This window comes from Brachyistius frenatus, unplaced genomic scaffold, assembly GCF_029030835.1.
Source record: "Brachyistius frenatus isolate BFR_SWC_R1_liver_20210118 unplaced genomic scaffold, ASM2903083v1 Contig_28, whole genome shotgun sequence".
In the NCBI taxonomy this organism is placed as follows: domain Eukaryota; kingdom Metazoa; phylum Chordata; class Actinopteri; family Embiotocidae; genus Brachyistius; species Brachyistius frenatus.
Window position 1 is genome coordinate 3,470,098 of NW_027210627.1, and position 144,179 is coordinate 3,614,276.

Below are 144,179 nucleotides of genomic sequence, written 5' to 3' on the forward strand. Positions count from 1 at the left end.
CTCTGTTTGTACACGATTTATTGAATACTAGACTACTATTACTGTTCATGCATATTACAGTAAACTGTTATTTTACAGGGCAAAAAAAATACTTTTGAATTAAACTTGACAAAAACAGGAAACATGCAACATTCTGAAAACAAGAACATTTGTCATGAATAAACAATTGTGAGGTGAGATAAATATAAAAGGCTTCACAATCGGGGGAATAATTACAAATTTCATTGACATGAAGTTACTGAAATCTTGAGATATATCAGCAGAGCCAAATCTCATGTACAGTACATCCAAAAGGACAGCTAATGAAAAAGTGATCAGAGAGTGTACACCGGCAGACTCTTTGCCAGTAAGAGAGCAGGGAGGTAATGTTTATCAGGTAGAGGAGAGCAGGAAGCCAAGGCCTGGGACACGCTGTCTGTTTGTGCTTGGTGCTGAAGAAACAATTTGATTTGCATTTCGACGTCTATGTTATGACCATTGTTATCATCATGTAAATAAGAAAACACACACACAAACAACTTGTATATTACAGCATATATGAATCATGTAGATCCTTTTTCATTTAAGGCTCCAACTCATATATATTGCATCATCTCCACAGCACTCCCCACTTGAAACATGTTTCCACAGCTATGTTTGCATGGTGAGCTAAAACTTCCCTATAATTGTGCGGGAAGTCCAAAGAGTGCTCCATGATGGAGCTTTACATGTTTCCTTCTCTACCCAACGATACCCATGTTTCAACATTTTCCAGTGACCCCTCTGTCTGAGGTTACTGGAAGATTAGACTAACAACTTATCACAAAAGCAAACAAGGTGGAGGCATTTTTAGAAAATGAAAGATATTGGCTTTGCAAAACGATTTTTAAAACACTGGAGTATCTGTAAATAAATATGTCATTGTTTTGTATTGCACTCTGCAAATAATGACCAGACACGTACACTGCAGTTTTACTGAGTAGAAAGTAGGCTCAACAACTGGACCTTTGCATTTGACAAAGCTGGTTACTTCCTGACATCTTCAAAATAAGTCATTCCCTTTAAATCCATGATAGTATACTGAATTATCACCATTATCAGGTTTCCCTCAAACATTTATACATATTATTATATAAATAGTATCTTTAGCACTTTTTTCAAACAGTATTTTAAATAAACAACACAAACAGCATTGTGCATGCAACTTAAACACAATTCAACAGTCCCATTATCTTGTAGCTACTTTTGAAATGTGTCCTGTGAAATATGACTTTATTTCTTAGTGTGGTGAATGGCAAGGAGCAAAAACAGTTTTCACAATTGAAAAATGTTCCATAGATTCTCAAGGTCTGTCTCCATGTCAGCTGAAACATAAAAGTAATTTACTTTGACAAATAAGATTTACTTTTTTTTTTTTTTTTTTTTTTTTATGATGTGGCTCAACAATGGTCTTTTACTTTCTTTTCATATGAAATGAATTTTTTTTTGTTCCCGACAGCCAGTCCACATGTATCTTATTTGACATGTTGAATATTATGTTCTATTTTGTCCTTCTCTTTTTTCTTTCTCTTGTCCTATGTGCATGTCTGGTCTCCACAAAAGCTATAGTGTGTTGACAAGCATCAATAATTATCTAACAACATACTAAGAAGCTTCAAGTTTGTATATCTATGTCCATTTTATTAATGAATGCAACATGGTAATCAGACAAGTGACCATATTCAAAATACATTTAGAACAAATATATTTAGTTTGTATATTTAGACCGGATTTACAAGGATCAGATATGCATATAAATAAGTAAAAATGCAATATGGTTATCGAAGAAATGACTTTCTGAAAAACATTTAGAGCTAATGTATTTAGTGGGAACAATCTGATTTACAAAGGTCAGATCCAAATATGCAAGGTCGTACTACTGCCTAGAAGCAAGTAGAGGGTGCACTTGGTTTTGCACCAGTCTTTTGGAGGAAGAATAACATTCAAAGGAAGACCCTGTTAAACCCTGTTCAAGGCATATCAAGGAAAGGTTTCATGTTTAATTGTCTATTGTTCAGAGTGCTCTCACCGTGTAAGACAAAACTCATTTCATAAAAAACAAAACAATAACTAACAATTCTGTTGCAAAGTTTAGTCAGTTTGAAACCATAAATGAAAGGATTCATAATGGGAGCTATGACAAGAAATTGCACAGCAACAAAATTTGTAATGGTTTGAGGTCATTCTTTTGAAATCAAATGCATATTCGTGACATTGACAACTGTTGTCAAAAGAAAAGTGAGTAAGGAGATTAAATGTGGCACACATGTTTGCATGAACTTTGCTCTGTTTTCATAGAACTGACACAAGTTTTAATGAGATACATATTGGACCAAACTATAAAAAGAACATGACATGCAGAAAAGATTATTGTAATATTTGAAACTATGCTGTTAACTATGATGTGCAATGTTAACGCTATCACAATTTTATGATTTGTGTTTATTTTATTTCTAAATTCTACATGGTAATCTAACAATTGCCAATCCAAAATACATTTTTATTCAGTGGAAACAGTCTAATTCTCAAAAATCATCTGAGACATGCATACAAAAAGGTAAAAGCTGTAAAATTACATGTAAGAGGATTTGCCAAAAGCAGGTAGAGAGGGCATCTGATTCAACACCTCCCTTCTTAAAGTAAGACACAAATTTGAACTTAATGAAATAAATGTTTTTCAAGGAAAACCAAGGAAAGAATTGAGATTTTATCGTGCAATATTTTGGAGACTGAGTGTTCTCACTGTGTAAGAAAATAGTCATTTCTTTCTAAAATGAACAACTCTAAGAACTCTGTTCCGTATTTTAGTCAATTTAAAACCATAAATGAGAGGATTGATAATGGGAGGTATGAGAAGAAATTCTATTGCAACAAAGTTTTGAAAGGTTTGAGGTAATTCCTTTGAAGTAAAGCGCATATTCATGACGTCAAAAAGTAGAGTGACAGCAAAAGTGAGTAAGGAGATTAAATGTGGCACACATGTTTGCATGAACTTTGCTCTGTTTTCTATAGAATTGACACAAGTTTTAATGAGATACATATAGGACCAAACTATAAAACCACCGTAAAATACGTAAATGAGTATTGTAATATATGCAACTATGCTGTTAACTGTAGTTTCAGCTGGGAAACAAGCAAGTTTAACAATAATCCAATTTACACAATAGAGTCTGGAAATATATCGGCTGCACAGCTTTACCCTGGATGTCAGATAAATATTTGTTCCAATAATGCAGAAAGGTGTTAACCAAGAGAAACAGACTAACTTAATGAGTCTTTGTTTTGACATGACAGAGTGATACTGCAGTGGTCGACATATAGCCAGATATCTGTCATATGCCATGACTGCAAGAATCGACAGATCACTGAAGGCGAAGGAATACATCACCAGAGCCTGAACAAGGCATCCGGCATAAGAGATCATGTGAACAGGAGAGAGCAGATCCCAGAGAAATTTGGGGTAAAAACCTGTTGTCCCATAAAGTCCATTCATACAAAAAGCACACAGCAGAATATACATAGGTTCATGGAGGTTATTATCCATGATGATTGTCACAATTATTGAAACATTTACCACCAAAATGGTACAGTAACACAGCAAGCTGAGAAAGAAGAGAATAAATCGGTGGTTGATTGTTTCATTTAAACCTGAAAGAAAAAACCATGTTATTACAGAAACATTACCCATCATGATAGGGAACCTTGATTCTTCTTTTTTATTTGTAGCTTAACTTGGTCCTGAGCAACGTCTGGTCTCTCCTCTCTTCTCCATCTAGTGTAGACTACTGAAACACCTGAGCTGGGAATTATAATCAGCCAATCAGTGTTCAGGTGTGAAAGTTTGCTTCCTTGGAAATTGACAGGGGACTCCAATGTCTGCAGCATGTTGCAATCTACTGTGCATAGGATAATATATAATATAATATATAATATAATATAATATAATATAATATAATATAATATAATATAATATAATATAATATAATATAATATAATATAATATAATATAATATAATATAATATAATATATATATATATATATATATATATTAGGATAGGATTAGGATAGGATTAGGATAATATATAATATATATATATATATTATATATTATATATTATCCTATGCACAGTAGATTGCAACATGCTGCAGACGTTGGAGTCCCCTGTCAATTTCCAAGGAAACAAACTTTCACACCTGAACACTGATTGGCTGATTATAATTCCCAGCTCAGGTGTTTCAGTAGTATATATATATATATATATATATATATATATATATGTACATAGAAATTGGTGCATAAAGGTGCATTCAGAATTTAAATTGATGTTGAAAAATGTTAAAGGTTGCTCTTATGTCCAAAAATATCATGTTTATCACTTGAACAATTAGATTTAAAAAAACAAAAAAAACAAAAAAACAAAACCTGTTTCAAAGGGATTGGATTTGTGAGTGAACTGATGGCTTCGTTGATGGTAAAACTGTTCAGTTAAAATCAATTTAAATACTCAAGAAAAAACTGCAGATCAAGCTTCTGTTGTACACGATTTATTGAATACTAGACTCTAATTAATGTTAATGCATATTACAGTAAACTGTTCTTTTCAGGCATAAAAAATTACTTGACAAAAACAGGAAACATGCAACATTCTGACTACTCGAACATTTGTCATGAATAAACAATTGTGAGGTGAGATAAATATAAAAAGTTTTAATTAAACATTGAGGAGTCACTGAAGCTGCTGTGATATACTACACTCAAAATGAGGTAGCTCTTCAACTTTTTAAACTAACACACAATGAAGCCATTTATGAATAAATCTTCTTTATAAAAAGTATAAAATTCACGGGAAGAAAAAAATTAGATTTGAATAAAATGCTACTTTTCTGTTCGATGTTTCTCAAGACAGACGAAGGGAACAAACTCTGAGTGCTCTTATCATGCAAGACAAAAATCAGATGCCATTTCTGATATCTGACTTAAACTGTTTGAATAAATCTATTTTCTAACCATATTTGCATTTTTTTAAATATAACAAATTCACTGATATCTTTTCCAAAGTTGAAGTCTCATTTTGAAAGTTCACCTCTAATATGTGTTGACACTTTAATGTGGACTAAACTCAAGATTTTTTGGCGCAGTTTGGTCAGTTTGAATCCATATATAATAGGATTCACCATTGGAGGAATAATTAAAAATTCCATTGACATGAAGTTACTGAAATCTTGAGATACATCAGCAGAGCCAAATCTCATGTACAGTACATCCAAAAGGACAGCTATTGAAAAAGTGATCAAAGAGATTAAATGTGGAAGGCACGTCTGCATAAACTTCCCTTGTTTCTCTTTAGATGATATGCATATTCTTATCACATACATGTAAGACCCAAAAATAAACACAGCATGTCCGAAATAAAATAACATATTAAAGTATGAAACTGCGCTGTTTGCGAACGGTGGTGAGCATGCAAGACGGACTATCATCCAGTTAACGCAATAGACCTTGTTGATGTGTGAGCCACATAACCTTACACCTAATAATGTCGCTGTGTTCATAAACATACAATAGAGAGGTATGAGCCAGGATAAAAAAACAAATATCGAGACTCTCTGTTTTGTCATAACCGCATGGTAAGCTAGTGGGCGACACAGAGCCACATATCTGTCGTATGCCATGAGGGCTAAGATAGAAACATCACCACAAGTTGATGAGTGTATGACAAAACCCTGTAGCATGCATCCAGCATAAGAAATCACATGAGAGGACAGAAGATCCAAAAGGAATTTGGGGTAAAAACCAACAGTTCCATACAGAGAATTGATGCACAGATTACACAAAAAGATATACATCGGCTCATGGAGGTTTTTATCTGAAATAATGGCAACAATAAGAACAACATTGACCAACAGAATCATTAAGTACCACAGTAAAGTTAGCAAAAAGAGGGCAATTCTTTGATCCTGTGTGTAATTTAAACCCGTCAGAGTAAGCAGCAGGACCACTGAAGCATTTTCCATCGTCTGTAAATTTTCTCTACTCCAAAACACAAGTTATATTCACCACATCAAATTACCCATAACAGCAGCTGCCGAAGTTTTAGAGGGTCACACAGAACATCCTCTGCTCTGTGATGGTTCCTCAACGTTCCCTGCAGTAAATCCTTTCTGTGAAACAACAGCAAGGCCTTGGGAATCAAACTGGCCAATCGCTGGGTTGGTGAAGCTGTCAAAGGCGGAACCAAAGACTCAGCTAACACTTTGGCCTGGATTTTCAGCCGTGTACGACAAGAGTTGTAAATTAAATTGGCTCTTTGAATTTCTGATGACTGCCAGACATTTTGCTTTAAACTGGGATGATGCATCCTGCACAAATGCAGCCAATATCTTCAACACAGTTACCTGCAATTTGATTACACAACTATATTTTTCCAAGAAACCAATTAATATGAAATAGCACAAATGTTTTGAAGGAAACGTAATATCTGGTTTTCAGAATTTTGTCAGTTAATGCATCTGACAGGTTGTAAAATATTTACGGATAACATTTCTTATTTATTTCCTGCCAAAATATCAGATCTTTCAACAATATCCTTTATATAATACTTATAAATGTTCCGGGGTTACATTTAGACACTGGCAATGCACGGTTTAAGTAAAGAACACAATGTGATTTCTTTTGTTTGTTTGTTTTGTCATTTAATTTTTTTTCCCATTCATTTTAACATATTAACTTTGTACAGAAGTAAAGAAAATACAGATGTGTTGTGATATGAGAGGATTCAAAGTTAGTGGATAATAAATACCTAATAAATCCAAGTAGACGAAAAAGAAAATGTTGAAAAATAAACAAGGTAAATGGTACTCCAAACGTTGTTGCATATACTGTACATAAAGTACCCTCTACAAAACGTTGCACCTTAAATATAAGCCACAAAAATGTTCCACTTTGCTTACTGTGAAGATCATATCTTCAAAGGCAGTCTCTGTCATGAGTTCAAGCTACTCTGTAAACTCTGAATTTATTTGGGTTCCTTCAGTGGAACAAGCCTGGACAGTACACTGAAGCCTGTTCCTGTCAGCCCAAAGTCTATTTCAGTAACCCCGTAGTAGCACAAGAGATTTAGCCCCTAACAAAGTGCTTAATCAACAGGCTCTTGTTTTTTGCCTCATCAATAAAACAAACAGAATGTATATTGGCCTTTTCAAGCTAGACAATAAAAGCCAAAACCCTATTTCAGAAACAACTCTTTGCATGGCCTGATTTTCTCCTCTTATAGGAGGCTCTCCACATGATCCTTAGATCCTTCCATCCATGTCATCATCGATGGGTTGAATATAATTGATAGCAGGGACGGCAAGAACACCAAAAGGTTGAGCTTCAAAGGTTGAGGTGAAGCTGCTGCATTACAGTCGAGCTGAGAGGAGGCTTCATTCTTATCTCATTCAGAACTATTCAGCCAGCCAGCTTTAGAGAGAACAATACAGCAGCAGCTCTCCCAGCTTTTGTCAAGTGAATCTGATCAGAATGAGAGCTCATCTGCCTGTACACAGCAATAATCGGGATTGCTGTTCTGACAGAGGTAGAACAAGCTGAGCATGCGATGGGTACCGGTGGTAATCTCAGCTCTGCGGCCTCAGCATCTTCGACATGAGTGGTTCCCAACCTTTTTTGTTTCGTTTTGTGGCTGACATACCCCCACAAATCTATCATTTGAGGCATTTAGGTACAAGCCCTTTTCAATAGAAAAGTTGGGTGTAAAATGTAAATACAAACAGTATGCGATGATTTGCAAATCACACAAACCCATATTCAATTGAAAATAGACCAAAGACCACATATCAAATGTTGAAACTGAGAGATTTTATTGTTTTCTGAAAAATATATATTTTTTGCGAACTGTCGATCAGTTTCTGAAATTGACTTTAGGGGTGGACTTCATTTTCTTATGTCACTCATGTATTGTTTTTTTTTTTTTTAATTCAAAAATTCTGAAAATGAAATCAAACTGTTAATTTAACATGTCATTTGTTTGAGTGTATCACCTTTGTCTCAAGATCAAAGGTTTGCTTGCCTAAATATGTCAAAAAAACTAACTTCCCTTGGGACGTACTCACTTTTTCACTTGACTGTATGTGTGATATTTCAGTTTTTCTTTTTTAATAAATTTGCACAAATTTCTACATTTCTGTTTTATTCTGTCAAGATGGGGTGCTTAGTGTACATTAATGAGAAATAAAATGAACTTGTTTGATTTTAGCAAATGGCTGCAATGAAACAAAGAGTGACAAATTTAAAGGAGTCTGAATACTTTCCGTACCCACTGTATATCCATGAAAATGTAGAATAGTCCAAACAATCTTAATCAATCATCAATTGATTATTTTTTACAAAATAAGGCTTTATTTTTATTTTTAATTTTCAACATGTCCAAAATTCAATGTTTGCAATAACATTTTCTGTGAGACTTTCATTTCCGTGACAAAAAAGGGCACTTTTCATCATAAACCTTTTTTCGATAACTCAAAAATGCTGAAACAATATTCAGCCGAGTAAAAGGCTTTTGATCAAAAGCAATTACATTTTTATTTTTTAATTTCAGGGTTTAGATTAAAGATTAAAACAAAGTGATGGTCTGCATTCACCACCTTTACTATAACACAGGTAACAGTTGTGCAGTATGTCCATTTTTTTAAAAGATGATCAGAAAACTCAATATAGGTCAGACCACATCAAGACAGTACAGGTTATTTATTTTACCGTTATTTCTAAGGTTTATCTGATGAAGCAGGTTTTGAACACGGCAACATTCTTAACATGACTTTTCTCATTTCTGGTAACTTTAATCCATACACAAGAGGATTCAAAATAGGAGGAATCACAACAAACTCCAGTGACAGAATAACAGCTACAAATGGGTTGAGCTCTTCCAGATCAATTCTGCTGAGGGCAATGTCACAAAACACAGTAATAGAATAGTTAATAAATGTCACGATGTGCGGCAGGCAGCTCTGTATCACTCTGCTCTTGAACTCTGCGGAGTGTTTCCTACAAACGAGGAAAATTCGTAAGTATGTGTACAGGACGAAAGCCAGGGGAAGAAAGACAGTGCTCGTGGACACAAACATGCCGACGAGGTTATTGAGCACAGTGGTGACACATGATAGTTTCACAACAGGCCAGTTGGCACAGAACACCTTTGGTATCTCATTACCACACAGGGGAAGTCTGGAGGACAAATAAACACAGGTTGCAATGGAGAACACTGGATAGATGCATGCGAAGGCGACCAACTTAGAGACCACACCGGAGGTTATTTTGTTGTGGTAATGCAAAGGCTGGCACACAGCAACATACCGGTCATATGCCATTATGCCCAGCAGGGTGAGTTCATAGGATGCATAGGTGTAAATGACATAGATCTGAGTGAAACAAGCTGACCGGGAAATCAAATGAGTGTCGGCAAGAAGGTCTTTTAGAAATCTAAAGAAAAAGCCAGCAGAGCCATACAGAGAGTTAATAGAGAGACACATAATAAACATGTACATGGGCTCATGTAGAGTTTTCTCTCGTGATATTGCCGCTATTATGGCGAGATTAGCCACAATAATAAAAGCATACAACAGGAGACACAAGACAAATGTCAGGTAACGGTAGTTGCCCATGTCCACAAACATTGTGAGCTTAAAATAAAGGGGGTTAGTACTGTTTTCCATTTAACCCATAAACATGCATGACAGATTGTCTCCTGACAACGGTAACAATGCAGCTCCTCGTTTCCTGTTCAGTCACAGATTGGTTTTGACATTAATTTAGGCAGTGACAAGTGCTGAAAAACATTGAAACTGACGAGAGAAAGGAAAACATTCCAAACTGATAACTCATGCAAGACACTTAAAACTAAGATACATGTATTCAGAGTAAGTCCAGTAACAACAGGAGCACAAGTCATTTATCGTCTCAGTTATATTCACCATATGAATTTAGGGCTTTTTAGGTCTCACCACACCACATTTGCATCTTGTTTTCTGTGTGTGGCCAGTGTGATGGCAGGTCACCACTGTGGACTCACAGAAGCAGCTGAGAGCCTCTTTAACTAGTCACACAAAGTTACACAGCCACTGTCATTACTCCATGGAGAATAGAAAACCGAACACGTCAGTTTGTTAGAGGTAAAGAATCCGACCTCTTCCCCCTGCAGACTTTGTAGCTCTTTATTGTCACCTGATTTTCCTCCTCTTCTCTTTGTCATAAAGAATATGGCCAGTAGAGGACTTTGCCTAAAAGTGCGGGAAACATGACTGATTCTGATCTTTTTTTTGGTAGGACTTGTTCTGAATGGCTGCACCTTAAGGTAAGGTGGCGGGTCTGTCTTATAGAAGGGTTGGATGCAATGATAGTGAGTGAAAATATTGGTGCCCAATTCAATTCAATTCAATTCAATTCAATTCAATTCAATTCAATTCAATTCAATTCAATTCAATTCAATTCAATTCAATTCAATTCAATTCAATTCAATTCAATTCAGTTCAATTCAGTTCAATTCAATTATTTGTCATTGCACAGCTGCAAAACAAAATTCAATTCTTTCCCCCACAGTAGTATATACTACGTTATAATGCATAAAAAGAAGACATCATCAACAAAGACAACACACAGTCCGCGCTGCGGTTTCAGCATGTGGTTGACAGTACTTTGAACTTTTAACTGGATGTGTGTTTATATAACTGTACAGTTTTAATCTAATAATACAAATACCGGCTCACACTAATGACGATTTCAGTATATAGGCTAGATCCAAGATGGTGACACAGACGGTGACCTTGGTGTTGTCACTGGCTAAACAGTATAGGGTAAAATAAGCTCATTTACACTCCACACATCTATTTTAACACTCTGAGCACTGTTATATTGTAGCACTATGTGTAAAAAATACTCTGTCCAGAGTCATATTTCTTGTATGGATAAACATACTCGCCCAACAAAGATTCATAAAGATTTAATTCAGTTTAGATTTATCTGCAAATACCAATATTCATGCACTGTTGTAATTTCAGCATTTTACTGGAAAAAAATATTTCAATATTTGATTAAAAAAACATTTGCGCTCAGGTTGGGAGTTACAAATGACAACCCATTATGACACATTATGTATAAATATAGGTTACCCATTTATATTTCAGTGTGTTTTTATTGTTATATTGCCTTCAGTCTCTGTCCTGTCTTATTTCTTACTCTGGTATGCTTTAATCTTTATTTCTTTTGATGTCTGTTGCTGAATGTGTACTGACAGCTGCTGCATACCAGAGTAAATTCCTCCTGTGATAACATACATGGCCAATAAACCTGATTTTAATTCTCTAAAACAGATCAAATCTAATCTGGTAAAACAGTAATGCTGATCTGGACCATAATACACTTTTCAAAACAACTGGTCACACTCACACTCACACACACACACACACACACACACACTCTCTCTCTCACACACACACACACACACACACACACACACACACACACACACACACACACACACACACACACACACACACACACACACACACACACACACACACACACACACACACACACACACACACGGGCCCTGAATGATGCAAGGTTACTGTAGTACTTTGAGGAGTCCCTTGGCCCTCGTAATGGCCACCACTGCTTTGACATCCCAAATGGATCTTCTCCGGTTGTTGAAACACTGAGCTTGGGGAGTTGATGTTACTGTACACTGACATCAGATAAGGAAAAAAACAAAACAATGCATGTAATACTGTAAATGTTTGTTTAACTCAACTCCTCTGAGGCAATGTTTAATGATGTCAAACTTAATGAGAGCCATGGGATGTTTTAGTGCTTACTGATTTATTTGGACATGGTCAACAGGTCATTATCTTTTCCATCCCCCAAGAGCAAGCACACACATTCTAAGCACACTTTGCCACCCTGGAGGGCTGTCCTTGGTAACCTAACCAAAACAAAAATGTTTTTCAGTTTGGCAAATGGTCAAGAGAATGAACAAGTGAAACAAACAATAGATGAGGGACCTAATGACCTCACATGTGTCTAGAGCAGGGGTCTTCAATGTATTTCAGGCCAAGGACCCCCAAACTGATAGAGAGATGGAGCAAGGACCCCCTACTATATATATTTTATAAAACATTTTTTTATATTAAACTGGAGGAGTGCAGGAGGTTTGGAGGGACAGGTCCAGGCTGGTCTGGCGCTGTGAGTGAACTGGTGTCCAGCTTGAGAGCTCATGTTTGACACTGAATGTGTGCATTTCTGACTGAAAGATAACATCTTCTGCCTCCATTTATCCATTCGCTACAATATGTTGGATTCATGTTAATGTGTATTTAATGATATTTAAATTTATGGAGAATTTTTTTTTTTTTTAAACAAATGTGAAAAAAGAAAAATGGTCTAATCAACCAAAAATTTCAAGGACCCCCTGCAGTACCTCTGGAAGACCTCTGGTCTAGAGGCTTGAATGAAAGTGACACAAAGCTTGTCTCTGAACTCAACCATGACTTGTGTTGGATTACCTGCCTGACTGAAAACTGCATCAAATGTGGCGCCATATATGAGCATTTGGTTTATGAACAGAGCCAAATGCAGAGACACCCACTTAGCTGGGTATGTAGTATCAGGTGTTTTGAAACAAACTGTCGCCCCACAGAAGAAATGACCTCTGTTCTCAGACAAAAGAAGGATCAGTGTCACACTATTTAGTGGTTATAATAAAAAAAAAAAAAAAAAATTATATAAGCACACTTGGGGCTGGACAATAAAGTCTGACTGTAGATCATTTTATGAGAAATCGATGCAGAGTTGAAATAGAGAATAATTTAACAATATTCTCTGTCGTTGACTTTTTCAAAGCACTGACTAAATGAAGACACTAAAATCATGAATTAGTTCGTTAGAAATCTAATCAGTGTCACAAAATATGATACGAGGGTTCCATAAAAGCAAAAGGCTGTTTTGCCACGAATTAAAACGTGTTAATTGGGATTTTGCTGAAAATGAAAAAAAAAAACTATGATCAAATGCAAATATATTTTTGTGCGTGCAGACTTGTAACAAAGAAGGCCATTTTTCATCTAAATGTCACAATATAATGTATTTATATGTTAATATGCAGCAGCTAAACTGCAAGCTGAAGATATTCTCTATGAAAGGGTTAAACAAGAGGCCCGGCCGTTGTTATGCACTGTGAACAAATCTGCAGCTGACTTAACAGGACTCTTGGCTTCAGAGGCAGCTTTCAACTGGTAAGAAACATTTTTCTATATACAATCAATGTTTACTTTTGTTTGTGTAGCTCTTCCTTCAATGTTGTAAATGTCTCCGTATGCGCAGGTTTGACACTGCAGCTTGATTCACTCTGTAACTGGTTGTTTGGTTCAATGATTACTTCCTTTCCTCTCTGTTAAATATTAAAAATATGTGGAAAAAAAAAACTGTACCACAGGAAGTCGGTGAAGTTAAATGCCAGCCAGAGAGCAGAGTATACAAATTTCTGGACCAACAAAGAAACCAGAAAGAAGATAAGAAGATAAGAAGATCCAAGACAACAGAGAATTATACAGAAGGTAAATGACATTAAAACCAGAGGAATAAAACAAAGGTAAACAAGAAACTGAAGGAGAATAAGGACGAACGTTGCTCAACAAAGGAGTCTGTTTTGCAGCAGGGGTCAGAGAAGCCACATCTGGCAACACAGCAGAGACGGGAAAAACAGCTCCATGGCATACCGGCTGTTTGAAGGGAAGGATCATGCTTCCATCTACCAAAAGTATCGATTCACGCCGCCGAATGACCTCAAGAACATTATTATTCAGTACTTAGACAAAAAGGTATGTCGTGCCCAAATATATACAGTGTTATCATAACATTAAAAACCTTTAAATGGGGCATTTTATATGCTTTGTTAACAAGAACTTCACATATGTTAACATCTGCAGAAGGGACAGCCACATGTTCTGGCAGTGGATCTGGGATGTGGAACTGGTCAGAATTCTCGGCTCCTGGCGCCGCACTTTAAAGAGGTGGTGGGCATCGACATCAGTGAGTGTCAACTGGGGGAAGCCAGGGCTGTGCCAGGGTACCCGAACATCACATACAGGTAGGGGGTTGTGAGGAACAGCTAACAGCGGCTAACAGTCTGCTACCTGTAGCGATACATGTAAGGCGATATACAGTGTTAATGATAGGCTCATGAGCACGACATCTCAAGGGAATTTCTTCAAATTCTGCAAAAACATTCACTTGGTCCCAAGGATGACGTTATTCAATTTTGGGATCAAAGGTCAGACGTCAAGGTCACAGTGACTCCATGTCTTCGCATTCTCGAGAACGTGATATCTGTGGAACACCTTGAAGAACTTTCTTCAGATGTGGTACAAACGTTAAATTGGACTCAGGGATAAACTGGAACGATTTTACTGGTCAAAGGTCAAATTTTAAGGTCATTGTGACCTCACATCAGCCTCATGCTTCTAAACATGATAACTTTGGAACACTGTGACTTTACCCTTAATATGTCTTAAGGTTTTATACTACTGCAAAGCTTAAGAAGAATTTGCATTGGTATTATGAATCAGCCAGTAAAAGCAATTTGGCAGCAATTACTATGGTCTCAGTATAGAAATCGTACAGAAATCGTATAGAAATCATATACACTGGCTGTATGATTTTTCCACTTCTCAGTATATGAATGACAGTATGACATGATGGACCAAAAAAATACAACCTACCGCTGTTGGCATCAGGGGATACAAGCAGCTCCTCATGAAGTTCAACCTTAAAAGAGGAATGACGGGACAAAATAATGGATAAAGCCCTGAATGTTACTCAGTGGTAACGGTAGCTGGCAGCTGCTGAACTGATGAGTAGCCAACTCAAATTTGTTGTATTTTTTTACAATGACAATAAACTGCCGTATGTCCTTATGTCCTCGTGGTAGTAAGAGTAAGCTATGTTTTCAGCTATCCAGACAGAAGTATTTGGAGTTACATGGGTGATCTGTCTGTTGCACTTGCAGAACGGGGACGGCAGAGCAGCTCCCGTTTCCAGATGGTTCTGTCGACTTGTTGACAGCAGCTTCCGCCGCACACTGGTTTGATCCGTCGAGGTTCCTTGCTGAGGCAAGTCGGATCTTGAAACCCGGGGGATGCATGGCGCTGCTGGGATACAGTGATTCTAACACCAGACTCCACTACCAGGATTGTGGAGACAGACTCAAACACATCTATGAAGAGGTAAGTGTAGTATTAAAGGCCTCTGATTTCATTAGAATGGTGTTAAAGTGTATAATTAGTGCAAATAAACATTGACACAGAGGGGCAGTATCACCAGTGTCTAAACTATAGACTGCAGATCAAAATGGACTTAATCTCTTGGTCTAAAAAGTGAAGCCAATGCAGCGTCATAATTAAACTGGATTTTAGAATGTGTAGTATTTATTTGGCCAAATGTACCTTGCGGTGTCAAAGAAAGTGAAGAATGGTGGATCCGCACTGTAATTTGAACCTGTTCCGACATTTTGTAGGTTCTTCCTGGGTCCATGCTGCACCTTTTCACCAACTTTCATGAAAATCGGTCCATCCTGGAATACCTGTTTCCATACTTGTCAATACTTGTTTCTGAATGTGTTCAGAGAAAAGATTTGGTTTGCTAACTTAGCATGAAGACTAAAGGCAAGGGAAAACAGGTGGCCTTGCTCTGTCCAGTGGTAAAAAAAAGCACCACTTAAACTCAGTTAACCAAAACTCCTGTCTCCTGTCTCATTGTGCATGAATCAAATGGCTATAATTTGTCACTTCAGAGAGATACAGTCTGTAAATGTATTTTATAACGAACGATCAGAAGCAGTGACTGTGCGTCACCTCCCACAGTTTTGTCATCATACTCAAGTTGCCTTTTGTGATTTGAGACAGAACTGGACCCAAAAATGCGAGACAGGAGACAAAAGGTGAAAGGTTACTGATTTATTGTAAAGGTGTGGATGGGGTGATTGGCTTAACCAGAGGGCTGGAGAGGTTAAGGTGGTAGTCAGGAGCTGGGAGTCTGGCGGAACAGGTGAGGAGAGTAGTGGAGCCAAGACGATTGGAGACGGGCGGAGCTGGAGAGCTGAGCGGCCAAGCTGGGGTGGCAAGAGACCAGCAGAGGAAACGAGGTGAGTGGCAGAGTCGGATGATCGGGAGACTGGCAGAGCTCAGGAGGGAATTAGCCAAAATGAGATGACTGAAGCCCAGCGTAGTTTAGAGGTGAGTGGCTGAGAGCACTGAAGACAGGTGATTGGCGTTGCAGAAGAACATGGTCACAAAGAGGACGCCGAGGCAGAGCAGTCAGGTATCACTGTACATACCTAAGAGGACAAATAGTTAAACATCTGTATTAACTTCCTTTCAGGGGAAGCAGGTGCTGTTGCCATACACTAGCAACCCAGTACTTGTAACTGAGGGTAAGCTGGAAGAGTTGTACTCTGCCATCCCCTTTCCAGACAAAGAGAGGTAATTACAACAACTACAGTATTAAGTTGTACATCAGCAGTGTGCTGCTTCCCTTTTATCTTCATTTTGTGCTGCTTCAGAAGTATCTGATAATCCAAAAGTCAATACCAGCACATGTGCACACCATTATCTCCTTATAGATAGCTGCCCAAGTTACTATTTTAGTTGTTAGATGGTTATATATTCTTTACAGAAATGCAGTTGCTATTTTCCATTGTTGTTTTTTTTATGGGATTTTTATCTGATATTTATTTTATACTGATTCAACAGGATTGAGTCTTTTCAGGAAAAGTCTTTGATCTCAGTGAGGAACCTGGTGGGTTTCATTGAGTCCTGGTCCATGTTTCAAGCTTTCAAGAAGAAAGACCCCCAACGGGGTGAAGACTTGCTGGTCCACATTCAAAGGAGGTCAGCTGTACACACCACACACACATTTAGATAGCACAACCCAGTATCACGGCAAAGCGTGAAATAGAAACTCCAATCCAGGACAGCAAAACGTGAGATAGACACATTTTGGGAAAGTTACACATTTTGAAAGCATGAAACTTACACGCACTTAAATGTCATGTGATGTGGGATCATGGCACCACGGTCCCATAACAGAGGTTTTGAGAACAAGTACAAAGGACATTTTTGGCAATATTAAGAGGCAGTACAATGAAGTTTGAATCCAGGACGTGTCAATGTTTTTCTTAAATTGTTTTTTCTTTCCAAACCCCAGCCATGTTCTTTCTCCTAACCCCAACATATGCTTATTTCGTAACCCCAACCCTGTGTTTTTGCTAAAAGTTTTATTTTCCTTTAAATCACGTGGCTTTAAGCATGCAGTCAGTTTCATTTTCGTCTGCTACACGAAAATGTGTAACTTTCTCACCCAGACAGCGCAAAGCGTGGCTATCTCCTACTTTGCCGTGATACCGGGTTGGATAGCGACATAGCATATATAACCATACAAACCGAATATTTTTTTGTGGTGTTGTACAAGAGTTGACTAACCAATCACTGTACTCCTTGCAGGTTCCTCGAGGAGATGGGAGCCACGTCTCCTGACACTGAAATAGAGTGGGAGCTGGAATATTTCTGTGTCCTGGCTTCCAAACCACAATAGTCAACAATACTACAGCATTGGATGTGTGTTTTCAGAGACAGGCAGGCACATATATAAAGTTCAAAACAACAAATTCTTGATGCATTGAGGTGTGTTCTTGTTGAATGAAGACATATCCAAATAGATGTTTCCCTTTATTATGACTCCTATGCTGTATTTTATAAGTTTTCTTGATCAGAAAGTATGTTTCTTTTTATAGTGTAAGAACCTTTTAAAAACAGTTTCCAGTAACACAGCTGATCCCTTCAAGGATTATAGTCACAGTGAGATTATATAACTGGAAAAAAACATTTTTGTAATTTAACAAGCCAATCACTGTTATTCCACAGATGGGGTGCTTCGATACTTTGGTTTAAATTAAAAGATTTTTTTTTCCACTCTTGAGAACATGGTATCATAAGTGGCCTATTTATTTAATATAACTTCTTTGTTCTTTGCCATTTCTCAGATAGAGGGTAGTGACATTGCATCACAGTTCAGGTGGTTTACGCCTCAGATCATCACAGTAGTAGTCAGTGTTGACAGTCTGACCCTGGGGGGACACAGTCACAGCGCACGACCCCACTAGTTGTGCGCCTGACCTGATGCGCCCCTTGGAAATGCAAATGTCACTCAAAACACCTTTTCAGGCTCATTGTTTCATCGCTGTAGGCTTCCTAAAGCATTTCAAGGATCTCCGATTTACAGAGTTTGACAAAAAATGTGATGTGGCTCTCTAGTAATGTCCATGGACAAATCGCAGACCTACCCAGACCACTGCTCGTAAACCATGTGTAATTCAGGTGCTGATTTTGGTCAGGGGACGAAAACGGAGGTAGAACGGGATTCGAGTCCTTGGGGTGACACAAGGACAGTTTTTTTCCCCTGAGCCTATCCAAGGTTTGTTTTTTCCTTACCCAAACCACCTGGGTTTCCACATAGTTATATTTTCCTAAAGTACGTGAAACAGTTCCATAAAAGTGGTGGCAGCACATATTAAGGATATATGGGCTAAATGTGGACATCACTGGACATTCAGCCTGGGAAAATTTGGGCCAAAATGAATGAGCTAAACGTGATGGAACTATGTGCTAAATGATGGCTGGGACTGATCAGCCTGGTTAAACAATGTACATGAACATCAAGTGCTCAGTGGGTACATACTGAGGAGCAGAACTGGATTTGGATTTTCAATTAAATACACGATTAAATCTCCTCTGTTAAGGGTTTGCCTTGAGGGACATGGGATACAGTCCCCTATAAGATGCTCTTGCGTTTCATTAGTCTGGCCATTATGGTAGAAATTCAATTAATTTAAAAAGAAAAACAACATTTAACTGATTTTGTTACAGTAATTTGATGAAGGTGGAGTACTGAAGCACTGAACTCCAGCATTAACAACACGGACAGGTTGACCAACACAGCACTTTATCAGCGAAGGGATAAAGACCCTAACTACAAAAGCAGCATGTATACAATGGAGAATCAATTCCGAATCAAAATGAATCATGAGACTTCATTAGATCCCCACCCCCACATTTTTACCTCACCCGGATTATCTGTGGTGGTTTTATTTGTTCTGACAGAAACACATACCAACCCTTGACCCATAAACTGACCTTTACTCACACCGACCTTCTGAGTTTGACCTGGATTTCCATTTGATGTAATTGTCATGGATTGATTTAAAAATATAGAATTCTGATACACAATTAAATGTTTTTTTGGTTTTTTTTTAAGTGTTTTGCTGCTGTCCCTTTAAAAGCCTTAATTATGAAACATGCCACATACCAGTGGAAGTAATGGGACCTCCCAGTTCTCAAGCGCCCCACTGTTTCCCTCTTTGTGTGTTTGTGTCTGTGTGTGTATCTGACTGTCGGCAGAAAGGAATTCAGTCCAGTCAATGCAGAGGTTTGCTCCTCTTATCTGGTAGAAAATATAAGATTGTGTGCTTTAATCCCTTTTAAAAAAAATTATCGTAGATCAGCTGCTCTAAAAGGCATCAACTATCTATATGGCTTACCGTCTGTTTGAAGGCAAGGAGCATGCTGCTTCCTACCAGAGGTACAGGATCTCTCCATCAGATCAGCTAATACAACAGGCGTTTGACTTCCTCGCAAAGCAGGTAAGTACAGGTGGTAAAAGGGTCTATCTTATTTGATAAGAAGCTATTGCAGGATAAAAATGTTGGAATTCTCTCCTGGGTGTCATTGACTAGGAATAATGTCATAATATTAATGCCACATAACTTGCTGAATATGTTGTCAGAAAGGTCGGCCCTTTGAGCTAGCTGTGGATGTGGGATGTGGCTCGGGACAGGGAACGCTGCTCCTGGCCAAACACTTTGTTTCTGTGGTGGGGACAGACGTGAGTCCTGCCCAGCTGGAAGTGGCTTCACAGTATGCTAAAGAGTCAAACATCACATATAGGTAAGCATGGACCAAACAAGAGACAGAATTACTATTGTTGTTGTTGTTTTTTTTTTTTTTAACTTAATTTCAATAAACAATGATTTTACTTCAGATACAGTCCATGAAAGCCATATTGCATGTATTGTGTTTTTAATTGGATTATTTTTCTGTTGTCAAAATTGAAAGTCCAACTTTTTCTGAAAAGTGTGAGATCACGCACACTTACAATGAATGATGAGATGGAAAAAAAAAATGTAATCACATCATTTGTTCAGCTCTGGTAAGCTATTTTACTGAATCTTGGTTCAAGCAGGAACAGTAGTTTCATACTTTGGTTTCAGAAGTGGGTCGCATTGTTCCGGCTTTAGCTTTGTGCTGTCAGACTTTCTGCAGAAACATACTTTATATTGTTTCAAGTTTTGAAAAAAGTTTGATTTGCATTCGCTCCTGTTCCTCCTTCAGACATTGTGTGGCCGAGGAGCTGCCATTCGCTGACAGCTCAGTGGACCTGGTGACGGCCATGTCGGCCTTCCACTGGTTTGACAGGCCTCGCTTTCTCCGAGAGGCCCACAGGGTACTGAAGCCTCGCGGCTGCTTGGCTCTGGTTAACTACACCATTGACATGGAGCTCAGCTACCCTGACTGCTGCTCACACTCACTAAACCAAGTCTGCAAAGAGGTACTCGCAGAACACTCACCTGAGTCAAGTTATTATGAATGTAAACTAATACAAGTCATTATGAATGTAAACTAATACAAGTTATTATGAATGTAAACTAATACAAGTCATTATGAATGTAAACTAATACAAGTCATTATGAATGTAAACTAATACAAGTCATTATGAATGTAAACTAATACAAGTTATTATGAATGTAAACTAATACAAGTCATTATGAATGTAAACTAATACAAGTTATTATGAATGTAAACTAATACAAATGATTATGAATGTACACTGATACATAGATGATCACATCTGCAAAAATAGATACAGTATCAGACTGCACCGTTTGAATGGGTATAGTTACATGAAAACACACATCATCATTTAAACTGAACTAAATCTATGGCTGTGTCTCAATTAACATACTTATGTACAAACACTTGCAATATTGAATGCATAAGTGTGTGTTCACTGTCAAGTATGGAAACGTAATAACAGGTGCTAAATTTCATCATCACATCAGCTGCATTGAACTTTCTGACCACATCTTTCAGACTACATTTCCATCTAGTGGAGGTTCTTGGTAAAAACATAGAATGTCAGTTGTTTCAGTTGGATTTACTTAAGTTACATATCGTTCAGCAGCATATTCTGTGAGTGAAAATGCAGCGTGTCAGTCAAAGTCAGACACAGTTGGAGTCTTTAATACCTACAAAAACATACACTAACTATGGATGGATTGCAACACACAGCTGTGTGTTAAAGCTTCTTTTTTTATATATATATAAATATCACAGAGTAAAACATATCAGATTCGTGTTGTCTATAATGTGGTAGAAATTGACAATGTAATAACGCCTTCTCTATTAAATCTGATCAGTTTTATGCAGCCTTGAAACCTTATCGCAGCCCCCACCTTGGTCCCAGCACTATTGAGTTGTACCGGGAGGCTTATGAATCTATTTCATACCCTGACAAGGAATGGTGAGTGACAGCATCTTCTTATTTGGTCACTAATCGCATTTCGACACATGATCATATTCATACTGTAGGTCACACATAAAATTTGTACTGCCTGCTCCTGTCAGCTATTTTCTAACAGGAGTCTTTTTCACTCCAATTTTTACCATTTACATTTCTCACTCTAGAAAATGATCATTTTCAGTTAATTACCAGGAGTCATTTTCCTGCTCCCTCTCTTTGCCAGTTTGTCAGTACACAACAGTCACCAGTCAAATCAGTGATGCTGCATGATGCTCTGCAAACTAAAGATTAAACAAGAAATAATCATTTGTTTCTTTGGCAAATTCCATGTTAAATTTACAATTAAAAAAAAAAAAAAAAAAACATCCCTTTGTCATGTTTGATGTGTATATGTGCCCCCCTGCATGTAAATAATACATCCAGTGTTCTTATACTACAGGCAGGAGTGTATGTGGGACAGAAGGCCCATGCCTCTGTCCAGCTACATGGGGCTGGTGGAATCGTTCTCCAGTTATCAGGCTCTGCTGAGAGATGAGCCGCAGAAGGCCGCCCGACTCTCAGAGGACATCTGTCAAAGGTAATCTGGGTCTATTTCAACACACAGTACCTGTTTATAATGTTGGGAAGGTTCATTTTAGAATGTAATATGTCACAGGTTACTAGTTACCTTGATTGCAATTACACTTATTTTGTAATTTAATTACATAACTCCAATACATGTTACTAGTTACTCCACAACACGGCCTGTACATGCATAGTGATTTGTAGTTACAGGTATTTCTCAACATCATGTGTATTACATATATCATGTCCAATATGAAAATTAACATGATAAAGATGGAAACAGGTTTTGTGGGTGATAAATGAAAAATGTAACCAGCCCGTTGGTGGGGGAATATTTTTAAGATGTTCTTCCCACTGGCTGAATTATTATGCTCTCCATCTCCTGTGCTGTGTGTCTCCTCCTAGGCTGATGTCTGTAATGAGGGTGATCTCCGCAGACACAGAGGTGGAGGTGGCTGTCAAGTATTTCTACCTTCTGGCCTCTAAACCACAGGAAGCCTGACTCCTGCTGTCTCCTGGATTTTCTAAACAATGTCATGAACCTTTTTTAAGGACACAGAAACTCTACCATCCAGGATTTTATGCTCTTTTCAGTATGAAGGTTTTTCTCCTTGACATCTAAAGTTTAGGACAAGTTAGTGTGCTTATTTCTAACTCACATGTAAGCTGAAAGTTTCACCTTCAAATGTGACTTACTCAAAAACAATTGAGGTTATTTACTTTTAGTAAGATGAGAAGATTTGTACCACTCTAATACATGAGGGCGGTACCAGGCCTCTGCTGTGACTTTACCAAACCTGTGTACATCCTTCAACTTACTTTTTAACATCGGCATACAGCATTCCTCTTCCCTTATATGGTGCTGACACTGTGTATGTATAGGCTTGCATGTAATTAGGGACTTGCTGTAATACAGGTGACTACAGTACACATTGATGTTGTAACTGATCTTCTGTGTAGGGGTCTTCAAATAAAAGTGAACAGTGATCAACCAGAGATTGTTTTACTAAATACCACTAGAGGGAGACATTTGATCAAAGGTCCTGGACATTATTGGCACAACATCCTCTGTGACCTGACAGAGGACCACCATTAAAGTCCCATCCTTTGTTGGCAGGAAAATATCAGAACGTGGACTTTTAATGACCGGATAGTCTCCCTGTATATTGGTAACATGTTCATATTACACATCTGTTCTGTGATACAGTCGAGGGAAAGAAATTTAAATAGCTTTTAATACTGTGTGTAAATTGAGCCCAAATGATTGTTGTTGTAATGTATTGAAGTTGTTCTCTGCCGTCAGAATCTGTTGACAGAATACAATATCGCAGCCTTTCAGAATTTTTGCTTGCTGAGAAAATATGTTAGTGAGATAATGTAATTTGCTCCCAATTTTCTTCCATTTGACTATATTTTCAAAAATGCATTTCTCACAGACATTATTCAGAGATTTTGTATTTTACAACAGAGTTTTGTCCACTTATCAGTAGACAACTGTTCGACTTCTCAGTGACTATACTATACAGACAAATGCAGATGACAGTAGATTACAGTATGTGCTTGCTCTTTGGGGTTTGTCGCTGTAAACCCACGGACTCCAGAATAATCATCATCGCTAGTCTTATTTTTAAAGAGCTCCCATCAACAGAAATAAGTAATCGTGAGCCCTATGTAGTGTACATAAATCTCTTGTTTGAGTCTTTATTAGTCATGTTTGTTTAGCTTAAATAACCTCGATGCTCTTATTTATGACGTCTGGCCTCTTTCTTAGCTTCTGAATCTTCTGGAGACATTTGCAATAAACACACTAAAGTTTCATCAATGCATGAGTGTTAAACCATCAGTAGTTTTCTGCTACTGGTAGCTGCTGACATGACTGGAGGTCATGGCTTTACTGTTTTCTGACAGGTTTTCTGAGTGGGAATGTCTGTATTCTGCAGAAAGGGGCAGAAAAGCTTTTAGCCTTTAGCTATTTTTGGTTTTTTAACTCTGAGACTTTTGTGCTTTACAGCTATCAGGCCACCTCATTCTGAGTGTGTATGTAATCATTTGTTGAAATTCACTGATCAAAATGAATAATTTGGTGGTTGTGGGTATCATGAGTTTCTTACTTCACTGTATCATTTGAATTTAAGAGATAAAGTCATGATAATTTCAGGACAAAGCCAATCAAGTGTTATTTAAACCAGGCTGAAATAAAAAAAATTCTGTGTGTAAAATGCAGCTATAAGTCATCATAATGCAATTTTCTGTGACTGTAATACAATTTTTTTTGTAAAAATGCTTAATAGTATTTTTAAACATGCTTAAAATCTTAATTTAATATATGTGATAGTTATAACTAATTTGAATTGTGACACAAAGTCTGAAACACTTGGAGTTTCTATATAAAAAAAATAAAAAATAAAACCATGGTGGCTTCTGGCAAATTTGAGCCTTCCCATCTCTCTATTGTTGCAGTTGTATGAGGTGCAAACTTCCCTTCAGATACTTAACGCTATTGTCTGCTAGATTATTGATGGAATCAATAGCAGTCCAGCCTGTCAAATCAGATCTGCTCTCTTGAGCAGCTGACAAAACTCATCACACACTCCGCTTCAAGTGATTTACTTTTATTGATCTGTTTTTGAAATATGTCTTTTAGAAATACCATAATGCTGCAGTGTATCAGTGTCTGTAGTCTCTTCAACCTCACAGACTGTCTATCACAGATTCATGTGACAATGTGACTGGTGTGTGAGTGGGTGAATGGGAGAAAAATTGTAAAGCGCTTTCAGACTGCTAAAGTAAACAGGTGCAATGTAGATGCAGACTATTTATTATTTATATAGACACAGTTTGACATGTTCGACATATTATATACTTATACATGTTATATTTTCAGATTTTTAATGGTTAATAGCTACAAAGTAATATAAGCAGGGGTAGGCTTCACTCCCTTGTGCCCCTGCCCAGGATAAAGTGTGTATGGATAATAGATGGATGGATAAAGATAGGACTCATTTGCCTGATTATTTATATTAGTCACAAGAAACATCTTTCACCTTCCTAAAAAAGGAAGAGATCATTTTTAGGTCCAAAATGTTTGTTTGAGAGCACATGTGATTGATGACATGAATAAAATGGAGCCTGCTGCTTTACATCAGTGAGACTTGGCTCAGATAGGAACTCTCCTTCTGTGTGTCAGACTGACTTCAAACCAAGCGAGCTGCTCTGTCAAAAGATAAGCCAACTCGACAAATATCTTATCTTAAAAATCCCATGAGCTGGGATGGTGAAATGTACTAAAGAGCAGGTTCCTGAGGCTCCAGGGAGCAACATATTTCCTGGTTTTATCAGTGCTCCAGGGAGCAACATATTCAAATTTCAGCCCCCAAATCATTAGCATGTGGCAGATATTATGACCTTTGTCCCCTTGGCAGGACTCTGCACCAATAGTAAGGTGTTGGAAATGGACAAACAGGGCCCAAACAAAAGGAGAAGTCACAAATATAAAGTTGACCGCAAACATAATGAAGCCTTAAATATGCAAAACCGTATTTTTGTGGATATGACCTCACAAAATACAACTGGGTGCATAGTGAAATATGTGTGGGTCATTTCACACATGCGTGGAGCGTCTTATGGTTGCAACAAATAAGAACTTCCTGTTTTGTGACGCTATATGATGATAGCAACTGTGCAGCGTGAGAAAAAAATAAAAAAAAACAGTATAAAGTGGTATTGTGATGACATATGCATTAGTCATGATCTTGCAGAGAACTTTTTCCTTAAACTGAGTAGACGCTACGCTCACATCTGGGTCATTTGGAGAGCAAAGCCCCCGGTGTAACAGTTTGTTTCTACATGATGAAGATTGGAGCCACGGGAGCTGCTGTCGCTGCTGCTGCAGTCACTGTCTGATCGGAATTGACAGCCAGACGTGTCTTTTATGTCCACTCACTGTAACTGGTGTAACTCTGATTAGTTTAGGAAATAGATTTAAGAATGTTATCCCAATAGTTTTATTGTAACACCAGTATCAGGTTAACATTTGATAACTTTGGCGTGTGACCAAATATCTCAGCTTTACTTTGTGGTTAGAACCAGTTAGCAAATGGTTAGCATTTAAATACATTAAAATATTTCCTCAGTTCTACTTTCCTGCAGGTTACATTTTCAATTTAAATGAACTAAAACTACTCACATCCAATACAAATGATATACAGCAAAGTGACTGTAACATTTGAAACAATATTTATATAGTTTGAAGATGTTTAAGAGCCCAGCTTGACATTTTTATGCAACGTTGCCGGGAGTCGTTAACAAAGGAACTGACAAAGTAAAATGTAGCCAGCAAACGCTTTCTTTGCCAATTTAAAGTTTTTTTGTGAAGCCCAGAAGAAGAGCCTGCTTCTGGGTGTTGGTGGGGGCCACTGTGCGAAGAAGTAGTTCCAGTGCCCCGAAGGAGGAAGAAGTGGAGCTTGAACTTTGTCCTGTTTGCTCTGATGCCAGACAGATTTCCTTGGGGTTGATTTAAATGTTTGGACACATCACACCCAGTTCCTAAATATTGAAGCTTGTTAGAAATATCCCGAACAGGGGATGTGGACACTGATGAGGCAAACCTTTGGCAATCTTACTGGTTTTATCAGTCTTGTTGGCATCATAGAGCTGTTCTCTTTTTGTTGTCTTCACCATCCTCAAGGTTGGTGTTACAGGATGTGCTCGGTTTGGGTGGAGGCAATTAGCAACAGTGCCGAGGCTGCAGTGTGTCAGGATACATTATCTTGGGCCCGCTTGTAGCAGATAAATAAAAAATGGTCCTGCTTGGGTGGACGCTATCTTCCCCAAAAAGCTGCCGGAGCCTCCACAACAGATGAAAGTTTCCAAAATAGCTGATCTCTTTCAGGCTACAAGATTTTCCTGAGTCATGAGTTAAGGTCTAAGTTGACCATGTTCAACAATCTACTGACGACATTCAGTGGCACTAATTTGAAAAAACAACAACTTGGCTTCTAGTTTGTCCAGGCAGTTTAACAGTTCAGTGAAGACTATTTCCATTATGATAGTGTTTGATTTCTGGTTGCTCTGTTCAAACATCACTAGCTAGAAGACTTTGAATAATTTGGTTGTATGAGGAATTTCTCCCTTTTATATCACTGATCACAGCATCAGGGAGAAGTTAGTACAAGTTCAGAGTAAGGCCATCCTCAACGAGCTGCTGGCGGGGCCATGGACTCTTTGTCTGGTTTAGATTAATGCATTTTACTGTCTGGAAAATCATCATTCAGTTGTACGGTGATCAGATCCAAACAAACTGAATGCGGGGAAAAGTGTATGTTTGTGTGGGACAATGTGTGACGATGCTGAGAGGTCGTCTGAGATTTTGACCCATCCAACACAGTGGACTATGCAGGTTACAGGTTAGGCCTTAAGCATGTGAAGGAGTAAACAAATATAATTGAATTGATTTTGACTTTCTGAACTTTAAATAAATACTTGTGCAGTAAGCATAAGAGGAAGCTAGTGCTGGCAGCAAAGATGGTGACACACTAACCTGCACTTGATCCCAAGTATTGACTGTACAATAACTCCCCTCTGGCAAAATCCATCACATAACAATAATACTGTTGTCTGTGTTTCTTGGTTGTTTGTATATATATATATATATATATATAACAGTAAAAAAAAATATAAAAATGCACAGTATATATATATATATATACTGTGCATTTTTATATATTTTTTTTACTGTTATTTTATTGCTTTTTATTATTTTATTATTATTTTATTGCTTTCCTGTATGCTGCTGTAGCGGAAAAAAAATTCCCCTTGGGGATTAATAAAATAACTACTTAACCTAACCTACCTAGGTATGTGCAGTTTGATTGACATGAAAAACAGCACCAAAATAACAGCAATTCTCTGCTTTCTTCACAGACTTTGGGGAAAATCCAGAGTTTAGCAAAGCGTCTGTCCTGCAGTGTTGACTTTTGAAAACAAGAGCAAAATGTGTCAAAATGGGGGATGTCGTTTCAAAATGTGAGGCGCAGGAGAAGAAATGAAAATGCTGGCCAGTCCCACATAAAGTCGCACCTGGTCACCCTATTTGGTTGTAACTAACAAAGCTTTACTTAGTTTTGAACATCTTAAAAAAATAAAATAAAAAAACAACATTTTTCTGATGTCCTTTTGTGTCAAATTATTTTAAAATGTGAAGGAAAAAAGTAAAGACCCTACAGAAATATGGCATCTTGTTTGTGTTTAATTTCATGTCAATATTATAGTGTTCTATAGGAAAATGTGTATCCTGCAGTTAAAGAGTAGGAAACCAATTCGTTTTTCTTTAAATCGAAAATAAAATTAATTTTAAAGTAAACTAACAAGGGAAACGATATCGGCACGACTGAGCTTGAAATGACTTGCACGTGCACTTTGAGGTGTGAGCACAGCATAACCTCAGATTTTGGAAGTCACTAAAACTTTTATGAGCTTTTCCATTGGTGAGATAAACAGCCAAGAAGGAGAGATGAAGATGAAAGTGTGTATAATGCCTTCAAGACAACTCAAACCCTGGCACGAACACAACATGGCAGTCGGAGTAAAATTTGAATATCTTTGTATCCGGCATGCAGACAACAGCTGCTTCTTTTACTTTAGGTGAATATTTTCTTAGTCATTGTTGGGATGCAGATATCAGTGCTGACAGAGGCTTAACATTTCATTTTTCAAGAAAAAAGATAAACAGAAGTCTGGGAATCCTTACGGGGCATCTACTGTCAGCTAATTGCCCCCTTTGGATAGAAAAGCATGACAAACTTAGTTTTAAATCTCCCTCTTTACTCTTTTGTTCAGCCCGGAGACCCAAAAGTGACAGTAATATTTTATTTCAAAGTGAATGCTCTAATTTTCAGCCCTAGATTTTCTTTTTTTATGGGTCATTTAAGGAGAAAGCGGAAAGTTTAATTTGTTGATTTCTTCACTGTTAATTTTCATGATGATTCTTTTTTAATTATTCAACAAATCCACTCTTGTTTTTTTTTTTTTATATATTAATTATGTTACTGCTCTCATAGCAACTGCACACATGAGATGTGTGCATTGTCCTCATTAGAGATTCACTGAAAAACAAAAGTAATGTCTGAAGAGCACCATGCGCAGTGAAGTGAGTGAACACAACATTGTTGCAGGGGCAAATTCTTTGCTGTATGAGTACTGCAGAAAGCCTGATGGCCAACACCTGTCAAGACAGATGTAGACAAAATACAATATAATCAGCTGTTTCAAGATTTATGGGCTCCTCTTTTTCAAAACCTTCATCTAACCAGACATTAAACAACGTCATTTAGTGTACAGTGTACATATACACATGCAGAGTTTTTTTTTTTTTTTTTTTTTTAATATAGTAAAGGGGTATTTGTGTTTACTCCAAGAAGTGAAAAAGCTGTTCTTTCAAACAGAAAATCTCAGTTTGCCATTTTGCAAATGGCACTCTTTATGTTTATTTTTATTTTTATGTTTATGTTATGCCAACCCTTACCCTAAATTGTAGGGACCTATCTGTTTACAGTCAGATTATGGAGACAAAAAGTAAGTCTCTTAAATATTGAAATTTTAAGGTGAAGACATGTTTCAAGATTTGAGTAAGGGTTAGTGATAGGGAAGTAGTAGTTAAGGTGTATGTGGTTTTGTTACCTTATTGGGACCTTCTCTGGTATAAACACTGAACATGTCAAAACTAGTAGTCCTCATGGGGACTTTTATTTTATTTTATTCTATTTAAAAAATATATATATTTTATTTCGTTGTTCTTTTAAAATATAATTTAAATTGAAGCAATTTAATAACTGTAACGTTGACATTCAAAGCCGAACATAGTAGGACCACTAAAACAAGATTACTATTCGTCAACAGCTCTCCGGAACCATTTATCTGCTGCCGTGTCTCCACGGACAACAACAACGACAGGTATTCACCGCACTTCCGTTGCCCATGACACCGGAGCGAAGTTCTGACAGCTGATTCCCCAAATCAGTTTCTATCTTCTCCGAGCCTCCAAATTGTCATTTTTGTGTTTTTTGTTAAGGCTGTTCAGAGTCGGAGCGTGGCTGCTACGGTCTTCGTCTGGAGTTGCAGACAGCGCGTTGACCAGAGGGCGGCTGATTATGGTGTAGCACGGAGCGCTAGCTCTGAGACAGCAGGTAACAAGCGACGCTCAGGCAACACGCGAGCTAACACAAGATAGCGTCGACACTTCGCGAACAACTCCAAACTTCCCGGATTTAAAACAAGAGACGTGTCTTCACGCTCCCGGGGAGTAACTCCCCCCCACTCACCCTCCTCCCCCCGAGCCGAGACAAGTTCAAACCTCGGACTTCGGGTGTAGCTAGCTGTGACTAGCAGGGTCGGCGAAGGGAACTTAACGCGCTGACGACGCGGCGGCGACTTTACTTTGAAAAGTTGTCTCTTTAATCCTGAACGTGTTTCACTCGCCTTCAGCGACGCACGAGCTTCTGTTTCAAAGTCTGCTGTTTTGTTGTTTTCGTTTGAATGTGAACAAGTCAGCTGGATTCATTTTAGTTTGTGAGCGACGTGGAGCATTTTAAAATCATCCCCCCGGTTAGTGACTCGTCGTCTGAATTGACTTGAGTTCGCGAGGATCTGTGATTATGATCACTAGGTTTGATATGCTGTAAACGCATATTAGTGTGTTGCGGGAGACCCACGTGAATGAGGAAAAAGAAGAAGAAGAAAACACATTAAATTGTTCACGTGTGTGTGTTTTTGCTTTCTCGGTATCTTCTTGTGATTATGGATACCCCCCCCCCCCCCCACTGGCGTCTGCTGACGCTGCATAAAAGCTGGTGCTGTCTGTGCAGCTGTTTCACCCACATCCAGGTGCTCTGTGCCAGCGAGCAGCGCCATTGCGTTGGTGACTGACAGCCGAGGCAGGTGGGCGCCCGAGTCACATTCAGTGACACACATTTACGGCCCTCGCTGACAACTGATACCTCCACTCTCTGCTTCCCGCCGTCTCCCGACATGCAGCGCTCAGACTGGGTCGAGTACACCGAGTACACCGAGTGCGGGCGATGCCAGCGAAGTGCTCCATTAGAGAGCTTTGAGGGACTAGTTCACTGAGAGACTGTCAAACTGTGCCCCAACGAGGAAGCGCCATAACGGGCGACTCAACTTCTCAAAAGTGCAGAAGTTATCAGCGGCCTCGGTGAAACCTTACTTCATTACAATAGCTGACAAAATGCATCAAGGTGGATGTTAAGCCTGGTTATTTATTGGCGTATCCCATTGTAACGTATGGTGGATGAAAACCCTACAAAAACACGAACCTGTCAGAATTATTTTACCCTTCTCTCTCCTCGTACGGCAACGTCCACAACATCCCGTCTGACACGAACCAGGAAGAGCGCAGAGTACTCTTCTCTGCTCGAATGTAAATGCAGCAAACTGAAAGATATGCTCAGCTTAAGGCCAGCCAACCCGTATTGACCGGTTCTCAGCAGTTTTGTTTTTTTTGTTTTACTTTTCTGAAGCCGGTATCATACTTTCTGCTTCAGATGCAATGATTTGTTTACATTCTCGTTTCTTGAATTTGATCCCTGGCATCGCCTTCCCAATTACATCACGCAGGTCCAGAAAGACAACCAGCTGTGACCTGTCGGTGACAGATGTGTAGTCTGCCGTGTGTCTTGACCAAGTCCCGGCAAGAATGTATGGCTCTTTCTGACACAGCGACCAGCTTATCAGACCAAGGTGTTGTCTGAGCTGGGCATTAGGGTACGTCGATGCTGCTGCATCAGGCGAAGGGGTTGTTGAATGTTTTGGATTTGAATTTCTCGCGTGTTGCCTGAACAGCTGTTGCTGATTTTGTCAACACACTGTATTGTGGTTGTTTTTGAATCGTTTCTTGTTGTGGTCTTCATTTATAGAATTCTAGAATACCTATTAATCATTCTGAGTTTCCCTAATATTCAATTTTAGGTCATAGTCGTGACCTATACATCAAATATTTTGATGCAGCTTAAGAATCAGTTGCATGCTGTCATTTCACCAGTAACATACTTGAAATTGAGCTCGTTTCTGTCTGTAATTTTAAAAGTGGTTATGCACTCACATGAATTAAGTTAAGAATCAGTAAAGACACAAATCCAGTCAATGTGGTGTTGCAGAGTATTTGATAGGTACCAGAAGATAAGTTCACAGAATGAAGGCTTTAAACTCTGAGTTTAACAATGTTATGTCATAGATAACGGCTGCTGCAGAAGCATTAATAGAAAAGTTGGCAGGAGCATGTTTCAAGGACTCTCTTGTCTTTGCAGTTAACGTGAGTGAGAAAGTGATAACAATTCTGCTTAATACCATCAGAGCACTTTGGATGCTTGTGTCCGCAGAAAAAGAGTAGTTTTTAAAAAAATTTTTTTTATCTTTATAGATATGTTATGCTGTAGCTTAATGGTCAGCACTGACTCAAAAACCACACCGTATTCTCCCTAAATCAACTCATCCTTCGCGAGGCAGCTTAAGGAAGTCAAGTGTTTGTGTATTCATTTAGCAGCGGTCTGCAGCCGCTGCGAAATAAATACACAAAAACACTGCAAAGGAAAATATTAAATCAAAATAAAGATTGTACTTTACCCATAGTTTTAATCAAAACTAAACTCTGTCCAAAAGCTGTAGAAGAAGTGATTATGTAGTGATTTCTGACACTAGAGCCTTAACTTCAAACATAATTTAAAGACAAATCGTGACAAAACTAGAATTATTTTCTCCAAGGAACTACAACTGTATTAAAATTTGAGAGGAAACAAATGTTATTTATAAGCTGAATTTCCTCCAGGTAAACAAACCTCAACACTGACACGTTTACACAACTTTTAACCTCATATTTCTGTCTCACCTGTTAAAATCTTGTCTTTTCTATTTTTCTTTTCATCATGAGAATCTTACTGTAGAAAGGCTGAATGTGCATGGGTTAAATATATATATATATATATATATTTTTTTTTAATGAAACTTGATGTATCAGCATTCGTTTGATGTGAAAAGGTCTAAAGAGTCATCTTTTTGAAGCAGAACTGAACATTGGCCTTGGATATTATTTACCCTGAAAGGACCTACTGTTTCATATTTATTTTCCTAAGCCATCCTGTCTATTAGTACTTAATCAGTGCAGAGTCTGGAGTTTATTCCAGCAGCAACCTCTGGGCAAAGAGAGGATACAGCCTGGACATATCGCCAGTGACCCGGCTGAGACGCAGAGACAAACAGCTGTTCACTATGAATTTACACTGACACCCAAATTGCTGGGTGAACTTTGCCAGTTCACCTTGTGTGCATGTAGTTAGACTGCAGGAGAAATCTTGTGTGAATAGTCAAATGATGGTAATAATAAAAAACATCTATATATGGTAAAAAAAAAAAAAAAAAAAAACAAACAAGTACCTTGAAAATGTGTGCAGAGTAATAATTTAGTATTAGTGTTTGCAATTTTAAACATGACACTCTTTTGTTCGCAGGAAAACTGTGTAATATGTCTGTAAAATATTCTTGGATAGACGTCCCCCTCTTTTATCTGCTTTTTTATCCTATCTATTATGCGATATGATGAAACCGACTGATGTATTCTTTATGGTCTGTGCGATTGGCAGGGATTCGAGCAGCAGCGCAGCACAGTGCGGTGTTGGGCAGACAGAGGCATACCACAGCAGCGTCGCCATGCTTACATTGGCCAGTAAGTTGAAGAAGGACGATGGAGGAAAGACAGGCCGTGCCTCTGCAGCCTCAGACTCCACCCACCGGGTCTCCATCAGGGACCGCCTCCTTACCAAAGGTACCTGGGTCTCTTCGCTTTGTCTCGTTTGCTTTTCTTTTGATTCAGTCACTCTTTTATTACAGGGGCAGAACAAACTAGGATTGTGTTGGCAAGGTTTTCATAATCCCCCATCTGAATAAAACAAATTGATGAGACCAATTGAACTGCCGGATTTTGTCGATAACTGGTAATGTTGAGGTAAAGAGGCATTTTCAAACATGGCTACTACTCCCAGTGGTACAATTCCTATTTCTGAAGTTACAAATATGATTCACTGACTTGTGATTTGATTGTGTTTGTGTCATATCTGACTTGGAGGGCCATATTACACACTGAAATGTAGTGAGTGGATCAAAATTTTGCAAATGTTGGATAAACACAAAAGATTGCATTACATCATTATTCACAGTTAGGGCTGGGGGGATATATCAAATCAGTTTGATGTGATGTGAAAAATGCCTAAAAGGTGTAAATGATATATGTGACTCTCAAACAACAGCAGCACTACTAGAAATAGTCCAGGAGCAGTAACGTAAGCTGTCGCTGTTTTCTTGGAGACACCCAGCATGTGACATCTTTTCTAGTCAAACACAACTTGAATAATGTCAGCAGTGGCTGAAATGAGACGAAACAGAAGCAGTCATATTACTTCTGTGATATGGAAAAAAAAAATGTCAACGTCAAACCGACATTGCACAGTTTCATACAGGGAGGACAGCCTCCCTTTTCCAACACAAAATGGATAGGAAACACTTTTACTTGGAAGGTTTCCCTGAGTACCATTAGTCCAAGCAACAAGTCCTTATCACTGAATACATTTCTCTCCTCTAAAGGAAAAATGAAATAAGGTCGTTATAAACTTTGTGTATCTGTCTTCTGTCAGACTCTCGAAATGGTTGGAATAGTTTTCTCTGACATTTACCATTTGCTTTGTACCTTTTGAGCTCATCATTTACAGCAGCTGTGTTATTTGACTAAATAACTGCCCACATTACAGAATTTCTTACAGTGAAGCTTTAATAGCTTATGTGCTCTGAAAAAAAACACTGCACTTAAAGTGTTATAATGGAAGAGAAAACCCTGCACATGTACTCTCCATTCAAAACAGTGTGTGATGTTGTGAGAATGTAATTGAGTCCTTAAATATATAAGACTTTTTCGAAGAAAATTTCTAGAAAAAATATATAAAATTTGGGCCAATATAGTTCACTAGTGTGCAAAGTACTGAAGACAGTTCTTACTCCACTAAAAAGCAAAATGCGACCTGTTGTCATAGTTGGTGTTGAGTCTATATAGATGGAAAACAACAGGCCTTTTTTTTTTTTTTACTGTTCAGTCTGTTTGCATCCACCAAACATGATCAACCAGACAACAACCTCCAACAGATCAACCAGGAGTAGATTAGGAATTTGTAACATCTGCACCTTCTGAGTAAAGCACCATTTCCTATCTCCTGAAGGTCAAACAAAAGAACATTTTTGCAGTCATCACAGTTGTGTAAAATTTTAAAAGCAGGTCAAAAATTGTGTAAAATTTTAAAAGCGGGTTAAAAATCAGGGCTGTATGTGATGTAGAATTTTGTCAGTTAAATTGAATTTGGGTTTTCAATACGTCAACTATTGTCAAATAAATACGTACAACCGGCACAAAGATGCACAACTACAGCCAGAAGGGAGGAATTTAACTTAGCTGAGACAAATTGTAGACAATCTGTTGGTCCTTTTTTTTTTTTTTTTTTTTTTAAAGTGTGTTTTTGGCGAAGACCATGAATTCTGTTAAAAGCCCATATTTGGTCTCATTTAGGCAAAACAGTAACTCCATATTAACTGTGAGGGAGCTGCTGGTTCACCTTATGTACAGACCTCAGTGTGGAAGGGGACAGTAAAAAAAATAAAATAAACAAATAAAACAAACTATGAATATCACTGAAGTTCCTCATTACTCAACATCTCAAATATCATGTTTATATAACTGATAATGAAAAATTCTCTGAAAGCCACAGCGGCCGTCTATTTATTTAGTTTTGATAAATAGAGGATCCAGGCTTTTTTATTTTGTTGTTGTTGTTGTTGTAAATATCTCTGGGCAGAAAAGGTGTTAAACCAGCTGTCACAAATTAGCAGTGAAAAGTGTGTCAGCGGTGACAAAACAAGAACAGAATCGGAGAGCTCTTTAAAAATCCAGCCAGATTCTTTTTTTTTTTTCATTACGAATTGCATTTTAGACATGATACTTTGATGCAGAGGAGCTTTCCCGACAGATCAGGTATACCGTTTCCTTTAAGAAACAAAAGTGTGGCAGTGGCAGCTTTCTCTGTAAGGATCTCATATTTTTGAGCCCGTGTGTGTGTCTCCCTTCCTTCCTTCTCATTCTCTTTATTTTTCTCTCAACAGAAGTTGCAGAACTTGAAGCCCATCTCCCTAGTAAGTATGCCTTACACTTCTATGTACACAGCATGTTTCTTTTCAGCTCTACATTTCCCTCTAGTCAAACACATCTGAAAATGTGACAGCTGAATGAGTGACTAGATATAGCATAAATGTGTATTAGGGTCCTCCAGGTTCTTCAATTTAATTCAATTTAAATAACTACCCACACTTAAGGGAGTGTGGGCAGTTATTTAGCAGTATAGGAGGCAGACAAAGAAAGCCAAGCGCATAAAGAGATCATTTTAGGTGAGGTCATTTATAAGAATTCTTTAAACTGTGTTACAGTGAAGATCTTCAGCCAGAATTAAGTTATTTTTTTTCACAATGAAGAGGTCAGAGTTATTCTATTTTTATATTCTTCAAAGCCATTTCATGAAGGCTTAACATTCTTTAGATTTGCATCTTTGGCCTAATCAATCACTCAGCTCCACCACACGAACGTTGCTTTACTCATCTGGAAATGAGTCATGGTTTTAAATGTACAGTTACTGTATGGGCGGTGGGACTTCAGGGGTTTAATGCTTGTTATATTTCTGGCTTTGGGAGGTATTTGTTCAAACAGCCACTTCCCTTGGCTACTATTCGGGTTCAGGCTTTTATTTTAGAGTTTCCACAACACTAGTCTATGTCAGATCTTCATTAGTCAGATGTCTATTTTATTGTTGTGCACAAGTGCAGAATTGATTGTGATTGCTTTGGCTGAGCTCACCGTGCTTGTCTTCGTTTGTGGTCTGATGAGTTTGAACAATGTATTTAGAACAGAGTGTCACATACAAAGCTGATTAGTTTGCTTGGAAATATGCGCATGTTCAAGATGAGACACAACTCATAGCAAATGATAATTCAGCTCTTATAATATGCACAATATTGTTTTGCAAAAAAAAAAAAAAAGTTTAAGAGCTCATAGAAAATATAGGCGGTTTGTCACTGAGGTGATGTACTGCTGTAGTCTTGCTTGCATCTACTCAACAGCCTGTGTGTTTGCAGCTTATCGGAACCTGCCTTTGTATGAAGCCCCGTTCAGACCAAAGATTTGAGGTGAAACAAAACTGTTGTAGAATGTCCCAGGAAAAAGCTGCAGCAGTGTGAACTGGGTCCACCACAACTCGACTCAACTGTCGCGAGCGGGCTGAAAGTGGTGCATGATAGTGTTTTTTCTGCTCACAGGAAGGGACACCATCTTCTCAAAATAGCAGAACTGCTCCGGAAAAAGACCGGAGCTATTGACAAAAATGGGGAGATCTCTTGTGTGACGTTCACGCCCTGATATCGCATACTGTCCCTGGTTATTCCATTGAAGCGCCACTGGGCAGCTCAAAATTCTGGACCCCCCTCGTGCTTTTTGTTATGTCTTTGCAGGTTCTTAAAATGCAACTGTTGCAAGTAATTCAATATCACTATCTTGATTCAATGTTTTAAGACGTCACAAATTATATCCAGCTATGGAAAAGCCCAAAAGCCGGTAGATAAAATGTGCAATCCCGAGAGTCGCTGCTATGGCGACGTCTCGGCGCTTTGGTGTAAACTGGCAGGTTTCAAAATGTTTCGGACGGGCAAATTGCAAGTAGCAAAATCATCTCGATGCAAATCTTTGGTCTGAACTGGCCCTTAGATATACTGTAGCTCTGATTCTTTGGACAAACATCTCAGTTGTTTCAGTGACACCGATGATCCTGAACATGGAGCTAAAAGGATAAATTAGGTGAAGAAGTAGGTGAACGATCCAGCAGAGCTCCATTACTGAAGTCAATAATAAAATATGGTCCTGAGCAAAGTGTACCTTTTGATTTTAGGTTTCATTTCTTTGTTTTAATGAAACCTGGCTTTGTGCGATGACTCTTCTCTTGCCGTGTGTCATTGATCGATTATTACCTTTGTAGGCAGACAGAAACGAGAGTCCAGGGAAAAGGCAAGGAGAGGATCTGTGCCTCTATAGTGTAAATGAGCAGTGGAATTGTCAAAGACACCATTAAGGACACAGTGTGTAGAAAAAGATATTGAACTTTTCTTCTTTGTGTCTAATCTTACCTTAGAGTTTGGCAGCATTGTGCTCTTTGTCGTTGAAATTCCCAAAAGCAGGAAATTAAAACCCTGCTCTGCTATTGATATAGACCTCTGTGTGCTTTCTGCACCAGTGGGTTTGTACATTCCAGTATTTACTCTAGGTTGCCTTGACATGTGTAATTTTGATACAACGTTGGTAATTTATTTCAATTTGTACATTATGGGTCAATCCAATTTCATTATGAGGAACATCTGATTCCAAAGTTGATAAAATCCTGAGGATGTGCTGGTTATGTTGTATTCTTCTGACTGGATGCTGTAACAACAGAGTGACTAAATTAATTGTGCACAACAACAACAACAACAGATGTTTCTGATTCTTATTAGTATATCACTTTCAATAACACTCCAACAACAAAACCTACATAATCGGATAGCAGGTAAACCCGAGATCATTGTTGCAGCAGGAACTAAAAGCAAGAAGATAGGTAAACAGACTATGGATGGAGATATTAGAGGCAAATTGAAGGCAAATTATGTGCAAACAAAACAATGCATTCAGAGCTGGCAACCCAACAAGGTGGGGTGTCCAGGTGAACGCCAGGATTTATTGGCTGATGGGGGTCAATTTATTGATGGTATCTGGGTTTTTTTTCATATCCAAAAGATCAGTGATTGAGAAACATTTTTGCTCCTCATTTAATAAACACTACTGGAGTTAAAAAATAAACAAGGTTCAGGTGGAAATTTGTTCTTCAAAAATTACAACATTTTTGAATTTCACATGTCAAGTTTCACTTTAATACGCAGTTATACAGTATAATGTTGAACACTTTTGATGATCGTAAGGGCATGTGATGCTCAATACATTCTGTGAGTCCTAAAGGTCAACATTTTTCCCTCGGTATAAATTATCTGACATTATTTTAGGGCTATTCTTTACATGCAGTATATGCATTCAGCTCAAAGGATAAAACAGGAAAAGTTATTCATTGGGCCGCAGCCCTCTTAGTCAGATTAGATTTTTATTACACATAACCATGTTTAAAAATAACTTTTATTGGTGCTGTTATTGTTTTGAGCGCAGTACCTATCCTTAAACAGCAGGGGGGAATATGGTGCCACAGGGCCTCCTAAAGGCAGATCAGTACAGTAAATCCTGCAGTGAGTGCAGTAAGAACACACTGTGGCTTAGCAGGGATTTGATGAAAATACAATGTTTTATTGATTTTAATGCCTTCATTTGACACAAAGGCAGATAATAAAATGTGATGGTAGACCTTCTCACAGCTGCTTCGGGCTTTAGCTCCTGACTCTACTGATAACTCTTTTTCTTTTTTTTTATCTCCCTCCACATTTGCTCGTCTGCAGGTACATGCAAAGCCAATTTCCCAGATGAGGATAAACTGCATCATTTTCAGCTGGCAGTGTCTCCTGGTAAGAGAAAAGGAAAGATTATCTTGTTCTTACTTGTTCTACAATTTTCCAACCTTGCAACTGTGTGCACTTATAGTGGGAGTATTTTTGGTTCTTATTATTTAGGAAATATTAGTGATGATTATAGTATGTTTTTCGTCTTTAAAATTTAAAACCTTAAATTCAGGCTCAGCCTCACGTAAATGTATGACGTGGACATGATCACCCGCTTTCGCTGGTATAGTGCAGGAAACTGTGTTAAGGTTTTGGGTGTAGGGTATTTTGTGTGATGAAGCAGGAGGCTGCGAGAGTTCGTCATTTTGTTTCTAAATCTACGCGTGTCCCAAAGTGTTCCTTTTGAGTGGCACTCTGAGTGCCCTTTTGAGTCCTCTTTGTATTTCCACATTACCATTGCACTGTCATTACTCCTCAAGTTAATTCTGCTGGTTCAGCAGTGTTCCAAGCTAAGTGGGCTCCCTGTCGAATATTGTACCATCCAAACACACTGGTGTGGAATTACCAAAGTCCTCGGAGGCTCTCTTACTGTACCTCTCACTTCCTGATCCCTTATCTGTCAACGAAAAAATTGTTTCCTGTCCCAGCACAATATCATCTTCTCATTTACCTCATTAAAACAACGTGGGAATCTATCTTCATCTTAAATAAAGATACAATAAGTAGAACGCAAGCCATAAACTGAGACACATTTAAAGCATGAGAAAGATAAAGTGGTAATATAGTGTTGCAAAACATGTATAGAATATTTTCCCACGTTATCTAGATGGCACCAGATACCAGATTGGCACGTTTCCAGATAATTAATCCAGATTTATGCATTTATGTTTTATTGGGTCTTGGGACTTATTTTGACGCCGCTTCAATTATTTGCGATAATTCGGTGTTCACTAGAGCAAACGTTGATATTTGAGAACACAGCAACATTTCCACAGCGAAGTCAATTTTGTGCACAAATTACACCAAAGCATTTGTGGTGAGAACAAATCTTTGTTAATGCGTGCTTCAAGTACAGAATCAGGACATATATTCAGGACGCAGGTGAACACAGTCATCCTGCAAGGCTGTCAACAAAAGGCAGACCAAGAACAAGAAAATGTGCTTCTTTTTTGGCATACAACTTGAATGATTAGGTTTACTACACTTATATGTGCTAAACCAAAGAATGATCCGTTACTTTTTGGCTTGTTTACAAGAATTTAACTGGGCTAAATCATTCGTTTTTGCATTTTATTTTAGGCTTATTTTTCCCAACCTTTTCAGTCAAAATTGCTGCCACTAGTCACGTAATACATATGTGACAATGAATTCTCCCTTAGAAATTGTACCAATCAATCTTTAGTATTTTTACACTGGAATTTATTTTGTGTCTGCTGGATTTGTTACCAGAGATTCACAGGATGTCAGTTCATGTTTGTCAACTAAAATGTTCCATGGCTTTTTTTTTCGCTTCGGCAATTAATGAATTTATTTGAATTGTTCATGACGTTCTCGGCTTTGCGTGCATGTGCACAGGCTTTCACCTGAATGCGTGCGTTTCTGTGATTCATCCACCTCTCTGCCACCCGAAGAGGCACTGTAAGAGTTTAGCTTTCACAAAAGGCCTTTGTAAGCAGTGTCTGCAGAGAAAAGCCCAGATCAGCAATTAGATAAGAAAGGTCTGGTGTTTTGTTCTTTTTAAGTTGATAAGGAGATTGAATTCTTAGAGAAAGACTTTCTAAATTATTCAAAGCCTCTGTCTCTCCTGATGTACCCCTGCGCACACACACCTATCACACACTCTTTTCTCTTTTGCTCTTTCTGTCTGTTGTTTAATTTCCCTCTGTCATTTCGCTCTCCTCCTGTCGCTGCTCGCTCTGCCCCCCTCCACTGGTCTCATAACTAGTTCTCACAATTTGTTACCAATACATCTGGTGTTTTGACACAGTGGTTTTGATCATTAGTTGATCATTTATATTACAGGTTTCTTCTGAAATCAAACATAACAGCGTACATTGTCAAAATACAGTGTCAGATCCTAAATAACAACAGCCCTGCTGACAAGCATGTAACCAGAAGTACTGTCGTAAAGCTGTGCTCATTCCAGTGTATGTTCAAGGAAAATTATATGAATTTTTTTTTATTTGGGAAGATAATGTCCACAAATACACTGTGCACAATTATTAGGCAAGTGAGTATTTTGACCATATCATCATTTTTATGCATATTTTCCAACTCCAAGGTGTATAAACTTGGATTTACGCATATCAGGTGATGTGTATTTGTCTAATGAGGGAGGATGTGGCCCAAGGAGATCAACACCCTATATCAAGATGTGCATAATTATTAGGCAGCTTCTTTTTCTCAGGCAAAATGAGCCAAAAAAGGAGATTTAACTGACTCTGAAAAGTCAAACATTTTCAAAAGTCTTTCAGAGGGATGCGCCACTCTTGAAATTGCTCAGATATTGGGGCGTGATCACAGAACCATCAAACATTTTGTTGCAAATAGTCAACAGGGTCACAAGAAACGTGTTGACAAATTAAAGACGCAAACTAACTGCCAAAGATTTGAGAAGAATCAAACGTGAAGCTACCAGGACGCCATTATCCTCCAGTGCTGTCATATTCCAGAACTGCAACCTACCTGGAGTGCCCAGAAGTACAAGGTGTTCAGTGCTCAGAGACATGGCCAAGGTGAGGAAGGCTGAAACCCGACCACCACTGAACAAGACACACAAGTTGAAACGTCAAGACTGGGCCAAGAAATATCTGAAGACTGATTTCTCAAAGGTTTTATGGACTGATGAGATGAGAGTGTCTCTTGCCGGACCAGATGGACGGGCCCGTGACCGGATCAGTAACGGGCACAGAGCTCCCCTTCGACTCAGACGCCAGCAAGGTGGAGGTGGGGTACGACACTTTCTTCGAGCAGTGGTCCTGGAAAAAGTCTGCATCTTTCAAGAAGACCATCATTTTTATGAAGGACAACGCTCCATCGCATGCATCGAAGTACTCCACTGCGTGGCTAGCCAGTAAAGGCCTTAAAGATGAAAGAATAATGACATGGCCTCCTTCCTCACCTGACCTAAACCCTATTGAGAACTTGTGGGCCCTTTTTAAACGGGAGATTTACGGTGAAGGAAAACAGTAACCTCTCTGAACAGTGTCTGGGAGGCTGTGGTTCCTGCTGCACAAAAAGTTGATTGTCAACAGATCAAGAAACTGACAGAATCCATGAATGGAAGGCTTATTACTGTTATTGAAGAGAAGGGTGGATATATTGGTCACTGATTTTTTTTTTTAAATTTTTTTTTATGTCAGAAATGTTTATTTGTAAATTTTTAGTTGTTTGATTATTATTCTCACTTTAACAGATGAAAAACAAACAAGTGAGATGGGAACATTTTCATTTTTCATTTAGTTGCATAATAATTCTGCACACTAATAGTTGCCCAATAATTGTACACACATAGATATTTTCCTAAGAAAGCCAAAACCTCACTTTTACTTTCCTAAATTTCTTTCTTATTTTCTTTCTTATTAATCCCCGAGGGAAAAAAATTTCCCCTCGGGGATTAATGAAGTATATACCTACCTACCTACCTACCTACCTAAATATTCAGGTTTGAGGTTTATTAACATTTTGGATTGACTGAGAGCACTGTAGTTGTTCAATAATAAAATGAATCCTCAAAAATACAACTTGCCTAATAATTGTGCACACAGTGTATATAAAGGTAATAGTGGTCAGACAGGAAAATGAAAAATGCAAAGGATAGTTTCCTCTTCTACTTAAACCAGTACATCATTAGCTCTGCTGAGAGCGTTGATCTCTACGTCATGTGCAAAACTTAGAGAATTCAAAGCTCAATGCTGAATCTGTTGTGCGTTGTAATATCCTTAATTCACGTTCAGTGGTTTCACTTAGTTCAGTCCAACAATAGTATAAAAAATTGCCCATTGCAAACATAAATTCCTGTTCAGAGAGAACGTGTCGTGTTGTAGTTGTTCATCTTAACAATACATGACGTTCTCAAGGTCATTATGTCTGGCACACAACAAGGCACTCTGTCTTTCTTTTTCAGTGTGGTACAGTATTCATTCAGGTGAAGATGGCTCCCCGCAGTGTCCTATTTTTTGGTGCCAGAGTCTTTTTGTTCATATATTTTTTTCTGAGAAAGTAAGTCAAAGCCTCCATTTTCGTCAGATGCTTTGCTCATATCTAGTTGATGCAAGAAAAGTGGCTGTGATGGTTTTGTTATTGAGAGGTATTTACCATCTACACGGCTCTTAAAAAACTTTGGCTAAGTTGGTAATGTTTCAAGTTCAAATGAGTTGGGATGTCTCTTCCATTTAATTTTGTTTTCCAATGCAGCCACTCTGTGCTGCGACCCGCTAGCCTCAAACGTTTGTGTCTCTGAGAAATGGGGACACCAGCAGCTGCCTGGGGTCAACAACAGTTTATTAGAAACACAATGATGAAAGAAAATTGATGTACTGTAAATTACCCTGTCTTTGTGTTTCAGAAGTGCCCTTTTTCTGCTTGATTTGCATTGGGATAATTCATGTGTTGCCGTGCACGTTGCCGCAGAAAGCTGCATACCAAATGCTTGAGTGGGTGAATTTAAGGTCAGCGAAAAGTCAAAGTGTCTGTTGGCATTAATGGCAAAAAATGGGATGTTTTATAATAACCATACAATTGCTTTTTATTGCCAAAATAATTACCTCGGTTGAGTGCCCCCTCGGGGACCATTACACAGATAAACATGGTAAACAAAAGATAAAGCTAACAGAAATTGTGAGAGGCGCATGTTTTTTTGTTTTGTTGGTAGACTACCAAAACGAGGCCACAGTCATCAGTTCTGTACGGTGGCGTGTGCACAGCTTCAAGCAATGTCAGACCAAAGGCAAGGCAAGTTTATTTGTATCGCACATTTCAACAGCAAGGCAATTCAAAGTGCTTCATATAAAACCATTAAAAGCATCAAAACATCAGGCAAAGAAAAAGCAAATTTAAAAATAATTAAGAACATTGATCGAAACATTAAAAACAGTCATTAAAACATTAAACAAGCTAAAAATAGAATAAAAGTTGCAGAGCAGTTTAAGAAATAAAATACAGTAATAAAATGCAGAAATGCAGGAAATTGATCAACATCCTTGAGTCTGGTTCAATTAAAGGCAGCAGCAAACAGAAAAGTCTTCAATCTTGATTTGAAGCAGCTGAGAGTGTCAGCAGACCTGCAGCTTTCTGGGAGTTTGTTCCAGATATGTGGAGCAGAAAAACTGAACGCTGCTTCTCCATGTTTAGTTCTGACTCTGGGAACAGAAAGGAGACTCGTCCCAGACGACCTGAGGGGTCGGGATGGTTCATAAGGTCGCAGCAGATCACAAATGTATTTTGGCCCTAAACCATTCAGTGCTTTATAAACCAGCAGCAGGATTTTAAAGTCAATTCTTTGTTGGACAGGAAGCCAGTGTAAAGACTTCAGAACTGGAGTGATGTGATCCACTTTCCTGGTCTTAGTGAGGACTCGAGCTGCAGCTGTGTTGATTGACTTTTTAGAGAGGCCTGTGAACACACCGTTACAATAGTTGAGTCTACTGAAGATGAATGCATGGACAAGTTTTTCCAAATCCTGTTGAGACAGAAGTCCTCTAATCCTTGATATATTCTTCAGGTGACAGTAGGCAGATTTTGTAATTGTCTTGATCAAGGAGACCTTTATATGAAGACAATACTTCAGTGGCCTTTTTTTTGTATTACAGAATTTTATGTATTTCCAATATATTTCCAATGATGGGCTGGGATTATATAGCTATAGCAGTCATATAATTCCTTTTAATTCTATTCCCAAACCACCTGAAATATAATGCACATTTTTTACCATTGTATCAAATTCATATCGTCTAAATTTAAAAAATAAATAAAAATAAAGACTGAAGTCAATTTAAATAATAATAATTAAAAAAAAAATCATTGAGTCTATTAGCATTATTATGAATATGACTTTTTCCGCCGGTTGGGCAATTTAACCCATTTGAGAGCTTTTGCGCAGTTATTGATGCGTTTTTCAGAGCTCTGTCAGGAACAGTAATTATGTTTCAACACCAATCGTGCCCTGCGCACATCACTCTGCTTCACTCTGCTTTCGTAAGTGGGAAATCATAATTACGCTAATTAGTCCGAGTGGGAGAGGTCATTTTTTTCCCAACATGATTTTTCTGCAGGGAGTCAAGTGCATTTTTATTTATTTATTTATTTATTTTAAATATGGTATTTGGTGTGAAAATCACAACAGACCAGTCAGAGAAGTCTATGATGAGGATGTGCCAGTTATTGCACTAATGTTATTGATAAAACAGCTGTGTGCAATCTATTGCGTAGCCTATAATCAATTCATATATGTACTTTGGAGAAATGTTTTGGTAACCATATAAAAGAATTGTGTCTCCTTCTAACTCTATTTCTGGACAAACTTTGTGGTCGTTGACGAAACAACTAATGTCTTTCAGTCCTTTGAGCGTCTCAAACAAATAAAGTCTGGTGTATTAACCGAAAAAGGAGTTCAGTTGTTAGAATGTGTGTGTTTGAGAGTGCGAGTTTGTGCACACCCAGTGTTATGTGACAGCAAAGACGGATTGTTCCAGAGTACTGACGACATCATGAATTATTTATGATGTCTGACTGCGGCTGTTAAGAGAGTAGATGCTCTCTGTAGTCTGCCTTAGTCTGTTCCTCTTTTAGTTTTGTTGCTTCTCTCCTTTAGTTATTCTCTTTCTGTAGCCGTTTATTCCTCCTTTTTTATGCTGCAGCTTAATCTGTTTTTACTCCTCTTTTCTGCTCGACATGCAGATTCCAGTTGTAGCTCTCTATCCCACACATTCTCCCCCATGTGTCTCACTCTATTCATAATACATGGGAGGCTGTTTGTGCAGTCTAATTAAATTGTACCTCTGTCTTTGTTACATTGAATGGAAATGGGTGAGGTTTCGATTAACCTTTTACATAGTCCTTATCTCAAATTGCTCATTTTCCCAGCACACAGCGCGAGAGCATGACTGATGAAGTAGTCTTAATAATAATTTGGAATGTGTGCACCAAAAAAAAAAAATTATAGGTGTTATTAATAAATCTCAATTTCTTGAGTATTAGTGTTGCTCTAAACTCATATTGTATTAGAATGATAGGTGTAAATAACATTTTTGCTCGGTCGTATTTGTAAATGAGGAAATTCCAAATTTAGAATTTTGTCATCATGCAAAAACTATAATAGTAGTTTGATTATTCTATACATGTAAATATATGTTTGTGTATAAAGGTTACATAGGCTCGCTGTTTTATATAGAATGCTATTATATTCAAAGTGAAAAAAAAAATGCCTGTGAAATACACAATGAAATAAATAGATGATATGAACGATTGATAATCTGTTAGTCAATACAAATGAGACTGGGTCAGTCAACATCATTTGGCACTCATAGGCCTACATTTAGTAAGTTAAGATTTGTTGCCTAAAGTAAATGATTTAAAATGGATATGTACATGTAATTAAAATGTGCAGAATAATGGGGGAAAAAAAGGAAACTATTTTAGCGTCACAGGCTTTGAAAATAAGGACACAACTGAGAAATATTTCATTAAATGAATGTGAGATGATCCCACTGAGGGATGCAGATCTCAATCCAAGCTGAACTCTAATGATGCAACCCTGATCTTCGTGTAGCCTCGCTATATACTTTGGTAGATCAAAAAGCTGAAAGACTGCTCCTGTTGCATGTGAACGGTGCCCTACCGGAGCACAGAGAAGCTATAATGTTCATGTCCTCCAAGTTTGTTTGAGCAACATCAGCACCTGAGTTTCAGGTTTTGTAACTCGGGTGCTTTTTGTGACCGCTGGTCCGGGCTCGTTGTCATTATCTCCACATGCCAGAGCAGGGAGTGCATGTCAAACTGAACACTGGTAACTCAGTGGTAGAAGTCTGTTTGCTCTTCTCCTTCTCCCTCTCAGTCTCTTTCATGAGTTCAGTCAGAAGTGACAGACCACCTGTCTGAGCCCTGACAAACTCGGCAGGCATTTTATTTCTTTCTGTCCAAATCTCCCTTCTCCAACTTGTCATCCTCTGATCCCTGACGCTGCTGTCGTTGTTTCCTCTGTGGCCTCATAAGATGAAAGCAGAGATGTAAATGTCAGTGTGTGTGTGTGTGTGTGTGTGTGTGTGTGTGTGTGTGTGTGTGTGTGTGTGTGTGTGAGAGAGTGTGAAAGAGAGATTCTTGCATTGCTATAAATAAGATAGTGTTATGTTTGACCTGCAGGATGTGATCAAATGGCCCTTTTCATCTCTGGCATAACCTCCTGGATTGAGATTCATTTCCCCCAATCAGTCCTGTCCTTTGACTGTCCTGTTGCACATTTATAAATCTTGCCTATAAGCTGGCTGCTGACTTCTGCTAGTTTAAAAACAACTTCCACCTTCATTTTAATGAGAGCACTGTGTTGGCACAGCAGAGGTCCCTCCACAGAGCTCTGACCGAAAAGAGCATTGTCAGATGAAATAGTTGAACCCTTCTAAACTTCTGCTTACAGTGCAACAGCTCTGCATCTGGCCAGTCACATATGAGCGAGTACAAAATCTAGGCAGCTTAATTTGAAAGTTTTGAAAGTGTGTTTCTTTACTTTTTGTGAAGGAAGCCTTTTCTGAGCTGTCCTCATTGCAGGAGGATCGTGTGGACTCTGCAGAAGTAAAAACTAGGTCTTGTTTTTTCACTCACAAGAAATGGAAACCATATTTATGCACAAATCTCAGACTGTTTTGTGTGAAAATTGAGTTGTTTTTTGTGGTCTTCGTGTCGAACATGGTGTCTTTAAGGACTTTTTGTTTTGTTTACTGAGCTCATCCTGTGCATGACAATGAATTGAGAAACTATTTCCAAATCTTGATCAACAGTGCATGATGATGAGTGAAGGCCCTTTCTTCACAGGAAATTTTTTAACAGTTAAAACAATTTCTTGTGAATCCATTACTGAAAATCCTGTCTCCTTCATCCTGTCTCCTTCATCCTGTCTCCCTCATCCTGTCTTTCTCATCCTGTCTTCTTCCAGATGAGGGTTACTACCAAAGCGGAAAGTTTCAGTTTGAAATAGATGTCCCCGAAGCCTATAACATGGTGGTAAGTAATCCAATTGTCCGTTATGGGTTGGTCTAGCATGTCCATTTGTGTGTCTGCTTTTGTGTGTGTGTTTATGTCGTGCTTTGCTGACCTCTCTTTTGTCGGCCCTTCCATTCATACTTGCTACAAAGACTTTATCTCACCGTGCCAGTGTGTTTTCTCTGTGAATCTATGTATACTTGTTATCTCCCTAGTCTTTTACCACGCACACACACACACTCACATTAGATATCTACACACAGCTATATGTGGCGCCTCATTACAGTTTCATGATGCCCGCCACAAAATGATGCATACAAATTAAATTATGACATCTTTATTGATTGATAAAATTAGGCCTAATGGCGTATAAGTCAGAGTATTACGGATATTGGGGAGGAGCACTATGACATGGCAGAAAGGAGAAGTGTTCATTAGTATGTTCCATGGAATAAAGTCACATTAAATCCATAATGTCGTTAAACCATACAACTGAAGTTCAAGACACCAATGGGAATTATACTCCTTGTTTGCTTTGCTATCAGTTATGGATAGTAAATATTATATTGGGTGGCTCTTTTTTTCCACCCTATAAGCCTCCACATTATCAGTTGGTCAGCACCTGGTTTGATGTGTTACTTATCGACTCAAATTACATCAGTCCCTTCGGACTGGTTGACCTTTTAATTGACAATTTGTTGTTTTTCTTCCTAAATGAAGGTTTTCAGTCAGAACTTGATCGTTAAAATGTTTTTTTATCCATTAGATTAAGCCCATAAAGAGCACAGAAATGATTGACAACAACCAGTAATAACTCAGAGACCCACCTAATAACACCTAATAATTCACGAAAGGCCAATTAAACAGGTCATTTTGCTGTAATTAACACCTGGGATGTATTTTCTGAGCTGTGCTCATTACAAGTGGATCTTGAATTCCACACATGAATGCCGAACAGGTGCAACTAAAAATGTTCAATTAATCTAGTTTATGTGGAGAACTAAATCCCTGCAAACCTCATGATACAGTATGTAGTAAGGGTTTTTGTTTGATGAATGTCTAATGGGATAGACAAGAAGCTCTATATTGAGGTGTGTTGCTGTAAAACATCATTGATGGGAAGCTACTGTCATGAAGAAACCACAGCATAATATTTTCCAAATCGATGCAAATTATTTCCCCGAACAGTTAATCAGATTGACGTTACATCCACAGTGTCAGCTGTTAGGAGAACGGCACTAAATCGGTTCACTTCTTCATCAGGCATGAATTCAATCTGAGCTCAATCAGATGTTTTCCTTTCTGTAGACCCAGAAACTCCCTTGTTTTACATGTCACAGACACTCATTCATTTCAAATAATACATCTTGAAATGGGTAAATTGGATGAATTGCATGATCTTAATCCAAACAGGGCTGTGTTAATGTAAACCCACACTGGATCTTTCCCATTCTTTTCAGATGTAACACAGCAACAGTAATAACTTTAATACGTATAAGCCCTTGTTCTGGTTTGAAAAAGTATTGAAAATATTAGCTCAGGGTTAGTAATTACTGGCTGTCATGTATACAGGTGTGTAGTGAGCTGGCGTCGTTGGAATAAATCTCTTAATAGCTGTTTTCCATCACTGATGAAACCGTGAAGGACCCAAAACCAGGCAGGGTTGACTGAGAGTCCAGAAAGCCAGAATCCAAACAGAGTTTATCCTCTCCTGTTAAAAAAAAAAAAATAACTCAGATTATAATTAAAAAAAAACACAAAAAAAAAAACACAGTACAAGAATCACCTGCATGATACAGAGACAGGGGAGTGAGGGACCTGCTTTTATTGTTCAGCCTTTACTTTACATCTAAAAACACACAACGCTAATATCAAGTTGTTTTGTGTTTCGGGAACGATGCAACGTTAGAATAATATTTGTACGTCTGCGGGGTAACAACCTTCATTTCATGGATTACTGTCACATTCTGATTATTATTAATGATTGTATTTTTTTTTATTACCTGCAGTGTTGCAGCATGTATCAACACTGTACTGACATTGAGCCAGAACGTCATTATCTTAATACAGTGTTTTAAACCACCACCGCTCTTGCCATTGTGCTGTATTGAAAGGAAAATTATTGCTCATTAGACATTTTTAAACACCAAATGCAGTGGCTGGATAGAGAATAGGGTGTCAAAACTTGCTGGGAACTGACATGGATTACTAACTCTTGGTCTCTTATCGCAAATTAGCTCGAGATAAGGAGTACTTTAGAGAACCTTAAAGAGGCCAAGAACGATTAGCTAGTTTGTCCAGAATGGAACAGCTCTTGAAATCAGGCTGGGGCGGGAAGTTCACAGCGAAGTGGCTGGTGTGTGAGCCGGCTTTCAGACGCATTTGCAGCTTCTCATAACTTCTACAGACAGCATATGCTCATATGGTGCAGGCTATCTCTCTCCCTCAATTGTAATAACCAGATGGTGGGTCAAGAGGAAGGTCGCCCCAAACAAATAGATGAGTTTTACTTGGTATTTATTTAAAACACACTGCATGCACAAAAACAAAGTGTCTCTTACAACTTGAAGAAGTGTGTATAAAACATATTTAACATACATCGTTATGTAATCACTTCCTTTGATAATAAGCACATACATAATGCTGAAATACTTTCAGCAGAGCATCTGTTGAGGACACCTTGTGCAAAACAACCTAAAAACGCAGAATTTTGTGAAATTGCAAGCTTAAATTGCTTGAATTTGCTTAAAATGTTTGCGATTGCAAAATTGCAACAATTAATGCATGACTGAAAAGACCAAATGAAATGGGTTTTATCCGGGTTACTGGTTTAAAAATGAGGGAGGAAGTTCAGTCTCCAGCTAATTTGCTTTTAGAAAGTCCTTATTGTGTATTTTTAAGGAAGCAATGACCAGTATTGAGGTTAGAGTCAAGGCAAAGCTTTTGTGAGCAACATTTTGTAGTAATTGTTTTTATTTATTAGGATTGAGTGAGACCAGGAAGATATACCCGCATGTTGTTTACAGTCTCTTTGCATTACCACAGTAAGGTTTTGAACAAGCTGAATTGAAGGTTGAGTTTGGAGTGTGAACTATCGGAGAAATGTTAGATTGGTGTTTGGAGGCAATCAATACAAACCTTTCTTCCTGTTTTTTTTTTTGTGTGGTTTCTCTTTGTCACTTATACTTGCTCCTTACTATTCTCCATCTCTGCTCCTTTGTAATAGAATTGAAAACCTTCAAACTACACAATTATAGAAATGTTTACAATAGCCTTTGTGGCTTTTGCTAGCTAAGAAAAATGACAGCATCTTTTTCTTTTCTTTCTAACATCCATGTTAAAACATACACAAATTCGCATTATTTTTTTTTCATGTCAATTCATAATACTTTCTCAACTCTTAATTTGATACAGAATATACAGTGTTGTTAAGAATAGATGGTTAGTATTAGCCGATACTGTTTTCAGTGATTGGTGATCAGCCTCAGAAATCCTGCTCGGAGCAACCTGAATTATCATTATCTTATCTCTTTTGTTTTACCCTTTTTTTTTTTTTTTTTTTTTTGTATTTAATTGTTTTTATCCGTATTCTTTTCTCGCCTGTCTTGTTCCTCTGTTACACCCAAGATTTCCACACAGGTAGAGATTAACAAGGTGTTACCTTATTTGTTATTTCAGAATCAGCTGAATAATATTTTAATCATCTGTCTATTGCAACGTGCATGGCTAATTTCAGTACTGCTTTACTAGACAAGTTAAGAGCCCCAGACACTTTGGGATATGGGGCATATGCCAATACAGAAGGCACAGAAGTATCCGTGTTGACCAACAACAGTTAATGGACCATCTGTGGACACTGGCCTGTGTTATGAGAGAAAATACTCTCCACACCACATTTCACATGTTCACAGAGGAATATTTTGTGGGTTTTTTGTGGCCTTGTTTTTTTTGCATTTTCTTGGCCATTTGTCTATTTGTGTGTGAGTCACGTGAAAATGAGGTTGATGGATGAAATGCATATACAAGACACATTTTTGGAGAGTGTTTACAAATTATCAACAAATAAAAGCGAAAGTCACCTTGGAGCACAATGATATGGATCTTATATTTGATTGCTCATTGACTTTTCTAATATTTTAAAATGAATCATCAAAAAAATTTAAATATTAACCAACAAAGAACATGTATCCATTTGCACCCTCTGTGAAGTATTTTAACATACATATTGCCTGAATAGTCATTACCCACTCATCATTAAATCAAATGAATTAAGATCTCTTACTCTGTCTCCATTTTCTTGTTTTCTTTTTCTCCAGCCTCCTAAAGTGAGATGTCTGACTAGAATATGGCATCCCAATATCACGGAAAATGGAGAAATCTGTTTAAGGTAATTCACAGTTTATGCTTCCTGCATGACTTGTCCTTACATATGAAACTCCTCCCTCTATCTATCTCATGCTGTATATACCTCCAGTTTAGATATCGAGGGAAATCTAAACAGGATTTGTTGGCTTTGTTCTTGATTTTATTTATATTTATCTGGGAGCCCATAGTCTTTGGTAAGATCTCTGGCAATGCATTGGAGGCATAAGAATAAGGAGTTAATAGTTCATACCCACAAACACAGTACAATTAGAAGCTGCCACAAAGTGTCTGAGATAACATGCAAGTTTTGTCGATGACTGAAACTGTGCATTTCATTTTTTTCTGCAGCTTATTGCGGGAACACTCTATCGATGGCACAGGCTGGGCCCCCACCAGAACATTAAAGGTAAACATATTACATCCATTCAAAAGAATGTGGTTTTATTTAAATTGAATGTTACTCTCTTAAAGAAATGCAGTGCTTCAAGGTTGTTTTTTTAGTGAGAGCAAGGGGATCACTTTAAGTCCCTTTACTGTACATGCGACGGAAAAACTTGAAGGCTAAGATCCCAAATGGCACCAGGCCAGGAGGTATTAACATTAGGCTGAGCTTGACCCAGTCCCGTTTACCTGTAAAGCAAAGCAGGTGGTTGATGAAACCTGCCTTGACTGTGCTGGACATCGTGACTAAAGATTTCAACTGTACTTATTCCCACACCGGGATTTTCTTTATGGATTTATCTTTAGCTGGATTACAGGTCAACCCAATACTTGTCCTTTGGATGATAACACTCTGCCGGATAGAAAAACGCGCCGTAATTAATGGTTCGAAGTCCAGAGCTGAGTGTTTTTCCCTTGCTGTTAAAACCTCTCTCTATATACCGCTCACCTGTTATTGTCAGAAAAAAGCAGATGAGCCTAAATCAGGCTGATTCTAACGGCCCAATTTGATATCTTGCAACACTTTTGATCAGTATTGAAATTATGGATATTGTACAACTAAAATACATGAGTGTGACACCTCTTCACATGAGCCACTTGTTCACTTTCCCGAAACTGACAAAATGTGGGTGCAGGATACCACGTGGGGCCATTGAAAACTCTGTGGCACTATTCTCTCAGGACACTATGAAAACCATCTTTCGCAGACCTATGTGAGGTAAACTTCACATGGAAAAGCTTTTCAGCTGCATATAAAAGCACCTTGACACTTTGACACTAACCCGTCACTCGATTAAAGCAAGGACGCCCTCTGCATTCAAGATTTGACTGAAATCATGTTTGATAGTGTCAAGCTTAAGGCAGTTGTAGGGTGGAGCTTTCATGTTAAATCAGACTGAGATTCTTTGAACTAAGTCAACATTTCTCTCTGTCATGCTCTTATAGGAATATACAAATATATGCATATGATACACTGGGTGGTTTTTCCTACTTTAGAGTCAGATTTTCCAGTTTAGAGGGTCATCCAGGAAATCCTGCAAAGACTGTTCTTAAATTTATTGTCAGGATCTGCCTTATCCTTTAGAGTTTTCTTCCTACTAAGTGTTTGTTAATACAGACTACCCTTCTTCCTATGCTTTAATTTTGGGTGCTTCCTGCAGACATTATTGTAAGTCTTTAGCTCCCCCCAGACAAAGACATTATTTTCTATTCTTTCTTGTACAGTATGAAGAATATATTTCACATAATGGAAAATTGTCAAGCCAAATACATTCTGCTTCATTGCAGTGTCACCATGACACGTTTAGTGGCTTCACACCACTGAACGTGTTATGTTTCTCTTTTTGTGCTGTCAGTCCTCATATACCACAACAAGAAGATATCGCAGTCTCTGCCTGAAAACAATGCTCCAAAAGAAATTATTTTATTGGATCCACTTATATTTATGTAAGGTGAAATTAGGTTCTGATTATTGCATCGTGTCTGTGGTCGGGTCTCGTATGCTCAGTTACATTTGTAAAGACTTGAATGCTGCAGCTGAAATTTTCATTTTGCTCCAAGACTGTTTGATTTTGTGCAATGGAATTGCCAGTCAGAGGAGTCAACTTAAGTCTGCATGAATCTTAGTTTATTGTTGAACATTGAACTCTGAAACCACAGCAAGGGCGACTTGATAGTGCAGACTTTTAAAGAACCAGCACGTCCAAAATACAGGAAACATGAACTTTTGTCTTCTTTCAGCAGTAACAATTGTCCTACAGAAATCAGTGGTTTGCAGACATTTAGGAGTGAACAGTAGCAACGAATCTTTTGAGTGAACCTGTAATTGTCCCGCTATTGATCTAGCTAAGCTTACAAGCTTGCCAATAGTCAGTTAGCAAACACAATAGCTTGGAGAGTTTTATTTTCCCTCTTCAATCCCCGTTTATTCAAATATACTGTGGAAGCTATCGTGACTAAGTAATGCCAGCCTCGTAGGGCTCATGAGTGAACAGTTAGCTCGCCAGCTGCAGGACTTGACCACCTAATCCTGTAAGTAGTCACTGTGTCACGAGGCTGCCTGTCACACCTGTTTTACGTGGACGAGTTAATTACTTTTCGTGATGTGGCCATCTCTTTGCACATAAACTTTCAATTTAATCATGCTATCTTCCAAAGGTTCATTTCTGCCTCGACTATATTAGATTCATGTGGGCAATGTGAGCCCACAGGAATCATCTGTGAAAGCATTTGATCAAAAAAAGATCTCCACATCAGACTGATGGCAAAGAGACATGTTTCATTATGGGTGATGGTGGGAATATCTCAGTCCCTGCTGAGCTACTGTGATTACTTTTCAAACTTCAAATTCAGGTCGTGAAGGGAAGGTTAGGCTTGTAACTTGGGAGAAAATAAATAGAAAGCAATAGTCAATGTCCAATTAAACCAATATATTGATATATAAGGAACATAGACAGCCCATACATAACTTAAATCCTCAAATGATTTAAAACACCTCAACTATACTGTACATTAATTTCCACCTTGAAAATACGTCAAACCATCTTTCCACTCTGCTTTTCCTCCTGTTCATGTAACTCATTTATTTGTTGGTTATTTGTGGCAGACATGTAAATGCTATCTCATCAGCCGCTTAATGTGTGTAACCAAGCTTAGTTTTTGTGGTGCGATTTGGAGCGAGATCAGAGGTTGCGTTCATAAGCCGACACGCACACACAACCTTGTATTTAATTTGACTGATTACTTCCATGGTTGCCGGTACCCGTGTGTTGACGAGAGCCCAAACTTCCTGCTGCTAAACTCTAATATCAAATAATCAGCATTTTATTTTCATCACACATACTGCTGTCTTTTGCTGGCATTGTCTGTCTTGTTTTGATTCACCAACAGTCTCTCTAATAAAAAGGTAACGAGAACTCGGTGGAGGTATAGAAAATAAATGAAAACAGCATTTCCATTGTTGTGTACTGAAACCTAAATTAAAATTTAAATCATGTTGAGAAATATTGTTGTCAAACAGTACCTTCCTCTGAATCGCCCGCATCTTTTATAATGTGCACAAGTCTCAGTTGTTGTTTTGAATGCATCTTTTCCTTGGCCTTGATTCAAAGAAGGGCACGCGCGCGCACACACACAGTCACGCACACACACTCACACACTCATGCACACGCACGCACGCACGCACGCATACACACACGCACACACACACACACACACACACACACACACACACACACACACACACACAAAGGAAGGAGCTTTGCAGCCAGTATGAGTGCATATCTCTGTTTTTGCATTCATTATAGCAATAACAACAAGTAAAACACAGTCAGGTTTAAAAACCACATTCTCGTGTTGTGGATTTCATGTAATTGGCAGTAATGTAATTTTTCAATGTTGGACTTTACAGTTTGATGAATTAAAGCGACTTCATCAGCTCACCATAAGTCAACAGTTTACAGCCAGCGGGGTGAGGCTCACAGAATTAAAACTAACTCTAGCTACTACAGTGCCTATGAAAAGTTTTCTTCACTGTGGACTCAACTTACCTTCATATTTGATCGGAAATCCATTCAAATTATGCAAATCTATAAGTTTGATCACTTATAATGAGTTTTAAACTAGTTCTCCGTGCCCATAGTGCAATTGTCAGGCAGAGCAGTTAACAGTAGCTAAAAAAAAATTGGGGAACATTTTAACCTTCTGTTGTTGATGTTTTGTGCAACAATCAATCAATCAATTTATTTAAAGTATAGAATCACTAAGGAACATGGTTCCAATACACTTACCAATTACAAAGAGTATATAGGCTGCAACATGTGACAAGCAAATGAAATAATAAAAGATAAGAGATGAGATAAATATTTATTAATCCCGGTTCGGGGGAATTCAGTTGTCACAGGACTTTAAGGATACAGGTAGAAAAGAGAAATACAAAATGCAAGTACAATACAAATTGGTTTAAAAAAGTAAGACCTATGTACATTAGTACACACACAAGCTATACACACAAAATACACAGGATATTGCACATTAGTGACATGGGGGATTTGCTGTAAAATTGAAATTAAACAAAATGAACACATCAATGTTTAAAAAAAAAAGTTTTAAAAAAAACCATGCAATTGTGACGTTTACTGTATAAAACAAGTTTATTATTATAGACTTGCTGCTATAGATGAAGCTATCTAGCAGCGAGTCATACAAAGTTAGGTTTTGTACAACTGCATGGAGTTGAGCTTTGAAGGAAATGTAAAGACTTTCAGTGATTATTATGCTCAAAGGGTTCGTTTGGCTTTTTCTGTGGCCACCCGTTTCCATCCCTGGCTTTTGTCTGGCAGTCGGTGGATGTTTGTGCATTTCGTGCTCGTGGTTCAAGCTGAACTGCAGTCGGTGTCTGTTTACTTGAACGTAGGTGTGGATGTGGTCATATGTGCGAGAGAGGTTCATGTGCGTCAGCAAGTGTCATTGTGAGTGCACCAAAAAAAAAAAAACTGGTGAAAAAAAAAGAAATCAGAAAGAAGGGCGTTGAGTGGGTGATGCTGTCCCTGATCTCTGGTCACTACTCTTCTCTACTTCATCCCACACATTGCTACATGAAATAGCTTCACAGTAATGGCTTTGTATCATATACTTGGCACAGTGGATATTTTCAGAGCACTGGGTACAAAAATGTAGTCATGACAAACTCCTGGTGCAGACATATTCTACTTATGTAATATTTATTGTAGTTTTGTTCAGCAGCTGTTCTGTAGTCATGAAACATGCAAGGCTGCTTTCGCAGACAAAGTAATGAGACAGACAGATTGTTAACAATATTATGCGATTAGTTTGATTAGTATCACCTTTTGTATTTTGGCCACGTGTTTCTGGTTTGCCTTACATTTAAATCTACAACTGCACTGAACTGATCTGATTTTGAAGCAGGGCTCATAAGTTCCAGGTGACCGTGATTATCAAGTGTATTTGTATCATCTAGCATACTGTACCTTGGAATGCACTGGTTTTTCTATTAGAAGCGTAGTCTGTTTTATTTCTTTTAAGCGTGTTTAGCGTGTGCAATAACATGCAATTATGTTAAGTTATGGTCTCAATGTACAGTCCAGATTTTGCAAAATGTAAAATATTTTTTAAAGCAGATAGATTTTAAGATAAAGTGCTTTTTCCAGTAGTTAGACAGGAAGTGTGGAGAGATGTCCTCAGCTGGAATCAAGTGAAGAAATGTGTTATGTGACTTAACCCTTCAGCTGCCAGGATGCCCCTGCAGTAAAATATCGGAAACAGTAAATTTGGTGTTTTATATTTTTCAACGTGTTGGATTGATTTTTCAAGATGATTGATGTGCGGGATGTTAGTCAAGGGAATGAACACAGCTGGCTTTCTTCTTTTGTTTTCGTTTTGCTGCAGTTTTTTGTTAAAAAAAAAAAAATGGGCCAGATAGTTTTTCTTCCCTTTGATGTTTTTACTCATTCAAAACAGTCGGCACAAGCTCAGATTGCATTAAAAAGGATGTCACCATAATGATCATTTTGTGGAATAATTTTCTTTCCACAGCAACTCACAAAGATGGCAATGAGCATGGGAGGATAAACCTCTGGCTGCAGCATTTGACTAACCTGGTTCCACCATACTATTGCTCACAGCTTTAATTACATCAATGATAACTGTAGTCTGGAAACCCTGTTGGTATTAACATAAATGTACTGTAGTTGTAGCAGTGAAGTTTTGTCACATTAGGTGGTCGGTACAGAGTGGTCAAATGTTGCTCCAAAAGTTTCACAATTTACCCAAAGTTTGTGCCAAGTAGGGTGCCATGTCTGGAAACGATTTCCAGACACATATATTCATGCAGTGAATTTGGGTCTGTGAAATTGGGATACATTTTACTGCCCTAACAAAACAATACACCAAATAAAATTTTGAAATGAGTATACAATAGGGTTGACAAATTTGTAATACCTACAAACCTTCCTAGAATCTGTAATAACAGCTGGCAATATCTTGTTTTTAGCTCACCTATAAGACAATATACAATTCTTTAATTTTGGTTAACACATTAATCTGTACTGTGGTGCCATATAATTTGCTTGTTTCTTGCTGTGATTCTTAGTATGTATCAGTGTGTGGTTGACAGGGAGTAGATCAAGAAAACGTGGTGCATTATACATAGCTTGGAGGTTAATTTAGCTTGGAATGTTCTGCCAAGATTATTTTCATTTGCTTCTATCACATACAACACAGAACAGGCCTTCAGAACTTAAGAGTTGTTCTGAATATTCACAGTTCAAAGCTTAATCTAATTATGTAAATTCAATAAATATGCGTGCGTGGGGATATTTAAATGAAAGATAATTGAATGGAAGCACTGAAAGCAGTAATTTTAAATTGTCAATCAGTGGACCAGCTGACAGTTGTTTGCATTAGCTAACTAGAGCGTCAGTCATTTAGTCTTTTTCATGATGTCTTCCAGTGTGCTCTTGTTAAATTTGTCTCACTGTGTCAGTGCTAATCTTAATTGGATGATTCCTATCATTGCTGTTCCATACATAGAATTGTACGCCCAAAGGTTACTGACAGACTTACTGGAAAGCCAGAACCTGCACGTTACTGTTGTTCATTCAAGAATCTCTAGTGATAACAAATTCAGAGATTTGATGTGGATGGATTTTGAACTCAATGTTTTTGTTGTACTATATATAATGTAATACAGTATTTTGAATTTTTATAGGCTATTTTTAAAGTTTAAGTATTTGATCATTAATGGTTTTTCATCTGTTTTTTATTTTTTCTAGGATGTCGTCTGGGGATTAAACTCCTTGTTTACTGTAAGTTTTGCTTTTTTTTTTTTCTAATTAACACACACACACACACACACACACACACACACACACACACACACACACACACACACACACACACAGTGAGAGAGAGACAGTTTTTCTCTACATGTCATTTAAATAAGGGGAGTCGAATAAAAGATTGTTCCTCCTACTTTATAAAGTCAAAGCTGTTAAAGCTGCTCACTGTATGTAGGTTACATCAATGACATTAGTCCAGACTCAGATCAGATTAAACAAGGTCCTTGTTTATCCCTTTTTACGGCTGTAATAGGATGATCATTTCTGACTCAGAGAAATTATTTCTCTAATTATGAAGAATACTTTGAGGTAATAGGGAAATAAAAGCAACAAAATGAGATTACACTTCACGTTGAGGAGAAGCAGCACCAGCTGTCTCTGGATATCTCCTAGTGCAGGCTCTCAGAAGAACAGATAGGGATTAATTTATTACAAAGTCATCAGGGAATGAAGCAAAAATAATCAGATTTGTCTTTGGGAAAATATTGTTATGCTTAACAATTCCAAAGTATTTGAAAATGTAAGCAAAGATATAAAAAAAAAAGGGTTTTATTCTGTGAATATTAATGTACATATGCAAACGTACATGTAAAATGTTTAAATTAGACAATAAAGCACAAAAAAAGAGGCTATTTAAACATTTTGACTGCCAATGCAAACAGTAAGTAAGCAGGTTAAAGTAATCAGATTATTTTGTTTAGTCACTTTATACAAGCTTTGCTATATGGAAACGTACATGCATATATATATATATCATTGATGACATATTGAACACACATTTACCCTGGGATCAGCGTAGTGTCTCTTATGATAATGGTAATAATCTACACAGATTTGTGGTTGCCCTAAATATTCTCTCTTCATCAGCAAACAACCTCCTTTTTATCTCTAATAACACCCGCTTTCTTGCCTCACTTGTTGTGTGCGGTATCTCCAAGGAAACACTGTGATTATGCCGTTTTGTTTGTTACAGAGTCCAGGGTGACATAGCAGACAGCAGTTAGTGTTAAAGTGGGTAGTATTTTCCATGGTAGCTTTTTGTAATTAACCACATTTGACCCATAGAAAGTACTGAACCTGAATGTCCTGTAATTACATGATTAAACTTTCTTTCTTTCTCGCCACAAACAGTTCATTCTTGATTTATTTCAATGTCGTTGCTCTTTGCTTTTCTCTCTGCCATGTCTCCCATCTCTTCGCCTGTTCTGTAGGACCTGTTGAACTTCGATGACCCGCTGAACATCGACGCAGCGGAACATCATCTGAGAGACAAGGTGAGATACATTCCCGGTGATTCGAACTTGATCTTTAAATCCGTTTTATCATCAAACATCGACTCGGTGCAAACAGTGATTCTAGCCATTGACATGCAGATGATTCACCATAGTGTCTGAGACATATTTCATCATATTCAAACCCTTACTCCTGTTGGTGTCCTGCATGGAAAATGTATTCAGACGAGACGTACAGCTGCTACATTTTCTGTGACGCCGGTGGAATTATGTCATAATTATATGTGAGAGTGCTTTATTTTGGTATAGTGGGCTGAAGACTAAAAGTGCGCATCAGCCCCTCTGAGCAGACAATGGCTGTGATGGTATACTCCAAAGCTGTATGCACGGAACAGGTGCACATAGTGTTTTTAAAAGGATACTTGTTAATGCACAACTATGTAACTCAGTGTCTCTACGGTAGACGGCAGGCTCTGGAATTTGCAAGTCAAATTAGCTCACTTATTCCCACACCCGTTACTACTCTCTCCTTGGTGGTGTGTGTATTTTGTGTGTCAATGTATATATGTGTGTGTATTCTGACTTTAACTTTACTTATACTTTATATACTTATAAGTCCCAGGGTCTTAGCATCCTGCTTATTTTGCATATGTATTGATTGACTTTGAGCTGGCATGGCAGCAGTTGAATGCTAGTTCTTCTCTTAGCAAATACAGAAAAATACAGGATATTTCTAAAAGATATGCACCTAAGCTAATTTATATTTGACTCATTTCTTCTACACATCTATGTCTAACTTGTGTATTAGCTCTCTTCCACGCAGTTCTTGATCAGTACATCAGACTGTGTCAAACGTTGTCAGTAACCGATGTTATGAGTGTTTTTGAGTTAAGTAATTTCTGTCCTGAATTGCCAACTACTCTGCAGGGATCCTGCTGACCGTGGAAATAATTACAAGCTTGAGTTGAGGCAAGCTGAAAGCATTTTTAAGTACAATATTGACCTTTGGCCATGTGCACATACACTTTACCCTGTTGTGCTGGAGTGTACCCGACAGTGCGTGATAATGGTTGCCTTATGACCCTAATAGAAATGCAAAAGTTTGTGTGTTTGTGTTTGTGCATGTGTGTGTTTAGAGACAGTAAGTGTGTGAGAATTGTATGCAGGTTTATGGCATAATGTGTCAATTTTTCCAGGTGTGGATTTCATAAACAAAAATAAGTCCTCTTCATGTGTTAAAATCCAGATTAATTGGCCCTGAAATGTTTCTGAGGTCATTATGAACAGAATATTTTGGATTAAGCACTACAAGTGAGTTAATTGTGTGTATTAATGCCTAAGGAACATATTGCATGCTGTATAACATGCAGTACGGGGACCTTGTTTTCATGTCAAGTGCATTTATTGACTTAGTGATCTGTCCTGCATACATTCAAAACATAATCCCTGGTTTATTATAGTCGGTGGAGGTAACGGTGAGAAATTAATCCTTGTTACCAAGGTTACTGGTGCGGGATGGGCTGTCTCTGGTTCATTGGTTCAAATTTTTTCTTATCTGCACATTTCTCATTCCTGTAAACATCATGTGACTGATGTCTTTGCATCAATAGCCTACAAATATGAAAAATATGTCATCCACATCCCCTGTCCAGCTGGTGTCTGTCCAGGGCACCTGTAGAGTCCTCTTGCATTAGTGTCATATTTTATCTTTCAGACCTTCGTTGCAATGTTCCTGCTCATTACCTGTGATATAAATACCTCCGTTTTCCTCAAAGTCAGAGAAAGTAAAAGAAACGCCTGAGTCCTGTTCTCAGATCAGTTGTGAAATCCCAGAGCAATACAGGTTGCTGACAGCGCTGTCAGCTGAGCAGTTAGTCACACTGGACAGTCGAGGAGGTTGTGCCAGTATGAGGGTCAAAAGTTTGCTGACGACTTCACTGACAGTTAGCATGATGGAGCTAAAAAATGCAACAAAAGAAAAAGTGCACCGGTTTGACTGTCAGTCACTTTTTTTTGTTGTTGAGTGAACTCGAGGTCTCCTCGACGAATGACAGGATTGATTGACTTTTACAGGACAAGCCTACCTACATGTAGTATTTTCTGAAACGGCAGGATGTTAGACAGTGAAGGAATACAGCACAAACAGATCAGGAAGTTTAATTGATAAGATGGACAGAAATTGGAAAGAGTTTTTTAATTGGATGTTTTTAGTTGTTATAGTTCTGAATTTTTAATACAACAGATGAAAGACAAAAAAACATTTAGCATGTGTTATATAAATGCTTTTTTTTTTCTGTAAGTTTCAATGCCTAAGCTTTACCTTCCTGTTGTGGCTCTCCAGAGTCACAACAACTGAAAACATAAAGTCATCCAACCGTGACCGACTCCCACTGAGTCACAGCCTGCTGTAATCAACTTCAGCAGCGAGTGGATGAAGGTGTGGGAGGGTGTGTGTCAGCGCACCGTTGCGCTCATGTATGTGAGTGTGTGTGTGTGTGTGTGTGTGTGTGTGTGTGTGTGTGTGTGTGTGTGTGTGTGTGTGTGTGTGTGTGTGTGTGTGTGTTGAGGCTTGTGAAGTGGAGCTCCTCCCATGGCCACTCTCTGAATACATTAGCTTGTTAAAGTGGCTAAAGGGAAGCATCCTCGTGGGCAATGCAGTGCGAGATTGTGTGAACAGTAAGTGGGGAGATAGTGGCATTGTGCAATTGTTAGTTGTGAGTCATCCCTGAACTGAATAACAGGGATGTCACTAAAGGAGCTAGGAGAGGGTAATTGTGTTTACATGTCCATGGATATTTAAGTAATACCGAAATCTGTAATTTTATGATAATAATTATAGTTTTAATTGTAATTTTAAACTTTAACAGCACCGAAATGCCTTACACCCTTTACAAGGAATCACGGTAGTATTGAGTAGCCAACATTATAGACTGTTAGGCTGACGTCAATAAATACACCAATGGTTGTCCAAGGATTGCTGGAAAAAACAAAAACTTTCTGTCTGAATGAATGCATCGGTACATTTTTGTTTGATGCTTTATGAAGGCAATCAGATTGATAATAATCTTTGCAATGCATACATTCTCTCACTCACTTTTAGAGTCCTCAGCAGAGACTTTTTATCTTTAAAAATCTATTAGCCCCCTCCATGGCATGAACAAATGGGTGAAAGACATTGAGATTGACAGATTGCCATTTGGGTTGTGAACCAGGAAGAATGTCTTTTTTTTTTCACTTGAAGTCAGTTACCTGTGTTTCATTTGGAATTTAAACATTGTCCCAGTTTCATAATACACACTTATTCTAAGCAGGTTGCATCGCTATCATGGTAATACTGAACATATTATAAGTGAAGACTTCCAGAAATGATTGGAAAGCATAATATTTTACTTTCAGTGTGGAATTTTTGTTTTGACGGCGGCATTCAAGAGTCACAGTCTGATGTCTAAGTATAAATGTGGCTTTTCTTTACACCCTAAAACAGTACAGTGTGAGGAAATGTCTTTTATACTAACTGAAAGTGCCATTTTAAATCCATTTGGGATGCAGCTATATTCAGTTAGTTACATTACGAGTTCTGTCAACCATTTAAGGGGAACCGAGCCGCAGCTGACGGCTTTGTGGAGTGCTTGATGTCACCGCCAAATCTGTAGTCGTTTGTCCCTGCAGAGTTTTACTTGTCCTACTGTCGACCAAGGAGCCAAAATGTTTGAAATGAAGCCACAGCCTTCTTATTTCAAAGCCCCGGTCCTCCATCACTGTTGTGAGTGTGAGCCATGGAGACTCAGATTTGATGTAATTAGTAAAGTCTCAGGGTGTTTTGCACCAGAGCTTTTAATAAAGTTTAATGATAATGCTACAGATGAGACAAATTTGTTGAGGAACATTGGTGTTGTAGATTGTCAACTTGTGCAAAGAATCATCTGTTCGCCCACTGTGGCAAAACAGATGTCACATCCTTTTATGAGTGAGAAAAGTACCTCCACAAAAACAAAAAAATATAACTGGTTGTAATCTAATCAGTTAAAACTCACAAAGACATTTAAGTAAGCAATATTACACGAGAGGTTATGAATAAGAACAGGGAAACAATCACTCAAGCCAGTAAACTCTTATGTAATGCATGTTATGTTTAGTAGGCCAACCCTTAGTAACGACCTAGCAACAGAGATGTTTCATTGCTTTCTGGCAAACGTTTTCTCAAACTGAATAAATGCAGCACATAGAAACACAAAACTGCTTCGCTAGCTCAATTTTGTTGTAAATATGCTAAAATCTTGAAAATAATTGACTTTTTCAGCAGATATCAAAGGGCCATTTGTTAAAACCAAACCGGTCAAGATAGCCGCCGCTAGGATTTTAACTGCAGGACTGTCCATGGTGTTACGGTACGGGTGCTTGTAGCGACAAAAAAGCCAAAAGAGACCCGATTGCGGCAAATGGGTCACATTTAATAGGCCTATAACAATTGAAAACAACTTTATATTGCATATTATATTAAAATTCAATTCTAATTAAAAAATTCCCATTGAGAAGGTGGGGTGATATTTCTAGTGATGACCACCATGTGCTATTATGCTGTTTTGAGCACGTTCCAAATGTACTGTTGACCAACCGGGTCTCTGGGTCGGAACTACGTGTTGTATAATGAAGGGCTATGGTATTGGATTGCATTAGACCATAACAGGTCTACCAAATATATTGTTTACCTTCAGTGCCTGACAAAATACACCGTGTTACTGAAGTTAAAAACAAAACCCTAAAATGTTGCAATCTGAACATTGGTCATATCATCTACAATATCATGAATATATCTTGCATTTTACTGCAGCGGACCAAAGTGTACAGGCTCTTACCATTAACCCACCACCAACCAGCATGAACACAGTGCATCCGGAAAGAATTCACAGCGCTTCACTTTTTCCACATTTTGTTATGTTACAGCCTTATTCCAAAATGGATTAAACTCATTTTTTTCCCCTCAAAATTCTACACACAATACCCCATAATGACAAAGCGATAAAAGTTTGTTTAAAATGTTTGCAAATCTATTAAAAATAAAGAACGAATATAAATCGCGTACACAAGTATTCACAGCCTTTGCTCAATACTTTGTGGAAGCAACTTTGGCAGCAATTACAGCCTCAAGTCTTTTTGAGCATGATGCTACAAGCTTGGCACACCTATTTTCTCTATTGTCTCTCTACATTGCTGCATTCATCTTTCCCTCCATCCTGACTAGTCTCCCAGTTCCTGCTGCTGAAAAACATCCCTACAGCATGATGCTGCCACCACCATGCTTCACTTTAGGGATGGTATTGGCCAGGTGATGAGCGGTGCCTGGTTTCCTCCAAACATGACGCTTGGCATTCAGGCCAAAGAGTTCAATCTTTGTTTCATCAGACCAGAGAATTTAGTTTCTCATGGTCTGAGAGTCCTTCAGGTGCCTTTTGTCAAACTCCAGGTGGGCTGTCATGTGCCTTTTACTGAGGAGTGTCTTCCGTCTGGCCACTCTACCATACAGGCTGCTTGGTGGAGTGCTGCAGAGATGGTTTTCCTTCTGGAAGGTTCTCCTCTCTTCACAGAGCAATGCTGGAGCTCTGTCAGAGTGACCATCGGGTTCTTGGTCACCTCCCTGACTAAGGCTCTTCTCCCCCGATCACTCAGTTTGGCCGGGCGGCCAACTGTAGGAAGAGTCCTGGTGGTTCTAAACTTCTTCCATTTATGGATGATGGAGGCCACTGTGCTCATTGGGACCTTCAATGCTGCAGACATTTGTCTGTACCCTTCCCCAGATCTGTGCCTCGATACAATCCTGTCTCGGAGGTCTACAGACAATTCCTTGGACTTCATGGCTTGGTTTGTGCTCTGACATGCACTGTCAACTGTGGGACCTTATATAGACGGTGTGTGTCTTTCCAAATAATGTCCAATCAACTGAATTTACCACAAGTGGACTCCAATCAAGTTGTAGAAACATCTCAAGGATGATCAATGGAAGCAGGATGCACCTGAGTTCAATTTTGAGTGTCATGGCAAAGGCTGTGAATACTTATGGACATGTAATTATTTTGTTTTTTATTTTTAATAGATTTGCAAAAAATAAAAAACATTTTTCACATTATCATTATGGGTTATTGTGTGTAGAATTTTGAGGAAAAAGTTAATTTGATCAATTTTGGAATAAGGCTGTAACATAAAATGTGGAAAAAGTGAAGCGCTGTGAATACTTTCCGGATGCACTGTACATGTGTGACATTATTAAAAGGTCAACAAGATAAACTCCTAGCAACCAGAGGATTCAGAAGTGTGCAGTACAACATATATACCCCAGTGTATACGACTTACAGATTGGTGCCAGTGTATCTGGGACATACTAAGAGATGTTTTGCGGTATACTATAATGAGATATTGACTCTCTGTCCCTCTCCTAAAGCTCACAGAGTGACAGAGTGACACCTTAGGAGGATTTGTGAGTGTTTAAGTGCCAGATGTTATGCATACCATCATTCCACCGTGCATGCTAAATTCTCGACATCTCCCCTGATTGTCACTGATGAGTTAAAAAGACTACCTCTCTGTCTCACTCTGTTGTTCCCCCATGTATGAAGTGGCTTAGCCGCTTCAATCAATAGTTAGTCTTGACACTTGCACACAATACACACACCATTTACTGCATCCTGAGTGGGCTTCTGTTCCCCTTATCAGCTTTCTACCCATGACCAGTGATCGCTGTGGCCCTGTAGGGTCTCATTAGAGCACAGAAGAAATACTTGATATCAAGGCTGTTGTTCCTTAGTCTGAGTGACTGAACAGAAGCAATAATGTTTACAGACTATGAATGTAGTTTTTGGTGCAGATTTACTTGTATTTTCCTTTTAACATTACAATCCTTAGTAGCCTGATAATTACAGTGAGTCCTTTTTATCAACCGGTCAGGTTTGACCAGATGTTTTGTGATGCATATTAAACCCTAGTTATATTCTGCTCTGTATGTAGTTTGTTATAAGGGGCAAAGTGACTACAATGATGCAGTACCAATTTCTCTTGTTTGTGCCCGCCACGATTACATATGCACTGCGGTTTCAGATGCATAATGTGAAACCTGTCAAATAGTGATATTTATTAGCACTGTATGACAAAGTAAATGTCACATCTAGTGAGGTCAACATATGAGTAATACTGTTCTGAGGGATTTTGATGGCTAAGTAATTTCCACCACAATCAAGTGTTGGGACAAGAAAGGTAGCCTAGGTTTATAAAACTTTACTAAAGTTTTTTGGCATCAGTTACATAGGCACAATTGATTACTGTCTTTACATCTAGTTGTCTGCCACAGTGCAGGGAGGTGGGGACACAACTGCATGTGGGAGTGTGACTCTGACATAACAGTTCCCAGCCAAAGCTCACACGATTGTAATTGGATACCTGGAGGGACAGTGAACGTATTGAAACTTGAGTAACCTGAACAGTTCATTTACTTTCTGTCATCTACTTACATACAAGTAAGGGTTACTTGGGTTTAGAGTCCATTCGCAACATCTGAATGGACAGGCACAGGGATCCGTGGAACCACCAGGGCAGGTGTTGCTATGGTGATCAATTGGTGCTCATTAACGACTACAAACACTCAGATGTGGCAGCAGTCACCTCATTATGGTGTGTACCTGTTCTGTCAGTTCGGTGTGAGAGCTCTGTTGTGGGAGTGTTGTGGGAACCTCGGCGTGACACTCGACAGTCAACTCTCTCTTACTGCCAACATTACTGCAACAACACGTTCCTGTAGATACATGCTGCACAACATCAGGAGAATACGTCCTCTTCTCACTCAGAAGGCGGCGCAGGTTCTGGTCCAGTCTCTGGTCATCTCACGTCTGGACTACTGTAACTCCCTCCCGGCAGGTCTACCTGTTAGCGCCATCCGACCTCTGCAGCTCATCCAGAACGCAGCAGCTTGACTGGTCTTTAACCTCCTAAATTCACTCCCACTACTCCGCTCCTCCGCTCCCTTCACTGGTTACCAGTAGCCGCCTGCATCCGTTTCAAAACATTGGTACTTGCTTACCGTGCTGCGAACAGATCGGGTCCAGTCTACATCCAGGACATGGTCAAACCTTACATCCCGGCCCGCTCCCTCCGCTCTGCTTCTACCAATCGGCTTGTCGCTCCCTCACTGAGCTAAACACTCTACAAAATCACAACTGTTTGCTGTCCCGGCTCCTAAATGGTGGAATGAGCTCCCCACCGACATCAGGACAGCAGAAACTCTGTACATCTTCCGCCGCAAACTAAAAACACACCTCTTCCGACTTTACCTTGAATAGGAGAACTTTAGTAGCGCTTAAAATGGCACTTACTGATAGCACTTTGTAGTTTGGCTTTCTTGAAGAAATTGTATTTTCTTGATTCCTGTTGTTCTGGGTTTTGTACCCTCATGGTTGAAATGCACTTATTGTAAGTAGCTTTGGATAAAAGCGTCAGCTAAATGTAATGCAATGCAATGCAGTGAATGACAACAACGGCATTTGGCAAAGAGTGGCGACTAGATGACAGTCCTGCAGGCGTGGTCTCCGCTGCCATCGCTCAGGTTTGTGTGTGCAATAGCAGCTGCCCAACTGTTGCAGACAGAGTTGTTGATATACTGGGCAGGTGATGTTAGGTGGTCTGTGAAGATATTTAACTTCATTTACTTCTGAAGAGACAAAGCTTTGGACCTACCAACACACCAAACCAACTCCCGCTGAGGTGGAAGCAAAACACATTTAAATAGATTCATTTCTGGGAAACACTGGGGACATGGTTCTGTTCCTGCAAACTACAAAAGGAGAGCAGATCAATTTAACGAAGGTGAACCACATTAACTTGTCACATGAAACTCTTACCATTACTTACCTTTCTCCAGCTCACTGCTAAATTTGAAAGGTTGAGTTATTTATTGACAGAAAATAAATCTAATATTCATAATTATGTTTTCGTTTGTGTATAATCACCTGAAATAGGAATTGTGTTTTTATTACCTTATAATTTTTGATGGGCAATATATACCAGACTAGCATACGACGATAGTTCACAGTAGACACAGTAGATGGGAGCCCGGCATCGGGAAGACTGTCAGTCATCGTTGATGGAGGATGACATCATTCATCGGCCCAACCCTGCTTACAAAGAGCCCTCCGTGACTACATAGGGAGTGGGTCCTCTTTCACGGAGTTCGGCATGTTTCTACAGTAGCCCTGAAGGGACAAAAAAAACAACTAAAAACACTGGCTATGGAGAGAGCCTTTGGTTGTTTATATTTTTGCTATTTTGCCAGTTTTGCGGCCACCATAGACATCATGCTAGGAAGGGAAGGCTGAAGGGAAAAGTGAGCACTTGGTTGCAATCTGCACTTTCACCACTGTATGCCACAAAATTCGACACACTGCTCCTTTAAAGGCGAAGCAGCAGCTCGGTATAACGAGCAGCCGCATCATCGAGCTTGAAGAGTGAAGCTCAAGACTCTGGTTCGGACGGTCTTATTGCTTTTGAGAAAGTCTATGAATCCGTGTGTTGAGTATAATAAACTCATGTCTGTGCTTGCAGCACAGCAGCATTATTATCTGGTACTGTTGCTTATATACTGGAGCTGGTGAAAGATGAATTTCAACGCAGCAGGCTCTATTGCTATTAAACACCTTTTTAATAAATATTTATTTGCCCATCCACAGATTAGCTCTGTTTTACAGCTGTTGGAGTAAAACCAAAGTTAAAATGCTTTAAATTAATGGTTAGTATTCAACAAAGGAGTTTACTTTATATAAATACAAATATACCTCTTCACAATATCATCTGCATCCCCTTTAAAGCCCAGTCTGTATTGGGTTTGGGTTGAACTAAATAATTGTTGGTACACTTGTGGTAGTTTCTTTCTAATGCTCAAGCAGTCACTTTATTCAGCTTTGAGTGTGGAGTGGAAATCTGCTGCAGATCCCAGTGGACTCACACTGAAGTTAACTTAGAAGGAGCCCACACCCCTTTTAAGTAGAGCTACTTCTCTGGACAGGGAATGAGAGGGCTTTGACATTTTTACTAAACTTACAGAACTCTGAAAAGAAAAAAAATTAATCAGTCCAAATATAAAAACACCTAGTTTGAACACACCTCTGCGTCCCTTGTCATCTCTCATGCTAAACCTTTTTCATTTCTTCCCCGCTCTCATCTCTTCTCCCTCCTTTATTTGTTCCCGTCGCAGGCTGTTTACCTGAGGCTTTCCGTTTCAACTTTTAGCAGATTTTATAACAAGCGTTTGAACCCACGGGGTTTAAATTTGCATCCCGTTTCCTCCGATGGTGGTACATATTTTGAGTACCTGTGCAAATCACTAAAGGAGAGGAGAGTTAATTGCTTTCTGTTGGTGAAACAGAGCCAAAAAAAAAGCAAGCTGTGGTCCAACAAAGTTTTTAATCGACTGCAGAGTTTACTTGGAATATTCAATCTAATGAACATCAAAGTAATTTGCAGTCTCAGCCAGTTTTCTGCTGAAAGAGACAAACTGGGAACAAAGTAAGAAAGAAGTACAAGGTAAATCGATGTAAATGTATCTTGTAAACTTATAGGATGACAGTAAAACGGTTGTTACTCTCATCCTGTTCCTCATCCAATGTGACACCGTTTTTTTTTGGAGAGTGTCTTTCGAACATTTAGTTTTATTTCATACCACTCTGGTGCCATCAAAGGCAATAGAGGAATGACCAGTTAATGAGCTTTGAGCATGTTATCATATATGGCTTTAGTGAATTATCTTCAAAGTTACCAGATGAATTGACAGGTGATGATGGAAGGTTATCTGTACAAACTTGTCTTTCTCATGATCACCTTTATTTACTCTGGTTATCTCTTTTAATTAAGAGTGCCATCATTGTGTCAACATTTTTCCAATTCTTTAGTTTATGTCTAAATACCAGCAACACTTGTGAAATTCAATAACTCAGCTGTGCCTTTATATGTCGTAGGGATTCACAAACTACCAATTGTTTGCTTAAGGGTAGCGATCTTTATTTTATATTTTATTTTTAACTTGTTAAAAACTTGTTTAAAAAAATTTCCCCTCGGGGATTAATAAAGTAACTACCTAACCTCACCTAAACAGACATAAAGACTCGTCATGTTTTAATATGTTGCAATACAGCTCGTGTTATTTGTTCCCTTGAGAGCTTTGATAACAGTTTGGCTGTATTTGAATTTCACGTTGCTTCCTCACACGTTGTTCACAGTTAAACTCAGATTTTAAAAACATTCTTCAATTATTTAAACCTCGGACCTCACAAACCACATCACATCAGATTTCAAGAAGCTTAAACAAGATCATAGGACCTATGAGCTCCCAGTGGTAGAATATTACACTAATTTAAAGACGTGGTACCTGTCCACTTTGTGCGGTCTTTCCATTTGTCTGAGACCGTGGCTCATGATTCATCACCACACTCTCCGATCTATATCCCACGTCACCATTTTGCACGTAGCGTTGCACAGTAATAAACCAAAATAGCCGGTTCACTTGAAGAGTTACTCGGTCTGTTCCCCCGAATCTCAACATGTTGCACGTTGTTGCTCTCGCAGCATTAAAAAACGGGGTCGAGAGGAAGCAATCCCTCAGCAGCAGAAGGGCCGATCCATCGTTCCCCTGTGGACAGATCCTCAAATTGCTGCCATCACACACACACACACACACACACACACACACACACACACACACACACACACACACACACACAGTTTCTCTTCTGTCTCTTACTCTTTCCCTCGTGTTTTCTCGCGTTCTCCGTGTGCGTGACTAACTAACCTCTGGAGCTGGACCTCTGGCGTAAATCCGTGGGCTGATGTCAATGCGGGGCACTTGTCTAGAATTTTATGTTGGATGGTGGCCCGTCACGGGGACGTGGCGGCATTTATTGACCCTCTGCGGTGAGGATTGAGTAAAAAGGGATATCCGAGTGAAAACCTGGAAATGCATAAAAAAAATAAGTCATATATTTTGGGGGAATACAGCATTCATTTATTCACAAATATACTGGCCAAGTATGTTTGCGTAATTCCAGGGAAACAAACAGTCAGTTGAGATTTGTACGTCTGTCTCGAGTGACTTTGCGGTACCCCGGGGAAAATGTTATTTACGCATTTATGTGAGAACTATGTGAATCTTTCTTGTGGTGCATAGTCTCTCTCGAAATCTGATTGGACAAAGTGAGCTTAGATTTCTATTAAGAGCCAAACTTTTACCCCACAATCCCGAAACTATATGAATTTCTTGCTATCTCGCAATAACTAATACGGTTTCTGACATTACTTTAGGGACTTAAGTGCCGTTGAAGCTATTTGCCATTGTCTGTGCTGTCTATGTCATTAGTAATTCCAATAAAAAAAAAAAAAGTGTCTCTTACGCTGTAATAGTGTGTGACCAGTGGCCCCAATTACAGTCGTTTCCATGATTTATAATGTGTGTGACTCGCGGCACAGTTTTGTTAGCCATTGCACTTTTTTTTTGTAGAGACTGAATATAAAGGAAACTTTTCCACTGGAGAGGGAAGCTGCTGCAGCTCAAATTAATAGCCTCCGGCCTTTGATCAAAACCCATGATGGCGTGTGTGCGCTGTGATGTATTCTGCCTGATGTTTCAAAGAATAGTTTGACTGAAACATGAAGCGCAAGCACGTCAAGTCAAATCAATAAAGTGTCCCCAAAACAGCCTGAGCTGCTGTAAAGAAGGAGATAGAAAGCTGAATTTATGGAAACATCCGAGGGGTTTTAAAAGAGGATGGAGAATAGAGGTCGTTCGGGCCAGATGGAACCAGGAGGTATGGGTCAAAGGAGCGACTGAGTGGAAATTGCAGGATGGATGGATGTTGAGTGAGGGCGAAAGGAAGCCAAGCATAACCGGGGGGGCATGATCAAGTAGAAGGACAGATATGGTTGGTGGAGGAAAGGGCACACATGACCGGAAGGGATATGACCAAGGAAGGACAACTCACGGCAAGACTTCAACATGTCAAGCAGCTCATCTCTGTCACTCTCCACAAGATAGCTATTAACAGACCACAATATCATTGTAAAAGTGAGGATTTTTTTTTTATTTTCTTTTTTAATCTAGCAGATACAAAAAGAGCACAAACGTTTATACTTTGAAGGAAGCTGTAAAAATTTTAAAACAACATTAATGTGATTTATGATTTAAATCAACAGACCAAACTCATAAATTCTGCTTAAACAAGTTGAGATTAGGTTAAATTGGAGACTTTATTCAATCTTGTCATGTAATGCTTCTCATTAAATCCAGATAATAACCTGGTCCAGTTAGAGATCCGGGGATCTGATCAACCAGGTTCACATTAGTCCAGATGTAATGAAGCACATGGGGTTCCAGCCAAAGTGCGACTAATCATCGATGCGATTCTTAAATTCAGTTTCAATATTTTCAGTTACATTCATTTCAGTCATGGTGGGCTGCTCATCTAAATTGAATGCTGGTGCACAATATCGCACTCCTATATACAGTTCATTTATACTAGTGCACTATTATATAACTAAAAAAAAGTTATTTGTGTTCATGGTGTTTTGGTGGTGAATAGGACGTGTCTTTTACACTTGACTAATTTGTGGGACCGATGTGTGTCACGTCACCTCAGAGTAGTCCGAGTGCATCTTGGGTTCATTTACACTTGTTTTATTGGTTATCCAGTTGCATCAACCAGGAGTGTATTGCTATTACAATAGCACATCTGTAATCCACCCGCACATGTGCACTAGCACGTGCACGCCTTAGTTATGGCTTTGATTTGATAAAGTCAACTGGACAACCATGCTATTTTCAGATGATGTTCTGGATTACTCATCTACAGTGTCATTGTCCAATTTTAATCACAACAGGTTCCTGAATTGTTTTGTTTTTTACAATATAATCCTTCTCAGGAAGTGAAAGTGTTTCTATCCCCTGAAACACTAGAGGGCTTTTAATTTGAAAGAGATACAGTAAGTGTTGAGTTTCTATTGACGTGTAATGCAATAACTTTGACAGGGCAAATGGGAGCGGATCAAAAACGAGGCTTGAAGTTGAGGTCGTGAATCAATCAATACACCTTAAATGTCAATGTGACAACTTTCTCCAGACAACTGTGAACATTTGATTATATCGCTCGGGGGGGAAAAAAGGGTGGAGCTCCAGCAGCACTACATTTATGGCAACATTTAAATTGGAGAATTGGCCCAGAAGGGCAAAATATATATCCTTTATATTTGGTAAGATCTGTGTTGATGTGGTTTATGTTTCTTGTTTTTCTTACATGATGGATAATACACTTTTGTCACTTTTTTTTTTTTTCTTTCTTCTTGCCTTCCACAAATGTTTTATTCCGGACTTTACCATCTAACTCTTCTCCTCTCTCTTTACCTTCCCCTCTCTTCCACTCAGGAGGATTTTCGGAATAAGGTTCAAGATTACATCAAGCACTACACCAGATGATAGCAGCATTGGCTACCAATATCAGCCTGCACCAACCAACCAAACTGCTCTACCTTGCCTCTGCTTATTCTTGGCCAACTCCCCAACATGTGTGAATCAGCAGCCGACTCTTTGACTCTTACCACTCCCTTCCTCTTGACACCACAGCCCTGCCTACGCTACCTTCTGTTCACCTAGTTGCAATAAATGTCACATTGCAGGAATTAAGCTAAAAAAAAGAAGAAAAAAAAAGAAAAGAAAACAATAAATGCCTTCAAGGAAGGACTTGCATACAAAAGAAAAATATGCTATAATTATCCTAATCAGTTGAGTGTGAAAACGACCGCAATGTCTGTCAATTGTGACGAGATCAATGAAGGACGCCACCTCGCCAAGGTGCAAGTCTGTCGGAAACGAGCCGCGGCAACGAACGCCGAGGGGTTTGATGTGACGGTTGCTGAGCTGTTTTCAAATCCAATGAATCAAGAGAAAGAATATCTGTTATTATCAGTTCTCCGTTCCAGTGCCTGCCATGTTTGTGTCGCTAAAGAGAAAATGCATGAGTTACATACACACAAACACGGAGTCGCATCCTGTCGTAAAAAGTGAGCGCGTGCGCGCACACACACACACACACACACACACACACACACACACACACACACACACACACACACACACACACACACACACACACACACACACACACAGGTTTCTGACTCATAAACACTTGAGTTGGAAAGCCGACAGACCCCAGCCCCATTGGACAGCATGTGAATGACCACATTGCCCCATTTTGTTGTCACTGTCAGTGCATGTACCCCCCCCCCCCCACACACACACACACACATAAAACTGACATACACACTTTCTGTGTTTTCAGCTCCAGTGACAAAGTACTGCCACTAAAACCACAGCCAAATGTATTGTTCTGTTTTTAGTTCAATCTCCTGTTTTTCCTCCATTTGTCTCTTTGTGTAACACACACACACACACACACACACACACACACACACACACACACACACACACACACACACACACACACACACACACACACAGCCACATGTAGCTTTCCTATCAAGGATGGAAAGGTTTATTCATAGTTACAGTGCAATCAAAAACTACTCTTGACACATTATTGGCACGTTGGCTCTGTACTTAAGTGCACTGGGTTTAAAATGAAACAATGATCAGTTTCAAGGACTGTATTTCAATTTAATTTGACATCCATACCAAATACAAGGTGTAGGAATTGTAGCAACAAAATGTAATTAAACACGTGAACTTAAAAGCTGCGATACTTTTCCAACACCAATGTAATTAATACAGCCGGCGACCAGCTGTTGAACACAGTGAAACATTTCGCAACAAAAAGATAACCATTTACCGAAAACACCATCAATAGAGGTGAACACCCTTAAAACTTGAACGTCAGCAATTTAACCTCTCTGTCATTGTTTTATTTTACTATCATTGTGCATCGTTATGCAGAGCTAACCAATAAAAGACATTTTGACAGTCCTTAGACTTTGTGACTGCGCTGCAGGAACTCTCTCATTCTGGCTACTGCGGGAGATTTCCCAAGCTAAGATGAGTAGAGTGTGTCTTTCTAAAAAATGGACACTACTCCAGTCTCTCGCGGGTGTGGGAGGGTGTGTGTGTGTGTGTGTGTGTGTGTGTGTGTGTGTGTGTGGGGGGTGGGTGGAGTGTATCATTTCACTCTGGAAATGTGTGATAGTCCCATAATGACAGAGGCTCATTAACGACCAAGATATGCCACCGTGGGCTAGCTCGGTCCTTTTCATATCACTGGAGAACGGTGCCCGTGTGGAGTCGCTATGTTTGCCAGTGGATTAGCTCGCTAGCCACAGTGCGAGTCAGCTTGCCAGTTAACTTATTTTAGCTGCTGCTCAATTAACTGGAGCGGATGAAGAGGTGAGCTGTGGGACAGCTCTGTCTCCAGGAACCTCTGCGGCTGTGGACTTTGGCCAATGATTGTTCATTGTGTGTGTTTATATGTGTGTGTGTGTGTGTCAGAGAGAGTTCAGCTGGTGGAGGGTGTGTAGTGCATCATGTTTGTGAGTGGGTCTCTCCCCCCCCCCCCCCCGTCCCGTCCCATCCCGGCCAGCGCTGTGCCTCCAGTTTGAGTCTTATCTCTAAACATCGCCTGTTCTCACTCCATTCAGTTTTCACACGTCTGCATGAGACAAAAGTCGATGTGATCTGCCAGTGCTGCATTTTACTGAGGATGTAGAAAAATAGTGGGTTGCAATTGTGTGTGTATAATGTATGTATGAAGAAAAAAAAAAAAAAAAAAAATTGACATTTTCTGCCGGTGGAGCGTGTGTGTGTGTGTGTGTGTGTGTGTGAGTTACAGTATGACAAGTGGACACGACGTGACCTGTCAGCATGCTGTGGTTTCCTCTTTCTTTCTTTTATTCTGGCCCAGGATTCAACAACTCCAATTCTTTTTTATTTTTGTATTAAAAGTAAACCGAACAAACAGATGACACCGGCTTCTGCTAAAATAAAGAGCGCGACACGCACAGGCCCGTCGAAAAACGAAACGTGAACACGCGTGTTCAAACGGCACTTCTCAGTATGTTTGAGGTCCACTCAGACCTCCGAGGCTAATGCCTGTTAATATGAAGCCATCCTGTGTAATTGCCATGACAGCTAATTGTCACGGTAGTGATCGCCTCCAGGATACGATTGCACGGCACTCTGTACTTTATCTTAGCCTTACATCCTCTGACTTTAGCTTCCTGTTGGAGATGCTGTTGTTACCACTTTCAGTTTGACAGTTAGCGGTGGTCGTTGTTTTTTTTTTTTTTTATTTCTCCGGATGTTTTTGGGAAATGTCTCTGCTTGGGTTTAACTCCATCTTTGGGCCAGAGGGGGAAGATTGTCCTTCCTCCGATCCTCAACCTTTTTTTTCTCAGATTGTATATCCATTTTTTTAAGATATATTAAAGAGAATATAAATAAAAACCAACGTGTCTTGTTTATTTCATTATGAGCGTTACACTGACAAACATGACAGCGTACTCTCAGCGAAGCAAGGGAATAACACGCACTGAAAAAGCTCCGAGCTCCTAGTGATGGAAGGTGAGTTTCATTTCCAGCACTTCTGACCAAATAATGCTCTGTCAATAGTCCACATTTGGATTTAGCGCCTCGCGTGTCCCAGTTGATGGTGCTGCTGTCCAACCGGGTATCAAGGCAAATGGACACGCCAGTCCACTACAGCACGACGTGAAATGGACACGCTGTCGCCTGTCTAGGCGTGACAGTTACACGCTTTTCTGTAGTGGACGAGAACGAAACCGACTGCGTGCGTTGAGCCATGTGATTTACACGAAAATTGAACTTATAGGTAATAAAACACGTGACACGTGTTTGGGGGATAGTGGATAAAAACAAGGTTACAAGGTAATAAAACATCTAAACAAATACTTTGTCACCTCCTGGATTTGAACATCATCTCGCGTGACAGTCTGACTAACGCCACCGAGACACCCCTCCGTCCTCCTGATGCCGTGACAGAATGTGATTTATCGCCTCTGTTGCGGGACCTTGGTCACATGATCCCCACGTCACATGACACGCGCGTGTAAGTTTCACGCTTTCAACTAATTGTAACACTCAAACCTAGACGGGCCAAAGCGCGGCTCTTTCACTTTTAGCTGTAGCGGACCGGTGTGTCTATTTCATGCTTTGCCGTGATATTGGGTTGTGTTGTCGGACTTCAAGGTGGCCCACCTTAAAACGCCTCCTGTTGAGTCTTGAGCTGAAAATCTGTCACGCTTTAGCTGTTCCAGCTGGCCGTACTGGCTATAGCTGCTTGATTATGCACTGTGCCGCGATAGAAACTAATGCTTGCATACTGACTATTTCAAATTAAAAGCATTAATTTAAAATAAAAGCCCTCTAGTGTTTCCAACATTGACCCCCCCCCCTCCCACTTAAACTACCACAACCATCTGGTAACCCCCAGAAATCATCTTTAAAAGTCGCAACCCCCAAGTCAAGCACCGCTCGTCTAAGAAATGTCAGAAAATGGTTTTAAATGGTCCACCGAGACCAAATTTACTTTTTCAAATTGCTTGTTTTGTGTCCGCAGCAGCTCAATGCTGCAGCAGACTAAAACCATCTGGCACACAATTCTGAACTCCAACCTTTGCCTATAAAGAACTTGTATAAAAGATTTTTTTTTTTTTTTTTATGGTTTTGTGTTAACACAGTTCATTCGGGAACTTTTTGTAAAATTCTCTGTAAAAGCCTCTTCATCCTCGCCAACCTGGAAGTGAAGAGCACTCGGGCAGGTGGAGGGTACACGCGCACGCCTGCCTACAAAAGCCGTCCGTGTCTCTTTCTCAGCCAAGTCAAATGCGCCGACGTCTGTCAGTCACCCACACAGCCCGTCACCACTCCTGGTTTTGGAGGATGCGCGGTCGACTGAACACTCGCCCTGTGGCTCTTCTGCCGTGTGGATATCCTGTGTGTGCAGTGACAGCTGACAGCCTCAGCCCGATAATGAGATGGTTGAGTGCTATAAATCATGTTGCTCCAGCTCTCTGGATTTTCTGCTCCCAACACACCTGCAGTGCCCGTTGAGCCTGAATGCAATTGAAATCTAGTTCTGCTTAACCGTCCTCGGTTAGCATCAAGCACGCTTTTCAATGAACGGCCGTGGGGAGGAGGAGAGAAAATAACAAGGAACTGCAGAAATTCAAGTCTCTTCAAATGTTCCTTTGGAGAGGCACACCGGACAGCCACGTAACTAAAATGGTCATACGGCATACAAATCTGCAGCCGGCCTTGCTGTAACCTGGGAGCTGATTGGTGAAAGAGGAAAATGTCAAATCTACTTGCTGTGAATGTTCGCAGCTAATCAATGGAGAATATACTCTTCTGGGAACTAGAGTTTGGAGAGAGACATCTTTAAAGATAACTTTCAAACAGAATGAATACAGATTTCATTTTTTAAAAGCAAAGGCTTATATTTGAAGTGGGAAGAATACTTGTTCAGAAGCTGGATAAGCGGAGGAGATTTTAAATTTATGTTTGAACACTTCCTTGATTTCTTTTCTTTAATATGCAGAATGAGGTCTTGTCAGTCGGTGTAACTGCCGCCTGTTTCATTATGACTGACAGCTCATTATTGTTCATTTTCTTTTCCACAGAGATCATTGAAAGGTTTTCAACACTGAAATACAAGAAAAAAAACCATCATTTTGAGGTCGATGGGCTTCAATTTGTACAGCTGTCCAAATATAGATGGACCGCATGGGGATATTATTTTTTTCATTTTGACAAATGATTATATTAAAGTAGGAGGCATTTTAATTTGAACTGATGAAGACAGTTGACTGTACCTTATTTCAAAACGACTGCAGTATGCGTTCCTAATTCCCAACGTGTGTCGTGAATCAGCCAGAAGACACTTGTTATAAAAGTTCACGTCATAAAAAAAGGATTCAATGAGGGAGCAGGTGTATGTGGTCCTTAAAAATGATCATCTCTTATGTGACTGGTTGAGTGCAGGTATGGCGTTTGTTTTATAGTTAAATAAAATGTATCTTAACATACAAATGTTAGAATTTATAAGTTCTTTAACAATTCGTAAATAATAGAACATCTGAAAAAATTAATATAGGTGTATCCAATCCAGGTGCAAATTAAAGTACTTTCAATACATTTAAAATTTTAAATGACAAATTTTACATTAAAATGTTATAATAAATGACACGTGGCTCCTTTAGTCTAGAATACCTTTAAAAATGACATACTTTTAAATGAATTTGCCTGGTATTGATTGGAAAAGCTCTTTTTTTTATTATTTTATTCTCCTAGAGGTGCGTTATTTTAATAGACCCAGATACCTGTGGATAAGGTGCCCTTTCAAGGACGGGCAGTCCAACTGTTCCAGGTTTGCGTCAAATAATCCATAATTAAACCTAGCAGTCAAACCCGTCCAGTTATGTATGAGCATGTCTAGAAGTAAAAACAATAAAGCCAAGGGAGCTTTTGATCATCCGAACTGAAAATATTCTCACAGATGAACTTTGATATCCGCTTTCTTCTTCTTCATCTTTCAACCTCTTCGACACACTTTTGCTTCCCATTTCCTTTTTCACACGATAACAGATGCAGTATTTCAATCCCCCAGATGTTCGGTGAAGTGTAGCAGAGAAGATAATGAGAAAATGTCATTTCCTATGTGGCAGCATCCAGTCTGATTTGACGGTATGCGTGCATGTGTCTGAGGGCGGGGTAGGGTGAAGGGTGACCTCAGCGATTTTTATTGGGCACGCCGCGAAATAAAGACCAACCTGAGCGGGATCACTAGGTTCCCGTATTCTCACCTTCTCACTTATTATCTTATCATTGTGGCGGCTAATTACCCCTTTTCTTTCCTTTCAATGTCAGTGTAACTGTTCTTGAGCTCTTTAATTATTTCTCCCTTTGACCTGCTCCTGGCTGTACATTTCTAACATGTATTAACATTTAGTCGAGAAAGTGTTTTCTCTCCATATCTCTGTGGCAGGATCTGGATATTTTGTGACTGAAGTGGGAAGGAAATCCAGCAGTTATTACTAAGATCTGATGTCAAAAAAAAAAAATCTGTTCTTTAATTGACTGTTTACAGTGTGTGTGTGTGTTTCCTCTTCCCGTCTGTCTGTGTGTTTGCGGCGGCGACATAGTGGGCGTTTGGTGCCAGCTGCTTATTTCTCTCCGGCTTCTCTGTCTCTCCTCGCCCATCACTCAGCTGTGTGCGGACTTCGTCTCAACCGCCATGCTGGCCGATTCCACGTAGCTGTTTCCAAGCTGCATCTCATTTCTTCAGATGTTTACACACATCATGCTTCTGAGCAAAGTTTCACTGTAAAGCTGTGATACTGCGTTACCATAAAAAATAAAAAACAATCAGGGTCCAGATCAAGCCGTCTTTTCTCATCTTCCTCTCAGCCTGTTTGTGGCCCCGAAAAACTCTGTATGTAGACCCGAATGTGCAAAACTAAAAATGACTTTTTTTCACCAAATGTGCAACAATGGAAGGCAGCGCGGCAAAGCGCGAGCAATATTGCACACACTAAACGTAAGCGAATGCTGCCAATGTGACTGCTTGTGTTGAAATGACTTTTACACAGAAAGGAACTTCAACTTTTCTCGATGTTGGAGTTTGAATAGCTGCAGACACAGGGGTGAATTGTTGCTGCTAGTTAAGGTAAAAACAGACACGTGTTTGTCGCTGGACAGTATTTCATGCTATCAGATGTAGTTTGTTTTGTTGAGAGCCCGGTGTGGTGGACACAAATGCAACATAAATTAAGATGTAGGAAGAGGAAGTGAGAGGATTTTTTTATTTTTTTATTTTTCAATGGAAGCTTTATGTGTTAGAGAGAGAGAGAAATGCATGATCTCTTGTGAATTGCGTTGCCTTTATTTGTGCGTGCCTGTACAGTTGTGTCTGTGTGTGTGTGTGTGTGTGTGTGTGTGTGTGTGTGTGTGTGTGTGTGTGTGTGTGTGTACAGTTGCATTTAGGCTCACACGTGGCCCATGTATGCGTCATGTGTAAGGGTAAGTGTCTTTCCTTTGTTTTGCTTCTAAAGCTGCCCACACACTCGTTCCAGCTGTGGGAGGCACTTCATTGTGCCGTGAGATTAGCTTGGCACACTGCAAACACTAATACAGTTAGTCATGCCAACTTCAACAGAAGCCTAAACAATGAATACATCACAGTCATTAAATAAAGCTCCATCTCCACACCATTAGTGCCAGATGAGCATGCGTTTTTCACACCGTTTAACTGCGGTTGTTCTGATCGCTGACGTGCAGGAATCACACAACCTATAACAAAACAAACAAACAAACAAAAAAAACGAATCGAGCACGTGTTCGGCTGCATGGCGCATATAAATATGAGTGCACATCGCAGCGGTTTGTATGGTAACAGATGATTAAATAATCAACAAGGTAAAACACGTGCGACCCTTTCAAAAACACTGACAACCATGTTATTATTTCCTTTCAACATTCAAACATATACTTCTGGGTGCGCTGTGCGGCATTTTTCATATCTACGATGCACGCCTACAACAACAGCATGCGCACATAAAAGAGCATTAGCGTCCAGCCAAACACCATCGCGCACGTCCAGCAGCTTTACGTGGGCTGGTTGAGCTTATCACTTGTTAGTAGTAAAAGGTGCTGTCAGCTGTCGCGTTGTTGTGATATTTGAACAAATGGAAAGAAATCAGCTGCACTCACCGTGCACGAGATCAATCACGTCACAGTCGATATTGTCGCTCGCTTTGATGCAACGGTCCGGTATGGTCTGTCCTCGGGTACTGGTGTGTGCCAATGTTTTTTCACAGCCAGCTTCTCAAGAAATATGACTGTGGGGAAGGTAATTGCTCGAATCCGTACAGTAGGTGTCAAATCATAAAAGAAACCTGCGTTCACGCATTTAGGTGTCTAAACTGAAAAGACACAATTATAATGTTCCAATGAGAGCGCATTCATTTCTTCACAGATATACTGTATGTTGCACATAGTAGAGGCTGCAGTACATCGTAGATTCAGCAGTCCAGCTTTCAGTGACTTGCTGTTGTACAGTCAGTTTCAATACAAGGAACAAATGAGAGAAAAAAAAAAAAAAAACACGACTCTTACTTTCTGGACTTACTTCAGAATTGTGTTTTTCTTTGTCAACTTGTTTTGCCCCACTAAGCTTAATTTCATGGATGAAGTCCGATTTCTGAAAATGAAAAATGTCTCCCTGTTATAATCTGAGAGAGACAGACATATTTCTGTAAAATATTCTGCTGTCAGCTGCATCCTACGCTCATGACCCTCACAAGCAATTTCTGGGTTTTTAAGTATAGTTTGCTTTCTGATTAGTTGGAAAAGATAAAAATCAGTCTCTGCAAATGCAGCTGGTCACATGAAGCAGAGAAAATAAATGGAGGGTTCGATAATGATTAGACATATAACCATCCTGGCCCTTTAACCCCCCACCACCCTCCCATCCCATATAGTTACAGTTTGTTTTTTTCTATGCCATAATTTTCCATACTTTAAGTGAGTTTAACTTCAACATAGAGAGTTCATCCTAAATTAGGAAACATATTTGAGGCAGCTTTGATATCAAAAGGTACCCTGTGGAGTGTTGTTGTAAACAAACTAACTTACATTGTGTGTTATTCACTGAAACATATTTAATTTTTTCTTTGAGACATAATAAACAATGCGCTTTGTAGTAAAAAATTTTTTTATTGCTCTGTAGAACTACTCGTGGTCAAAAAGCCAACAGGGTACCTTATTATTTGACAGTTTTAAAAATCGTTTAATCAAATGTTGGCCATTATTAATTTTTCATTAAACTTATACAAATATATAGTACATATATACTTACGGAGCAATTTAAAAACATTAAAATAACATCTTTTTGCTCTGAAAGACAACCTCAATACTTGGCGTCATGGATTTCACAACATATTGGAAACACTCTTTTCAGATTCTGCTCCATGCTGACATGATTGCATCATAATTTCTACACATTTTGCCAGACACACGTGCTGCTAATGACCCTTTCTACTGCATCCCAAAGATGTTGAATTCTTTCAGAGTGTGCATGGAGAAGCTGCTAAAATCATTGTCATGTTCATAAAAAAAACTGTTTTAGAGGACTTTGGCTTTGTGACAGGGTGCATTATTATGTTGGAAATTGCCATTAAAAGATAGTAAATTCAGTCTATTTAGGGGAGCACATAGTCAGCAAAAATACTGCTGCAGCCTGGACGGTTGATACAATGGACGTGTGTTGCGTCACTAAACTCTGACTCTACCATGTGTGCAGAAATGGATATTTGAGACCTGGCTACTTTTTGTTTTTCACCGTCAACTGTCCAGTTTTGTGCCCACTGCTCCTAACTGACAGGTGGGGAATCCTACATGTTCCTCTGCTGTTGTAGCACGTCCACTGTACCTCAAGGTTTGAAGTGTTGCACATTATCAGATGCTTTTCTGCTCTCAACCGCCGTGAAGATATATATTTTTTCATGTAGCCTTTCTGTCAGATTCAACCAGTCTACCCATTCTCCTCTGAGCTCGATCACCAACGAGACATTCCCATCTGCAGAACTGCTGCTCACTGGATGTTTTATTATTATTATTATTATTAAATACTTTTTAATGCACCGTTCTCAGTATACACAGGAGACTTGTGAGCATAAAAATCCCAGAAGATCAGCGGTTTCAGAAATACCCAAACCAGTCTGCCAACGACAATCATGCCACTGTCAAAGATCACATTTTTACCCCGTTTGTGATGTTTGATGTGAACATCAACTGAAGCTCCTAATACGTGTCTGCATGGTTTTATGCATTACACTGCTGCTACATGATTGGCTAATTGGATTATTACAAAAATAAGCAGATGTACAAGTGCTCTGATATCCACGACTACTCTTTTCCTGCTTCCAACTCAATGAGCTGATTGAGGGCAATCACACTTCTCAGTTCCACCGATCAGATTTTGCCGCAGCCTCTGCGAGCCGGTTCCTGTTAAACATCAATATCAGGTGGATACTCTTTCATAGCTCATGTCCTGACCGCACAGTAAAAATGATGACATCACAGTAAGGGCTAATCGACATCTCTTCAGATTTTCCTGTTGTGCAGACTTTGTCACAAAAGCTCATCTTCTGAGGAGGTTCTCCTGCTTGAAAAAACGGTTTTGTTGTAACGCTTCCTTTTTCTTTTGTTTCCTCCCTCCCACGTCTCTCTCTCCTCTGCATCCTCCTTCTCCAGAGACAGACCACTGCAGGGCTCCAGAGTGCAATGCGTGAGACTGGTCTGATGAAGCTGCTTAATGTAACATGAAGACAAATGTACGCTGCATTGGTCATAAATGCACACATTGAATGATTTAATTTTTCTTTTTTTTACAACACAGACCATACCAGAATGGAAATGACTGAAGGACGTACAGATTTGGAACCCCAGTATCAGAAGCACAAACATGAAAACTCTGACCAGTTAATTTACTTTTCTTTCTTTTTTTTTAAGGTCTCATCTCCCAGGCTGCCTGTTGGCTGGTTGAAATGTTGCTGGAGGTTCCACTGGGAGATTGTGAACTAGACAGAAATACCTTACAGCCACATGGGAACAGGAGCAGAGCATTGAAAAACACATTGTATCAACATCACCAGCGAACATCTGTGAATGACATTATGTTGTTTGTTATGAACATGAGGGCACATCAGGAGGCGAGTAGCAGCAGTTTCTTCCTCTCGTTTTCCTCTTTAAAATGACTAGTGACTGACAGACTGTGGCAGGAAACAGTCAGATTAAATGTATTCTTTACTAAGATACAGTGATACGTTATGACCTGCTGCAGTTTGTTTGTTTGTCAGCCGGTTTACAGAAAAAATGTCCTGCCTTATTTTTAATGAAACATGGTGGAAGGGTGTAAACTAAGACCAAAATGTAGAAACCATTATATTTTGGAGTGGCTCTTAATCCCAGGTCAGATACGGGCATTATTTGTCACTTTTATTAACACTGCGACGCAGAACATTTAGCCTACTGAATGCCACGCATCTTAAAATCCAGTAGATGCTTGTGTAGTTTGAGTAGTGACAAAACATAGGCCATTCTCGAAATATGTAATTGTATTTGTGAATACTTGTAACCATGTAACTGTCCACTATAAGGGGCACCAGTAATCTTTGATAAACATGTACTTGATCAAACTGAGATTAGTCCTGATGGAGCACTCAGGGAAAGTGGTTTCATTAAGGAGGATTGAAACCTGTGTAACGGCTGAGATGAGAGGCTTCAGATGGGCGCAAGTCTATTTTAACATCAGTCTGGTAGTTGTGGGGAAATATTTAGTGGTTCCAGTTGCAGATTTGCTTATAAAACAAGAGTAGACTATAGGCCTTTGTAGAGCGCTGTGGTTTTATAGTGCCCTTCTAGTTTTATTATTGGAATTGAGGATGGGTTTTTTTCGCTGGTGACTCACAACAACACACCTCATGACTTTACAAAGTTCACGACAAAGAAATCCAATAAGCCAACTTTGGCTGCCACAATTCTGTATTTCATAAACACTTTTGTTCGTGATCACCAAGGCCAAATATTGTTTATTGTTTTTGCAGTATTTTCAAAACATACAGTAAATGAGGTGAGCTGTTGATGCATCTTCACCCATATGCCTTTTTTTTTCGTGACAACTTTGTCATGGTTCACCCTGCATACACAATCTAAACTGAAATTTCCCCAAACTCTACACTGTTATGTAAAATCTGAGAGAAATGTTCCTACAATGACACCCGTAAACATTTTCCCATCCGTTGCATCCGACACTGACAACCTAATGAGCAGTTTCTGAGGTTTTAAGCGTAGTTTGCTTGCTAATTAGTTTCAAAAGGCGCAGCAGTCCCAGTTGCCTTCTGCCGACGCGCTCCCACTGTACTCACGCACCTTGAAGATATACTGCATTATCAGTAGACATAGCGATTATTCTCCTAAATGAAATGGGCTGGTGAAGTCACAGGAGAGCAGTTCACGTTTGATGACAGCGTTCACAGCAAATACAGGTGCTCATATAGTACAGTAGAGAAATTAAGTGGAAATTGAGGTCGTAGATGGAGATATCGCTACACATTTATCACACAGTCTGTCATTTCTTTTTGCACAGTGCATAAAATGAACTTGCTGTTTATCCTCCAGATTTAAGTTGCCTTTTAAACATAAAATAAAATTGGCATCTCAGAAACCCAGTTTGTGTCAAAATGAAAAGTTATTTATTCAATATAATAATCAGTAAAAAGGTCCAGAATTCCCACGAAATGAACCTTTTATTTTCCACCTGTTGAACTTTAACTTGCAAAGTTAAAACACGTTGATTTTGACGAAGCTCAAGTTGTCTAAGCACACATCTTCTGAACTATAAAAGGAGAATGCAAATGTTCATCGCATGTCCACACTCTTTTGTCTTCTGGCCTCTTTCATGTCACAAAAGTTGTCTGCCGGCTTTCTGTTTACTTTCTCTGGTTTGATTTAAACAAGTCTGCTCCTACAGTGTGAGTCACAGCAGATACGTTTTGCACACTAGCAACAGAGCGACTGCGAGAGGGAGAAGCGGATAAAGCAAGAGGTTAAAGATCTTTGGATTATACTTCAAAGACAGGCAATTAATCTGCAGTAGATAAAAATCGCAGCCACATACCGCCCTCAGTGTGTGTTTTCAGGGTGATATTTGGTGTTTGTGTGAGCCGGACCATCTGTCTGCTGTTAAAATCTCTCTGGTTAGAAGCAAACGTTTATGTTGGGGTCTTTGTTCCTTTAAATTACAGCCATCTAATCTTACAAGCCACTGTTTCCCCACGTTATCACACAAAGTTGCTTTATAGTACAGCCGTTGTGTAATTTTATTGAGTGATCATATTTCGGGCTATCGTTAAAAAATATTTGAAACCAGTACAGATACCTTGACTTTTCATACCTGCTCCTGAACAATACTTTTTCAGTATCAATTTGCTAGAAATTAATTTTAAGGAGAAAATTACATTTCAAATGACAGTACAAATCTTCGTTTTCCTGCAGTTTAGAGAGGGAGAGTGTACAGTGCAACCCAGGTTGTTTTCTGTCCCCTAAATGTCTCACATACTATTTACCAATGTTCCCTAAATGCCTCACGGGCTGTCAGTAGATGCCAGCTAGGTTACAAAGTCACGGCAGCAATAACGTGTGTTGTAAATGTGTTTGTGTGGATCTAACCTTGATATGGAAATTTGGTACCAAATGCTCAGGCATTTTAGATGGTATTGAAGCTGTCCTGTTGGTGAAGGAGAAAAAAAGTTCAAACTGATGCTGAAATGTAGCTACAGTGAAAATCAGACGATGCAGCCCAGGCAAATAACGTGTGGGGATTCTAGAGGAAAGGAGAAATGGATCTACGTATGTAAATACGGAGTACAGGACTGGAAACAAAACTGGAGTTTAGGGGGGAAAATGCCACTGATACATCATGTTGATTAATATTTAATATTTCAGAATAACGCTAAAAGCAACTCACTTGGGGCAAATAATTTTGAATTTTTTTTTTTTACAACTTTTAAGCCTAATCTCTCTGACTTCTTCCTCCCTGTCTTTGACTATTTTAAAATAATTAACAGCAAAGGCCATCATTGAAACTGTCACAATATCGGCTGGCCTCGCAGCCACGTGTGGAGTATGCGCCTCAATCTCCTCAGGTTGCCTTTCTCCTCCATAAATTATTCACCGGGGAGAGTCAAGTCTTTTATTAGTCGGTTAGAGTAGGAGAAGGTTATGTCTGGTAGCTGATCCTTGACAGTTTTAAATGCAGTTTTTAGAGCTTCTATTACTGTATCATTTTGTTTTTCTTATACGGATCCTTTATGTGTTATTAACCTTTGTCATCCATGTCAAGAAATTCCATCAAAACCCCACCTGTGCACCCAAACCTCCAACTATTGAAAAAAAAAATGAAAAAAAAAAGTTGATCAACTTTTCTTATTTTGAAACCTTGATGATGTATTTCATTGTTATTACGCAGGGGACTGGGAATTTGGAGCCTGCAGGGTAACGCGGTTGGATAATTATAGTCACATTCATATTTACTAGCAAAAGGAGTCGCTGGTTTACCCCTTGACAATCCAGTAAAATTCTCCACAACACAGATTCAGGGCATATCCAAAGTAAACTGAAAGCTGTTCTCGAACCTGTCGTAGTAGATGCATGGATTTGGTCTCTTGAAAGGTAACGCTTTGACATTTTATCCCCAACAGTCCAGTTCACTGAAGTACAAGGTATATCAACCTGAACTTTTTTGCAAACAAAGGCCTGCAGATAACTGTAAATGGGACTGAATAGCTGGGGGAAAAAAACATAAGGAGCAAATGTTTTCATAAAAAAAACAAATAATTCCTTACGTAAACTAATATGTGTAGAAATGGAACAAGCAAAGCTGTGTTTGGTCTCTATGGGAATTGGTGGAGTCGTGGTGGGGGATGGGATGCTGTGCATAGGTGCTGATAACATTAGAGGGACGAGTACCAAACTGATTGACATGAGAGATGATGGTCTGCTTCAGTGTGCAGTTACCCCTTATCTGGTCTTGTTTGTATTGCTCCTGCTGTTGTGTGGTGGCACAGCCAAGGTTGACAAGTTAACATGAATATTATCTCGATGTAATGACATCAAAATATGTAAAGTGTTTAGCATGTAGATGTTACTTTCATGTCTGTCCATCTATAATTTGTTTTTATTTTTTAAATTTTCCTGGTTGCTTTCTAACAATGGTGTGAGCAGGTAAAAATGATGTTTGCGGTTCTTTGGATTTGCTTGACTGTTTTTAAAAACCCAAACTGTCTGTCAATTTTAACACAAGAGGGAGAATGCTGCTACATGTAAAAGATCATTTTTCACAGCATTTTGGCCCTTTCTGTGAAATTATAGTGCGTATGTCAATTAATATGACAAATAAGGGCTTTTATTCTCGTCATCAGTAAATAGATGGCTGCTGAATCAATAACGAGCACAGAAATGCCGATCCAGAAAAGATGTCAAATCAATTACCAGTGGGGCAACGAACAGTTGCTTGTACATGAGCTGCACACTCACAGAAGTGTTTTTAATCAGTGTGGCTAATTAGACCCCTTCTCAGGCTGAATGTGGTCAGATTTATGATGGGCATTATGTAAGGTGACTCCATATGTGAAACGCAATCAGAAATGTTAATTTGTTTCACCCTGACTGTTGTTTACCAGGGGAGTGTGTACATGCCAACACAATGCTGTAAAGAGGTTTAATCAGCCAACGTTTTTTTTATCCTGGTATATTTTACATAAAAAAGAAATGAGACACTTTGCTGTTGTAAGCATATGATTGGGTTTAGGGTGAAAGGAACAACAGGCTACGTTTTAAACACTACAAATTGCCTTGATGGTAGAAGTCCCTCCGCCTTTAAGACCACTAAGTCCTCCAACCCAAACGACCTCCGAGGTTGTTTAATTCTACCCTCAAATATGACACACAGGAGTGTTTCTTAAATTAGTGCCGCTAGTCAAGTTTAGTACAAAACACATGTTGTTAGGGTTTGGGAAAGATGGGTGGATTGGGTTCAAATGCTGACTTGAATCATGTTGTTTGTTTCAGTTACAACTTCCTTAAAGTTATGCAACCTTTGTCGTCATGGCAATAGTAAACCAGATTTTTAAAAACTGTCTGAAACTGGAAGCGAACAACAGTCTCCTACACCCGAGTATAATGTTGTATCAAACCGCCCACCTAACCTGCCTCCTCCGACAAGAAAAAAAACATACTTTATACAGACGTCACCTGAACTGCGTCACCTCTCCAGGACTCCAGATTGTCATTATTTATGTAACTTGGAAGTCACTCAACTTTAAAACATAGCTGTGGTTTGTAATAAGGTGCTTGCACAAAAGATCTATGGGGTCATTTTAAGACCAATATTATCAATGATTTTTAAACTTTGGTCTGTGACAAAGTGATAAACTCAAGACTTGGACTCAGAGTCCGTTTAGAGTCTTGACTTGGATTTAGCTGCTGTGAGGCCTTGAGACTCAAAAGCATTCAGGTCTTGACTGGTAAAATCCTGGAACAGTAAAAAAGATAGTAAGTTAGCAACTGGCAGGCCTTGCATAACCCCACACAGTGTATATGTACTCATTTGACCTGTATACTGTGAAAATAAAACTATTGACACAGGAAAGTGAAATACTTGATACTCGACTCGATACTCTGGACTTTCTCTTGAACGACTCGACATTATACTTAGTTTAGTCGAGAATAAATAAAGACAAATAACTTGACCCTTGACTTTGTCTTTATACAAATTACTTGAGTCTTGACCTTGTTTCTAATTACGTTTATCAAATAAGAAGTAATTACAGAACAAGAATGGTTTGGATTCACACTGTCCTGTCCTTTGAGAGCACCGACACAACAGCAGCATATCTACTGCATCTCCAGTTACTCATTTTCTGCCCCGTCAACATTATTAGACCCCGGTGAATATGTGAAGACGGCAGCGATAAGACTTAATTGCAACATTAATGAGTCATTTCCCAGAATGCAATGCTGTGTCCCATATAAATCGGAGGCCTTCGCTTTGTTTACAATTCACTAAATAAAGTTTTTCCCTTTTTTAAAAAAACATTTTTCACACTTCAGTAAATGACACAGGGGCTTCAACCAAGTGCAGTCATTATGACTCAACATAGCGCACCATGCTATTCATATATTAAAGCAGGATTCATTATTCATATTCAACACATACAAAAGCCTTTCACAGCATTATCATCTCATAAGAAACACAAGTGCTGATCTTGAGTGTGGACACATGAGCCAGACATTTTATTCAACTTTAATGGATGATTATAGATTTTTCTTAAATCAAACCATTAGAAGACACTCCAACAGCATATTTGACATTTCTAACAAAACCTCGCCCCCTGTTTTCCAAGAGCTTTTGGCACAAAGTACAAAGTAAGATCGTGTCGGGGAAATGTGGTTGTGTTTTAAAGTGTGTTTTTGCTGACAGGGAGCTTCCAGGTCAATTAATCTGTAAAGGAAAGAGAGCATTCAAAAATATCAATGAGGAAACAGTTCAGGCGGCACACTCTACCACATCGGGAGATCACAAATCAATAGAAACCTAAGATCTGTGATACACAAACTGCGCTTCAGGCTACGGCATGTTCAGCAGGGAAGTGCGTTGGCTAACTGAACCCATTGTTTCATGTTCTCTCTGTAGTCAGATTTGTGATTTTTGTTTTTTCTCTGTAAATTTTTCTACTCTTTGTTGTCTTTATTGTCTTTTCAACATCTTAGTTTCCTTGGTAATGGCAGGATGGAAGCTGCAGAACACAACATCACGTACAGCTCCTGTGTAGCAACCATCTTTTCTTTGACATACTTCCTTTCACCCGTTTTAAACATCTGCCAATGTTCAGTCTAGCGCATCCTGCATTTTACCAGCTGGTTTACTTTAGATTATGCTATTCCTCATTTCATTACCCCATTCAAGAAGGAGACTAAGCTGCAGAAATTGTGAACATACAGGACAGGACCGGATATCTAATAATAGTAAAGAAAAGGAAATTAAAGCTACTTCTACTCCCTCTATATTCTGCAGAGCCATCTGTTTCAGATAAATTCAAATTCAAATATAATTTACATCTGTCAAAATAACCACATGACAGCAAACAATTTGCATGAGAAAAAGTAATATAGTAAACAATGATTTGTTGCCTTGATCGTGTCACAAAGACGATACAATCTGCTGAAAGAGTCACCTCATATTGTACATACATTTACACTATATTGTGTGTGCACACACATACAATACATATCCCTGGGTTCTCTAACAGAGGTCTAAGTATCTGTCCTGTTGTCTTTTGTAATTTTTTTTTTTTTTTTTACTGTCGAGCACTATGTTCATGGTCTCCAAAAATAGTTGTTAAATTCTTGTTTGTGTAACAGCATCATCATCACATTCAAAAATTCTTTGCAAGCAATTTCTCTGAGTAATAGTGATTTTTTAATTTTTTATTTACAATATCTTTTCAGCAGTCATTATTATGGTCCAGACAAATTCATGTGAGGCTCTCAGCACCTCTGTGGGATCTTAAGCTTCACACTGGTGCAGTTGGATTGAGGCATCACTTAAGTAGGGTCTGGTTTTATTCAGCTCCTCTTGTGGGTCCATAATGTAGTGATTCTGGTCCGATTGAAACCCGTTCCCCAAACTTCAACACTCAGGAAAATAATTCATTTGGTCACTGAAAGCGAGAATGGTGTAACCTTAGGGACAGAAAAGTACCTCTTGTCTTAAGTCTCGTGATGACCCCCCCTCCTTCTTCCCTTCACTACACAATGCCCTCGCTGCGCTTGCTCCTCCACACCACCAGGGCTGTCATGAGGAGGGTGACCAGGATGGGCACAACAATGAAGGGACCCAAGATGCGGTTGGGAGGGTCCCTGAGGAGTCGTCCAGACAGCGAGCAGTCGTGGAAGTAGTGCCTGTGGACTCGGATGAAGAACTCGTCCACCTGCCTGTTGGGCCAGAAGCACTCCATCTTCAGCGCCACCAGATACGTGCAGTTTGTCAGCTCGCCGTAGAGACTGCACAAATGAAAAGGAAAAATGAGCAGTTAAGAAATGAACAAACTTGCTATGCCCTAAACCCATAGTACCCATAGACAATAAGCATATCAGTGGGTGCTTAAATCATTTGCTCATATTTTGAGCAACTAGTTGTGAAGTGGGATTGCTATGATATTCACAGTGAATTTCTATGGCTGATCTTGCATGTTCATTATAAAGTGGACTGTGCATACGGATTTACAGTACCAGGCAATGGTGACCTTAAATTGAATATATTTTCATGTGCTTCTTCTCATGGGACAAATGCAGTGGACAATGGATGACAAAAGCCGACCCCCGTCATTTGGCTAGCTTTTTTTTAGAGCCAGAAGTGACCATATTTGGATGATTTGAGGAATAGCAATGGGGGTGAATCTGACTGAGAACCTGAAGACACTATGGCTGCCCACCTTCACCGGAAATCTGACCGTACCCAAGGCATGTCAATGAAACCAGACATACACCCCCAAATATACCTCTCTCTTTGAGGCCCAATATTTTATAAATTATAGAAGTATTTTCATTAGAACCACAATAACACTGGTGAGAGGGAGTGAATTTTGCAAATGACACCATAATGACATGTGGAAAAAGTAGTTGACTTTGTAGTTCATGAGAAAAGTCAATTTGAGCCAGATGTTTTTGGAGCAAGCTCTCAGTGGTATTGCACTTTAAGGCACTTCCGTCATGGCTTCACTTTTCAGACCTGAAGACTATGTCCATTTTTAACTACAGTCTGTGGTCTCCAGCTGACTTTGTTTGCAAGTCCAAGGTAGAACTGGAAAAATATAAAGTCCGGTTGTTATAAGCCGTTTGGCTTCTTAGTTTCCGTACTTGGTTCCAGTGTTCAAAACCAATTCAGACCAGGACAGAACTTCTAATGTTACGTGCAACTTTTTGAAGCACCCATGTCTGGTTTCCACACAGTTGGGAAATACCGGAAAGCAGATATGCTGGTCTATGTGCTCGGCCTTTTTTCAACATAACTTGTAACCCCACAAATTACCCTTGGTTTTGGAAGCAAACCTTTACTCCTGTTGGGTAAGCTTGTTAATATTTACAGCATACGTTGTAGTAGAAAACACACTACTTCAATTTCTTACACTTGTCCTCTTGTTTTTTTTTTTTTTTTTTTGGTCTTTGAAAAACAAAATTAGACACCACCATCCAATGTCTTTAAATGTTGAGTATCTGTCTTATTTTTAGAAATCCAAAGCTCGACAGACATGCTGTTAGCAAAGAGCCAAGACAATATTGTTTGCGCTGGAAAGGATAATACAAAAATCTGACTATTGTTGATGTTTAAAAGTTGCAGAGAACTATTTTGGCCATTTGGGGCCACACAATAAAAGTACTTTAGTTGATATAGCAAACAAAAAAAAATTTCATATTTATATTTGCTTTTTTGGAGCAACATTAGCATTCATCCGGAGTCTTGTTGGAAGAAAAAAGAAAATTTTACTTGTCAAGATGTTGCCTATATTTACAAACAGAAACAACACTTTTGCATTTTACAAGAAGGACTGGGTGGCTAATTTCACTCTCTTTTTAGCTCTGTTTTGCTACTAGCTCCTGAGGGACTATGTTTAGCAGCAAAATGTTCCACTGTGTTGACTAACTAGTCGCTTACTGTGATCGTTTGCCATTTCGTGCTGGGCGGGCAGCGTACAACAGATTTATCTGAGGTTTTAGCTGGAAACAGCTGTCTGCTACTGCTGGAAATTTAGTGAATCAGACCACAGAGACTGAACTGAAAGAGTAAAGTTGCAGACAGTAAAACCAGAGAGATGCGAAAGTGACTCATAAATCTGCAGAGGACGGCAGAGTTGGGTGACGATTCTCTACGGATTCCTTTAACATAACACATGTTCACCATTGTTAACATTGTCTCTTGTGAAGAATTTCTGCTCTGCATGTCTTCTTTGATCTGCACAGCTGAGATTTAATATGTTAGTTTAGCAGTTTTTGATGTTGCACCCCAACACAAGGTCTTTCTTTGTGGAAAGGTTTGTTGATGTAAACAGCTCAGGGCTGCTTGGCATGGCACCAGCGCTACAGAGCACGTGTTGCTTCAGGTGGCAAGTTCACTCCACCTGGGTGTGTACCTCCTTCCTCTGCTGCTTCCTTGAAAGTTTACAAATTCAGAAAAAAAAAAAAGAAAGGATTTCTGGTCCCACTGCTGCACTAATGAGCGCAGCGTTTTTGTTTTTTTTTTTTTTCGATGAGTCACCAAAGGCACAGCAGGGTTAAGGCGGGGGCAGTGTGCACAACGAGATGTAGTTGTTTGGTTTCACCTTGTGTAGCTGAGGTTAGAGTCAAATTAAATCTGAGGAAGTTGTGTGTGTGTGTGTGTGTGTGTGTGTGTGTGTGTGTGTGTGTGTGTGTGTGTGTGTGTGTGTGTGTGTGTGTGTGTGTGTGTGTGTGTGTGTGTGTGTGTGTGTGTGTGTGCTGATAAATACTGATAAATAAACGCTTCTATATCCTTTTTGTTTGGCTCTGTTTTCTTTTAATCATAAACCCTTGTTAAACAGAGAACAGAGTGAATCAGCCTGAGACAGAAAAAGTTTAGTGGCTATACACTGTACTTTTAAAATAAATGTTATGTTGTAGACAGCAGGTCCTGCTCTATCTTAACCTGGCATGTATGCTGTGACATTCAGTACTGCTTTAATGTCCTTTAAACGAGGGAAAGTACGAGGCAAGTGTTGGTAGGGGGAAAGTGTCGGAGGATTTGTTTATGATGCATGTGTTGTCCTTTTCCAGTCAATAAAAAAGATAGAATTGGCAGGCGGGGAGCAGACATGGAAACAAACATGACAGTCAGTCAATTTGAACTGTCCCATATAAAACTGAAAAGGCTACAGTATGTATTAAAATGGCATAATATTTGATTTTCCAACTCTTTTGGCTGATGCCAAATACTGAGTATGCACATCTTTTTTTTCACCTGATAGCAGAGAACATCAAGTCTTTCTTGAAGTGCAATTAACATATTATCATTCCTACTCTTGTGGTGATTCACTGGCAGATGCAAATATACAATACAATGCTTTAAAGAAAAAAGTACACATTTACTGAGCAAAGTAGTATAACTTAAGTTATGTAAAACAAGCCTGTTTACTTTTATATAACTGGGGATTATACACTAATTAAAAATATGCATGTATATTATATTCCATTTCTGCCAGTAGATCCTCGCAAATCCTACACACTGGTCCTTTAAGTAGACATGCAGAATCAATGTTAACTGGCTTAATGTCAAAATATTGATTTATTTTCTGTTATAACACATCGAAAAAATTCCAAGATAATGTTGATATGGAGGTAAATCAGCTCCTACAGTTCATCAACACACTAAAATGATTTGTGATCCCTGAGACACCATCTGAAGCCTACCGCTAGTGGAATCATCAAAATGCGACATTGCATCCTTCGCCAAGTGTTCTGCAACTTCTATTCTCTTCTTTGTACACTCGTGAATTTATTGGCAAAGACTTCACATCAGTAGGAGATTTAAAAAGGAACACAAATGAATTCCTGCACATGGAGTTGTCTGCTTGAGTATATTCTGCTTTGATCAACTGCCGTGTCGGTGTCAGTAAATCAGGAAGTTGCTTAGTTCATCACTTTGAGTTGTTATAAACACAGCAGCAAAAATTAGAGCACGGATGTCAGGACTCAGCGAGTCAAGTGTTTGATTTATTCTATCAATTTTGATCCCAAAAAAGTGAGTACAAGATGATTTATCCAATAGTACTTTTAAAAGCGGGTGTTTTGAGATGGTGAAATGATGGTTGGAAAGGGTTTTTTTTTTCAGCCTGAACTTACAGAAAATCCCCTACAAGCATATGAAAAGTTAGTCTGTTGGTCAGGTTTGTTTGTTATTAAAATAAAACACAAATAGCCACCTTATTATAATCGGGGAAAGATGGAGAAACGGAGCACGACACAAGATGCAGAGTGAGAGACAGGCGGCCTGACTAACTATTTATCATGAAAAATATCCCACATGTAAAAGATGACGGGCAGAGGCAGCTGAAGCAGGCAGTAGCATGCTGTTTTCAGTAGTTTGATCTGTTGACTAAAGAGCACAGTGTGAATAAATGAAAGCTGGATAATGAATAAATAAAAGCGACACAGAGAAAAGGCGCTCCAGTGACTTGAGAAATGACTCGGGACTGTCCCTTTATTCGGCTGACTGACACTCGCTGAGCCGGGCAGGTAAAGCGGGGGAAGGTACGAAAGTAGGTGGAAGGGGCACCGATGAAAAAATAATGATGCTCTATATGGCGATGCACATTATTTTATGTAGCATGCTGTTCCCATTTCTCCAATGACAGCCATGAGTTATCCACAGTTAGTGGAGCAACAAACATCATTATCTCTGATACTGAAGTTAGGATGTGTTGTTGGTGGACATCCAGATGCATTTTAATATATCTTAGACATATTTGTACGTTTACCATTTTTCAAAATAATTAAATAACACACATTAACTGACAAAACCTCTCGTCAGCCTTGAGTGATGCTTCCTCCAGACACCTTTCACACACACACACTGTAACAGCCTCTATTCTCTGCTGGCTTTCAATATGTCATATTTTTATGACTGAAAAAAAAAAAATATTTGCAATCACTCGGGAAACCCGATTATAGAAAAACTAGCGGTTTTGTATGATATCGCCCTTCCCACAACCCCTGAGTCATCTTATATTTAGGAGCAGTTTATATTTAGCGGTGTTAAATCTCTCTTTGAAATTACAAGCGGAGCAGCAAACCTCTCTGGGGTCCTACTGAGCTGTTAGTCAGAGTTCAGTTTGACCAAGACGGTTCCAGCAAAGAAGGAGAGCGTGTTGATCTGACAGAAAGGTCCAACCTGGCACAGTTTTTTTTTTTGCTGGAGAAGAAATGACTTTGTTCAGGATGATGTCACTGCCCAATTAAATACACGCAGAGACGCACGCCTGGCAGATCATTTTGTAATGCAAATGCCATAATTGTACTGTTTAACAACCATAATGACAGGGTATAATAAATGTTAGCGAGTCTCGTAAAACACTGTGCAGCGTTCAAGCCCTTAAACTGTTACAGATAACAGCAACACGCTCCAACGCAGCTGCTTGAAGTGTTTAAACACAGGGCTGCTTTTGCTCTCTATAAAAGTAATTCAAGATACACTTGAGTAAAACCTGAAATGCAGTTATGCTGCGCTCGAATGGGGTCTTCCATTTGAACGGCCCCCCCTCTTGTGATATTCACATCAAAACTCGAAATTTTCACTGAGCCCCAAGTTCACGAGTTGTGACCTGTTTGCAGAGGTCATTAAAATGGCAGAGGTCATGGAAGTTCATTTGTCATTGGATGTTACAGCTATTATTGTAATTTTAGTCATGTAAAGTTTGTCTTCATAACTTAGATAATAACCTCCGTCAGAGGGAAATGTTGATCTCCCCAACTTCCTCACCTTTTCTTTCTGCCTTTGCATTTCCTGCATTACGTTCGCTTGCTAAATTGTGAGCCTCTGTGGGTTCTACATGCCGTCCATGTTACGGTTGCCCAGCAACAGTGTTTTTGCGATAACGCCCCTTGAACGCCAAGCATATGCTGCACACGACTTCCCATGAGCTCACGAGTTTAAAGACACAGTTAGAACAGCAGAGGAGTAAATTGATGACCATCTGGTGCATTGCTGACACTTGGTCCTCACCCGGAGTTTTCACACAAACGTACCAGAATCCTCATCTTCATCTAAAAAGGACCAATTATAAGCAACACAGCTCCTTAAGCAAATAACTGTTTTTTAACATTTTTCATGACTTTGTAAGGAAATAGTTTTAGAATGAAGTACTGTATGATGATAACAAATTCATGTCTGTACTTTTTTCCTCCCATAAACGAAGAAATCGTATTTTGTCAAAAGTGCATTAAAGAAGGGTGCAGTGTTTTTTCAAATGCAAAACAAAACGTTGGTTTAAAATTTTGATTTAAAACAGCTCTGAACTATCTTTATAGTGCAGATAAGATACAGCTTTTCCTCCTATCCCCAGGATACAGGATCTATGTCAGGTCTCATCATTCTCTCCTTAATCAAAAACGAATTTCCCTGATTTGAACATCTTTTCAGGACTCGACGGGTTTTCTTTCATCTCTGATCAGCTGCCTGCAAACAACAATCATAAATTATTTTTTTGATTGTTTCATTTTCAGTCAATCAACTGTCTTGCATCTCGGGTAAGACAGCATAGCCAAGCAGCGAGGAGTAACTTCCACCGTGTTTTTAGGCGATCAAACAAAAGCAGGGTTCTTGAGCAACTCTGCAAAGCACATTTGATCAACACAGATACGGTAATTACACTTTTGTTCACTACAACCAACTGGAGCACCTGATAAGACGAGAGATCCTTGCAGGAAAAAAAAAATGGGTCAAGAATCATCAAAGAATTGCGTCTGATACCAAGATTAAAGATGATTGCCATTTCACACAAGGATGCGTATCTCTGCTGATTTTCCACTTCTCAATTTCCAAACATGACCTGGTGTCACAGCTCATCTTGTCCGACACGTAATGTTCTGACACCTCAAACCGGAAAATGTAATGAAAATATTTTCAAGTAAGTATTCTGTCACCCAGAAACACAGTTTCATCCCTTGCATTCGTAGTTGAGAAAGTTTCAGCCGTGACGGCTTGGAGAGATCTGCTCCGAGCGCAAAGGGAGCGACTTGTCCGTCTGAAACCAAACACTGTCACTACAGAGCACATCAGACCAAATGTTCTTTTCTACTGTTATTCAGCCAACCTCCTGCATCCATTGTGTGTGTGTGTGTGTGTGTGTGTGTGTGTGTGTGTGTGTGTGTGTGTGTGTGTGTGTGTGTGTGTGTGTGTGTGTGTGTGTGTGTGTGTGTGTGTGTGTGTGTGTGTGTGTGTGTGTGTGTGTGCCATTGTCTTTTGTACATGACAGGAATAGTGCTCAAATATTTTGCAAAGTTTTGAGAGATGTTTTTTCAAACACACACACACACACACACACACACACACACACACACACACACACACACACACACACACACACACACACACACACACGTACATACCGTCATATGGTTTTCTCTCTGTTCATATTTGTTGTCACTTTTCTCTCCCTGTGTATCAGTTTCAAGTCAGTGAGTATCATGATGTGAACAGATGGACTTTGTAGTGTGTGTTGATGTTTGTTTTTGACAAGTGTGTGATGTGTGAATGATGGCAGATGTCCTCGTCTGCATATGTATTTATGTTTGAGTGTTTTTACTGAGATATGAATCTGATTTTGCAACTCTGTTTGTACGTGTGTGTGTGTGTGTGTGTGTGTGTGTGTGTGTGTGTGTGTGTGTGTGTGTGTGTGTGTGTGTGTGTGTGTGTGTGTGTGTGTGTGTGTGTGTGTGTGTGTGTGTGTGTGTGTGTGTGTGTGTGTGTGTGTGTGTGTGTGTGTGAATGTTTTGTTCTCTCCGTACTCAAGTATCACTGCCAAATCTGGACACATAAACTAACGCAGATGCTACGACGTGGTTATTTTACTCTATTAAGCCAAACATTCACAAATACTGACCTGCTGTTGCTGCTGTTGAAAACATGGACAGAAATCAAAAGAATTCTGATAAACAATAAGCACAAACCCTGTCAAAGAATCATTTCGACACTGCAAAACAGTCCAGCTGAACAATCTGGTTTAAACATACAATACAAACAATATATTTCAATGAAACTAAAGGTGCATTAAATCTACAGTGGGGGGCAAAAGTCTAACACCACATCTAAAATGTGTCATGTTTTTGAAGATTTAAAAACACAATAAATGAAATGAAAAATGAAGAATTATGTTAGATTCTGCAGTACAGCTCATCAACAAATTGAAGCAAATTTGTAGCACTGACTCGGTTCTAGGATTTCCTTGAGTTGAATCTCTACAGTTGAAGCAGCATTCAGATGACACTCAGGTGGATTTACTTCAGCTCATGACAGGCTTGTTCAATTCATTCAGCTTGGAGAGACTTCTTGGCTGTGTCTCAGGTTTCCAGTAGAGCACTGCTGACTAAGTAACATTGTGATAGTAGGAAATATGGCATCAGAACTAAATGAAAGTGTCCAAAATTTGATTGTTATTCTCAGTAAAGGGGAGCTTTCTCGGCGTCAAATCATGGCTAGGCTAAAGGTATCTAAGCGGGAAATGCATGATGCAAAAACCCACATTTGTATTTTTGCGTTGTCCTTCTATTTACTAGTGCGGACACATCTTAAAATGATCATACACAGAAACCTCTCTTTTCAGCAGAACAATGTAAAAGCAAGCTTCCAGTGTCAAACTCTGCACATACATCATTCTGCACAGTGAAGCGCAAAACATCCAAGTCAAGAAAGGACAATCAAAACACATTTTTAGCTTGTATTTGTAGCTTGTAAGATACTCAAATCTTTATCCACGTAATTTTTTTTTGCAATATGAAACAATCAAAGCATCTTTTTGTAGAATATTGTTACATCCAATTTCATGGATAATTTCCCCCAATAAATGTGCAATAGGAAGCAATCATCTGATGATCGCAATCAGATGATTGCTTCCTCATGCATATTTTTGAGATTTCATTTATAGATAAGTATATGGTGTGTGTGTTTAAGTGGAAGGATGATTTATTGGTATGAACAACGGGGCAGCAATACAAAGGGACAGAGGAAGAGAAAACGAGAAGCATAATAAAGGGAAGGGAAATCCGATTGGGCAAACTCATCCTGGATTTCTTTCCAGCTTCGACTCAAACCCAGTGGGACCAGTGAGTCGTCAAAGTGAATGTTTGCAGTATTAATGTAAAGGGCCAGAACAAGAAGATGGCTCAATTAAAGCAGACACACACCTTTATAGTATGTGTTCCTCTAAGGGCTCCACGATATATATATATTTCAGTTTGAGGAATTGGCAAAAGACTACACTGTGTGCAAATGCCAGTGTACTCTAAGCAAACAATAAAGATTATAAAGACCAATGAGTCTTTTTACAGCGGTAAAGGATGAGGAAGTGAAATATGATGTTTTTGTTCCTCAGACTGAACGAAGACAGTATGGGTTTCTACAGTATGGACATGGTGGGAAATGGACATGGTGGGAAATGTATTCCAGCAGTTTGATGATCTTCAAAATTGAGTCACTGCTTTCACCGAACAGCCATCAGTCACACAGAATAAGTAAAAAAGATCAATCAAATTCAAAACACAGTCTGCCTGAGATATATGCTCCCTACAAGCTGCTTTTTTTTTTTTTTTTTATTTTATTTTTTTACCTGCGTTAGCAGGACGCTATGAAATATCAGGCTAATACAAATGAAAGGCCGTTGAGGCAAATATTCAAATCCTTATCCTAATTGAAGATGCATTGCATAACAGTTGCAGGCAATGAAGGCAACGCTGCAAGTCATGCAGTCATTAGAGTTGTAAAAACACGCGGCAATCCATTTCTAATCACCAAGTAATCAGCCGTTTAATCACAGAGCTCCACAATAAGGGAATTTCAGTTAACTTTCCACACTACTGAGCTCACTGGATTTATCTGGCCTGGGTTTGCACGAACACGATGTGAGCTCACCCACAAAAGGGGTTTTGAATTATTACAGACGGCTGACAGGCATGCATGACTGCCCAACCAAAATACCCTCTAACAATCACACAGGCTTGTAAAACAAGAGAGTTATTTTTAAACTAAAAGCGCACAGTGTGAAAAAATCTGGAGAAGGACCGAGGGAGAAAATGTATATGAACAAAAAATAATAATAATATCAGTATTTGGATTCATTAAGCAAACTATTCTACCGGTTTCTGACCCTGTAGTTATGTCATTCTGGCAAGGTGCTGTGACCAAGCTGAAGTATTACCGGCCACAGGATGAAGGGGTTTCATCAGATTACAAGGTTGCCAAAAAATTACTATAACTTCTGTTAGCATTTGTAGTTGCAGTGAAAAGTATGGACACATCTACCCCTTCAAGAAGTTTGTTGTACTATTTTCTACACTGTAAAAACAACAATAAACACATAAAAAAATGTGAAACAACACAAATGGAATGATTTGTTGAACAAAAAACACCTGAGCTGACATTACCAACCCTACAAATCTTCTGCAATAAACCTTTTTAATCCCTTCTTCTTTCAGAATAGGACTTTCAGTGACGTTTGCTCATTTACAAAGTGTGGCAATGCCAGCAAATGTCAAAAACAGAGAATTAACCCTTAGAACCAGATTTTTCCCGCTTGTTCTTTTTAGTTGAGTATCAAATTTTCATCACACAGAGACGCATTTCCTATGAAACTCAACGACAGGAGATTTCCAGAAATGTCCATGCCTCATCTGTGTGACGAAGCGTTGCAGAGATCATCACAGTTGAAATTGCGTCGTTGTTGCGCAGCGTCCATTTTCCCCACCCCGCTACTTGTAATGGAAAAATTCCCTGATCAGAAAAACTGCTCACAGAGATGTGTTGGTACAAAGACTGCCAGCTGAAATCTTCAGCTTAATTAGCTGCTTTACCTTGTCCTGTGTATTCGATTCAGTTCATGTCCATCAAAGCCATTGGGTCTGATCAAGATAGAGAACAACGGTCCATTTTTTTAAAGTCTTCTGATTGTGTTGTGAAACTCTCAAGTCCGCTGATGCATTTGCATATTTCAGCAGTGCTGTGTGGACATCAAGTGGTAGCAATGTCACTGACCAAAAATTGCCAGCTTTCCAACAAAGGCCACCAGTTGGCCAAACATGTCTAAAAAGTTTGCCCTTCAGCGTGCAGTTGGAGTTTTAGCTCTTTAAGTTTCTCAACCCACTTCTGATCCTTGAGCTCTGGATAGTCTTGGCTTTTTTTCAGCCAGAAGTTCCTTCATGGCATCAACGTAGCCGATAAACTGCTCCAAATCTTTCCTACAGCTTGGCTACAAGCCCCATCACGTTACCAAGGCATCAAACAGTGACACTTTGCCAAAACCTTTGGCATCAGAATTATGCACAAGGTGCCCTTTGTTGCACCCTGACCACGCTGGTCAAAGAAGGTCACGTCACTGAGTAGAAAGAGACAACACATGACTTTCACCTGAGAGATCAAAGTTTGAGTCCATGAAAAAGCAAAAGTCAACATAGGTTTGCTTTAATTTAGGCTACTTAAGCAACACAGTATTTAAATGACGTAATGTTCATAAAGTACAACTCCAATTCCCCCCAAAATTCTGAACGCTGTGTGAAATGTAAATCTTCAGTTAAAGATAGAGTAACTGCACTCAAGCTTGAAGAGCAGATAGATGATTGTGACGTGTGTTTATATTTAAATAGTATACTGGACTCTCTAATAGCAAACATGACCTTCCTCATGCTTCATTTGACGAGAATTCCTAGATGTTCACTGGTGGACTTGACAGTGCTCAGAAATTATATCATAATTGCATATGGATTCATGGTGCCACAGTTTAGGAATTTAGGCTGAGATCAAAGACCCGTCTTCCACACGCTAACTTTGATCAAGTTGGTACAACGGATGTAGAGCTAACTGACAGATTACAGATACAGTAAATATCAAAACTGCATGTTTTTCCAAGCATGGAAACGTCTTGTGCTACACCTTAGCAAGCTAAACAAACAAAAACATTAACGTCTGTCTTTGTGTTGTGTCTCATTATCTTGTCAAGCTCAGCTGTCAATCAAACATGTTTACCTGCCTGCCCACTCAAAGGCTCAAGGGATAAAGGAGCATATTTAATCTATCTCAAAAGGCCCTTTCTAAAGAATAATGGCTTCACCGTACTCTGACGTGATTTTGGATGTTTATATTCATATCATGTTCTGCTAATGTTCTTATGTGGACAAGTGGCTTAGCTTCAGTTGTATATTATGATTACGAGCAAACACAACTTTTTCAAGTTGTTTGCCAGTCAATCTTTTCTATTATGATGGCAGCAGAGAGGATTACTGTAAATGCTCAGAAGCTTAATAGAATATGTGCCTATTTGCCTCAAGACATTAATTACATTCATTGTTTGGAAAATAAGTAAGTAATTAAATATGACAGTTGAATAACAAATCCTTTATCTTTCTCTATTTTCCGGCAGTTTTCTAACTATCCTTTATTTGACATTCTTGTCAGTCACAGTAAGCACATCACGATGATTATTTAATTGACGTTGTGAGCAGCATTTTCCTCTAAATTGGAACTTGGAAAAGCAGTGTATACGCTGTCATTCACAGTCTATCATGTGTACAGGTGCAGACTAACTAACTGCACATCCTCTCTGCGTGGGCAGTGACCTGTGTGTCATGTGTGCTGTATTATTAAAGTGTGTGTGGTACTCCGACCTCACTGAGACTCCGGGGCATCAGGAGTTATGAAAACTTTAGTGAGAGATTTCACAGCCGACTGAGGAGAAAACGAATGAACTAAGAAGAAGGAAATAAAGATTTATGGTTAAGGCTGTGAAGAAATGTGCGCTTGTACTTTGTGCTGTTAGGCACCACTGTGTGTCGAGGCAATGGAGGATAGATGGCAATCAGAGCAGCTGCTTCCTCGCCACACCTCGGCTTTTTAAATTTTTTTTATTAATGTTATTTATTTAGTTCATAATTAATAAAATTGACAAATCTGAATGCATTGAGGGGGGACTGATCATGCAGCATCAGCAGGAACGTGCCCTGACTGATGAAGTACTCCTGTCTGTTTAATTAGATGCAGAAATGTGAACGGAGGATTGACAAATCATTGCCACACTGGTGTGTTTTCTGCTGTAGTTTTAGCACATTTGTATTCAACCTTCATTATATTTTATGACCCTTTTTGCTTACATGATCAAGAGTCACGTGTCAGATGATTGTTTGTTGGAGTGCTTACATTAGCACAAGCAGTCTCAGCAAAATGTCGGAAAAAGGTCACATTGAATGGAGTTGGCAACACGTTATCATTCCTGTCTTTCGCTGGATGCCTTTCCATCTGCCTCCCATCTGTATTAGCAGACTTGACATATTTTCTATCTGCTAAGTGTCTTTTACATACCTGAGTGCTAGTTGACCAAAATATTTATTTTTAATTATACTCTTCTTCTGAATTTACGTGCGACTAAACTCAACACTGGAGATACAAAAGCTGAGGGTTGTATCACTGCAGAGCCTGTATAATTAGTTTAGTCTCATTTAAAGATCAACATATCAGCAGACTGACCCCCATCAAGAAACAGTTGCGAGACTATTAAATATGTATTTGTGTGTCTCCTAAACAAAATTGTTCCTGTTGTGTGCATAAATAAAAAATCGCTGTGTTTTTCTGTCTGTAAGGATCAAAGGTTGCCTTACTTTCTGTTTTTTTAGAGTTTGCTTTAGCGAATAATGAAGTCTTCCGATGTCTTTTAGGGCAGAGTGGCTTTGCAGGTTTTTTTTAAAATCGTATTAGTCATAGTGAGGTGACTGCCATTTGTGCTGCAGTGTCACCTCCCTGCGCAGTGTTGCTAGATATAAGGCAAGGTTGACAGGACGCGTTATATTGATTCATTGAGCCGCACATTCTGCAATTAAGATTTAAACATCAATTAGTATGCAGCTGGTGTTGGCTGATATTTGACCTTGTGAATTTCAATCACGCATATTTCACGTTTCCCTGTTTGGTATGGTAAACACAGGACGGTGCGCACACCAGAGGTAGACTGAAATACCCAAAGATATTTGTAAAGGCAAATACTAATCATTGTGCATGTTTTTGTCCACTCACTGCTGCAAATGAGAGCTAACAATAATGCATTTTATGAAGCATGCCATCTTCTACATTTCACATGTCTGAATGCAGTCTTTCTACCCTCCAGGCAGCTATTAGTTTCCAGGCATTTCCATGAAAAGAAATACAGTATATTAGCAGACTTCTGACAACAACCCCCAACCCACCTCCCTCCTCAAAATGTTTTGGGCATGTTTGTACTTTGTTAAAAGACCTCCTTCTCATGACCTCCTCCTTCAGTCCTGGTCATACCAAGGTGGGGCAAAATGTTCACTGAGAGGGACTGGACAACCAAAGCAAATTTCAATAGTCTGCTTAACAGAGTTTCATTCATCATTCTGTTTCAAAATTATTTTAAGTTACTGAAGCAACAACCCCATAAGACTGATTCGTATATTGTACTAATGTGCTGGGGTAGGGGCTGGAGTTTCCCAGCATGCCCTAAGATAATGTTGTTTGTGTTTAAGTACACTGTTCAGATGTGGCAAACAGTGTTCGTGTTAATGGTTCGCAGACTACTTCTGCTGTGTTTCTGGAGTTGTGCAGTTTGTTGTCGTGAAACAAAGCACTCCAAGATCCATCTCGTGTTTATAAGATAATCAACATGGAAAGATATCTAACAATTGATTTTCCGTACACGGAGACGTGCGGCGGATGTGGGGAGCTAGGTACAGGACTATGATCTGTTATCTATATGTTGATCTTAGAATAGAAAGAAGGGCCTCCTGCTAGCCCCTGAAACGGGTCCCCGGATGGCCGGCTATGATGGAGATTAAACTTTCAAGAACTCTGGTGTGGTTCTTTAATGATCTCTAGTACAAGACTCTAGACATATTGTGAAACAGATGTAGATGATATATTCAGCATGGAATCATATGAGGGTTTATCTGAACACTGTAGTGATGTCTGTGATCCTGGCAGAAAAAAGGCAAAGTCACATCATCCAAAGACTTCCGATATTTAAATGATGTCGTGAAAGCTGGTGACATTTTTTTTTAACTTTAAAAAAGATGTTTAAAAAAAGCCCACGAAAACGGCTGCTAATGGGAAATTTGCTTGCATTTCAAATAGACTGATCTGAAATGCAAGGACATAACTGGATTTATTTTCTGCTTATGAGCTTAACAACAGCGCAGTGATTAGCACTGTGTCTGCAAGTGAGACAGACTCGGATTAATTCATTTATTAAGTCATTCTGGGAACCACCGTTTCCTCCCTCAGTCTCAAAACTTGTTTAATGTACAGCTGTACATTGACTGACGGTGAGACGACCGTGTATTGAGCAGTGAGTAATGGTGTGGTGACCTGTACACAGTTCCCTGACACTGTCTCACTCCATCCTGGGATTTGATGGGGGCGGGGTTACAACATATTGACAGAAGAACAAACACTGCTGTGACACAGAAGCTGTTTGAGGGACTCGGGGAGAACAAATGCATTTAGAGATGTCACTAAACTGAAAGGGGACATGCAATATCTTAGCATTAGCATCTATGAGGCGCTAGGGGACATAATAATAATACATCAAAGGCAAAAAGGAGATGAGAGGAAGCAAATGAAAAACCCATTAAAGTATGCAGCGGAGAGGATTGTGGGAGGAATGGTGAGGACGAATGGATGAAGGAGAACAAAATGTGACTAGTTGTGAGGGAACAAAAAAAAGGGTGCTCAGTGGTGCGGTTTCAGACAAGATAGATGTCCTCTTTTTTCAACAGATGGAGAAAGGGGACACCTATAAAGAGACCATGTTAAGTGTTTGACGGAGTGGGAGCAGCATAGAAACTGAGGCTGATGTGATTGTGGTTAAGTGACAGCAGAGGACAGACTAGAGAGCTCAGTAAGCTGCCCTCCTTTTGGCAGCTAAGATGCACTGAGAGGTAGAAAAGTGCTGTCCCCAACTGTCCTTTCTCTCACACACACACACACACACACACACACACACACACACACACACACACACACACACACACACACACACACACACACACACACACACACACACAAGCACAGATGCAAACACAGACACCAAATGTCATTTGAACTGAATTAGAAACCTCCAGAGGCAACTTGGCCAGAATGCAGCACTTCCTTGTCAAACGGGGAAACAACTGCCCTGATACTTCAGCTGAACTTGTTTTGAGCTTTCTTTCTGTCGCTTTGGTCTTTTCTTGCACGTTTTGTTTCCTGTGAGATGGTTTGAGACCAAATAATTAGGGAAAAAGTCCCCTTAATCCACAGTTAATCAGATAATTCCAGAAAGATATTATGACATTGATAGATAATCACTCTCCAGTAACAATAAACCAAAGTTTGTGGTCCAAATCTTCCATGTTCAAACTGTAGGTGAATTTATTTATAATGATTAAAGTCTTACTTTTGTAGTTTTACGTGTCCTTTGCACCAGTGACTACACTGTTCATCAAGATCATAGCTGAGATCTGGGAAAATGGCAATATCCCCAAAAAGATATCACTTAATGGTTAAAAAATTACATTGCTCACAGTTTACAGGGTGACATGTTCATATCTGTGTTTATTTGATATTTTGTGGTGGGAATATTTCTTCCAGCAAAGACCTGGCATAAAGAGTGTAACCTTTTCCACCAGATTTATCTCAATGCCTTGAAGAAATGTAATTCTGACTGACTTATTGTAATGATGTAGCGATGAGGTTTTCCTTCGCAGTGTGAGATAGGTAGGGACATTGTGAGCCCTATTTCAGTGTCACCTCCAAATAATGCACTTGGTCTGATTGTGAAAGGAGTCACACACTTCGTCGCATCTTTTCCCTGTTTGAACTTTATTGTAGCGCTATTTTTGAAATGCAAGACATCAGTAATCACTGTGCTATTGTAACTATTGAAATGATGGAGGAAAGTATAAAAAATGGCACAATTTGTCATAAACCAACATTATTCCAAAAACATCCCGAGTAAGATAAAAACAAATTGCTGAATCTTTAAAGCCAGATAGAAGGTAAGGGGCACGGAGAAGGAAAAAAATATCTACGAGTTGTCAAAACGCCAGCAACACTTGCAATATGTGGGATAACTGCTGTTAACCTTTTCTTAACTTTTCTCGTACTTGTTGTTCATACACATAAATGTTGGGCCACTTCTTTTGTTTAACTTTACTGTTAAAGTGCAGTCAGTTGAAAATGTATTTACTGTTTGTCTTAATTTAGCAGCAACTAGTTCATCAGCTGTCACCTAAACATACAGCGGGTAAAATAAGTATTGAACACGTCACCATATTTCTCAGTAAATATATTTCCAGAGATGCTATTGAAATGAAATGTTCACCAGATGTTGGTAACAACCCAAGTAATCCATACATACAAAGAGACCAAAACAAATAAGTTCAGAAATTAAGTTATGTGTAATAATGTGAAATGACACAGGGGAAAAGTATTGAACACGTCACTGATATTTATTTAATACTTTGTACAAAAGCCTTTGTTGATAATGACAGCTTCAAGACGCCTCCTGTATGGAGAAACTAGTTGTACACATTGCTCAGGTGTGATTTTGGCCGATTTTTCCACACGAACAGTCTTCAAATCTTGAAGGTTCCGTGGGCCTCTTCTATGAACTCTGATCTTCAGTTCTTTCCATAGATTTTCAATTGGATTCAAGTCAGGTGATTGGCTGGGCCATTCTAGCAGCTTTATTTTCTTTCTCTGAAACCAATTGAGTTTCCATGGCTGTGTGTTTGGGATCATTATCTTGCTGAAATGTCCACCCTCGTTTCATCTTCATCATTCTGGTAGATGGCAGCAGATTTTTATCAAGAATGTCTCGGTACATTTTTCCATTAATCCTTCCTTCAATTATATGAAGTTTGCCAGTACCGTATGCTGAAAAGCAGCCCGACACCATGATGTTCCCACCTCCAAACTTCACTGTTGGTCTGGTGTTTTTAGGGTGATGTGCAGTGCCATTTGTCCTCCAAACATAGTGTATTATGGCATCCAAAGAGTTCAATGTTGCTCTCATCTGACCAGACTATATTCTCCCAGTATTTCACAGGCTTGTTCAAATGTTGTGCAGCAAACTTTAAACAAGCTTCAACATGCTTTTTCACTCATCTGTCAGAAATCTTGCGAGGAGAACCTGGTTGTGGCCAGTTTATGGTGAAACGATGTTCTTTCCACTTTCGGATTATGGCCCCAACAGTGCTCACTGGAACATTCAGAAGTTTAGAAATGCGTCTGTAACCAATGCCATCAGTATGTTTTGCAACAATATTGTTACAAAGGTCTTGAGAGAGCTCTTTGCTTTTACCCATCATGGGATGTTTCTTGTGTGACACCTTGGTAATGAGACAACTTTTTACTGGCCATCAGTTGGGACTGAAACAGCTGATATTAATTTGCACTGATAAGAGGCCGGATTGCTTTCTAGTTACTGATAGATTTCAGCTGTTGTCTTGGCGTTCGATGCCTTTTTGCACCTTCATGTGTTCAATACTTTTTCCCTGTGTCATTTCACATTATTACACATAACTTAATTTCTGAACTTATTTGTTTTGGTTTCTTTGTATGTATGGATTACTTGGGTTGTTACCAACATCTGGTGAAAATTTCATGTCAATAGCACCTCTGGAAATATATTTACTGAGAAAAATGGTGACGTGTTCAATACTTATTTTACCCGCTGTATATGACTACATCATCTGCATACATATTTCAACATATATGGAATAATATAAACAATGGACAAGCAGGGGCCCTAAAATAAAATGCAGACGAGGTGTGTTTTTTGCTAATAATAATACATTATTAATCCAAACACAATGGGTACTTTGTGTATGATTTTATCCGCTTTAAATATTTTATATTTAGACTACTTACTATTCAAACCCTGTGTGAGTCGAGAAACACTGCTCCTTTACCCGAATTAACCTTGCAGCCCGGCTCAATGCTCTGAGAGATGGTCCCAAAAGCAACAGTTGGTACTGTTCATGAGGGCAGAGACAATACTGCTCATGAGGCGAGAATGTCTGAATCAAAGGTCAAACGGGTTGAAGACTCACTTAATTGGAGTCTCTCTCCAAGGTAGCTGTTTATACGAGTTTTCAGTGGTCAAAGAGAGAGGCAGCATGGTATTACAAGTAAATATAGCATTGTTATACCATTCAATTTTAAATTCAGTCAAATTGGGTAGTATTTCTGTAATTAACTAATTGTACTAATTGACGTCAGTAAATGACTTCCAAATTGTAAGAGCAATTTCAGCAAGCTGTGGCCACGGCCGTCTTTTACAGTAAGTGTAAAAATAACATGCATGTACAAAAAATGTCTGTTTGTGCCACAGGCATACAGCTTTTGTTCTGACTGTCTCTCCGTTTCCCGACTATTTCTCTCCTCGCTCACTGTCTTTCTCTGTTGTCTCTCACTCAGCATCTAATCAGCTGCTGGAAGGTGACCAAAAACTCAAACAATTGCAAAGAGCTCCAGCCAGAAATGAACAAATCTGCATCATTACATTTTATTTCAATTTATTTATTTTTTTTACATCAAGGTATGGCCGCTTTTTGGTGCCTCTCCAGAGTTACACAGGATCAGAGATGCTGAATTAAAATTAATTTGTTGTGTGAGGAGGTCATTGAGCTATAAACATTTAGTGAGAAGAGGATGCACATTGCAAATGTGAAGCTCATTATGTTTTGTTTGTATTTGCATGAATGCAAATCTGTTTTCGTTTATGCTGGGATGTCTCTCTTTTTGTTTTTGGGTGTGTGCACTTGTGTGTGTTGTACGATTATCCTACTCACTCGACTGTGTCCTCCCAGCTACACCACTGTCTCTGATCCAGCTCTTGCATGTCCATCCTGAATTTGGCCAGGCAGAACTCCTCAATAGCATATTCGTAGTGGCGTTCGCACCCAAGTGCTGACACACACTGAGACACTGTGAAAAAGAGGAAAAGAGGTGATGGGTGTAGTTAGATTACAGCACGATGTATAACTCAAACAACTTAAACAAATTTAAACCAACAGGTACTGTCATTCCAGGGTGATTGCATGAAAGAATACAAGTGGCCATAAATGTTGTCTTTTTTTTTTCTTTTGATTATTACAAATTAAGCCATTTCACCACTTCTTGAACATAACACTGAAACAGCATCTGCTGTAACACTAACCCTGTGTTATCTTTATCATTGCCTCACAAGACCTCCAAAACCACACACATTGAGGAACATTTAATTTAACTGTTGCTTAATATTTTTCAAGGAGCAGGACAGTTCAATACTTAAACTGCCAGACTGGGTGTGCTCATAAAGAGAAAATGACAAAATATGTAATACAGATAAGAAAAAAATTAATAATAATAATTTTCATTGCATTATAATTATTTTTGTAATATATCTTATACAATTTTTATTTTCTAATACTCCAGAAATGTTCACATCAGTAGCTTTTACACACCCCAAATTCTCCAGTTTTATTCCAAATTATATTCTGAAACTTTTCCCGGATGACTGTTCATTTATCATTCATAGCCTTATTTATATAACATTTTATTCCTAAAATTTAAAACACATTTTTATGACTTACAGTATTTTCTGACAGAGTGACAGAAAGGGGATGTCTAAAATCCCCTCTGTAAAAACCATTAAACTCTATATGTCAACAAAAAATGGCTTTGTCCAATGTTCAGCTTTCTGTTCTGGAAATGTATGTAGAGATAATTGGTACATTTGCATATTTAAACATCATATTTCATAAAACTTGGAATCTAAAAATAATTGTCCTGATATAAGTACCTTAATGGGCTGTCTCTCACACACAGTTCTTTCAATCCTGATCTAAACTTGATCAAATTAAAGCTAAGACTTGGCACTCTAACGTGCTATCCTTTTTTAATTTCAAACTGAATGTGTTAAGAAATGTAACCTGAAGAGTAGAAAATATGCAGCTGTCACCAAATGTTTTTAATTTGGACTGTGTCTGTATTTATACATTAATGTTATCGTGCAGAGTGATGGATGCATAAAGATATGAAATAATCCAGTCAGCATCATTTTAAAGATGGCTTGGAAAAACAAAACAGTACAAAAAAGAAGGTCAGAAATATAAACAAATAACTTGTTCACAAGTACAAACAGTCTCGACTCATGTTGTGAAGAGAGCGGATGAAAAGATTTCGTCAACACAACTCCAGTCAAAGGCTGTGATCAAAGAGCAAGATGAAGTGCGTATGTTTATGAGAGACATGGACATAAATAGGGAGTAAGAGTTTGCAGATTTTTATGTTGATAACATCCTGCCGGCAATCCTAGTCTACCACTGTCTTCTAGCTGAGAAGCAAAACAGGGCATCAGCTTACAAAGTGACCTATTTTGGCATTTTCTGATCTGGCACCCGGTTTGGCAGGAGTTACTGTTATGGTTATAAAACTAAAACAATTTGTGAAGGTTAAGGAAAGATTGAGCACAAATCTGTGCTGGAACACAAAGTCCTGCCCCCCACATGTTGGACTCTTACTTTTCACTTTACATAAAGGGCACACTGTACTGAAGATGAATGCACTCATTGGGCAAAAATTTGTGTGTTGCAATTTTGTCCAAGATGAATATAATTCTTAACTATATACGGGCCTGCTTAAACAAATAAGTAATCAAAGGGTTTAAACAAATGGTTGCCATCATTTTCCTATTGAGAACAGTGTCCTTAATAATAAATACTCCTGTCTCCGTGTCCATTATCACATACAGTAATTATCTTCTTTGTTTGGACAAATTGAGTCATGCAACCACACGAATCTCTGTTTGCTCTTAAGATTACATACAACAATGTCCACCCAAAGAAAAACAAAATAACAGCATCATTTGTTTGAGCACATCCCCCAAAATGATATATGCTTTTGTTCAAGTAATGGAAACGTCCTTGGGTAGGGGGGATTGATGGGAAAGGAATTTCCCATTTCCAAGTAACAAAATCAAAAAGCGAGACCATGTTCATTTAACTACGTGCTCATCATTGTAACCATAACTACAAAAATCCCATAATTTTCAAAAAGCAGCAATTAGAATAAGTTCAGACTTTGTTAAACAGAATTAGGGCTAGATACCAAATTTAAAAATATGTATGTCACCGATTAAACTGTACCAAACTTCAATACCTTAACTACATCCACACTAACAAATTTTACTTAAAAAAAAAATGCCATTTGCAAACTTTTGTTGTTTACGCGAGAGTAAATCTCATCAGTGTCAGTGAGCTACTATAGTCTGTACTTGAGTGGCCCGCACATGTCGATAAAACTACACAGCTTCAAATTGAGTAAATCGTACATTAGAATGACTTATTTCACTCAAACTTATCTTTGGCCACACATCTGTCTGTGTTGATTTGATGCAGTAACCCTAAGTTTCTCTGTGCAGTTAGCCAGCTAAGTCAACTGATAGCATGTGAGGCGCTTAGATGACGTCTGTTAATTGTTGCAACAGACAAAAATGTGGGTTGCACTCTCTCCTTCTAAACAAGATGAAAGCTTAAGTCCCATACTGTGCAACGACATTTTATTTTTAAGTTGAATTCTATAAAATGTATTTTTTAAAAAATATTTCAGGATCGAAGTCAAGGTTTGTTCCCGATATCGTAAATTCTTTTAATAATGGCCAGCCGAACACAGATCCTGAAGTCGTCTTTGGAAACTGTTTGGAAAAGGGGAGGCACTTTGAAAAAAATACATGGCAGGTGATTGGATGAACCATCTGTCTATCATGGGCAAACTTCAACCAATTACATCATTGATGTTATCAAATGAACAGTTGCTTCTCGCTGCTGTCACACCTAAACAACTTCCGTAGCTCCCTATACGTCCCTAACGACAATGTTTGGTTCACTGTGATTAAAAAAATGCATAACTTGAGCCAGAAAAGATGGATTCTCATGTGATCTCGCAAAGTTAGCAAACCTCCTCTTGAAAACAAGCAACATCAACTGTGATCATAAGCATCTTAAGTGTATACTAATCCTTGTCTGTTTTAAAATTCAGTTAGAGACTGTTGCTCTGATTTTGGACACAGAAAGCCTCATCAGACTCACCCATGCATTAAATACTTTTTTTAGCAGCAACATTTTCAATTTATCTGTTTTAAATTAATTTCTAGATTTATATCGGTAAATCCCTGACGGATGCAGGGCCCTGAGGCGAGCTCTCTGAATATTCACATAATAAATCCATTCCACGTGAGTGGGCTAATTGAACCCTGCTAATGATAACTCAGTTGCATGCATGTTGATTTATGAGAGCCTGAAGGATGCACGGAATTACATAATGAGAATCACAGCCTGTGTACCATTAAGATATCAATTCTGCAGAAGCATAAAAGAAAAGCGCAAGATGGTCACGTTGTTGTCACATGCTTCAAACATGTTTTCCTTAATAGGAAATACCTTTACCACAAGAACAAAATTCACAGTTAACATATTGGGAAATGGTCAGGTTACTTGTTTGTTTTTGATAAATCAAATGCCAAACTAGATGTGGAGGAGTGTTGCTGCATTCTGGATCAGTTTATAACATTTTTACCAGTTACCTTATCAGTTGTTTAATTAAAGACACTGCTGCCAGTACAAGATCTGAGAGGGCAGCAGCATCATGGCCAAAAGCTTTCCATTAGGTTGTCCTCAAACATAAACAAAGTAGTTCACTAAGTGTAGCAACAGAAGATATCTGGCATTCCTGGTTGTGTGGATCTGCACATTTATCTGTCAGTCGAATGAAAAAACACATTTGTGTTATTGAGAAAAAAAAAACCTGAATATTTTCTCTAATAACTTGACACAAAGGTTACACAGTTTGTGACAAAATGTGTTTAGTTTTTTTTACATCTCTCCACGAGTCACCTGATCCTGTTGCTTAAACACGTATCTCTTCCTATCAACTAAATTTTCGGTTACAGAAACTCACACTGAGGCGGGACATGATGAATCTGGAGGAAAGGTCATGATTGACTGAATTTTTCTTTCCATTTCCTCCTGCAATCCTTTCCAACTAAAAATAAAACACCTTTTAACCTGAAAAGGACTCATCTGCACATCTGTGTTGCCCCACTGCCTTCTCCTCCCTCCTCATGAAAGAAGTAGAGGCTTAAATTGGCTTGTACCAGTTATTTTGTTGGACCCATTTTTAAAAAAAAAAAAATTAAAAAAAACATTTGTCGGATTTAAATTCCAGACTTTTAAATTGTGTTTTACCAGTTGGACTCACTTTATATCAATGAAGTGAGTCACAGAAACTGTTCGGTTCAATAGGTTGGTCTCTCTTTCTGAATTGTCTCACACAAGCCCTCTTCCATTTTTGTCCAAAAGTGTTTTTTTTGGCATCCGTATTTGTTGAATGATATGTTATTAAAGTCCACTGAGACTGTCTCAGTGACTTGAGCTTGACCTGACTTGACCCCACGCCTTAAGGAAGCTGCTGTACTGTAAATACAATCCTGCTCTTAGTCAATTGGTCTGAGTAAATAATAAAGAAGAACAAGAAAATGTACTTGAAAGTTGATGGCAGATAGTGAACGACCTTTGACCTCCGCCTCCTCTCTCCTCTATGCGAGGCGAAAGCCCACCTCGTAGCTACCTTCAGGGTTCTCTGTGTACTTCTCGTGTTTGTGTGTTATGCGAGAGAGAGAGAGAGAGAGAGAGAGAGAGAGAGAGAGAGAGATGCAACTGGACTTTCTATTTATACGTTTTGCTCTCTCATCATCATCTAAGATGCACAAGTAAGCTAAAGTGAGCTCAGAAAGAAAGTAGGATGAAAGCCTTGCAGCATTTTGAAAAGTCACTGCTGAAAGAATGTTTGTATTTGGATATTTGCTTTTATGTGTGCATGCACTTTTGAGCGTTTGTGTGTGCATGTGCTATAAAGTTAGAGCAGTGCTTTTGACTCCTTACTATTCTGACCAACTCTTAATTGCTTTACCAACCTCGAGATTGCCTCAGAGTCTGTATCTGCATATTCAGATTTTTGTTTTGTGCTTGCCCATACACACATTTTTAAGTCTCGTTTACCAGCTGTTGATCTGCTGCTATTCCATCAAACTGCAAATTATTTCCTGTCGTCATACCTTCACAAAATGCCCGAGGTTGACTAAAATACATATTGATGCTCAGACACAAACTGAAACAAGCGTAAGATGCTAGAAAGTTGTTATGCAGGGAATTAGTGTAAAATTAAAGCAAAACAGGTTTAATTGGAACGTCAGTGACAGATTCAGGTACAACTTAAGGGAAATGCTGAGAAAGGAAGGCAGCAGATGACGAGATTCAAATCAGAAGAAATAAAGATCTAAATATAGTTGAGGCAGGACAAATGAATAACAACTTTTCAACACTGACTCTGAACCACTAAATGCAGGTGGTGACATGTGAAAGCTGTGCAAGTTCTTCTCAACATTTTTTTTTTTTTTTTTTTTTTTTTCAAAAAGTAGAAGGATGCGATAACTCCCTATACATGTTTCCAGACGTTTGTGCAAACAAATGTGAGCACACTGAAACATATCACAACGTGACTAGGATCTCGTTTTCATTGTAGCGCGTATTTGCAAATTGGAAAACGAACCACAATACAATCCGTCAAGGAACGAAAACCAGCAGCAATGACAAATGAGCATGAATAAAAATGTGTTATCTGTCTTGTGGCATTTTGTTAAGTCAGACGTTGTTTTTCTCATTAATTTCTAACATGTTCCTCGGCAGCATCCCGCAGTTAAATAAACACATACGGCAGCAGGAGTTGGCAGAGGAGGCGAGCTCCTGAGAGAAAAATGCTAATTTTAGTGTGGTGCTTGAGAATGCCTTGATGAAGCAGAGTGCGGGCAATTTTGAAAACTTTGGTGGCCTCTGCAGCAGACAGTTTGGTTCCCCTGTGGCCGGAAGGAAGTACGCCGAGACTGGAGAGGTACACACGGAGGGCTTTTTTTTTTTAAATATTTCCTCCCACGTTATCTCCATCCTGTGGATTTTATTGTTGACAAACCTAAACTTTTACTCCAAATCTCATTTCAATCTCAAGGAATTTTTTTCCCCTGCCAATGATCACGGAGCTTAAGCAGGTCTGATAAGACAGACCACACATGTAACGCAATCCCCTGTCATCAATGATCTCCGATTTGTAAAAAAAAAAAAAGCCTATACGTGCATGTACATATAAAACAGCAGCATACATAATGACAATCAGATGATGAATGCCATTGACATGTCATTAATTTGCCTCCGACTCCCAGGGCTCAGATTTCCTGTTACACACTGATTTTCAACAACACAAAGCAAATACACTCCTATATATCACGTGTGTTATTACATTTTCTTTCCAATAACACGACTCTGTTGAGACTGAACGAGACCAAGGCCACAGCTCAGAGCTTAAACAAAAAACGAACCCTTTCATGAGCAATAAAAACCCTCATCCTACCCTCGGTTTCCTCTCTGTCTCCTTCTGTGTCGCTGTCGCAATTTTCTCACCGGTGATTCGCACTGAGGGAAATCTTTGGCCTTTTATCAGGACTATTTTTGACCGCCGCCACCCAATCACCCGATCTAACATCAAAACACCCACTCCCTTGACTTTTTAACACATTTTAGTCATGAATCATCTCAGTTCATTGGTTTAGTAGAGGAGCAGAGAAACGTCGGGATCTGTTTCTCCTCCCACTTATCTGAGAGCTCAATTTAGATTCTGTAAAGTTACACAGGTTTTATGCATATTTTAAAAACCCACACATTTCTGCTCTTCCTGTATAAAACTTGGTCTATTTGATGTTCGCGCTCGGAAAAGTTTGAGAAGCAGAAGTTAGTTCATCCGTAGAAACTCTCACCCAGTCTGTTCACTTGGTACACCGGAAATCAGAGTACCTCTTTTTATGCATTAAAAAAAAAAAATGTTAATGCTCTCGAATTTGCGACCTCACAAGAAAATTAAGATTGGTGTCATGTCCTGAATAACCTTATGTACTTGTGTGTGTGTGTGTGTGTGTGTGTGTGTGTGTGTGTGTGTGTGTGTGTGTGTGTGTGTGTGTGTGTGTGTGTGTGTGTGTGTGTGTGTGTGTGTGTGTGTGTGTGTGTGTCTGTAGCTGTAACTTTGTGAGGACCAGACTGTGAAAATGTCTGAACTCATATGGTCAAAAACCTGTAAGATTTGTGGTTAAGCACTTAGTTGTGATGGTTAAGGTTAGGGTGAGGCTCATAGGGACTGCATTATGTCAACGAATGTCTTCACAAAGAAAGCCATTTCGAACATTTGTCATTGAGGCTGCAGCTAAAAATCTCTATGAATGAAACTGTTGCGTAGTTTTGCATTATAAATACTTTCTATCGTACTATATCTCAAACATTTCCTCCACACATTTCCAAGGTGTCTACCCAATGTTTGCTAAGAGTGTATTATTACACACACAGGTGGAATAACCAGTCCTCATACTTCCACAGCAAAATTGTAAGTTATTTGTCAGTGGTATTCTTATTCAAAAACTACTAAGTTTAAGGGAAAGATTGGAGCCATGCTCATGCTTACACGCTGCGTACGCCCAACTACCTCCCACGCATATTTAACAACATCCCACTCCTCTGCCGACAAAACATTGTACATTTCCATAAACAAGAAAGCACTGTTACTGCTAATAGTTGCAATATATTTTAATTTGCTCTGTCCTTTTTTAGAATATTTACAAACAACTAATTATAAAAGTGATTATTCAATATTATTTTTTTCTCAATTGTTGAAAAAGCTTTTCCTCTTGTATAATTCTGTCTTTTTGTTCTCTTGTTTGGTTTTCCCAGTTACCTGTTGTCCTCAGCACACTAGAACTGAATAAATGAGCAGAATGCAATGTTCCTTTTGAAAGCCTGTGGAAAATGTTGACTTGTGGCATTTTCTCCCAGAGTGACTGAGCACTTTCTTTCCTATTTCTCTTCTTGCTAAAATGCTCTGCACTCTACCTGGAGTATTAAAGAGGACTCAGCCTAATTTATGGACATGCTCAAGTACTCAAAGAAAGAGCCAAGATTTTTGGTCTGTGGATCAAAGTGGTGAGAACATATATGGGAAAAAAAAACCAACATGTCCTCCATGGCTCCAAATTATTATTATCAATTAGTATTTAGTATATCTGGTCAGTTAGAGTTTTAACCTCTTTTTAGGCTTCCATAGGATGTAAATGCTAAAATGTAAGTGCTACAATGTTCCACATCTAAGACCCAACTCTATAAAAAATTGCTAATGAGTCCAGTATGAAGTGATATATTTAATCGGTCTTAAAGTAATATTTTAATACTAATAAGCTTAATTGCGTCTAATGGAACTAATTGGTCCTTGTACATGTTGATTGAACAGAATTTGTTTTTCTTCCATGGATTTTGCAAACATAATATAATTTAATATATCGTCTTTTAACTTCGAAGAACAATAGCTTTGTCTTGACCTCTGCTATTATTTAGTATTTTGACTTTTTATTTTCCTTTTTTCTTGTCTCTTGCTCCACCACTCTTTCTTTATCCTGTCTACCACGTACACCTCACCTGCTCCCAGTGTCTCAGTCAGCTCACCTGCAGGCACTTTGCCAGTCAGCCCCTGGGTTAGTCATTTGTTTGTTACCAGCAGTCTTTAAGTAAAGCTCACCTTTTAGTTTCAACCTTCTGTTGCTCTCTCTGAGCTCAAATCTAAAGTGGTTTTGATCAATTAACAGATTTCCAAGAGAACTTGAACTACTGCACTCCTTATAACTTCTGGCCACAGCGATGTGAATTAAAAAAAAAAAAAAAGAAGCAGATCCCTGTCAGTTTTCATGCTGTGAGGTCAGTAAATCTGCCTACCAATTGTTATTTACAGCTGATTACCGAGTGCTTTATGGCACTAAACAAATGACAACAAACCTGGTGAACTTCTGACGTATAAAAAGTGTCTGTTTATCACAGATGGATACAAATGATCTGGATGAAAGTGAATCATTCTTGCTCAAGTTTTTTTTTTCCCCCCAAGCAGCAGTGCATGATGATCATTATAAATTACCAGAGAGGAATGTCTGTTGTGATGCATCAGCGGCCATCATTATAACCAATAACAGTTTCACCTCCAGCCTTGTCACTTACTCACAACATGCACACAAACTATTGCTTCTGTCAACCTGTGCTGTCTGTAATCCTAATCAGACAGATAGAAACCCGGCAGCTGAATTTCCCTCCCAACTAAAAACATCCCTCAAAGTTTGCATATAATGAAATTCAGACCGAGAGCAACAGAAGAACGATGTCCTTAAGAAACATCAAAAGTGCAATTTATCTGTCTGCATTATTGCAACCATCACAACGCACAAACACACATTACTCGATCCTCCACAATGCAGTGACTGGAGATGACCATGAAGCGTCACCTATCTCTTCACGGTTACTCTGTATTGTTATTATTATTATTATTATTATTATTAGCCTGAGGCGTGGTACTCTGCAGACTGTGTTGCCTCTTGAAAGGTGGCAGCAGCAGCAGCACAAATAAGCCTCTGAATTTGAATACAGCCTGGAGTTACCTGGTTGGGCTCAACATCAGAGGTGACTTACACGCGCGTTAGTAACACACAAGCTACAAAAAGTTGGTGCATTAGCTGTTCTGGTTAAAGTGTTTTCAATTTTCACATCAGACAATAACAGCTTTTCATAGACTGCTTTTAAATGCGGGTTTTGACGAAGGTTGTGGTTCAAACTAAAGCGTCTGAAATGCCTTTTTAGCTTGACACGGGCTTCATGTTAGATGTTTTTAAGTTCAGTTTTGCACGAATGAATCAACAGTGACTAATTGACGTCAGAGGAATCCGATACATCAAACACTAATAAAGCTTTCCACTTGCGATTGGATCACCCACAATGCATGTTGTTGCATTAACGTACGCGCCCACATGCGTCCCGAACGACCACTTGCGATCGGATCCTTGCTTCCTCATTCTTTATGCGAATGAACACGTACATCACATAAATATACAATAAACACGTGAACGCGTACAGAAATGCGAGGAGAAGAGTTGAAGCGACATCTAACGCAATGAGACATCCTGGCTAACTGGAGTCTCATTTTAATGTGCAATCAATAAGAAATGAATGATGTGTTTCACATTTGTCAATGTCTGAGGACAGTTCAGTTAGTTTGTGGTTCACAAACCGATAACGTCGGTTCAGACTCTTATTATTATATAATTATTTGATTATTCCAGCTGGTTTGAGGGTCAGGTCAGCTAGTTAGCTTAGCATTACAAATAGAGATACAGGGATAGGCTATATTTTGTTTGTTTAATAGCCTATGTTTAAAACCCAAATTATACATACGCTGTAAAATTGTATTGCAGCTTATACACTTTCATGTTTATGCGATTAAACAAGTGTCGTTGGAGGTGCTTAAAGGCAGTCTTTGATGTTGCAGAGCTTGGCTAGCTATTTGCACTCACTCTTGACAAGAAAGTAAAAAAAGAGTATCCCTGAATGTCAAACTGTTTTTCTTTTGAAGTGGTGAGACAGAGCTCTAATACTGCATTTGAAATTTAGTCTGTTGTGCTGTTGAACATCATACTCAGCCTCTAGGTCTCACTATGAACTTGTTTGTCTTTAGCATTATGCATCTCTCTGACTCTTTTGTACTGAGAGCTGACAGGAGTTTGGCCTGAATTTCCTCATGGAATACAAAATTCACTTTGCAAATAAGATGATGCGCTGCCTGAATAATTTAATGTTATCTGTGTTTGTAAAAAAAATTTGGGACTACATAATATGACAGGAGAAATAAATGGATAAAAAATAGTCACAAAACTATTGTGATATAAAGTGGATTATCATCATACTTGATGTGATTAGATAACCCCTGCCTGAAGGTGTGTGTGTGTGTGTGTGTGTGTGTGTGTGTGTGTGTGTGTGTGTGTGTGTGTGTGTGTGTGTGTGTGTGTGTGTGTGTGTGTGTGTGTGTGTGTGTGTGTGTGTGTGTGTGTGTGTGTGTATTTAGATGTACAAGTGGAGTAAAGTGGTTTCAGTCCATTGGGTGAGAGCTAAAAATTATAGTTTTCTTTTCTTTCTCACTGGAACAAACCATATTACATGCCCAAGAAGAGACCAGGAAACTTGGTATCATGATAAATGACTGCATGGTTTCTCGCATTATCTGTGGAAGTTATGAGATTTTTTTTTTTTATCACAGGGATCGGGCTCTGGGATTGTTAGATATCCCATGTAAAACCACTTTAATTGCATTTAGATTTGATTTGGTATTCAATAAAGACTGGAAATAGAGAGGGGCCTGCTGCAGTGTAATTGGTTTATATCTCCCTCGAGTTGGACATCCCTCTAGAACAACAGTATGTCAAAGACAGAACTACTTAAAACAAAAAATTAAATTAGTGTCCGCTTGGTCCCAAGAAGATGAGGATGATGCTGTCATTTTGCATCATTTTCACTTCCATCAATATCCAGATTTTATCCATTATATTTTTTTTGCATCCGTCTTTGTTTTCATGCAAATCACCACGGGGCCCCACTCCAGTCTGTAGTGCTGTTGCACTGCACTGGATGATTTCAGGTAAAAGCTGGAGGAAGAATGATTTTTGCATTTCGGTTGAGTTGCAACAGCAGTCAGGGCAGGATGGCTCATGAAGTGGCTGCTTCCACAAAATGCTTATCTGGGAGGAGCAAAGCTTGCATGTGCATGCTTATTTATAGCTCACACACCCACACTTGTCTCTATATACTTGTGAAGAAACTCATTGACATGAATTCCCTAGCCCCTCACCCTAACCTTAACCATCACAACTATGTGCCTAACCTCAGCCCTTACTCTAACCTTAACCTAATTCAAACCTTAACCCTAAGGTTGCTGAGGACCAGCACAAATGTCCTCACAAAGTGTGTTTGTCCTCATAAATATGGTTTTTAAACAAAATTGGTCCTCACGACTAACAACTAGCAATACATGCCTCCCACCGTGCATTGTTACAATTACTGAAAAGGTGGTGTGTGTGTGTGTGTGTATTCGTGCTTCCAGCATTTATCTGTCAAGTTGAGTTCTATCCATCACCAGCTAAGTGAGCAGGGCTTTCAGCACAGATAAAGGTCCCAGCATTGGATGTCTTTGGTAATAGCATACTATTAATGTAGATAAAGAGGCACACAACAATAGGATGAGCTGTAACACCACTGTAGCATGTTATCTACAAAGACCAGATGGCAGATAACAGGAAGATTATATATGTAACTCTCCCAGCAACAAAGATACTTCTTCTTTCCTTTAACAATTCACCATCTTAAATCTTAGCATTTTAAACAGTTTAAACAGTTTAGCAATTCAACATTTTGCTGCTGTGCATAAGAAATGTTGTTGTAGTCCTTATAAATGATTCCCGAGCGGCTAAAAATGTTTTTAAATGTATCGATCTGTTTGTTTTGTTTAGCCTCGAGAGGAATCCTACCGGTGGGTCTGTGTGAGCAGTCTGCGATGTGCTTGACAAAACAGCCGAGCTGGAGGAAACAGTGACAGCAGATTGTGAACTGAGTGCACACAAACTCGAGGCTGAAAGCTATTGAGGCACAGATTGAAGAACAGCTTATGGTTTTGGTTTAAGCCTTTTCAATGGAGAAATGCCTGTGTGTACGTCAGTGTACCTGGATTTATACATTATGTGTGTGGGCATGTGTGTGTGGGCATGTGTGTGTGGGCACGTTGGAGTGAGAGGAACTGTAGGAGAAAGAGAGGCGAAAGGAAACACCAAGAGACAGAGTTCATAACAGCCAACACAACAAAGGAGAGTGGGCTTGCCACAGGTGAGTGCAATTACACAACACATCAGGAAGACTTCAGAGAGGGGAAAGGGCATGTACTGCATAAACACAAACACACACACACACACACACACACACACACACACACACACACACACACACACACACACACACACACACACTTGATGGGCTGTGATAAGTGGCTGCATGTACACAGTCAGTGAAACACACAACCTCACACGCACCGTACCGAGCAGGTTTGATTAGAGGTGAGCAAAGGGCGGGTGAAGCCACCGAGGTGGAGAGGAAGGCTGTAGCCCTGTCAGGATAATTTAGAGACACAGGGAGAAAAAAGGAAATGAAGTTCTTGCACAGCTGTCGACAAACATGTAGATGCCATATATCTCCATGTACCATCAAAAGGTGGTCACGGAAATGTATTGCCAACTCAAACTCGCTACAAAAAGAAGTGATGACCCCATGTTTGGTTCCAATAGGTGCAGAATGTATATTCATTCATTTCTATCCTGTAAATATGTCTATTTATGTTTTATATGTCTATTTATGTCTGTCTGGTTTTTTTGGACGCTGAGAGCGAACCTAAAACCGGAGTCAAATTCCTTGTCTGTGTCAACATACATGGCCAATAAAGCGATTCTGATTCTAATTCTGAGAATTTTGATTTTGTTGGAGGGGACTAAAGTTGGTGACTGTTAAGTTACTGTTTTGGGTGTTTATGTACGAAGATCATGAAGGGTGCTTGGCAACATCTGGTTTAGTTTACTTCTCCATACTGATAAATACTCGATGGCACACAGTGTGCAATGATGACCCTGAAACACTGCATCGATGTTCGTGGAAGTTCAAAATGGAAAATCTGCCACAATCCAGGGTGGAAATAGTTATAAATGTCTTTAAAGTCATCAGGGATATATCCATCGGGGGTAATGTAGGAATGCTTTTGGCTGCACCCTGAGGCACAGAGCAGTAGTTTGGGGATTAGAGAGCTGAACTTGCTGATGGAAAACTGCTATGTTCAGTTCATGGACTGATTAGATATTTTTGGGGTAGGATTGAGTTTAGGGTTTGTGTTGTCCCAGTTTACAGCTGCCAAAATCTAACCACTCATCCACTTCAATGCTGCAGTGGAGGATTTATTAAGTGGCCAAAACTGTGAGTGAAATCACAGAGCTGTTGCTGCTACTGGTGTGCATCTGTGTCCTTTTATTATTTTTTTCATGTTTTCCCAATGACTAAGTATTTTCTCACATGAATTTAACAGACTAAGTGTTGAAACATTTTTGAACCTGATAACCCGTGGCAAATCACAACAAAAAAAAAAAAGGGTTTTTTTTTCTCAGATTTTCTGCCAGCCGGAGAAAATATCGCTTGTGTTAGTTTAATCTGCATTTGAAATATTTGAATTTTATACATGTTTTTCCTTCTGTTATAGCCATATGAAACAACAGCCTTTTCAGCGGCTGTGTAACATCCCTGCTGTGAACTTTAGGTGCCTACTGAGGCAGTAAACCGTACATTATGTTGACATGAGAGGGATGCAGAAACCCTCTCATCTGAAGTTTAACTTCAGCTCTATTCTCCTGTTCTGCTCTAAAACCAAATAGAGGCATAAATCCTCAGCCTTTTTTTGTTTTGTCCAAGTATCTGGTTTAACACCAGAGACGCAGAGGAGAGTAAAGACATTATGGATCGCACTCATGCCGAGGGGCCTCTGTTTCAGTCTCAGTCTCTCTGTTTCTTGCTGTTTGTTGTTTTTAAGCTTTAAATCAAGTTCATCTTTACCCTTAAAGTTACATTTATACTTTCCATCTCAGGGATAATTATGTCCAACACTTATCTCAATCAAGGGTGGAAGAATTCAATTACATTAACACATATTACAGTAACAAAGTTGTTGAGTGTGTGTGTTTGTGTGTGTTTGTGTATTAATACTTTTTTGAGCACTAAAAAAAGTCATTTTATCTTTACATATTATTTTCTTAAGTGGGCTTTGTTGCATTTTAACTCAAAGTTGTAGCAAAGCTGATAAATTGTAATGAAGTCATAATAACTTTCATGAGCAGTGTAATTCATTCTCAGTGAAAAATTTGACCTACTTGGCAAAAGAAGTATGATCCTAAAATGCTGAAAGGAAACAGACTGGAGAAAGCGCATTAATATTAATTTCATGGAATATTTCCATAAGTAGAGCATTAAATAACAAAGATAACACAAAGGTAGTTCTACCATACAGTAACATAATGCTATGGCTGCTGATGTACGTGGGGGCAAAGGCTCATTTGCAGAATAGCGCCACTAAGGAGCTGTCATGTATAAAGTACCTGTACCCTTCTTCCTCAGGCCATGGCTCTTTCCATGTGACTAAATCTGAAACAGCTGATGTCATAGATGGCTATCCTATTCTTAGTCTTTCTTTGTCTCGTCACCCAGCGCTCGCAACATCATCAACTTAATCGGCTTCTTCCTTCCTCCTTCCTTCCTACTTCACCCACCCAGTTGCAAAGTTAGAGTTTAAAATTTTCATCAGATGTTTGGATTACACCTGTTATCATTAAGGGACGAGAGGGTTTCCAATTACATGCTTTTGAAATGGTTGGTTAAATCTTTTAGAAGTTCCAGTTGACTGGCACTGACTGGTGAGATATAATTGAGCAGAGCGAGCAATAAATATGGATGATCCTATTTAGTAACTCTGGAGGGGGATCTACATTACTCCATGTGGGAGATAATGAAGGATTTTTCCATGTCTATCATTGTCTGAGCATTACTGGCAAACAAGAATAGTATTTATTTAATGGCTGATGTGAGACTAAAGATTGTCACTTGTTACACCTTCAGCTCTATTAACAAGGTAATATTCTTATCTGAAGATACAGATATACAGCAGGTTGAACACATAGTTATTATCTTATTCGTCAAAGGCTATGCATCAATTGTACTTTATGGAATCAAAATCGGGGACAGACGTGGCTGAAAGCATTATGTTTTCAGGTAGTTTGTTCGTCTGTACCAAGCTCTTGAACATAATATCCCGACAACCCCTTTTGGAAATTTTGCAAACGTTTGTCACAAACGTTCACTGAGTTCCGATTCAAGTTTTGGAATCAAAGGACAAGATCGCAGCGACATCAGGTTGTCCCATTCTTGTGCTCAGGAGCACCTTGAGGGAATTTCTTCAAACTTGGCACAAAGGTTCACTTGGACTAGGGAATGACTATATAAGGTTTTGGTGGTCAAAGGTCCCACCCATCTGTCCTGTTCTGGTTAACGGATTATCTCAGGAACGCCTCAAGGGGATTTATTTAGATTTGGCAAAACGTTCACTTGGACTGAAAGATGAACTGATAACATGTTGGTGGTCAAAGGTCAAATTCCCTGTTACCTCACATCCGCCCTGTGCTTTTGAATGTTGTGTCTCAGGAATGTCTTGAGTCTAGAACTTGACTGGTTGTGGACCTGTGGAGGCACACATGTTTTCCCAGTTTATAGCCAACTGCAAGGAGGTAATTCTAGTTATAACCTGTGCTCAGTTTAGTGCAATCACAGGGAAAATAGAAAAAAATAATTTTAAAAAATTAAAAAAGCCTTGAATGCATTTAATTCTCAAGCGTCCACAGTAATTTTCACTGGATTCAGGCAGCACATTTTTTTAAGGTACTTACCTACAGGAAGGCTTCATAATTAAATAAAAATCTGTGAGACTCTCGGTTAACAGATTAAAAAAATCTGTAAAAGAAGCTTTCTCTTCAAAAAGGCATAGTTTCAACACTGGCACTTTCTTAAATCCATTGCAAAGCCCAACGCAAATACTTTGATCATTCTTCCCATTAACAGTGAGATCCTTTATAGCATGCTCTCAATGTGAGTAGAGACAAAATCTACATTCCTCGTTTTGTGCAAAAGTATTTTCCAAGGTTAAATAAAAGCCACTATGAGGCCGTGTAAGAAAAGCCAAGAAGATACTGCGCAAAGCTTGAGTGTCATTAGCATTAAATAGCCTTTCTTATGTTACTCTCATCCACCATGGAACCACTGTCCTGGGAAACACGTGGGGAGTGAATTTGAATTAAAAGACACTTATTTCACAAGATATTCACTTAATTGTACTAACTCAGACTGCTAAGGCCTCAGACTATATGGTTCACATCAAATCTGAATTACATTTTTGTTAAAAAAAAAAAAAGAAGGTGGAATTTGTCCCCGATCTCTTGGATTGGAAGCCCATTTTTTTTATGGGCAGTATGGACAGATTAAGACAATACAAAAAAAAAAAAACACCTTTACTGCTAAATGGGGTACCTGACTTTGGTCTCAAGACATGTGATTAATTGTTGTGCCCTTCTTTGAGGCGATCTCAGATCAAAAGTGAAGTGAATTTCTTTCTAACATTCTTTGCATTAATTTGACTGCTGGCTGTTTGTGCTGTCAGTCATTGGCTGTTTGGGGCAAATAAACACACAAATTGCACAGATTTTAGCTGTGAGGCAGATTAAAATGTAAACCAACTCTCATTTGTGTTAGTGTATGAGGCATATAACTCTGTGACAAGCGCAAATCTTTGCTCAATTTACACGTGAAGACTTCATGGAAGTCAATTCATGCTACCTTTACCTCAGACATACTGCGCCGGGGGATTTTGCATCCAATCGCTCACTTGAATATTTCCATTAACTTTGCATGCAATCACTCCCTGGTCAACCAATCAAACTCAAGTTGAGGTAATGCCATTACTCGCTGGTGCTGAGACTAAATGTCTTTTATTTAAGTTAAAGTCCTGACCTCAGACTGGCTCTAACCTCTACACCTACATGTACCACCTAAAATACAGATGGTATGTTGATTGGAATAATCAAGACAAGAATACTGCACAATACTGCAGTCTTCTTAAAATCAGACTGTAGAAAACTGTGCCATAGTTCTGGAAGTTAAATATATAAACTTTGTGCCAAACAACTGAAAACTTGGCAAAGGCATCAAAGCTTTAAACACATCTTGAACTGAGTTCAAGGCCAAGTATTGGTCAAAGTAAACCAGCTGACCAAACTGAAGCATAGAGGCACTGATGTGGACTTGACCCGATTTCAATGACTATATCATTGATGTTACACTTTGTACCACAGATCTTTTTCTTTGTTTACAACACTATAAAATGACAAAAATTCCAAAGGTCTAAGAAGCTCACACTACGATGGCTCTCCCAAATGCAAATACAGTCAGTAATGATCTGTGAAGTTGAAGGGTAGAACTGTAAGGACAATCCCTTCCACCACAAAAGAAAAGTAAGAGCCAACAAAGCTGCACTACTTCCTTTAACATGAGAAAAAGTCCATGAGCTTGTGTCGAGAAGAAGTTGCATCAATGACATATGAAACACTGTAAGAAAAAATATAGTAAACAGGAAATGTCCTGGCAGAAAAGACATGTCCTTCAACACGCAAAAAAAATAAATTCAGTAGATTTGCAGTATACCCGCTGTTCTAGTCATGGAAACGTATGTCCATCCTTTAGTTGAAAAATTACAGCTTAATTGTCCTCAGTAACATTTGTAGAATTATTTTTTGCCACTAAAAAAAAAAATCACAAAACTTTCTTGCTATGCCCAGAGATAAATCACTTCAGTTTGAGAAATCAAATTCAATTTTTTTTTTTTTTTTTTTGACCATTTTTACAGACTTTTTGTTTAAGTGTAAGTTATTTTCTGATCAGATTAAACATAAACAGTTCCAAACACGTTTCTTGAGGGTCGTAATATTTCTTGTTTAATAGAAAGGTAAATCCAGTAACACTGCCAAGATGAGGAGCTAAATTCCATCCCACATACTTAATAATACATAGACTTATATTGTGCAATAATGCACTTGAGGTACAGTGTCATTTACTTGGCATATGGTAATAGAGTTTCAGTCAGCATACAACTGTCTGAGGTAGCGGGAAATGCATCATAAGGTAAGTATTTCCTGTTTTTGTAAGAGGTTTAAAATACTAGTCGTCTTATTCAACAGAGGGTACAATTCTTTGAGGACTATTTTAATTGTAGTTAGAACTACTGGAAGGCTGTATTAAATGGAAGTGGACAGAGTAGATGTCTGATCTGCTCCAAAGCCACAGGATATATATATATATTTGTTATATTCCCCTTGTATTTTCTACATATTTATATACATTTATTTTATGCCACTTAGGTTACTTCCTTATATACAGCAGCTGTGGTTGTGTATCTCCAAATACAGTTAGATACACAACCACAGGCTCCTTTGTTGACACTTGATGTCTGCTAAGCATTAGGTGTTTTGCTCAAGGGCATTGCAATGACATGTGTGTGAAAGACTCCCCCATTGTCTGGGAGTGGGTGTCAAGCGTGTGTTTGTGTCTGTGTGCACATAGCTACCAAGGTGCTGAAATATGTGTTGGCTCCATGGTTCCTGGGTAATTGCTAATAGTTATGTTGCAATGGACAGGGCACGCACACACACACACACACACACACACACACAATAACACAATGATACACATGCACATTCACACATGCTTCATTAACTAGCAGTGCCTTAATGCTGCTCATTATCTGCTGAGGCGTAACAGTGAAAACTGGGTTACTTCCCTGCAAATGCTCACACGTATAATATAGCACACAAACATAAACAAACACACAAAAATAGAAAAGCGCTCTGCCTCTCATTTTAATGTTATTTTTTCCACATGTTGAATTTTCCCCAAACATTTCTATCTTTGTTGAAAGTTGTAGGTTAGTTTGTCAAACTGCTTCCTCGTGATTAATGTCAAACAAGTTGGTCATATTTTTCTTAGAAGATACTCATCCCTGTTGTACTCCATTTTTCTCAATTTTCCCCAAGAAGTACAAGCTAATATTGAACAAATATTGAATCATGTAAGCCTACACCATGTCTTCCCAAAAGTTTTGTTATTCCGGGCAGGACCATACAATGTCATTAAGATGTTCATGATTTTCTCCATAATGAAAATTTAATTTGGTCTAATGCTGTTATGAAATAAGAGTTTCCATCTGCTCTTCGTCCAGAATGTAAACATTGATTTTTGCTGCTAATTTTGTTTTCATATTTGCCTGTCTGGTCTCATTTTGTAATAACTTACATAAGTCAAATATTTGGTGTTTAACAGTGATGCTGCCGTGATTTCACAGCAGCTTTGGAGAAATGGGGATGATTTTGGGGATGAGTTGTCTTCTACAACCTGAAGTAACTACGCTTGTTTCTGTTCATTTTTTTATTTTGTTGTGTTTATTACTATACAGAGGATCAAAGATTAATTTGCTGACATTAAATGGGAATCATTTAGTTACAGCGATTTGACGGCGAAATCAAAGGAGAGGGTGGGTGCTTATTTTAATCTCTTATTATGAGGATAACACTGAAAAGGATGAACAGCCAGAACTAAAAAAAAAACACTAGATGCACTAGTGTTACCTGAAGTCAAAATGATATATGAAGCAAGGCGGTCACAGATGGATGAACTGTTAAATGAGGTGTTCACTGTGGGGTGGTGGGCTATTTATCCAGATTTACCAGCAGCTACAGTCAGGAGATTAAATTCCTCTCACATTGTCAGAAGGGACGAGGTGTGTTATTGATACTATACTGCTCAGATCTAGCTCGACTGACAGAGTAGACATTTAAAGCCAGTAGATTGTATTTCTTATTGCATGGTTGGTGTACTAATAAGATATACAGTAAAGCAGGAGAGACTCCAAACGACATTCATCTTTACACCATATAATCTTGAAGTGGCAAAAGAATATTTTTACTTCCCGATATATTTTAGAGTTTAATTACATAGTATAAATTATCAAATGTCAATATAAAAAATAATAGCTTTCATGTGGTCCAATTTGGGATTTTCTGCACTGCCTTGCTCAATTTGACACTAAATCGCCTCCAGTAAATTGTAAGTTAAGCATCACAAGCAGTGGAGGGAGGATTAAGAATAAAGGCTGATAGAGGGCAATTAATTTGAGATCTAGTGTGTGATTCAAACTGTAATAGACATTGTTCATTTGAAACCTTTCCAGAAACTCCAACATACATTTGCTATATGGGTTGCTTTTAAATGCGACCTTGGAGAGAAGATTTCCACAGATAAATAGACTGTGAAAATGTAATGTGTAGCCTTCACTGTGTGACATATGAGGCTAGGAAGTCTGAAGCCACCGTCACCAAGAGAACAGAGAAAATAAAGGTCACTAGTTCGAATCCCTGACCTGAAACGATCTGTGTGGAGACTGAATGCCAACAGAAATCTCTACCCTTAAATAACATATGTATTATTTAAAATTTCACCATCCTCTTTGAGGTGCAATCACACACAGTACAAATCTAATGGTGCTGTACATGACCACAGAAGTGAGAACCTCTGATTAAATGCACCATGAATCAGCTACAATTTCAACTAACACTTTAAATAATATCACGCCTCCCTTATCTAAGCAATACAGGATTCTAAATTACTACAACATACTTTTGAATGTAAAAAATATAAACCAGCCTCTGGTTTCTATAAGAGTTTGTTAAATAAGAAACATCTTAGTAATTATTCTCTTTTCAGTCTGTGCGATTGCATGATAGCAAACATACTTCTCAAGTGAAAACAGCTGTTCGAAACACTTCCAATTTAATTCTACATTAACGAGACTAAGACTCTGCAGTCATGCTCACTGCTCCTCAAAGCTGTTCTTTGACACAGAGGTGCTTTGAGGTCAATGCCAACATCAGCATATAAACAAGCTTATGAAGAAAATGCTGACATTGTGATATTAAGCAGGCAAAATGTTTAATAGGTTCACCATCTTAAATAAGTATTTGTTAGCACTAAACACAAAGTAGCTGCAGCTGAGGCTGATGGTGCTATCATTGTTTTTGTTTTGTTTTTGGTATTTGGTCATAAATAAAATGACCAGACCTGAGGAAATTTGAGGGATAACCAAATTTATTATGATTAATGCCTTTGGTACGTACATGTCTGAAGCAAATTTTATTAATAAACCCAACTGGTGTAAGCCACTAAAAAGCACAAATGTGAACCAAATGGTGACCCTGCAAAAAAAAATCAGGGGATCACCAAAGTCAGTAGGATTCATCCTCTAGGAGCCATGAATGTCTGTACAACACTTCATGTCAAGCCAGGCAGTAGTTGTGGAGCAAAGTGGTCGGAAATGTCAGTACTTGTTCGAGCCATCGGAAAGTCATACCGCTAGCATGACTAAAAATGTCATATATGCAGTAACAGCTTGTAAGGTCCAGCATATGATTTTAATACAGCTTTTTCTGGACTGTACTGTAGCCCTCAGGCCATAAACTGCTGCAGCTGCACAGCCCAGTGGTCAGAAGCACAACACTGTGCCTGTAAGAGACTCCTGATTAGGCCAAGTAGACATATGTATACCCTCATGTCTCAGCGTCTCCTCCATCCTCCCTATGAAGACGAATGTGTTACTGTTTGACCAGCCTGGTAAGAGAAATGTTTAAATAAATCCCTCTCAGCCTTGTTACTGGCTTTACATGACTGCGTGTCTCAAGCTTTTTGCACACAACCACTTTGGCGTGTCATCACGTGAAGCAGAAATGACACAAGAAAGTTCCAGCCTGATGCACTAGTTGAGTGAACCACCACAACAGGCTCACTATGTCGCTGTTATGTAAGGTTAAATGTTAATATATGAGAGCAGCGGCCCAGATAAACGTGCTGTGAAATCAGCTCGCTGTTTCTCAGTGTGAGGGCAGATTTCTTGGACTTTGAGCAGGAAGAGTAGTTATGTTCGTAGTTTCTGGTTCTAGTTTTATGATGGAAAAATTTGACAAAAAACACACTATACTATGTATGTAAACACACACACACACACACACACACACACACACACACACACACACACACACACACACACACACACACACACACACACACACACACACACACACACACACATCTGTACTCCAGAAAACAGCCTGAGGGCTCCCATAACTAAAAAAAAAAAAATAAAATACATGCAAAGAAACAAAGCATGAAGCTATTAGCAGATATTCAGTCAAAGGTATAATTTGTACATTACTAAAACAGTTACAGGATCCACTTTCACAAATTAGAGTCTATTATTTTGTTGATATCCATTTAGCCATTTTAGAAAGTAAAATTACGACTTCAAAAACATGGCTCTTGTTTCATTATCTGTAAAAGGCTAAGTGTAACTGAAATAATGAATATATTTCTTAAAACATTTATTTCATACTTGTTTTATACTTCAGAGGTAAATTAGGATTTAATCTTAGTGTAGTACACAAATGTCAAAGTGCTGCTTTGTTAACAATCTATATTGACTTTTTGCAAAGCTGCTTTAATCAGTGTTTTAGTGTCTTCACCTTAACCCGTTCTTAAAACTGTAGTTGACATATTTTGATGATGAGGAAATAATTACTCAGAGAAATGCTGGCGAAGAACATTCAAAACCACTCATCACTGAACAGGTTACGCAAAGTCGTTAATCATTGTAACCCACTCTTCTGTTTGGGGAGTGGGTTACAGTGCTGGAGCTAAGTGAACACATGTGCACACACACAAATGCGTAGTTTGCTCATTAAGGAAACACTTGTGACAAGAGACAGTTGTTCTCAGCTATAACCGAGGATCTACCACTAATTAGGAAGAGTTGATGATAGTCTGTGTTTGAAAGCGTGACGCGAGACACTCCTTTTTTAAAAAAAAAAAAAAAAAAAAAAAAAAAAAAAAACTGTTTCTGCTGCTCACCAATAACGACAGAGCCTTTGAGCTCACTAATCCTCTCAAACGAGTGTGAAATGGGATCGCTAAAGAAAAGTTAGAAATAATTCTTCCGTTGGTTGTCACACACTGGACTGCAGGCAGATTTGAGAAGCTGGATACTGAAAACAGTACAATGCAAAGGCAGGACCATGAGGTCATTATTTGTATGTCCTTTAGTGGGATTTCCTTGCTTGCAAACATCTCACTTTAAGCATGAGACCGTGTTGTTATTTTGTCAGTTGCTGCATATATTGTGTTGGAAGTCTCAGAGGGAAAAGCAGGAAGTGTGGAAGGCAAGGTATCTAATAATACATATATGAATATTAGATAATAATGTGGAAAACAGCCCCATCAAACAGGGCCGAGGCTGCTTTCGTTAGCTGTCTTCCTTTTATCTCTCATTCACCACCTATCTAATTAGCCGGTTTCCAGGGGGCGGGTCTGTCACACACAATGCACACAAACACACGAGAACACGCACAAAGCAGACAGTTATATATGTGCACCATTAAAACTTTCACTATCCAGCCCCACCTACCCCATTTATCTCTTTCTGTCTTGTTAGTGCAATTCCCGCTCTCACTGTCCCCCCATCTCTTTCACTCTGTCTCTCCCCTGATTTATAAAGCTTCTTAAAAACATCCCCTTGAGTCCTTCACACTAGAAATACGTACTCTGTCCAAGCGGAACAGAGACAGAAACCAGTGCTTTCACTAAATGTTCTCTATATAATTGAGATGTTAACTAGACACAAAAACCTGACAGAAAAATGTGCATTTGTGTATCTGGTAGCAATATCACAGATTTGTAACCTGCTGCTCTGTTTGTGTTTGCTCCCCCTCCTGCTCACTCGTATGTTCACATTGTTGCCTTTAAAAAAAAGATACATGCCTGCTGGAAAATGATATACGGATGCAACGAGCGCTTACCTGCTCAGGAAATATGCAGCCATTCATCACTGAGAAGCCTTTATCTTTTCTGGTGTCTCACATGCTAGAAAAAAAAAACACTGGAAATATCCATCCTTCCTTTATCTATACACGCTTTGACAAGTACAAAGTAGGTATAGTGACCTTGTACATGTGGTATAGGGTCAACACAGAAAGACAGACAACCATTCACGCTCAAAAATGTACTCTATATGCCCAAGAATAACTAGTTAACTTGAAATGCATGTCTGTCAAACCCAGAATCTATTGTTACTGAGGCCAGAGTGGTGATAACTGCACCACAGTACCACCCAATTGGAAATTTACCCATGTTGAGGGGCAGATTTTTTTTGTCTAGTGTGTTGAAATACAATACTTTCTTGTACATTGGGCATGTTATAGATGGCTCAAAAAATTTATCCAGAAAGAAAGAAAGAAAGAAAGAAAGAAAGAAAGAAAGAAAGAAAGAAAGAAAGAAAGAAAGAAAGAAGGAAAGAAAGAGATCATTAACTGCCCCTTTTAAAGCAGCTCAAAGAAATTATTTTTATTTTAATAACTGATCATTCTCTGATTTCACTGCTGAAATTATATTTTTTTCTGCTCAGATATTTCTCAGCAGAGTTGGTGGAGACCAAACAACAGCTAAAAAGAGAGTTCCTGTATCATCGTTTTTTTGTACTGCTGTCAATTAATGCTGCTTAAAGTTTAGTCCTAGCTTCAGCAGTTATCCAAATCAAACAGACATCTTAGAAATTGAAAGCCTTTTTAGTTCAAAAGTTCCTCTCATTTAATTCTTTTTTTTACTGATATCTCGGACTGATCGATGCACTAAATCCTACTTATATGATCAGACAATAAACATGCCTCTTGCTTTGAATTATGATTTTGTATTTATTTCTTATATGTTCCTCAGTCCGTTTCACAACTCCGGGGCTGCAGGTGACATGTTAAGACTAAAACGTTCATACACGTTAAGAGAATACATCTAATAATTGGAAATGAATGTAATGAAATATGCAAATTAGTCCGATCTTCTTTTGCACTTATGGTAATGTGATACTTCAGCTACACATTCAAACAGGTGGGGATTTTTTTTTTTGCACATCCTTCCATCATTTAGCAGCTGCAGCTGTGCTGCTTTCAGTGTTGATGATTTGTTTCACTTAAATATATATATTTTTTTTAAATTACAGATTGCTTCTCATTTTTAAAATATGTGGCTCTGCTCTCAGAACACTTGTCCATGTTTGTGATTGGTCAGATATTGCAAACACCTCTTTTATGTGAATGCGCTCAGAGCCGAAAGCAGAAAGCTTGAGTTAACAGAGAAAGCCGATAACCACCGACCGTCGAAGTACAGATTATCTCTGACTGAGAGTTTTCGCTTTGTTGAGCCAGCTCAAGCAAAGAAAGCCTGGGTATGTTGAACTTGTTTACACCCCTCAAACATTCACATGTAGGCTTGTTTCCTGGACGCAATAACATCAACAAACTCGCAAATGACTGCTTGGGAAAAGTTGATTTGACCAACCCACACAGCAGAAATCTCATATTAGCTCCATGTAGGGCTCATTGATGGACAGAAGCAGAAATGATTGCACTGGACAATTATGATCAATGTACAGGACATAAGACAAGCAGGTACTTTATCAAGAGTCTGTAACTCTTCTTTATTCAGCTGAATTTCTGAAAGCTTGGATGATTCCAAATAAAGCCACCCCAACAGACTTAATCAAAAGGGGCTTTTCTTTTAATATATTTTTCATTCTAGCAAATTGATTAAAATTGTGCTCAAGACCCAGACTTATTAAAACAGCCCCCCTGCTTTTGCTTCGTCAGGAGCTAAGACACTGTCGCATGATCCAGTCTGAGCCTCATGCCTCAGCTGGCGTAAACAGTGTCAACAATTTTGATGGCTTACAGAATATTGAGTCAAATAATCAGAATTGTCAAATGCTCCCTTCAACTCCCCCACCACCGCAATTCATTTGACAAAGTGTCTCCTTTTAGTCATTTTACTACCGTCGACTGAGCTGAAATATTTTAAATAAATTCAAATTGAATCCTGAGCCGGCAGATGAAAGATGCTCACGTCAAAAAAAAAGAGGATTAAAATGTCTCTCTGGGCTGATCCCCCCAATATTGATAGAAAAAAGTGACGGACTCTTTCCCCCTCATCCATTCCCTACGCTTTGGACCAAAGTGCATCACAGAAAATGTAAAATGGCCTCTGTCATGGGACTAATAATGAGTTTAAAAACAAAAGTATGCCACAACCAAATGATTATTTTGAGATCATGTGGAAATGAAATGCCTTTGAAAAAGTGACTTTTCCAAACAAAACTTTAGAAACTGCTGTTTTAGATGGGAATATGGTGAAACACTAATGAGGCAACCTGGTGCGATGAGTCATAACTTTCTCTGCAAATGTAGAACACCTACATGGAGCCTTTGTTACTGGAATCAAAGCGCAAAGAGCAGAGGAAGCAGTGTGAATGTCTGTGTGTGTGTGTGTGTGTGTGTGTGTGTGTGTGTGTGTGTGTGTGTGTGTGTGTGTGTGTGTGTGTGTGTGTGTGTGTGTGTGTGTGTGTGTGTGTGTGTGTGTGTGTGTGTGTACTGCAGTTTAGTGTATCTTCAGAGTGTATTTCAGTTGTGCAGAAGCCTGCTCATTTTCTTATTTCTTGAGGTCCGTAACAAGTGTAACTTGTAAGTCTCCATAATGCTGGATGCTCAGTTTGGGGTTCACTGGATCGGATTCACATTACAGTGAAGCATTAAGCATTAAGGGTGAAGCAATTAGTGGTTAGCATTATTGTTGGAGACTGGGATGTGAAGCCAAGTCAACTGGATTAGTTCATTGGGTCTAAAATTACTAGTGCTGTGAAAATGTGTTTGGACTTGGTGGAGGAAGAGACAGAACAACGTTGTAGCCAATGAACAGTGATGTGCTCGCTCTGATTAACGTACTGAGGTGTATCTGAGTGATATGACTCCTTTGCTTTGTGGAAAAAAGTGAACGATCGCCACATCAGTGCCGATGAATTTGATGTAACTGAACCGAACTAAGTGATTCAAATCAGCTTAGTGATTCATGATTTCCATGTTGACTGGAGATGAGTTTATAGCATGCAATTTAAATTAAAATGCAGCTGGATACTTTCTGCAACATCAATCTGAAGAAGTTAAGAAGGATCTGCTCTTGGATGACGTGTCACTTTTGTTTCCTACTTTTCAGTCCTGCAAATCTAAGTTTCATACCTTCGTTGTGTACGAGAGGGGAGTATTCTCTGACTATTTCTATAACTCTTTGAAACCAACAATTCTGATGTTAATGGACACTTTATACCGTAACTGGCCAGCTGTGATTTAAGCTCTCTTTTGATTTGTTATACAACTATTTGTGGAGCTTATCATGTATCGTACTGTTTACAACCGAGTCCAACTTTATCAATGCCTTCCAGGTGAAACTGTCTTAAAATATATATCCCTTTTTTGAAACAATATCACCTTGTGGGTGGAGGTGAGAGCTCTACAACGGCCAGCTTTCCACTCAGTCTACAACTGTGGGATCAGGTATAAACACTTCTGACATGGCTGGAATCACTGCATTGAAAGAGGTAGATGGAGAGTAACCGACAACAAAGATGTCTAACCAGACGTGAAGCAGGGACATTCATGTTCATGACTGCCGTTTTAAACCCCTACACCACCAGGGCGACAACAAAAAATGTCTTGATTAATACCACAAATATATGCCTAGAGATGAATTTACAGAAAATAATAGCCATATAAATTGCAATCAGAAAAAAATACAATTACATATTTTCCTGAAATTATTCTCTGCCTGTCGATGTTAGGGAACAGCTGGTCCATCCAGCAACAAGTTGGCATAACTTTTAAAGAGAGGCATATGTTTATTTTATTCCTTTTTTTATTTAGCTGTTAATGATGAATGATCTTTATGATAAATTCAGTCTTTAAAGTCTCTCACTCGGTATGTGCTTATTCCCTTGAGTTTTCTTTTATCTGCTGTTAATATATTTGACCTTTTCAAACCTTTCCAACCAATTTAACCAATTTTTTAATATCTCAGCCACAATTGATGGCTTAATTAAAAAGTTACAAACAATTAAAATAGGAGAATCTGTAAAGGAACCTACACCAGTGTGTCAAACAGATTTATATAAATGCACTGCAGGATCTGGTTAAATGGGAGCTAAATGTCTGAGAATTTTTGACCATAGTAACATAACAGTCTCATTGTTTTCATCCTTTCCGTGTTG

General features: G+C 38.9%; 7 protein-coding genes across 7 annotated transcripts in view; 3 read left to right on the top strand and 4 right to left on the bottom strand.

The window, feature by feature from the left end:
• Positions 1-2,776: 2,776 nt before the first annotated feature.
• On the bottom strand, positions 2,777-3,709 carry LOC138621005 (olfactory receptor 52D1-like). The gene has a single exon (XM_069698721.1). It carries the CDS (start codon positions 3,707-3,709, stop codon positions 2,777-2,779), a length of 933 nt encoding a protein of 310 aa, XP_069554822.1.
• Positions 3,710-5,086: 1,377 nt separating this feature from the next.
• LOC138620990 (olfactory receptor 5AR1-like) lies at positions 5,087-6,034 on the bottom strand. Its single transcript, XM_069698704.1, has one exon. The coding sequence runs from the start codon at positions 6,032-6,034 to the stop codon at positions 5,087-5,089; it is 948 nt and encodes a 315-aa protein (XP_069554805.1).
• A 2,748-nt stretch (positions 6,035-8,782) lies between these two features.
• Positions 8,783-9,730, bottom strand: LOC138620991 (olfactory receptor 4B13-like). The gene has a single exon (XM_069698705.1). It carries the CDS (start codon positions 9,728-9,730, stop codon positions 8,783-8,785), a length of 948 nt encoding a protein of 315 aa, XP_069554806.1.
• Positions 9,731-13,239: 3,509 nt separating this feature from the next.
• Positions 13,240-17,957, top strand: LOC138621006 (putative methyltransferase DDB_G0268948). The gene is made up of 8 exons (XM_069698722.1): positions 13,240-13,303; positions 13,504-13,624; positions 13,723-13,888; positions 13,997-14,157; positions 15,076-15,292; positions 16,446-16,546; positions 16,817-16,954; positions 17,567-17,957. Exons 3-8 carry the CDS (start codon positions 13,778-13,780, stop codon positions 17,655-17,657), a joined length of 819 nt encoding a protein of 272 aa, XP_069554823.1. The 5' UTR covers positions 13,240-13,303; positions 13,504-13,624; positions 13,723-13,777; the 3' UTR covers positions 17,658-17,957.
• Positions 17,958-19,486: 1,529 nt separating this feature from the next.
• On the top strand, positions 19,487-24,351 carry LOC138621081 (putative methyltransferase DDB_G0268948). The gene is made up of 6 exons (XM_069698863.1): positions 19,487-19,761; positions 19,905-20,065; positions 20,510-20,726; positions 21,595-21,698; positions 22,138-22,275; positions 22,668-24,351. The coding sequence occupies exons 1-6, from the start codon at positions 19,651-19,653 to the stop codon at positions 22,762-22,764; spliced, it is 828 nt and encodes a 275-aa protein (XP_069554964.1). The 5' UTR covers positions 19,487-19,650; the 3' UTR covers positions 22,765-24,351.
• A 5,889-nt stretch (positions 24,352-30,240) lies between these two features.
• ube2f (ubiquitin-conjugating enzyme E2F (putative)) lies at positions 30,241-76,707 on the top strand. Its single transcript, XM_069698923.1, has 10 exons — positions 30,241-30,445; positions 33,911-34,092; positions 36,468-36,497; positions 39,879-39,944; positions 49,024-49,091; positions 53,387-53,457; positions 53,784-53,841; positions 60,668-60,700; positions 61,945-62,007; positions 76,409-76,707. The coding sequence occupies exons 2-10, from the start codon at positions 33,978-33,980 to the stop codon at positions 76,457-76,459; spliced, it is 555 nt and encodes a 184-aa protein (XP_069555024.1). The 5' UTR covers positions 30,241-30,445; positions 33,911-33,977; the 3' UTR covers positions 76,460-76,707.
• A 17,122-nt stretch (positions 76,708-93,829) lies between these two features.
• ramp1 (receptor activity modifying protein 1) overlaps positions 93,830-144,179 on the bottom strand; it is a 52,025-nt gene continuing 1,675 nt past the window's right edge. Inside the window, exons 2-3 of the mRNA XM_069698870.1 lie at positions 115,181-115,316; positions 93,830-95,629 (exon numbers count right to left, since the gene is read on the bottom strand). Coding sequence (XP_069554971.1) covers positions 95,374-95,629; positions 115,181-115,316 — 392 coding nt within the window. The 3' untranslated portion in view covers positions 93,830-95,373. The remainder of the gene's footprint in view (positions 95,630-115,180; positions 115,317-144,179) is intronic.

Coding starts and splice junctions, on each gene's coding strand:
- LOC138620991 (XM_069698705.1), bottom strand. CDS start 9,730: ATGGAAAACAGTACTAACCCCCTTTATTTTAAGCTCACAATGTTTGTG.
- LOC138621006 (XM_069698722.1), top strand. CDS start 13,778: ATGGCATACCGGCTGTTTGAAGGGAAGGATCATGCTTCCATCTACCAA. Junction 13,889..13,996: donor TTCAGTACTTAGACAAAAAG/GTATGTCGTGCC, acceptor TAACATCTGCAG/AAGGGACAGCCACATGTTCT. Junction 16,547..16,816: donor CCCTTTCCAGACAAAGAGAG/GTAATTACAACA, acceptor CTGATTCAACAG/GATTGAGTCTTTTCAGGAAA.
- LOC138620990 (XM_069698704.1), bottom strand. CDS start 6,034: ATGGAAAATGCTTCAGTGGTCCTGCTGCTTACTCTGACGGGTTTAAAT.
- ube2f (XM_069698923.1), top strand. CDS start 33,978: ATGCTTACATTGGCCAGTAAGTTGAAGAAGGACGATGGAGGAAAGACA. Junction 34,093..36,467: donor GGACCGCCTCCTTACCAAAG/GTACCTGGGTCT, acceptor TTCTCTCAACAG/AAGTTGCAGAACTTGAAGCC. Junction 53,458..53,783: donor AATGGAGAAATCTGTTTAAG/GTAATTCACAGT, acceptor TTTTTTCTGCAG/CTTATTGCGGGAACACTCTA.
- LOC138621005 (XM_069698721.1), bottom strand. CDS start 3,709: ATGATGGGTAATGTTTCTGTAATAACATGGTTTTTTCTTTCAGGTTTA.
- LOC138621081 (XM_069698863.1), top strand. CDS start 19,651: ATGGCTTACCGTCTGTTTGAAGGCAAGGAGCATGCTGCTTCCTACCAG. Junction 20,066..20,509: donor GAGTCAAACATCACATATAG/GTAAGCATGGAC, acceptor TTCCTCCTTCAG/ACATTGTGTGGCCGAGGAGC. Junction 21,699..22,137: donor TCATACCCTGACAAGGAATG/GTGAGTGACAGC, acceptor CTTATACTACAG/GCAGGAGTGTATGTGGGACA.